Source organism: Ranitomeya imitator, chromosome 3 (assembly GCF_032444005.1).
Source record: "Ranitomeya imitator isolate aRanImi1 chromosome 3, aRanImi1.pri, whole genome shotgun sequence".
Classification (NCBI taxonomy): Eukaryota; Metazoa; Chordata; class Amphibia; order Anura; family Dendrobatidae; genus Ranitomeya; species Ranitomeya imitator.
The window spans coordinates 285,512,152-285,656,330 of NC_091284.1; the positions used below are offsets into that span (position 1 = coordinate 285,512,152).

The 144,179-nt window shown below is 46.5% G+C and overlaps 1 protein-coding gene across 1 annotated transcript; it reads left to right on the top strand.

Annotated features, from left to right (window-relative positions):
* Positions 1–30,741: 30,741 nt before the first annotated feature.
* On the top strand, positions 30,742–120,118 carry LOC138669775 (acidic mammalian chitinase-like). The gene is made up of 11 exons (XM_069756504.1): positions 30,742–30,838; positions 31,019–31,048; positions 33,772–33,973; positions 34,122–34,178; positions 34,257–34,422; positions 105,530–105,654; positions 105,851–105,974; positions 110,515–110,700; positions 112,441–112,557; positions 117,623–117,752; positions 119,733–120,118. Exons 1-11 carry the CDS (start codon positions 30,814–30,816, stop codon positions 120,038–120,040), a joined length of 1,470 nt encoding a protein of 489 aa, XP_069612605.1. The 5' UTR covers positions 30,742–30,813; the 3' UTR covers positions 120,041–120,118.
* Positions 120,119–144,179: the final 24,061 nt, after the last annotated feature.

Sequence of the window (144,179 nt, forward strand, 5' to 3'; positions counted from 1 at the left end):
ATGGAGATGACATGTGGGCAGAGTGGAGACAACAGGGGCAGAATGGAAAGACATGGGGCAGAATGGAAATACATAGGGGCAATTTGGAGACATGGGGCAGAGTGGAGAGACATAAGGGCAGAATGGAGAGACATAGAGACAGAATGGAGAGTTATGGGGCAGAATGGAAACAGGGGCAGAACGGAGAGACATAGGGACAGAATGGAGAGTTATTGGGCAGAATGGAAACATAGGGGCAGAATCGAGAGGCATGAGGGCAAAATGTAGAGACATGGGGACAGAATGGAGAGTTATGGGGCAGAATGGAAACATGGGGCAGAATGGAGAGACATGAGGGCAGAATGGAGAGACACGGGGACAAAAAAAGACAACATGGGGCAGAATGGAGACATATGGGGCAGAATGGAGACACATGGAGGCAGTATGGAGACATGGGGAAAAATGGAACTACATGAGGGCAGAATGGAGAGATGGGGCAGTAGGGAGAGACATGAGGCAGTGGAGAGACATGGGGCAGTATGGAGAGACATAGGGGCAGTATAAAGATATAGGGGCAACATGGGTCAGAATGGAGACGACATGGGGGCACAATAGAGAGACATTGGGCAGATTGGAGAGACATGGGGGAGAGTGGAGACAACATGGGGCATAGTGGAGAGACATTGGGCAGAATGGAGAGACATGGGGCAGAGTAGAGACGACATGGGGGCAGTGTGGAGATGACATGGGGCAGAATGGAGATGACATTGAGCAGAGTGGACAGACATGGGTCGAGTGGGAGAAGACATGGCCACAGAGTGGAGACGTCATGGGGCAGAATGGAAAGACATGGGGGCAGAATGGAAATACATACGGGCAATTTGGAGCCATGGGGCAGAGTGGAGAGACATAAGGGCAGAATGGAGAGACATAGGGGCAGAATGGAGAGACATGAGGGCAGAATGGAGAGACATTGGGACAAAAAAGACAACATGGGGCAGAATGGAGACATATGGGGCAGAATGGAGACACATGGAGGCAGTATGGAGACATGGGGAAGAATGGAACTACATGAGGGCAGAATGGAGAGACGGGGCAGTAGGGAGAGACATGAGGCAGTGGAGAGACATGGGGCAGTATGGAGAGACATGGAGGCAGTATAAAGATATAGGGGCAGAATGGAAACATAGGGACAGAATGGAGAGACATGGGGCAGAATGGGGAGACATGGGGACCAAATAGAGAAAACATAGGGCAGAATGGAGACATATGGGGCAGAATGGAGACACATGGAGGCAGTATAGAGACATGGGGAAGAATGGATCTACATGATGGCAGAATGGAGAGATGGGGCAGCAGGGAGAGACATGAGGCAGTGGAGAGACATAGTGGCAGTATGGAGAGAAATGGGGTAGTATGAAGATATAGGGGCAGAATGTAGACAACATGGGGCAGAATAGAAAGACATTGGGCACACAGGAGAGACATTGGGGCAAAGTGGAGATGACATGGGGCAGAATGGAGATGACATGGGGCAGTATTGAGAGATATTGGGCAGAGGGGAGATGACATGGGGCACAATGGAGATGACATGGGGCAGGATGGAAAGACATTGGGCAGAGGGGAGAGACTTGGGACAGAGTGGAGAGACTTGGGGCAGAGTGGATACGACATGGGAACAGAGAGGAGATGACATGGGTGCAAATTAGAGATGACATGGGGGCAGTATGGAGAGACATGGGGGCTGAATGGAGAGACAAGGAGCAGTGGGGAGGCATGGAGGCAGTACGGAGAGACATAGGGCAGTATGGAGAGATATGGAGGCAGTATGGAGAGATATGGAGGCAGTATGGAAAGGCAAGGGGCAGTGTGGAGATTTGAGGGCAGAGTGGAGATGTCATGGGGGCAGTATAGAGAGACATAGAGCAGAATGGAGACAACATTTGACAGAATGGAAAATACATGTGGACAGTATGGAGAGACATGGGGGCAGTATGGTGAGAAATAAGGGCTGTATAGAGAGACATGGATCAGTATGGAAATACATGGCAGTATGGAGAGACATGAGGCAGAATGGAAAGATATTAGGCAAAATGGAGAAACATGAGGCAGTGTGGAGGCATGGGGGTAGTGTGGAGAGACATGCGGGCAAAATTGAGAGAAGGGCAGTATGGAGAGACATGAGGCAGTATAGAGACATGGTAGTAGAATAGAGAGACGTGTGGGCAAAATTAAGAGAAGGGGGAATTTGCAAATACATTGGGCAGAATGGAGAAACATGGGGCACAATAGAGACAACATGGGGCCAGAATGGAGAACCATGGGGCAGTATGGAGAGTCATGGGGCAGAGTGGAGACGACTTGGGAGCAGAATGAAAAGACATGGGGCAGAGTGGGGACAACATAGAGGCAGAATGGAGAGAATGAAGAGACATAGGGGCATTGGGGATACATGAGGCAGGTGGGAGAGACATGGAGGCAGTATGGAGAGACATGGGGACAATATGTAGATATGGGGCAGAGTGGAGATGACAAGGGGCAGAATGGAGAGAAATTGAGCAGAGTGGACAGAAATGAGGCCAAGTGTAGACAACATGGGGCAGAGTATAGACGACAATGGGCAGAATGGAGATGACACGGGGCAGTATGGAGACAACATGGAACAGAATGGAGAGACATGGAGGCAGTATGTAGAGATATGGGGCAGTAAGGAAAGACATGGGGTAGTGTGCAGATATGGGGCAGAGTGGAGATGACATGGGGCAGAGTGGAGATGACATGGGGCAGAATGGAGACGGCATGTTGCGGAATGGAGACAACAAGAGGCATAATGGAGATGACATGGAGCAGTATGTAGAGACATGGAGGCAGAATGGAGAGACATGGGAGCAACGAGGAGACATGGAGGCAGTATGGGGGCAGAATAGAGAAATATGGAGGCAGTATAGAGAGATATGGGGTCATTGTGGAAAGACATAGGTGCAGTGTGGACATATGGGGCAAAATGGAGATGAAATGGGGGCAGAATGTGGAGACATGCGGCCAGTATAGAGAGACTTGGGGCAGAATGGGGAGACATGCGGCCAGTATAGAGAGACTTGGGGCAGAATGGGGAGACATGGGGACAAAATAGAGACAACATGGGGCAGAATGGAGACATATTGGGCAGAATGGAGACACAAGGAAGCAGTACAGAGACATGGGGAAGAATGGAACTACATGATGGCAGAATGGAGAGATGGGGCAGCAGGAAGAGACATGAGGCAGTGGAGAGACATGGTTGCAGTATAGAGAGACATGGGGTAGTATGAAGATATAGGGGCAGAATAGAGACAACATGGGGCAGAATAGAAAGACATTGGGCAGAGTGGAGAGACATTGGGGCAAAGTGGAGATGACATGGGGCAGAATGGAGATGACATGGGGCAGTATTAAGAGACATTGTGCAGAGTGGAGAGACAAGGGGCAGAGGGAGACCACATGGGGTACAATGGAGATGACATGGGGGCAGAATGGAGAGACATTTGGCAGAGTGGAGAGACTTGGGCAGAGTGGAGAGACTTGGGGCTGAGTGGATACGACATGGGAGCAGAGTGGAGGCAACATGGGTATAAAATGGAGATGACATGGGGGCAGTATGGAGAGACATGGGGGGCAGAATGGAGAGACATGGAGCAGTGTGGAGATTTGAGGGCAGAGTGGAGATGTCATGGGGGCAGTATAGAGAGGCATAGAGCAGAACGGAGACAACATTTGACAGAATGGAAAATACATGTTGACAGTATGGAGAGATATGGGGGCAGTATGGTGAGACATAAGGGCTGTATAGAGAGACATGGGTCAGTATGGAAATACATGGCAGTATGGAGAGACATGAGGCAGAATGGAGAGATATTGGGCAAAATGGAGAGACATGGAGGCAGTATGGAGAGACATGGGGCAGTATGTAGAGATGGGGGCAGAGTGGAGATGACATGGGGCAGAATGGAGAGAAATTGAGCAGAGTGGACAGACATTGGGCCAAGTGTAGACAACATGGGGCAGAGTATAGACAACAATGGGCAGAATGGAGATGACATGGGACAGTATGGAGACAACATGGAACAGAATGGTGAGATATGGAGGCAGTATGGAGAGATATGGGTCAGTATGGAAAGACATGGGGTAGTGTGCAGATATGGGGAAGAGTGGAGATGACATGGGGCAGAGTGGAGATGACATGGGGCAGAATGGAGACGGCATGGTGCAGAATGGAGACAACATGGGGGTAGTTTGGAGAGGTTTGGGGGCATCATGGAGAGACGTGGGGGCAGTATCGAGAGACATGCATGGGGCAGTATGGAGATATGAGGGCAAAATGGAGAGACATTGGGCAGAGTGGACAGACATGGGGCAGAGTGGAGATGACATGGAGCAGAATGGAGATGACATGGGAGCAGAATGGAGACGACATGGGGCATAATGGAGATGACATGGGGCAGTATGTAGAGACATGGAGGCAGAATGGAGAGACATGGAGGCAACGAGGAGACATGGAGGCAGAATAGGGGCAGAATAGAGAAATATGAACGCAGTATAGGGAGATATGGGGTCAGTGTGGAAAGACATTTGTGCAGTGTGGACATATGGGGCAAAGTGGAGATGGCATGGAGGCAGAATGGAGACGGCATGATGCAGAATGGAGACAACATGGGGTAGTTTGGAGAGACGTGGGGGCAGCATGGAGAGACGTGGGGGCAGTATCAAGAGACATGCATGGGGCAGTATGAAGATATGAGGGCAAAATGGAGAGACACTGGGCAGAGTGGACAGACATGGGGCAGAGTGTAGATGACATGGAGCAGAATGGAGATGACAGGTGTTGTGAATTCTGTGGCAGAGCTCCCTCCTGTGGTCACAAGTGGTACTTCGGCTGATTCTCTCTATGAGCTTCCGTTGGTGGAGGAAAGTGGTACTGCGGCTTCTGAGTTTCCTTCCTCAGGTGATGTGGTGAAGTCGTTAGGTGCTGCTCTATTTAACTCCACCTAGTGCTTTGATCCTGGCCTCCAGTCAATGTTCTAGTATTGGACTTGTTTCCTCCTGGATCGTTCCTGTGGCCTGCTGCTCTGCATAGCTAAGTTGCTCTTGTGTTATTTTTGTTTGCTGTTTTTTCTGTCCAGCTTGTTTATTTGTTTTTCTTGCTTGCTGGAAGCTCTGGGACGCAGAGGGTGTACCTCCGTGCCGTTAGTCGGTACGGAGGGTCTTTTTGCCCCCTTTGCATGGTTGTTTGTAGGGTTTTGTGTTGACCGCAAAGTTACCTTTCCTATCCTCGCTCTGTTCAGTAAGTTGGGCCTCACTTTGCTAAATCTATTTCATCTCTACGTTTGTCTTTTCATCTTAACTCACAGTCATTATATGTGGGGGGCTGCCTTTTCCTTTGGGGTATTTCTCTGAGGCAAGGTAGGCTTATTTTCTATCTTCAGGCTAGCTAGTTTCTCAGGCTGTGCCGAGTTGCATAGGGAGCGTTAGGCGCAATCCACGGCTGCCTATAGTGTGGTTGGAGAGGATTAGGGATTGCGGTCAGCAGAGTTCCCACGTCTCAGAGCTCGTTCTATGTTTTTGGGTTATTGTCAGGTCACTGTATGTGCTCTGACTTCTATGTCCATTGTGGTACTGAATTACCTAATCATAACAGTACTGGAGGCCAGGATCAAAGCACTAGGTGGAGTTAAATAGAGCAGCACCTAACGACTTCATCACATCACCTGAGGAAGGAAACTCAGAAGCCGCAGTACCACTTTCCTCCACCAACGGAAGCTCATAGAGAGAATCAGCCGAAGTACCACTTGTGACCACAGGAGGGAGCTCTGCCACAGAATTCACAACAGTTAATCAGGGCAGGTTGAGAGATTTGGTGGCTAGATCCTTTTCGTGTCCATCTCTGTCGTGGGATGTGCGTTCTTTTGTGCAGTCCTGTGGGATTTGTGCTCGGGCTAAGCCCTGCTGTTCTCGTGCCAGTGGGTTGCTTTTGCCCTTACCGGTCCCGAAGAGGCCTTGGACACATATGTCTATGGATTTTATTTCAGATCTTCCTGTCTCTCAAAAAATGTCGGTCATTTGGGTAGTTTGTGATCGCTTCTCTAAGATGGTCCATTTGGTATCCTTGTCTAAATTACCTTCCTCCTCTGATTTGGTGCCATTGTTCTTCCAGCATGTGGTTCGTTTACATGGCATTCCAGAGAATATCGTTTCTGACAGAGGTTCCCAGTTTGTTTCGAGGTTTTGTGCAAGGATGGGCATTGACTTGTCTTTTTCCTCGGCTTTCCATCCTCAGACTAATGGCCAGACCGAACGAACCAATCAGACCTTGGAAACATATCTGAGATGCTTTGTTTCTGCTGATCAGGATGACTGGGTGTCCTTTTTGCCTTTGGCTGAGTTCGCCCTTAATAATCGGGCCAGCTCGGCTACCTTGGTTTCGCCGTTTTTCTGCAACTCTGGGTTCCACCCTCGTTTCTCTTCAGGGCAGGTTGAGTCTTCGGACTGTCCTGGTGTGGATACTGTGGTGGACAGGTTGCAGCAGATTTGGACTCATGTAGTGGACAATTTGACCTTGTCCCAGGAGAAGGCTCAACGTTTTGCTAATCGCAGACGCTGTGTGGGTCCCCGACTTCGTGTTGGGGATTTGGTTTGGTTGTCTTCTCGTCATATTCCTATGAAGGTTTCCTCTCCTAAGTTTAAACCTCGTTTCATTGGTCCGTATAGGATTTCTGAGGTTCTTAATCCTGTGTCTTTTCGTTTGACCCTTCCAGATTCTTTTTCCATCCATAACGTATTCCATAGGTCATTGTTGCGGAGATACGTGGCACCTATAGTTCCATCTGTTGATCCTCCTGCCCCGGTTTTGGTGGAGGGGGAGTTGGAGTATATTGTGGAGAAGATTTTGGATTCTCGTGTTTCAAGACGGAAACTCCAGTATCTGGAGTATATGTGGAAGGGTTATGCTCAGGAAGATAATTCCTGGGTCTTTGCCTCTGATTTCCATGCTCCCGATCTTGTTCATGCCTTTCATATGGCTCATCCTGGTCGTCCTGGGGGCTCTGGTGAGGGTTCGGTGACCCCTCCTCAAGGGGGGGGTACTGTTGTGAATTCTGTGGCAGAGCTCCCTCCTGTGGTCACAAGTGGTACTTCGGCTGATTCTCTCTGTGAGCTTCCGTTGGTGGAGGAAAGTGGTACTGCGGATTCTGAGTTTCCTTCCTCATTTGATGTGGTGAAGTCGTTAGGTGCTGCTCTATTTAACTCCACCTCGTGCTTTGATCCTGGCCTCCAGTCAATGTTCTAGTATTGGACTTGTTTCCTCCTGGATCGTTCCTGTGGCCTGCTGCTCTGCATAGCTAAGTTGCTCTTGTGTTATTTTTGTTTGCTGTTTTTTCTGTCCAGCTTGTTTATTTGTTTTTCTTGCTTGCTGGAAGCTCTGGGACGCAGAGGGTGTACCTCCGTGCCGTTAGTCGGTACGGAGGGTCTTTTTGCCCCCTTTGCGTGGTTGTTTGTAGGGTTTTGTGTTGACCGCAAAGTTACCTTTTCTATCCTCGCTCTGTTCAGTAAGTCGGGCCTCACTTTGCTAAATCTATTTCATCTCTACGTTTGTCTTTTCCTCTTAACTCACAGTCATTATATGTGGGGGGCTGCCTTTTCCTTTGGGGTATTTCTCTGAGGCAAGGTAGGCTTATTTTTTATCTTCAGGCTAGCTAGTTTCTCAGGCTGTGCCGAGTTGCATAGGGAGCGTTAGGCGCAATCCACGGCTGCCTCTAGTGTGGTTGGAGAGGATTAGGGATTGCGGTCAGCAGAGTTCCCACGTCTCAGAGCTCGTTCTATGTTTTTGGGTTATTGTCAGGTGACTGTATGTGCTCTGACTTCTATGTCCATTGTGGTACTGAATTACCTAATCATAACAGACAGGGGAGCAAAATGGAGACGACATGGGGCATAATGGAGATGACATGGAGCAGTACGTAGAGGAGACATGGAGGCAGAATGGAGACATATGGGGCAGAATGGAGACACATGGAGGCAGTATGTAGACATGGGGAAGAATGGAACTACATGAGGGCAGAATGGAGAGATGGGGCAGTAGGGAGACACATGAGGCAGTGGAGAGACATGGGGCAGTATGGAGAGACATAGGGGCAGTATAAAGATATAGGGGCAGAATGGAGACAACATGGGGCAGAATGGAGATGACATTGGGTCAGAATGGTGATGACATAGGGGCACAATAGAGAGACATTGGGCAGATTGGAGAGACATGGGGGAGAGTGGAGACAACATGGGGCATAATGGAGAGACATTGGGCAGAGTGGAGAGACATGGGGCAGAGTAGAGATGACATGGGGGCAGTGTGGAGATGACATGGGGCAGAATGGAAACGACATTGAGCAGAGTGGACAGACATGGGGTCGAGTGGGAGAAGACATGGCCACAGAGTGGAGACGTCATGGGGCAGAATGGAAAGACATGGGGCAGAATGGAAATACATAGGGGCAATTTGGAGACATGGGGCAGAGTGGAGAGACATGAGGGCAGAATGGAGAGACATGGGGACAAAAAAGACAACATGGGGCAGAATGGAACTACATGAGGGCAGAATGGAGAAACGAGGCAGTAGGGAGAGACATGAGGCAGTGGAGAGACATGGGGGCAGTATGGAGAGACATGGGGCAGTATAAAGATATAGGGGCAGAATGGAGACAACATGGGGCAGAATGGAAACACATGGGGGCAATTTGGAAACATGGGGCAGAGTGGATAGACATGAGGGCAGAATGGAGAGACATAGGGACAGAATGGAGAGTTATGGGGCAGAATGGAAACATAGGGGCAGAATGGAGAGACATGAGGGCAGAATGGAGAGCCATGGGGACAAAAAAAGACAAAATGGGGCAGAATGGAGACATATGGGGCAGAATGGAGACACATGGAGGCAGTATGGAGACATGGGGAAGAATGGAAGTACATGAGGGCAGAATGGAGAGACGGGGCAGTAGGGAGAGACATGAGGCAGTGGAGAGACATGGGGGCAGTATGGAGAGACATGGAGGCAGTATAAAGATATAGGGGCAGAATGGAAACATAGGGACAGAATGGAGAGACATGGGGCAGAATGGGGAGACATGGGGACCAAATAGAGAAAACATAGAGCAGAATGGAGACATATGGGGCAGAATGGAGACACATGGAGGCAGTATAGAGACATGGGGAAGAATGGATCTACATGATGGCAGAATGGAGAGATGGGGCAGCAGGGAGAGACATGAGGCAGTGGAGAGAGATAGTGGCAGTATGGAGAGACATGGGGGCAGTGTGGAGATGACATGGGGCAGAATGGAGACGACATTGAGCAGAGTGGACAGACATGGGGTCGAGTGGGAGAAGACATGGCCACAGAGTGGAGACGTCATGGGGCAGAATGGAGATGGCATGTTGGCAGAGTGGAGACAACAGGGGCAGAATGGAAAGACATGGGGGCAGAATGGAAATACATAGGGGCAATTTGGAGACATGGGGCAGAGTGGAGAGACATGAGGGCAGAATGGAGAGACATGGGGACAAAAAAGACAACATGGGACAGAATGGAACTACATGAGGGCAGAATGGAGAAACGAGGCAGTAGGGAGAGACATGAGGCAGTGGAGAGACATGGGGGCAGTATGGAGAGACATGGAGGCAATATAAAGATATAGGGGCAGAATGGAAACATAGGGACAGAATGGAGAGAAATGGGGCAGAATGGGGAGACATGGGGACCAAATAGAGAAAACATAGGGCAGAATGGAGACATATGGGGCAGAATGGAGACATATGGGGCAGAATGGAGACACATGGAGGCAGTATAGAGACATGGGGAAGAATGGATCTACATGATGGCAGAATGGAGAGATGGGGCAGCAGGGAGAGACATGAGGCAGTGGAGAGACATAGTGGCAGTATGGAGAGAAATGGGGTAGTATGAAGATATAGGGGCAGAATGTAGAACATGGGGCAGAATAGAAAGACATTGGGCAGAGAGGAGAGACATTGGGGCAAAGTGGAGATGACAGGGGGCAGAATGGAGATGACATGGGGCAGTATTGAGAGACATTGGGCAGAGTGGAGAGACAAGGGGCAGAGGGAGATGACATGGGGCACAATGGAGATGACATGGGAGCAGAATGGAGAGACATTGGGCAGAGTGGAGAGACTTGGGACAGAGTGGAGAGACTTGGGGCAGAGTGGATACGACATGGGAACAGAGAGGAGATGACATGGGTGCAAAATAGAGATGACATGGGGGCAGTATAGAGAGACATGGGGGCAGAATGGAGAGACATGGAGCAGTGGGGAGGCATGGGGGCAGTACGGAGAGACATAGGGCAGTACGGAGAGATATGTAGGCAGTATGGAAAGGCATGGGGCAGTGTGGAGATTTGAGGGCAGAGTGGAGATGTCATGGGGGCAGTATAGAGAGACATAGAGCAGAATGGAGACAACATTTGACAGAATGGAAAATACATGTGGACAGTATGGAGAAACATGGGGGCAGTATGGTTAGACATAAGGGCTGTATAGAGATACATGGGTCAGTATGGAAATACATGGCAGTATGGAGAGACATGAGGCAGAATGGAAAGATATTAGGCAAAATGGAGAGACATGAGGCAGAATGGAGAGATATTGGGCAAAATGGAGAGACATGGAGGCAGTATGGAGAGACATGGGGGCAGTATGTAGATATGGGGGCAGAGTGGAGATGACATGGGGCAGAATGGAGAGAATTTGAGCAGAGTGGACAGACATTGGGCCGAGTGTAGACAACATGGGGCAGAGTATAGACAACAATGGGCAGAATGGAGATGACATGGGGCAGTATGGAGACAACATGGAACAGAATGGTGAGATATGGAGGCAGTATGGAGAGATATGGGTCAGTATGGAAAGACATGGGGTAGTGTGCAGATATGGGGAAGAGTAGAGATGACATGCGGCAGAGTGGAGACGGCATGGTGCAGAATGGAGACAACATGGGGGTAGTTTGGAGAGACGTGGGGGCAGCATGGAGAGACGTGGGGGCAGTATCGAGAGACATGCATGGGGCAGTATGGAGATATGAGGGCAAAATGGAGAGACATTGGGCAGAGTGGACAGACATGAGGCAGAGTGGAGATGACATGGAGCAGAATGGAGATGACATGGGAGCAGAATGGAGACGACATGGGGCATAATGGAGATGACATGGAGCAGTATGTAGAGACATGGAGGCAGAATGGAGACATATGGGGCAGAATGGAGACACATGGAGGCAGTATGGAGACATGGGGAATAATGGAACTACATGAGGGCAGAATGGAGAGATGGGGCAGTAGGGAGAGACAGGAGGCAGTGGAGAGACATGGGGCAGTATGGAGAGACATAGGGGCAGTATAAAGATATAAGGGCAGAATGGAGACAACATGGGGCAGAATGGAGATGACATTGGGTCAGAATGGAGATGACATGGGGCAAAATAGAGAGACATTGGGCAGATTGGAGAGACATGGGGGAGAGTGGAGACAACATGGCGCATAATGGAGAGACATTGGGCAGAGTGGAGAGACATGGGGCAGAGTAGAGATGACATGGGGGCAGTGTGGAGATGACATGGGGCAGAATGGAGACGACATTGAGCAGAGTGGACAGGCATGGGGTCGAGTGGGAGAAGACATGGCCACAGAGTGGAGACGTCATGGGGCAGAATGGAGATGGCATGTGGGCAGAGTGGAGACAACAGGGGCAGAATGGAAAGAAATGAGGCAGAATGGAAATACATAGGGTCAATTTGGAGCCATGGGGCAGAGTGGAGAGACATAGGGACAGAATGGAGCTTTATGGGGCAGAATGGAAACATAGGAGCAGAATGGATAGGCACGAGGGCAGAATGGAGAGCCATGGGGACAAAAAAAGACAACATGGGGCAGAATGGAGACATATGGGGCAGAATGGAGACACATGGAGGCAGTATGGAGACATGGGGAAGAATGGAACTACATGAGGGCAGAATGGAGAGACGGGGCAGTAGGGAGAGACATGAGGCAGTGGAGAGACATGGGGCAGTATGGAGAGACATGGAGGCAGTATAAAGATATAGGGGCAGAATGGAAACATAGGGACAGAATGGAGAGACATGGGGCAGAATGGGGAGACATTGGGACCAAATAGAGAAAACATAGAGCAGAATGGAGACATATGGGGCAGAATGGAGACACATGGAGGCAGTATAGAGACATGGGGAAGAATGGATCTACATGATGGCAGAATGGAGAGATGGGGCAGCAGGGAGAGACATGAGGCAGTGGAGAGACATAGTGGCAGTATGGAGAGAAATGGGGTAGTATGAAGATATAGGGGCAGAATGTAGACAACATGGGGCAGAACAGAAAGACATTGGGCAGAGAGGAGAGACATTGGGGCAAAGTGGAGATGACATGGGGCAGAATGGAGATGACATGGGGCAGTATTGAGAGACATTGGGTAGAGTGGAGAGATAAGGGGCAGAGGGAGATGACATGGGGCACAATGGAGATGACATGGTAGCAGAATGGAGAGACATTGGGCAGAGTGGAGAGACTTGGGACAGAGTGGAGAGACTTGGGGCAGAGTGGATACGACATGGGAACAGAGAGGAGATGACATGAGTGCAAAATAGAGATGACATGGGGGCAGTATAGAGAGACATGGGGGCTGAATGGAGAGACATGGAGCAGTGGGGTGGCATGGAAGCAGTACGAAGAGACATAGGGCAGTATGGAGAGATATGGAGGCAGTATGGAAAGGCATGGGGCAGTGTGGATATTTGAGGGCAGAGTGGAGATGTCATGGGGGCAGTGTAGAGAGATATAGAGCAGAATGGAGACAACATTTGACAGAATGGAAAATACATGTGGACATTATGGAGAGACATGGGGGCAGTATGTAGATATGGGGGTAGAGTGGAGATGACATGGTGCAGAATGGAGAGAAATTGAGCAGAGTGGACAGACATTGGGCCGAGTGTAGACAACATGGGGCAGAGTATAGACAACAATGGGCAGAATGGAGACAACATTGAACAGAATGGTGAGATATGGAGGCAGTATGGAGAGATATGGGTCAGTATGGAAAGACATGGGGTAGTGTGCAGATATGGGGCAGAGTGGATATGACATGGGGCAGAATGGAGACGGCATGGTGCAGTATGGAGACAACATGAGGGTAGTTTGGAGAGGTGTGGGGGCAGCATGGAGAGACGTGGGGGCAGTATCGAGATACATGCATGGGGCAGTATGGAGATATGAGGGCAAAATGGAGAGACATTGGGCAGAGTGGACAGACATGGGGCAGAGTGGAGATGACACAGAGCAGAATGGAGATGGCATGGGAGCAGAATGGAGACGACATGGAGCATAATGGAGATGACATGGGGCAGTATGTATAGATATGGAGGCAGAATGGAGAGACATGGAGGCAACGAGGAGACATGAAGGCAGTATGGGGGCAGAATAGAGAAATGGAGGCAGTATAGAGAGATATGGCGTCAGTGTGGAAAGACATAGGTGCAGTGTGGACATATGGGGCAAAATGGAGATGACATGGGGGCAGAATGTGGAGACATGCGGCCAGTATAGAGAAACTTGGGGCAGAATGGGGAGACATACGGCCAGTATAGAGAGACTTGGGGCAGAATGTGGAGACATCGGAACAAAATAGAGATAACATAGGGCAGAATGGAGACATATGGGGCAGAATGGAGACACATGGAGGCAGTATAGAGACATGGGGAAGAATGGAACTACATGATGGCAGAATGGAGATATGGGGCAGCAGGAAGAGACATGAGGCAGTGGAGAGACATGGTGGCAGTATAGAGAGACATGGAGTAGTATGAAGATATAGGGGCAGAATGGAGACAACATGGGGCAGAATAGAAAGACATTGGGCAGAGAGGAGAGACATTGCGGCAAGGTGGAGATGGCATGGGGCAGAATGGAGATGACATGGGGCAGTATTAAGAGACATTGTGCAGAGTGGAGAGACAAGGGGCAGAGGGAGACGACATGGGGCACAATGGAGATGACATGGGGGCAGAATGGAGAGACATTGGGCAGAGTGGAGAGACTTTGAGCAGAGTGGATACGACATGGAGCAGAGTGGAGACAACATGGGTAGAAAATGGAGATGACATGGGGGCAGTATGGAGAGAAATGGGGGGCAGAATAGAGAGACATGGAGCAGTGGGGAGGCATAGAGGCAATATGGATAGATATAGGGCAGAATGGAGAGATATGGAGGCAGTATGGAAATGCATGGGGCAGTGTGGAGATTTGAGGGCAGAGCGGAGATGTCATGGGGGCAGTATAGAGAGGCAGAGCAGAATGGAGACAACATTTGACAGAATGGAAAATACATGTGGACATTATGGAGAGACATGGGGGCAGTATAGTGAGACATAAGGGCTGTATAGAGAGACATGGGTCAGTATGGAAATACATGGCAGTATGGAGAGACATGAGGCAGAATGGAGAGATATTGGGCAAAATGGAGAGACATGAGGCAGAATGGAGAGATATTGGGAAAAATGGAGAGACATGAGGCAGTCTGGAGACATGGAGCAGTGTGGAGAGACATGGGGGCAGAATGGAGAGAAGGGTAGTATGGAGAGACATGAGGCAGTATAGAGACATGTGAGCAGAGTAGAGAGACATGTGGGCAAAATTAAGAGAAGGGGGAATATGCAAAGATATTGGGCAGAATGGAGAAATATGGGACACAATGGAGACAACATGGGGCCAGAATGGAGAACCATGGGGCAGTATGGAGAGACATGGGACAGAGTGGAGACGACATGTGAGCAGAATGAAAAGACATGGGGCAGAGTGGGGACAACATAGGGGCAGAATGGAGAGAATGAAGAGACATAGGGGCAGTGGGGATACATGAGGCAGGTGGGAGAGACATGGAGGCAGTATGGAGAGACATGGGGGCAGTATGTAGATATGGGGGCAGAGTGGAGATGACATGGGGCAGAATGGAGAGAAATTGAGCAGAGTGGACAGACATGGGGCCGAGTGTAGACAACATGGGGCAGAGTATAGACAACAATGGGCAGAATGGAGATGACATGGGGCAGTATGGAGACAACATGGAACAGAATGGAGAGATATAGAGGCAGTATGGAGAGATATGGGGCAGTATGGAGAGACATTGGGCAGAGTGGACAGACATGGGGCAGAGTGGACAGACATGGGGCAGAGTGGAGATGACATGGGGCATAATGGAGATGACATGGGGCAGTATGTAGAGACATGGAGGCAGAATGGAGAGACATGGAGGCAACGAGGAGACATGGAAGCAGTATGGGGCAGAATAGTGAAATATGGAGGCAGTATAGAGAGATATGGGGTCAGTGTGGAAAGACATAGGTGCAGTGTGGACATATGGGGCAAAGTGGAGATGACATGGGGGCAGAATGGGGAGACATGCGGCCAGTATAGAGAGACATGGCGCAGAATGAAAAATACATGGGGACAGTATGAAGAGACATGGGAGCAGTATGGGGAGATGTAAGGGCAGTATAGAGAGAAATGGGGCAGAATGGAGACAACATTTGGCAGAATGGAAAATACATGGGGGTGGTATGGAGAGAGATGGGGCACAAAGGAGGCATGATGTCAGTATGGAGACAATATGAGGCAGATTGGAGAGACATGGGGAGGAAAATGGAAGCAACATGGGGCAGAATGGAGAGACATGGGAGCACAATGGAGATGATATGGGGCAGAATAGAGAAAAAGACTATGACGAATGGCTTCACAGGAGCGCCAAGTTGGTGTTATGGGTGGTTAAAACGGAAGATACACTGCAGCTCCTGCCGGATGCCTCGCAAGAGGATCAAACAAGAAGGGACAAAAAACGGTCATAGGAGCGCATGCAAGACGGTGAGTTGAAATAAAATCTTCATTTATTAGTTTCCATAACGCGTTTCAACTCCGTCTTCCTCAGGTGGCAGTTATAGGTAGAGTGGGGTGGGGAAAGTACATAAAGGGAAGGCAGCCTATGAACAATCAGAAGCAATTCCACAGACCGCCCACATAGTTAAAAAGGCCAATCAAGGCTCCACTAAAGGAATGTAACAGGGATGATACAAAATAAAACACATAATTTAAAAACATCTAAAATTAAAAGACAAATGAGAACAGTGCACAAAAATTATACATATACCGTAATTAATATATAAATAGCAGCGTGCATATCTTGCGTAATTTTCTCAATAGTGAGGTTTAATGGTGGGAGGGGAACTCATGTTTGCCCTGGTTTCTTATTGAATCTCACTTTGCCACCAAAAATTCGCTTAAATTGCTCTTAGAGCTTCAGCTGCTTCGGGTCCCTCTTGTGGGCCCTTGTCTCCGTTCTATCAGGAATGCTTCTAAACTTTGGGCGCTGCTTAGCACCTCCCATCTGGTGTTTATGTATGATTATGTCTCTTTGCAGGCTTTGGAGTATGCTATCGGGCACATTTCTCTTTCCTCCTGGAGAAGTCGCGGGGTGCTCCGGGTGGCGGACCTATTCGGCTCAGATGGCCTTCTGTCGTTTGAGGACCTCTCAGGGAGATTCTCCCTTACTAATACTGACTTTTTCCAATACCTTCAGCTCCGTAGCTTTCTCAGGTCACGTCGGTCGTTCGGGGCACCCCCGCCTTTGACAGAAGACCCGGCTCATAGGTTCTTCAGACCGGCCACTATATTGCCCCATGGCATCTCCATTATCTATAAAGCCCTCATACCCTATGGTACTACTGACAAGTTTCCTTTTATGACTTCCTGGGAGTCCTCACTGGGATTTGAGGCCTCCCTGGAAGATTGGCAGTTTGCAATGGTACATCCCTCCAAGTTCTCCTCATGTCTTGGCCACTTGGAACAGGTGAAAAAGATTCAGCTGCATTGGTACCTTACCCCTGTCCACTTGGCGAAGTTCTCCCCGTCTTCCTCCCCTCTTTGCTGGAAGGGGTGTGGCGCCATGGGGTCCTCCTCTCATGTCTGGTGGTCGTGCCCGCAGGTTCAGGCTTTCTGGCGCTGGGTGGAGGCATTGATTGCTGATCTGACCCGTCTCCCCCTTGCGCTGAGTGGTCAGCTCGCTGTCCTGGGCATTTCCCTCATTGATCTTCCCTCCCCTCTCCGGCCCATAGTGTCTAATAATAATAATAATAATAATTTTTATTTATATAGCGCCAACATATTCTGCAGCGCTTTACAAATTATAGAGGGGACTTGTACAGACAATAGACATTACAGCATAACAGAAATACAGTTCAAAACAGATACCAGGAGGAGTGAGGGCCCTGCTCGCAAGCTTACAAACTATGGGTCTAATGTCCTAGTTGCTGCCAGACAATGTATTGCGAAGTACTGGAAGTCCTCGGATCTCCCTTCCAGAGCCGAACTGATCTCCAAGATTGATCTACACTTCTGCTATGAGGTTATTATGGCTCGGGGTTTATCGAGGAAAACTAGGGTCCTCTCATGGTGGGACCCCTGGGTGTCCTCGGCCTACATCTCTCAGTCTGCTCTTACCCTCATTTAAAACGCATGTTTCTTTGACTTTTTGTTGTATCTGACACTGTAATTGTGTATTTTGTACTGATATGCTGTGGTCTTCAAGTATTATGTACTGGGTTTTTCCCTTCGTCCCCCTTCCCTCCCCGATTGCCCTTCTCTCCCTTCCTCCCCCTCCTCTTTCTGAAGTTTTCTGATGTGTTGTTTGACATGCAATATCTCAATAAAAATTTATAGGTTAAAAAATAATGAGGTTTAACCCTTCAGGGGACAGTGTGCCAACCTTAAAAATCCAGAAACTTTCCCTTCTTATTATTATACCGGTCAGGCCAATCATCTGGAACCTGGTCGATAACAGTAAGTTTTAATGTATTCCAATTCTTTTGATGCACTAAAGAAAAGTGTTTAGAAAGACTATGTAGAATGAACCCATTACGGATGTTTTGACGGTGTTTGTTGAGTCTAGCATGCATTGTCTGTATCGTCCGACCAATGTACTGCAAACCACAACCACACTCAATTAAATAAATGACGTAGCAGTATTGGCAGTTAACATGGCAGTTGATTTCGAAGCTGGCACCTGTAGTACGGGACTTGAATTCCTGTGTCCCATTCAATATGAAAGCACAGCACAGGCACTTAGGGGTCCTGCTTGCAAAATAACCTGGTCTAGGGCATATCCGGGTTGTGCAAGAAGATGAGGACTTGAGAGTTGTGTTGCTGGGGGCGACAAGATTCCTAAGAGTACGATTTTTTCAAAAGATCATTCTAGGTTGTGCAGGTATGTGCATTGATAATATAGGGTCCCCTTTAAGGATAACCCAATGTTTTTTAATCAAATTACGTATAGTAGCATGGGATTGGTTAAAAGTAGTGATGAAACTCCAGTTCACTACATCGGAGGATTTATCTGGTATGCGGTCCTTAGATTTTATTTTCTCAATGCATTTCTTTTGTGTAAACGTTTTGGCCTTAGTAAACTCATCACATAACAGCCTTTTAGGATAAACTTTGCTCCTGAAACGGTTTTTAAGAGTAACAGCCTCTTTAAAAAAATCAGCATCCTCCGTACAGTTCTTTCTGAACAGCTTCATGACCCCGATTTGTTTCTTCAAGAACACGTTATTAAATTGGATTACTACATTAAGGACTCCTCACATTTGATTGTTCACCTTTTAGCACTACCCAACCTAGAGAGCTGTCTTCTGATAACCATGGAAGTTGAAGCCCTGTGCTCAAATATTCCCCACAATTGGGGTCTTGAAGCGCTTTCTCAGTTCCTTTTAACTGATGATTCACTAACTCCTTTACAAATGGATTTTTTGAAGAAAGCCATAATGTTTGTTCTTGAAAATAATGTTTTTACGTTTGAAGGGATCTTTTATCGCCAAATAAGGGGCTGCGCGATGGGGACAAGATTCGCCCCCAGTTATGCTAATCTGTTTATGGGGGCTTTCGAATCTGTCTTCATCGCACAGTCACCATTGGCATCTGGCAACATTGCTATGTACCGTCGGTTCATTGATGACTTCTTCATCATCTGGACTGGGTCTGAACAGGAAGCAATTGCCTTTACCCATTCCGATAATTCCAACAGTATGGAGAGATATGGGGAAGTATGGAAAGACATGTGGGCAGTGTGCAGATATGGGCCAGAGTTGAGATGACATGGGGCAGAATGGAGAGACATGGGAGCACAATGGAGATGACATGAGGCAGAATGGAAACATGGAGCAGAATGGAGACATATCGGGCAGAATGGAGACATGGGGGGAAGAATGGAGATGACATGGGGCAGTATGCAGACATGGGGTTAGAATGGGGAGACATGAGGGCAGAATGGAGAGATGGAGGAGTAGGGAGAGACATGGGAGAAGTATGGCGATATGAGGACAGAGTGGAGATGACAAGGGAGAAAATGGAGATGACATTGGGCAGAGTGGAGATGACATGGGGCAGAATGGAGAGACATTGAGCAACTTTTTCGTAAAAATACTGAATGATATAGATAAGAAAATTGATTAAACGTGTTGATAGAAAGTATATATATATATACAGTATATATATAATATTTAAAAAAATCAACGCGTTTAATTAATATTCTTATCTATATCATTCATTATTTTTTCAAAAAAATTGGTTTAAAATAATCTCACCTCTTCTGTGTAGATTTCCTTGAACAGAGATCTTAGCAAGTTGTTTTCTAATACTAGTAATATCATAAACTAGAAGAGTGTATATATACTTTTTTATTTTTTAAATAATATGAGTTCTTGTATTTCTATTCTAAATGGTGTGTTTTGACTGGCTGGGAGTTCTACCACCAGTCTTGATCCTGCTGATTGATGGGAATCTGTGTTCTTTCCTTATGATCTGACCTGTGTTTCTGTGGCTAGTGATAGAGGCTGTTTCTAATGATCTAAGAGTCACTTTCACTGGAATGAATATACAATGTTTTTTCACGAATGAGTTCTGTACAGCCTCCAATAAATGCAGTGCCCCCTTTCTCTTGTATTAGTAAAAGATTTTAATTTTTTTTTTTATTTTTATACATATAATAGAAGTATACTTGTTTTTCTTGTTAAAACATTTTTATTCAGAATAGATTTTAATAAAATTGAATTTCTTATAGCACTTTCTCTTTTCAATGTGGCATAGCTCAACACGCTTAGTGGTGAATCTATTGATGACACACTGATGAGGGAATCCACTCGGTGAAGTCTTCTCTTTTATCTGTGGGTTCTCGTCTCCTGTTTTTTCGGCATTATATACAGTGGGGCAAAAAAGTATTTAGTCAGTCAGCAATAGTGCAAGTTCCACCACTTAAAAAGATGAGAGGCGTCTGTAATTTACATCATAGGTAGACCTCAACTATGGGAGACAAACTGAGAAAAAAAATCCAGAAAATCACATTGTCTGTTTTTTTAATCATTTTATTTGCATATTATGGTGGAAAATAAGTATTTGGTCAGAAACAAAATTTCATCTCAATACTTTGTAATATATCCTTTGTTGGCAATGACAGAGGTCAAACGTTTTCTGTAAGTCTTCACAAGGTTGCCACACACTGTTGTTGGTATGTTGGCCCATTCCTCCATGCAGATCTCCTCTAGAGCAGTGATGTTTTTGGCTTTTCGCTTGGCAACACGGACTTTCAACTCCCTCCAAAGGTTTTCTATAGGGTTGAGATCTGGAGACTGGCTAGGCCACTCCAGGACCTTGAAATGTTTCTTACGAAGCCACTCCTTCGTTGCCCTGGCGGTGTGCTTTGGATCATTGTCATGTTGAAAGACCCAGCCACGTTTCATCTTCAATGCCCTTGCTGATGGAAGGAGGTTTGCACTCAAAATCTCACGATACATGGCCCCATTCATTCTTTCATGTACCCGGATCAGTTGGCCTGGCCCCTTTGCAGAGAAACAGCCCCAAAGCATGATGTTTCCACCACCATGCTTTACAGTAGGTATGGTGTTTGATGGATGCAACTCAGTATTCTTTTTCCTCCAAACACGACAAGTTGTGTTTCTACCAAACAGTTCCAGTTTGGTTTCATCAGACCATAGGACATTCTCCCAAAACTCCTCTGGATCATCCAAATGCTCTCTAGCAAACTTCAGACGGGCCCGGGCATGTACTGGCTTAAGCAGTGGGACACGTCTGGCACTGCAGGATCTGAGTCCATGGTGGCGTAGTGTGTTACTTATGGTAGGCCTTGTTACATTGGTCGCAGCTCTCTGCAGTTCATTCACTAGGTCCCCCCGTGTGGTTCTGGGATTTTTGCTCACTGTTCTTGTGATCATTCTGACCCCACGGGGTGGGATTTTGCGTGGAGCCCCAGATCGAGGGAGATTATCAGTGGTCTTGTATGTCTTCCATTTTCTAATTATTGCTCCCACTGTTGATTTCTTCACTCCAAGCTGGTTGGCTATTGCAGATTCAGTCTTCCCAGCCTGGTGCAGGGCTACAAATTTGTTTCTGGTGTCCTTTGACAGCTCTTTGGTCTTCACCATAGTGGAGTTTGGAGTCAGACTGTTTGAGGGTGTGCACAGATGTCTTTTTATACTGATAACAAGTTTAAACAGGTGTCATTACTACAGGTAATGAGTGGAGGAAAGAGGAGACTCTTAAAGAAGAAGTTACAGGTCTGTGAGAGCCAGAAATCTTGATTGTTTGTTTCTGACCAAATACTTATTTTCCACCATAATATGCAAATAAAATGATAAAAAAAACAGACAATATGTTATTCTGGATTTTTTTCTCTCAGTTTGTCTCCCATAGTTGAGGTCTACCTATGATGTAAATTACAGACGCCTCTCATCTTTTTAAGTGGTGGAACTTGCACTATTGCTGACTGACTAAATACTTTTTTGCCCCACTGTATATATATATATATATACTGTATATATATATATATATATAGGGGCAGAGTGGAGACGACATGGGGCAGAATGGAGACAACATGGAACAGAGTGGAGAGACATGGTGCAGAATGGAGAGATAGGGTGGCAGAATGAAGAGACATGGGGGCAGTATGGAGAGATATGGGGCAGTATGGAAAGACATGGGTGCAGTGTGCAGATATGAGGACAGAGTTGAGATGACATGGGGCAGAGTGGAAATGACATGGGGGAGAATGGAGATGACATGGGGGCAGAATGGAGATGGCATGGGGCAGAATGGAGACAACATGGGGGTAGTTTGGAAAGACATGCAGTATGGAGAGACATGCATAGGGCAGTATGAAGAAATGGGGGCAAAATGGAGAGGATATGGGGCAAAATGGAGAGACATTGAGCAGAGTGGACAGACATGGGGCAGAGTGGAAATGGCATGGGGCAGAATGGAGATGACGTGGGGGCAGAATGGAGTCGACATGGGCCATAATTGAGATGAAATGGGGAAGTATGGAGAGACATGGAGGTAGAATGGAGAGACATGGAGGCAGTGGGAAGACATGGAGGCAGTATGGAGAGACATAAGGGCATGATGTCAGTATGGAGACAACATGGGGCAGAGGGTAGAGACATGGGACAAAATAGAAACAACATGGAGCAGAATGGAGAGACATGGGGGCAGAAAGGAGTTGACATGGAGCAGTATGTAGACATCGGGTTAGAATAAGGAGAAATGAGGGCAGAATGGAGAGATGGGGCAGTAGGGAGAGACATGGGGGCAATATGGAGATATGAGGACAGACTGGAGATAAGGGTGAAAATGGAGAGATATTGGGGCAGAGATAAGATGACATGAGGGCAGAGTGGAGATGACATGGGGCAGAATGGAGATGACATGGAACAAAATTGAGAGACATGGGGCAGTATGGAGATATGGGGGCAGAGTGGAGACGACATGGAGCAGAGTAGACAGACATAGGGCCGATTGGAGATGACATGGGGCAGAGTGGAGATGACATGGGGCAGAATGGAGATGACATGGAACAGAATGGAGAGACATGGGGCAGTATGGAGATATAAGGGGGCAGAATGGAGACAACATGGGGCCAAGTGGAGATGACATGGGTGCAGAATGGAGACGACATGGAACATAATGGAGAGACATGGGGGCAGTATGGAGATATATGGGGGCAGAGTGGAGACAACATGGGGCCAAGTGGAGATGACATGGGTGCAGAATGGAGACGACATGGGACGAGAATGGAGATAACATGGAAAAGAATGAAGAGACATGGCCCAGAAAGGAGAGACATGGAGGCAGTATGGAGAGACATGGAGCAGTATAGAAAGACATGGGGCAGTGTGGAGATATAGGGGAAGAGTTGAGATGACATGGGGGCAGACTGGAGATCACATGGGGCCGAATGGAGACAACATTTGGGTAGTTTGGAGAGACATGGGTGCAGTATGCAGAGACATGCATGGGGCAGTAAGAGATATGGGGGCAGAATGGAGATGACATGGGGAAAAATGGAGAGTCATGGGGCAGAGTGGAGATGACATGGGTCAGAGTGGAGACGACATGGGCCAGAATGGAGATGACATGGGGCAGAAGGGAGATGACATGAGGAAGTATGGAGAGACATGAAGGCAGAATGGAGAGACATGTGCGCAATGGGGAGACATGGAGGAAGTATGGAGAGAAATGGGGCAGTATGGAGAGATATGGAGGCAGTTTGGAGAGATATGGGAGCAGTATGGAAAGACAAGGTAGCCGTGTGGAGATATGGGGGCAGCGTGGAGATGACATGGGGCAGAATGGAGAGACATGGGGCCAGTATGGTGCAGAATGGAGACAACATTTGGCAGAATGGAAAACACATGGGGACAGTATGGAGAGACATGAGGGCAGTATTGGGAGACATAAGAACAGTGTAGAGAGACATGGGGCAGAATGGAGACAACATTTGGTAGAATGGAAAATACATGGAGGCAGTATGGAGAGACATGGAGTAGAATGGAGAGACATGGGGACGCCTGGGAGATATAGTGTCAGTATGGAGCCAACATGAGGCAAAATGGAGAGACACAAGGCAAACTGGAAACAACATGGGGCAGAAAGGAGAGACATGGGAGCACAATTGAGATGACATGGGGTGGAATGAAGACACATGGGATCACAATGGAGACATATGAGGCAGAATGGTGACTTGGGGGGAAGAATGGAGACACATGGGGCAGTATGTAGATATGGGGGAAGAATGAGGAGACATGAGGGCAGAATGGAGAGATGGGGCAGTAGGGAGAGACATGGGGCAGTATGGAAATGCGAGGACAGAGAGGATGACAAGGGGAGCAGAGTTAAGATGTCATGAGGGCAAAATGGAGATGACATGGGAGCATAATGGAGATGATATGGGGGCAAAATGTAGAGACATGGGGCAAAATTGGGACACATGAACCCAGAATGGAGACATGTAGCAGAATGGAGACACATGGGAGCAGAATGGGAGAATATATGGGGATTGCATGGGGATGAATGACGAGACATGAGGGATGGAGATAACATAAGGGCAAAATGAAGATGACATGGGCAGAATGGAGAGACATGGAGCAAAATGGAGAGTCATGATGCAGAATGGAAATGACATGAAGCAGAATGGAGAGACATGGGGCAGAATGGAGATATATGGGGCAGAATGGAGAGACAAGGGGCATTATGGAGACATATGGGTAGAATGAAGACATGGGGCAGAATAGAGACACATGGGGCAGAATGGAGACATATGAAGCAGTATGGAGACACGTGGGGCAGAATGGAGACACATGAGGGCAGAATGGAGACACATGAGGGCAAAATGGAAACGCAATGTTAGGTGTCAAATTCCCACCGCTGCACAGGGGGAATCTCGAACCACCTCCACTGCGGTCTCTCATTCTCCTCCAGCCGCAGTGGCGCTTGCTCAGCAGAAACATCGGTCCCATCACCTGGCTCAGACAGATACTGCGTGTTAGGTTACTGCTGGCCTTCCAGGGTCATCCATTATAACGAGTACTGTTCTGCAGCGAGCAAGTGCTCCTGGGACTAAGTCCTGCTTTTCTCCTTCTGAGCATACCCAAGGGAACACCTCTCATTAGAGGTCTGGGGTAACACACTCAGGTCCTGTAGCAGATCCTATTGGTCCACTAGGAAGGTCCTGGAGAGCTACAGCTATAAAAGGTTTGCATGGCCGCATGGCCATGCGCTAGTATAAACCTGTTATCGTGTGTGTGGTTGTATGCCTGTTTTGGTGATTGCTCCTTACTTATTCCCAATCCTAGTGATGTTGAATGCTCGCGAATGTTGGAGATAAATAGTGCCTGTACTGCGTCTAACCAGCAGTGACCGCCAGTGCGGTGCAGTACGCACTCTGTTCGGCTATCTTCTATTACTCCTGATAATTGGTCAGTGTAGGATGCGAACTCCCGCTCGATCTCTGCATCTGACTCAGGGCGTCCTCAGGAGCGGGCTCAAAAGCCACCGAGGGTCGGAGCGGGATCAAGCACCAGCATAGTGGGGGTGAATTGCAGGGATCCCACTAGTATTCATTTGTTGCTCCCTGTGACAGCTAACTAGAAATGTTTGATAGGTTAGAGTAGAGTACAGCCCTACCAAAAGAGTCAACCTTGTCATGATGGCAGGCTTGGAAAATCTTTTGGTCAAAACTAAACCTGATGACTGTGTTTGTGATATGGTGTTTGATGGAAACTGTTAATGTGTTATTGGTGAGGACGTGGTGCAGAAGTGGAGTTTTTCCAAGAGTTGGCGATGGAACTATGGAGTGGAGATGACAAGGGGGAAAATGGAGATGACATTGGGCAGAGTGGAGATGACATGGGGCAGAATGGAGAGACATTGAGCAATTTTTTCGTAAAAATACTGAATGATATAGATAAGAAAATTGATTAAACGAGTTGATAGAAACTATATATATATATATATATATATATATATATATATAGTATATATATAATATTTAAAAAAATCAACACGTTTAATTAATATTCTTATCTATATCATTCATTATTTTTTCAAAAAAATTGGTTTAAAATAATCTCACCTCTTCTGTGTAGATTTCCTTGAACAGAGATCTTAGCAAGTTGTTTTCTAATACTAGTAATATCATAAACTAGAAGAGTGTATATATACTTTTTTATTTTTTAAATAATATGAGTTCTTGTATTTCTATTCTAAATGGTGTGTTTTGACTGGCTGGGAGTTCTACCACCAGTCTTGATCCTGCTGATTGATGGGAATCTGTGTTCTTTCCTTATGATCTGACCTGTGTTTCTGTGGCTAGTGATAGAGGCTGTTTCTAATGATCTAAGAGTCACTTTCACAGGAATGAATATACAATGTTTTTTCACGAATGAGTTCTGTACAGCCTCCAATAAACGCAGTGCCCCCTTTCTCTTGTATTAGTAAAAGATTTTAATTTTTTTTTTATTTTTATACATATAATAGAAGTATACTTGTTTTTCTTGTTAAAACATTTTTATTCAGAATAGATTTTAATAAAATTGAATTTCTTATAGCACTTTCTCTTTTCAATGTGGCATAGCTCCACACGCTTAGTGGTGAATCTATTGATGACACACTGATGAGGGAATCCACTCGGTGAAGTCTTCTCTTTTATCTGTGGGTTCTCGTCTCCTGTTTTTTCGGCATTATATATATATATATATATATATATATATATAGGGGCAGAGTGGAGACGACATGGGGCAGAATGGAGACAACATGGAACAGAGTGGAGAGACATGGTGCAGAATGGAGAGATAGGGTGGCAGAATGGAGAGACATGGGGGCAGTATGGAGAGATATGGGGCAGTATGGAAAGACATGGGTGCAGTGTGCAGATATGAGGACAGAGTTGAGATGACATGGGGCAGAGTGGAAATGACATGGGGGAGAATGGAGATGACATGGGGGCAGAATGGAGATGGCATGGGGCAGAATGGAGACAACATGGGGGTAGTTTGGAAAGACATGCAGTATGGAGAGACATGCATAGGGCAGTATGAAGATATGGGGGCAAAATGGAGAGGATATGGGGCAAAATGGAGAGACATTGAGCAGAGTGGACAGACATGGGGCAGAGTGGAAATGGCATGGGGCAGAATGGAGATGACGTGGGGGCAGAATGGAGTCGACATGGGCCATAATTGAGATGAAATGGGGAAGTATGGAGAGACATGGAGGCAGAATGGAGAGATATGGAGGCAGTGGGAAGACATGGAGGCAGTATGGAGAGACATAAGGGCATGATGTCAGTATGGAGACAACATGGGGCAGAGGGTAGAGATATGGGACAAAATAGAAACAACATGGAGCAGAATGGAGAGACATGGGGGCAGAAAGGAGTTGACATGGAGCAGTATGTAGACATAGGGTTAGAATGAGGAGAAATGAGGGCAGAATGGAGAGATGGGGCAGTAGGGAGAGACATGGGGGCAATATGGAGATATGAGAACAGACTGGAGATAAGGGGGAAAATGGAGAGATATTGGGGCAGAGATAAGATTACATGAGGGCAGAGTGGAGATGACATGGGGCAGAATGGAGATATGGGGGCAGAGTGGAGACGACATGGAGCAGAGTGGACAGACATAGGGCCGATTGGAGATGACATGGGGCAGAGTGGAGATGACATGGGGCAGAATGGAGATGACATGGAACAGAATGGGGAGACATGGGGGCAGTATGGATATATATGGGGGCAGAGTGGAGATAACATGGGGCCAAGTGGAGATGACATGGGTGCAGAATGGAGACGACATGGAACATAATGGAGAGACATGGGGGCAGTATGGAGATATATGGGGGCAGAGTGGAGACAACATGGGGCCAAGTGGAGATGACATGGGTGCAGAATGGAGACGACATGTGACGAGAATGGAGATGACATGGAAAAGAATGAAGAGTATAGAAAGACATGGGGCAGTGTGGAGATATAGGGGAAGAGTTGAGATGACATGGGGGCAGACTGGAGATCACATGGGGCCGAATGGAAACAACATTTGGGTAGTTTGGAGAGTCATGGGTGCAGTATGCAGAGACATGCATGGGGCAGTTAGAGATATGGGGGCAGAATGGAGATGACATGGGGAAAAATGGAGAGTCATGGGGCAGAGTGGAGATGACATGGGTCAGAGTGGAGACGACATGGGCCAGAATGGAGATGACATGGGGCAGAAGGGAGATGACATGAGGAAGTATGGAGAGACATGAAGGCAGAATGGAGAGACATGTGCGCAATGGGGAGACATGGAGGAAGTATGGAGAGAAATGGGGCAGTATGGAGAGATATGGAGGCAGTTTGGAGAGATATGGGAGCAGTATGGAAAGACAAGGTAGCCGTGTGGAGATATGGGGGCAGCGTGGAGATGACATGGGGCAGAATGGAGAGACATGGGGCCAGTATGGTGCAGAATGGAGACAACATTTGGCAGAATGGAAAACACATGGGGACAGTATGGAGAGACATGAGGGCAGTATTGGGAGACATAAGAACAGTGTAGAGAGACATGGGGCAGAATGGAGAGACATGGGGACGCCTGGGAGATATAGTGTCAGTATGGAGCCAACATGAGGCAAAATGTAGAGACACAAGGCAAACTGGAAACAACATGGGGCAGAAAGGAGAGACATGGGAGCACAATTGAGATGACATGGGGTGGAATGAAGACAGATGGGAGCACAATGGAGACATATCAGGCAGAATGGTGACTTGGGGGGAAGAATGGAGACACATGGGGCAGTATGTAGATATGGGGGAAGAATGAGGAGACATGAGGGCAGAATGGAGAGATGGGGCAGTAGGGAGAGACATGGGGCAGTATGGAAATGCGAGGATAGAGAGGATGACAAGGGGAGCAGAGTTAAGATGTCATGAGAGCAAAATGGAGATGACATGGGAGCATAGTGGAGATGATATGGGGGCAAAATGTAGAGACATTTGGCAAAATTGGGACACATGAAGGCAGAATGGAGACATGTAGCAGAATGGAGACACATGGGGGCAGGATGGGAGAATATATGGGGATTGCATGGGGATGAATGACGAGACATGAGGGATGGAGATAACATAAGGGCAAAATGAAGATGACATGGGCAGAATGGAGAGACATGGAGCAAAATGGAGAGTCATGATGCAGAATGGAAATGACATGAAGCAGAATGGAGAGACATGGGGCAGAATGGAGATATATGGGGCAGAATGGAGAGACAAGGGGCATTATGGAGACATATGGGTAGAATGGAGACATGGGGCAGAATAGAGACACATGGGGCAGAGTGGAGACATATGAAGCAGTATGGAGACACGTGGGGCAGAATGGAGACACATGAGGGCAGAATGGAGACACATGAGGGCAAAATGGAAACACAATATTAAGTGTCGAATTCCCACCGCTGCACAGGGGGAATCTCGAACCACCTCCGCTGCGGTCTCTCATTCTCCTCCAGCCGCAGTGGCGCTTGCTCAGCAGAAACATCGGTCCCATCACCTGGCTCGGACAGATACTGCGCGTTAGGTTACTGCTGGCCTTCCAGGGTCAGCCATTATAATGAGTACAGTTCAGCAGCGAGCAAGTGCTCCTGGGACTAAGTCCTGCTTTTCTCCTTCTGAGCATACCCAAGGGAACACCTCTCATTAGAGGTCTGGGGTCACACACTCAGGTCCTGTAGCAGATCCTATTGGTCCACTAGGAAGGTCCTGGAGAGCTACAGCTATAAAAGGTTTGCATGGCCGCATGGCCATGCGCTAGTATAAACCTGTTATCGTGTGTGTGGTCGTATGCCTGTTCTGGTGATTGCTCCTTACTTATTCCCAATCCTAGTGATGTTGAATGCTCGCGAATGTTGGAGATAAATAGTGCCTGTACTGCGTCTAACCAGCAGTGCCCGCCAGTGCGGTGCAGTACGCACTCTGTTCGGCTATCTTCTATTACTTCTGATAATTGGTCAGTGTAGGATGCGAACTCCCGCTCGATCTCTGCATCTGACTCAGGGCGTCCTCAGGAGCGGGCTCAAAAGCCACTGAGGGTCAGAGCGGGATCAAGCACCAGCATAGTGGGGGTGAATTGCAGGGATCCCACTAGTATTCATTTGTTGCTCCCTGTGACAGCTAACTAGAAATGTTTGATAGGTTAGAGTAGAGTACAGCCCTACCAAAAGAGTCAACCTTGTCATGATGGCAGGCTTGGAAAATCTTTTGGTCAAAACTAAACCTGATGACTGTGTTTGTGATATGGTGTTTGATGGAAACTGTTAATGTGTTATTGGTGAGGACGTGGTGCAGAAGTGGAGTTTTTCCAAGAGTTGGCGATGGAACTATGGAGGGTTCGATGGGTGGAGATGGAACTGGGGTGGAGGCAGAGCTGTGAAGGAGCCTGGGCAGAGGCTCAAGGGGCCCAAATATTTTGCCAGTAAGGGGCCCTCAAATTCCTGTTGGCAGCCCTGATCTCACCAGTACTGTTTTTTTCCAGTACCGAAATCATCAGGACATGTAAAGGGGGCCTGACATACAATGATCTTTATATAAAAGGTATCATTATATAATTTTAGATTGGAATGTCCTTGATTCTAGCCTTGAACTGTATTTTTGTAGTGATTGCCCTTGCATTTTAAATAACACCCTACCTTTATCAGCCTTTATAGTTTCAACATGTTTTGCAGAGTTCCCTATCCAACACTCAGGTGCTTTTATTTTTATGCCATGATGACTGTATCCACCTGTACAGTTCTCACACTGATAGCAGGAATTCCTACTCTATATACTGCTATCGCAACCTCTGGGCATTGCTAGACAAACGGAGACATGAGGGAGATGTTGCTTTGGGCGGGTAAGAACCATCAATAACGTTACTTGAATGTCCATTGATATTTACACATCAGGCTTGTTAGATTGATGCATACCGCACTTATTCTCCAGCATCTCTGCAATTATTAAGCTCATGATTGATTTCATGGTGTAATTTGTTGCCATTATATGAAATTAAGTTTATGTGTTTTCTGTGATACAGGTCTATTCCTGCTGCTGCATGTTCAGCTGGGTAAGATATTAACTTATTTACTATAGAGATATCAAATTGTAAAAAAAGGTCCAAAACATAAAAGTAAATAAGCAACATGGCATCTTAGATATGTTACTGCTGTTGCAGGTATTTGTAATTCACCCATTCTTGACATATGATGAACTGGTACATCTTTTGTCAGGTCTTTATCTATGATGCAGGCTCAGTATATGATCCCACTAGTGGCCTGTCTTACAGCCATCATCAGTGAGAACAGTGGACCTCTGTCCACCGCTAACTCCCTAAATGTTACTTGCAAAGTGTTAACAAGGCAGGCACACTGTTCCACTTGCCCTTTTGGCCTTCCATTACATGATGGAGTGTGTTAATGGGTTGCCATGTCAGTCGGAGGTATGTAGAACATGTGTCAGCCATAACATTACTTATGCATGTGGCTGGCATTCACTGGAGAAAGAGATTTTAAAAGATACATTGCGCTAATATTGTATTGCAGTATGTAGTATAAGTAAAAAGGGAAAATCGTCTATGACGGCTAAAAAATATAGTAAGAACATTTTTTAAAAATATAAAAATTTGAATCGCTCTCCTTTTTGCCCCATTAGAAAAGTAAAAAAAGGAACATATTTGGTATCACCACGTCCATAAAAGTCTGATCTGCCCAAATATAAAAAGAACTAAATGGTGGCCCGATTCTAACGCATCGGGTATTCTAGAATATGCATGTCCACGTAGTATATTGCCCAGCGACGTAGTATATTGCCCAGCCATGTAGTATATTGCACACCCCACGTAGTATATTGCCCAGCCGCGTAGTATATTGCCCAGTCACGTAGTATATTGCCCAGCCACGTAGTATATTGCCCAGCCACGTAGTATATTGACCAGCCACGTAGTATACAGCACAGGCACGTAGTATATTGCCCAGTCACATAGTATATTGCCCAGCCACACAGTATATTGCCCAGCCACGTAGTATATTGCACAGCCCACATAGTATATTGCCCAGCCACGCAGTATATTGCCCAGCCACATAGTATATTGCCCAGTCACGTAGTATATTGCCCAGCCACACAATATATTGCCCAGCCACGTAGTATATTGCCCAACCACGTAGTATATTGCCCAGCCACATAGTATATTGCCCAGTGACGCAGTATATTTCCCAGCCAAGTAATATATTGCCCAGTCACGTAGTATATTGCCCAGCCACATAGTCTATTGCACAGCCCACGTAGTATATTGCCCAGCCACGTAGTATATTGCCCAACCACGTAGTATATTGCCGAGCCACGTAGTATATTGCCCAGTGACGTAGTATATTGCCCAGTCACATAGTATATTGCCCAGCCATGTAGTATATTGCCCAGCCACATAGTATATTGCCCAGCCACGTAGTATATTGCCCAGCCACGTAGTATATTGCCCAGGCACATAGTAAATTGCCCAGTTACGTAGTATATTGCCCAGTTACGTAGTATATTGCCCAGTGATGTAGAATACAGCACAGAGCCACGTAGTATATTGCACAGCGACGTAGTATACAGCACAGAGCCACGTAGTATATTGGCCAGTACCGTAGTATATTGCCCAGCTACATAGTATATTGGCCAGTACCGTAGTATATTGCCCAGCTACATAGTATATTGCCCAGCCACCTATGTCATAGGTTAAAAAATAAAAATAAACATATACTGACCTTCTGAGGGCCCCTTGTAGTTCGGTCACATGACCGTGACGTCATGGCAGGTCCTTCTCCCATACACGGCAATGGAACCTACCGCTTGCATGGAGCGGTCACTGGAGCGTCGCAAAAGGTGGGTATATAATGATTTTTTATTTTTTAAAATTATTTTTAACATTAGATGTTTTTACTATTGATGCTGTATAGGCAGCATCAATAGTAAAAACTTGGTCACACAGGGTTAATAGCGGCGGTAACGGAGTGAGTTACCCGTGGCATAACGCGGTCCGTTACCGCTGGCATTAACCCTGTGTGAGCGGTGACTGCGGGGATTATGGAGCGGGCGCTGACTGCAGGGGAGGGACTAATCGGACTGTGGCCGTCACTGATTGGTCGTGGCAGCCATGACAGATGCTGGTGAGACCAATCAGCGACTTGGATTCCATGACAGACAGAGGCCGCGACCAATGAATATCCGTGACAGACAGAAGGACAGACAGACAGAAAGACGGAAGTGACCCTTAGACAATTATATAGTAGATTAGCCCAAACAGTAAATGCAGTAAATTGATTAAAAAAAATCACATTGACAGAATTTCAGGAGTTTTTATTCAGTCGCTGGAACAATGCAAAAAATAAATGCAATAAACAGTGATTAAAATTACATAAGTGCGATGAAATATTATCTATCAAAATAGTAGCTATCCACAGAAAAACCTCTCCCACAGTTCCATCAAATGAAAAATAGAAAACGTAATGAGTGTCAAAACATGGCAACACCTTAAATTTGTTTTTTGCTCATTTCAGATTTTTTTTTAGACATTTAAATAAAAAAGCTATACTAGTTTGGTGTTTCTGCAATTGTACTGACCTGGAGAACCATATTGCCAGGTCATCTTTACTGCAATGTAATGTATCCTGTAGACACAAAACCTAAAGACCACTTGTTTTTTTCCCCCCATTTTTCAGTTCATTATATGGTAAAATGAATTGTGAAATTCAAAACTACATTGCATTCAATATAAAATTTATGTTTTTCTTGTTTTTTATACTTTTTCAGGTTCCACCTACAAACTGGTTTGTTACTTTACAAACTGGTCTCAGTACCGGCCTGACCAGGGAAAGTTCATGCCAGGGGATGTTGACCCGCAGCTCTGCACTCATCTCATATATTCCTTTGCCACCATGAATGAGCATAAGATTGCACCTTATGAGTGGAATGATGATGTCCTATACACACAGTTTAACGACCTAAAGAAGATGTTAGTATTTACTCACAAGCTTTCATACTGTCCGTTGTTGAGAATAATTCACTCCTGGTTTTCTTTTAGTCTTACAATATAGGCTCTACAAGGTCCAGCTGACTCTTATATTCTGTGTAAATCAAACACATGTTTTATTTTCTTTCAGCAATACAAAACTTGTGACATTATTGGCAATTGGAGGTTGGAACTTTGGGACACAGAGGTAAGGAAATGCACATACATGTATATAGGTGCTAAAGTCATAGAACTTCTTTATAACTCTTTCATCTCTGGCATTTAGGTTTACTGATATGGTTGCTAATTCTGGGAACCGGTCAACTTTCATTAAATCAGTGATTGCATGTCTCCGCAAATATAACTTTGATGGAATTGACCTCGATATTGAGTACCCAGGATCTCGAGGCAGCCCTCCAGAGGATAAGCAGAGATTTACTATACTGATAAAGGTGGGGACTCTCTATCAGATCTGTTGATATAAATCTTTTGTCCGCTTGGTATGAAGCCTTCATTCATGGCTTTACGTGCTCCGTTAGACACCAGGCATATATATGGCATTTCATGAAGTATGCTGCATATGAAATGACAGGCAGCATGATAGATTACATTTCAAATGCATCCCAGCAAATCCAATTAAATGCCAATGAGTTAAAATAGGATCTGTGAAAGATCACAGCCAGAGGGGTCGTATCTCAACCCACCCGCTGTTATCTTTAGAGCGAACAGCTCTTTGCTGCACACTATCGATTGGACAATTATGTGATTGAGCGATGATTAATGGATGAGATCGTAGGCTATTTCCACTAATAGGCCGGTTATCGGGAAACTAACATTGAGCGTATGGTATATACATCTCCGATTCCAACGCATGGAATGGAATATGTCTATATGACCCTGGTATGAGCACTGGTAGCCGATTCCAACGCATGGAATGGAATATGTCTATATGACCCTGGTATGAGCACTGGTAGCTCCACGACAACTCAAGGCTACTTGGCTGCCACCACCACCAGTCAATTTTTTATACAGGCTGACTGGAGGCCTGGTTGTGGTAGTGTATGGCTTCGGGGTGCGGATTACAGAACAAAAGGAACAGAATAATTAAGTTTTATAGTTAATCCACACGGACAGGCACTGGTTTATAAAAATATACAAAAGATTTTACAAGGAGGATAAAACAGTGAAGCGTATATAATTACATAAAATAGAATAGGATTAGCAAAAGAACTTACTACACTGATCACAGAGATGATTCAGTTTAGTGGACGGAAACAATCCAATTTAAAACATCTGGTTAACAGGATCAAGCCTACACATGTACGTATGTATCTTCCTCAGCATTGTACACAGATCATAATTTATCTTGACATTTTATCAGCATCTGAGCTACATCTGCCAAAGGAGAATCTAGCCTGGGCAGGGTTGTGGGATGTCCTCAGGATTTTCTGAAATTTCTAACTTATGCAATAAATTCGCTCCTGATGATTGCAAAAGTTCGAAATCAATGCCATATTTTTTTTTACTGGGATTTTACCTTTCCCCAGTCACCAAACATGATATGGCTGTTGGCAGTGATCTGTCATCAATTATTGATTTGTGTCTTATAGGCAGGCTTACAATTATGGCAAAATATGCATCTTCTTCCCCGAATCACCCTGAAGCTGAAAATGTACAGTGGGGCAAAAAAGTATTTAGTCAGTCAGCAATAGTGCAAGTTCCACCACTTAAAAAGATGAGAGGCGTCTGTAATTTACATCATAGGTAGACCTCAACTATGGGAGACAAACTGAGAAAAAAAAATCCAGAAAATCACATTGTCTGTTTTTTTAACATTTTTTTTGCATATTATGGTGGAAAATAAGTATTTGGTCAGAAACAAACTATCAAGATTTCTGGCTCTCACAGACCTGTAACTTCTTCTTTAAGAGTCTCCTCTTTCCTCCACTCATTACCTGTAGTATTGGCACCTGTTTAAACTTGTTATCAGTATAAAAAGACACCTGTGCACACCCTCAAACAGTCTGACTCCAAACTCCACTATGGTGAAGACCAAAGAGCTGTCAAAGGACACCAGAAACAAAATTGTAGCCCTGCACCAGGCTGGGAAGACTGAATCTGCAATAGCCAACCAGCTTGGAGTGAAAAAATCAACAGTGGGAGCAATAATTAGAAAATGGAAGACATACAAGACCACTGATAATCTCCCTCGATCTGGGGCTCCACGCAAAATCCCACCCCGTGGGGTCAGAATGATCACAAGAACGGTGAGCAAAAATCCCAGAACCACGCGGGGGGACCTAGTGAATGAACTGCAGAGAGCTGGGACCAATGTAACAAGGCCTACCATAAGTAACACACTACGCCACCATGGACTCAGATCCTGCAGTGCCAGACGTGTCCCACTGCTTAAGCCAGTACATGTCCGGGCCCGTCTGAAGTTTGCTCGAGAGCATTTGGATGATCCAGAGGAGTTTTGGGAGAATGTCCTATGGTCTGATGAAACCAAACTGGAACTGTTTGGTAGAAACACAACTTGTCATGTTTGGAGGAAAAAGAATACTGAGTTGCATCCATCAAACACCATACCTACTGTAAAGCATGGTGGTGGAAACATCATGCTTTGGGGCTGTTTCTCTGCAAAGGGGCCAGGACGACTGATCCGGGTACATGAAAGAATGAACGGGGCCATGTATCGTGATATTTTGAGTGCAAACCTCCTTCCATCAGCAAGGGCATTGAAGATGAAACGTGGCTGGGTCTTTCAACATGACAATGATCCAAAGCACACCGCCAGGGCAACGAAGGAGTGGCTTTGTAAGAAGCATTTCAAGGTCCTGGAGTGGCCTAGCCAGTCTCCAGATCTCAACCCTATAGAAAACCTTTGGAGGGAGTTGAAAGTCCGTGTTGCCAAGCGAAAAGCCAAAAACATCACTGCTCTAGAGGAGATCTGCATGGAGGAATGGGCCAACATACCAACAACAGTGTGTGGCAACCTTGTGAAGACTTACAGAAAACGTTTGACCTCTGTCATTGCCAACAAAGGATATATTACAAAGTATTGAGATTAAATTTTGTTTCTGACCAAATACTTATTTTCCACCATAATATGCAAATAAAATGATAAAAAAAACAGGCAATGTGATTTTCTGGATTTTTTTTCTCAGTTTGTCTCCCATAGTTGAGGTCTACCTATGATGTAAATTACAGACGCCTCTCATCTTTTTAAGTGGTGGAACTTGCCATATTGCTGACTGACTAAATACTTTTTTGCCCCACTGTATGTCCCATCACTATCGGATCTATTGAAGCCCCAATATTAATAATTTTTTTTCAGAGACCCCAAGTTTGAAGTGGCTATTGTAGATATATAATTTCCTCTGAGGGAATAAAGCTTCACAGGATGTACTTTCTGGACCGACAATAGGTATCCTGGCTTAACTACCTTTCCAATCTGTATACCTTTGTCTATGCATAATAGATATCCTCATTGGCACTGTCGGCATTTTAATTAAGATTGTCACTATCCCACTAAACCTAATTACCTACTTCTTTATGTCTATTGTACCAGCCTATTTCTAAGAGACTTAGGGTACCGTCACACTATACGATTTACCAACGATCACGACCAGCGATACGACCTGGTCGTGATCGTTGGTAAGTCGTAGTGTGGTCGCTGGAGAGCTGTCACACAGACAGCTCTCCAGCGACCAACGATGCCGAAGTCCCCGGGTAACCAGGGTAAACATCGGGTTACTAAGCGCAGGGCCGCGCTTAGTAACCCGATGTTTACCCTGGTTACCAGCATAAAAAAAAACAAACAGTACATACTTACCTTCCGGTGTCTGTCCCTTGCCGTCTGCTTCCCGCACTCACTGACTGCCGGCCGTAAAGTGAAAGCACAGCACAGCGGTGACGTCACCGCTGTGCTCTGCTTTCACTTTACGGCCGGCAGTCAGTGAGTGCGGGAAGCAGACGGCAAGGGACCTGACGGACACCGGAATGTAAGTATGTACTGTTTTTTTTTTTTTTTTTTTTTTACATTTACGCTGGTAACCAGGGTAAACATCGGGTTACTAAGCGCGGCCCTGCGCTTAGTAACCCGATGTTTACCCTGGTTACAAGCGAACGCATCGCTAGATCGGTGTCACACACACCGATCTAGCGATGACAGCGGGAGATCCAGCGATGAAAGAATGTTCCAAACGATCTGCTACGACGTACGATTCTCAGCAGGATCCCTGATCGCTGCTGTGTGTCAGACACAGCAATATCGTATGGATATTGCTGGAACGTTACGAATCGTACCGTCGTAGCGACAAAAGTGCCACTGTGTGACGGTACCCTTAGACTGTCAGCTATTGTTGCTACTGCAATTCCGTGTGATAGGAGGAGCGAGGGGGGTGAATCTGGAATGCCTGCCAGGGCCATGGGGTACTCGGTACTGGGTCCAGTACTTAAAGGGATGTGTTACGGCAGCGGCAACCCGGTCCGTGGCCCTGGGTGCCCATGTTAAGGGGACGGTCTTTAAAGGGATTTGTGAGATAATAAGAGTTTGTGATGCCAAATGTGGTATTTGGACAGGAATGATGATGCTTATTTAAGGGGTCCACTGGGGTGATGTTATGGCAGCTGGGATGGTGTAGATTCCCAAAGGTGAAGCTGGGTCCCCATGGCTCCTGGTGTAGTAGATGAAGATGGTGAGTGGTGCGATAAAGAATGGAGGACACAGGTTTGCAGTCTCTTTACCTCATTTACTGATGGTAGCTGGCAGCCCCAGTCTAGGGCACCAGATCACAGGTACAGGCAGGATCCGGCCGGCTTGAAAGCGAGTTCAGAGTCCCCTTTGACAAGGTGGATTTAAAATCCTTCCTTTTAGCGTGGTAGTATTGTAGTCCCTTACTGCCTAAGGCTTCAGGCAAGGTCCTCTCAGTTCTCACTGTCCCCCTTTAGGTAGGACTCAAACCCATATGACAGGTGACTCGAGCCTATTTACAAGGTCTCTATCACATCCCAGGCTCTATGTGTCACTGTGTCTCCTGGGTGTTAGGGCGGACAAGATACATGTAGTCTAGCTGTCCTACCGGTTTCTGCTGTGCCTCCCAGGGTATCACACAACCTCGGTCTTCCAGTTACCGGTATCTGCGCTCTGTTAGGGAGGTAGCCCAGTCGGAGCTATTATCCAATGTTGTCACTCTCCTGTGCTTTGCTCTCCGGCATGTTAGCTAAAGGCTGTTCTTCCTTCTGTATTTTGCTATCTAGGAGCTACAGCACCTCAGGCTATAAAGGCCCCTCATGTTGTGAATTCAGCTTTTTGGCTCCCTCCGGTGGTTGTAGAGGGTAATGCAGTTGTGCCTGGACTGCAGGAGTGGACAGGTGTATTTACTAATTGCAAAACTGACTGGGGTATATAGCTTTGCAGGATCCTTTAGTCAGTGCCAGTTGTCCATTGTTTTTGAAGGATTCACTTCCCTGCTGGTCTCTCCAGTTTGCTGTGCTTTTCTACAAAGATAAGTCCTGGCTTTGTTTTTGCTGTCCACCTGCTTTGGACCTTATAGTCTGTGCATTTTCATGTTTTTGTTTTGTCCAGCTTAGTCTGTGAAGGATTTTTTGCAGCCTAGCTATTTCTCTGGAGATGCAGATATACCCCCCATGTCTTTAGTCAGATGTGGTGATTCGTATTTTCTGTGGTGGATATTTTCTAGTGTTTTTATACTGACCGCATAGTACTCTGTTCTATCCTTTCTTTTTAGCTAGTATGGCCTCCTATGCTAAAATCTGATTTCATATCTGCGTATGTTATTTCCCTTTCCTCTCACAGTCAATATTTGTGGGGGGCTATCTATCCATTGGGGATTTTCTCTGAGGCAAGATAGGTTTCCTGTTTCTGTCTTTAGGGGTAGTTAGATCTTAGGCTGTGCCGAGGGGTCTACGGAGTGTTAAGTACCCCCCACGGCTACTTCTAGTTGCGCTGCTAGGTTCAGGGTTTGCGGTCAGTACAGGGACCACCTTCTCCAGAGTCCATCTCATGCTGCTCCTAGGCCACCAGATCATAACAGTATAACTGGCCAACAATGAGTTAATTGCATCTCAGAAGAAGGGAGGGAAGCTTTTGAGCCATTTTTTTTTCCTTAGCCTGTTTGGTATTTTCCTCCCTCTTTACCTCTGGGTGGCTACGGAATCCAGTATTAACATGAATGTTCAGGAGTTAGTTTCTCGGGTGGATCAGCTTGCTGCTAGGGTACAGGGTATTTCAGATTTCATTGTTCAGACTTCTGCCTTAGAACCTAAGATTCCCACTCCTGATTTATTCTTTGGTGACAGATCCAAATTTTTGAGTTTCAAAAATAACTGTAAACTGTTTTTTGCATTAAGACCCCGGTCTTCTGGTGATCCTATTCAGCAGGTTAAAATCATCATATCTCTGCTGCGTGGTGACCCACAGGATTGGCATTTTCCCTGGAATCTAGCAATCCTGCTTTGCTTAATTTTGATTCATTCTTTCAGGCATTGGGGTTGTTGTATGATGAGCCTAATTCTGTGGATCAGGCTGAGAAAATCTTGTTAGCCCTGTGTCAAGGTCAAGAAGCGGCAGAATCGTATTGCCAGAAATTTAGAAAATGGTCTGTACTGACTAAATGGAATGAGGATGCCTTGGCGGCAATTTTCAGAAAGGGTCTTTCTGAATCCGTTAAAGATGTAATGGTGGGGTTCCCCACGCCTGCTGGTCTGAGTGATTCTATGTCTCTGGCCATTCAGATTGATCGGCGCTTGCGCAAGCGCAGAGTTGTGCACACTGTGGCATTGTCCTCTGAGCGGAGCCCTGAGCCTATGCAGTGTGATAGGATTTTGTCTAGAGCTGAACGTCAAACATTCAGGCGTCAGAATAGGTTGTGTTTTTACTGCGGCGATTCTGCTCATGTTATTTCTGATTGCCTAAGCGTACAAGGAGAATCGCTAGTTCTGTTGCCATCAGTACTATACAACCTAAATTTCTGTTATCTGTGACCTTGATCTGCTCATTATCATCATTTTCTGTCATGGCATTTGTGGATTCAGGCGCCGCTCTGAACTTAATGGACTTAGAATTTTCCAGACGTTGTGGTTTTCCCTTGCAGCCTTTGCAGAACCCTATTCCTTTGAGGGGCATTGATGCTACACCGTTGGATAAAAATAAACCTCAGTTTTGGACACAGCTGACCATGCGCATGGCGCCAGCCCATCAGGAAGATTGTCATTTTCTGGTGTTGCATAATTTGCATGATGATATTGTGCTGGGTTTTGCATGGTTGCAGCTACATAATCCGGTGTTAGATTGGAAATCCATGTCTGTGACTAGTTGGGGTTGTCAGGGGGTTCATGATTAGGTTCCTTTGATGTCAATTTCCTCTTCCCCCTCTTCTGAAGTTCCTGAGTTTTTGTCTGACTTCCAGGATGTATTCGATGAGCCCAAATCCAGTTCCCTTCCACCGCATAGGGACTGTGATGGTGCTATTGACTTGATTCCAGGTTGTAAGTTCCCTAAGGGCCGACTTTTCAACCTGTCTGTGCCTGAACATACCGCCATGCGGAGCTATATTAAGGAGTCTTTGGAGAAAGGGCATATTCGGCCATCTTCTTCACCGTTGGGAGCGGGGTTCTTTTTTGTTGCCAAGAAGGATGGCTCCTTGAGACCCTGTATTGATTATCGCCTCTTGAATAAGATCGCGGTTACATTTCAATGCCCCTTGCCTTTGCTTACTGATTTGTTTGCTAGGATTAAGGGGGCTAGCTGGTTTACTAAGATTGACCTTCGAGGGGCATACAATCTTATTCGTATCAAGCAGGGTGACGAATGGAAAACTGCATTTAATACACCTGAAGGCCATTTTGAATACCTTGTGATGCCATTCGGACTCTCTAATGCCCCATCTGTGTTCCAATCCTTCATGCATGATATCTTTCGGAGTTATCTTGATAAATTCATGGTTGTATATTTGGATGATATTTAGATTTTTTCCAATGATTGGGAGTCTCATGTGAAACAGGTCAGGATGGTATTTCAGATCCTCCGTAATAATGCTTTATTTGTGAAGGGGTCAAAGTGCCTCTTTGGAGTGCAGAAGGTTTCTTTTTTGGGTTTCATTTTTTCTCCCTCATCTATAGAAATGGATCCGGTTAAGGTTCAGGCCATTCATGATTGGATTCAGCCCACATCTGTGAAGAGCCTGCAGAAATTCTTGGGCTTTGCTAATTTTTATCGTCGTTTCATTGCCAACTTCTCCAGTGTGGTTAAACCTCTAACCGATTTGACCAAGAAAGGCGCTGATGTGACGAATTGGTCCTCCGCGGCTGTTTCTGCCTTTCAGGAGCTTAAACGCCGATTTACTTCTGCCCCTGTGTTGCGTCAGCCAGATGTTTCTCTTCCATTTCAGGTTGAGGTTGACGCGTCTGAGATTGGGGCAGGGGCCGCTTTGTCTCAGAGGAATTCTGATGGTTCCTGATTAAACCGTGTGCCTTCTTTTCTCGGAAGTTTTCGCCTGCGGAACGCAATTATGATGTCAGCAATCGGGAGTTGTTGGCTATGAAGTGGGCATTTGAGGAGTGGCGACATTGGCTTGAGGGGGCCAAGCACCGTATTGTGGTCCTGACCAATCATAAGAATCTGATTTACCTCGAGTCGGCCAAACGACTGAATCCTAGACAGGCTCGATGGTCCCTGTTTTTCTCCCGTTTTGATTTTGTGGTCTCGTACATTCCTGGTACTAAGAATGTTAAGGCGGATGCCCTCTCTAGGAGTTTTTTTCCTGATTCCCCTGGGGTTTTTGAGCCGGTCGGCATTTTGAAGGAAGGGGTGATTCTTTCTGCCATCTCCCCTGATTTGCGACGGGTTCTTCAGGAATTTCAGGCTGATAAGCCTGACCGCTGTCCTGTGGGGAAACTGTTTGTTCCTGATAGATGGACTAGTAAAGTGATTTCTGAGGTTCATTGTTCTGTGTTGGCTGGCCATCCTGGGATTTTTGGTACCAGAGATTTGGTTAGTAGGTCCTTTTGGTGGCCTTCTTTGTCACGGGATGTGCGTTCTTTTGTGCAGTCCTGTGGGAATTGTGCGCGGGCTAAGCCTTGCTGTTCCCGCGCTAGTGGGTTGCTTTTGCCATTGCCAGTCCCTGAGAGACCTTGGACGCATATTTCTATGGATTATATTTCCGATCTTCCTGTTTCCCAAAGAATGTCGGTTATCTGGGTTGTCTGTGACCGATTTTCTAAGATGGTTCATTTGGTGCCTTTGCCTAAATTGCCTTCTTCTTCTGATTTGGTTCCGTTGTTTTTTCAGCATGTGGTACGTTTGCATGGTATTCCGGAGAATATTGTGTCCGACAAAGGTTCCCAGTTTGTTTCTAGGTTTTGGCGGGCCTTTTGTGCCAAGCTGGGCATTGATTTGTCTTTTTCTTCTGCATTTCATCCTCAGACCAATGACCAGACTGAGCGAACTAATCAGACCTTGGCCGAGTTTGCCCTTAATAATCGGGCTAGTTCGGCTACTTTGGTTTCGCCTTTTTTTTGCAATTTTGGTTTTCATCCTCGTTTTTCTTCTGGGCAGGTTGAGCCTTCTGACCATCCTCCTTCGATGGGGAGTTGGAAAATTTTGTTGAGAAGATTTTGGATTCTCGTTTTTCGAGGCGGAAGCTTCAGTACCTTGTCAAGTGGAAGGGTTATGGCCAGGAGGATAATTCTTGGGTTTCTGCCTCTGATGTCCATGCCGTTGATTTGGTTCGTGCCTTTCATCGGGCTCATCCTGATCGGCCTGGGGGCTCTGGTGAGGGTTCGGTGACCCCTCCTCAAGGGGGGGGTACTGTTGTGAATTCAGCTTTTTGGCTCCCTCCGGTGGTTGTAGAGGGTAATGCAGTTGTGCCTGGACTGCAGGAGTGGACAGGTGTATTTACTAATTGCAAAACTGACTGGGGTATATAGCTTTGCAGGATCCTTTAGTCAGTGCCAGTTGTCCATTGTTTTTGAAGGATTCACTTCCCTGCTGGTCTCTCCAGTTTGCTATGCTTTTCTACAAAGATAAGTCCTGGCTTTGTTTTTGCTGTCCACCTGCTGTGGACCTTATAGTCTGTGCATTTTCATGTTTTTGTTTTGTCCAGCTTAGTCTGTGAAGGATTTTTTGCAGCCTAGCTATTTCTCTGGAGATGCAGATATACCCCCCATGTCTTTAGTCAGATGTGGTGATTCGTATTTTCTGTGGTGGATATTTTCTAGTGTTTTTATACTGACCGCATAGTACTCTGTTCTATCCTTTCTTTTTAGCTAGTATGGCCTCCTATGCTAAAATCTGATTTCATATCTGCGTATGTTATTTCCCTCTCCTCTCACAGTCAATATTTGTGGGGGGCTATCTATCCTTTGGGGATTTTCTCTGAGGCAAGATAGGTTTCCTGTTTCTGTCTTTAGGGGTAGTTAGATCTTAGGCTGTACCGAGGGGTCTAGGGAGTGTTAGGTACCCCCCACGGCTACTTCTAGTTGCGCTGCTAGGTTCAGAGTTTGCGGTCAGTACAGGGACCACCTTCTCCAGAGTCCGTCTCATGCTGCTCCTAGGCCACCAGATCATAACACCCTCACCCGTTCTTCTGCCTCAGACTGCTCCAATCTGCTGTCTGCCACCAACTGTCTAACTCTTCCCAACTGCCTAGCAACTGCCTAGCAACTAACTCCTCCTCCTGACCAGAGAGAGCAGCTCCCCTTAAGTCGGGTGTAGAGCTCCCCTTTCTGGCCTGCAGTCAGAATGGTGTTGTATGTGCTAATTACCTGTTAAAAGGATTCTTCCATCGATTCTAAGCGTGACGTCACTCTCCCCGTAAGGAAAGCAATGCCACTGTGACAACCAGAACCCTGGGGCATCACAAATGCCCCTCAGAAGGGGCTTCAGAGATTTTAATATGTTCTATGACAGGATCCATCAGTCTCCACCTTGGTTCCATGAGGCTGCGTGCACACAACATCTTTTTCAGGCGTATTGTTTTGGAATCCTCATGAAAAAGTGCCTCAGAAGCACTTCAAAAAATTATTATTGCGCACAACAATGTCAAAATAAAGTAATATGTTCATTCTTCGAGTGGCTTTGTTTAGAATCTACACTCTCTATATACTTGAATATATAGAGCAAAGACTTGGAAGGATAAGTGGAACATGTCTCATGGTGGTAGCAGTGGGCAAGGTAATCATCTCTTACGCCCCAGGACGTTTGTCTCCACTGTTTCACCCCAACCCAGCTCAACCTTACAGTTCTGCTTAGCAAAAGACCTTTACTCGACTTGCGGCTCTGAGTAGTGTTGAGCGATACTGTCCGATACTTGAAAGCATCGGTATCGGATAGTATCGGCCGATATCCGAAAAGTATCGGATATCGCCGATACCGATATCCGATACCAATACAAGTCAATGGGACACCAAGTATCGGAAGGTATCCTGATGGTTCCCAGGGTCTGAAGGAGAGGAAACTCTCCTTCAGGCCCTGGGATCCATATTAATGTGTAAAATAAAGAATTAAAATAAAAAATATTGATATAATTACCTCTCCGGAGGCCCCTGGACATCACCGCTGGTAACCGGCAGCCTTCTTTGCTTAAAATGAGCGCGTTTAGGACCTGAGAATGACGTTGCGGCTTCTGATTGGTCGCGTGCCGCTCATGTGACCGCCACGCGACCAATCAGATGCCGCGACGTCATTCTCAGGTCCTAAATTTCTAGAATGAGGAGTTTAGGGCCTGAGAATGACGTCGCGGCTTCTGATTGGTCGCGTGGCGGTCACATGAGCGGCATGCGACCAATCAGAAGCCGTGACATCATGGATGTCCCTAAACGCGCGCATTTTAAGCACAGAAGGCTGCCGGTTACCAGCGGTGATGTCCAGGGGCCTCCGGAGAGGTAAGTATATCAATATTTTTTATTTTAATTCTTTATTTTACACATTAATATGGATCCGATACTGATTCCCGATATCACAAAAATATCGGAACTCGGTATCGGAATTCCGATACCGCAAGTATCGGCCGATACCCGATACTTGCGGTATCGGAATGCTCAACACTAGTTCTGAGTCTTCTCACCCCTTTGGGTGCCAGTGTGGCCAGTTTGTATCTTCTAGTGGTGACACTCTGTAACTCCCACCCAGGATAATCTAGTCAACTCACATAGTCAGTACTGTCTAGGTCCATTATCTTGTGAGTTATAAAATGTAGGCTTTACTACTCTCAGGACTCATCTCCATAGAATCACTCTGTGTCTCGCTACCTTTTTCCTTTGTTCTCCTTTCAGTTTAGTGACACCCCAGAATGCGGCACTGCTCACATTCGACCTTATTTTTCTTTCTTTGCACTCCAAGCCATATATGACTCATTGACAGGAAACTCTTTCCCTTCAGCTTAGCCTATCTCACCCTGGGTTAGTCCCAACTAATAACTTTAACTGTCCCACTCAACTCCCATGCTAAATACTGAACATAGTGGACACCAGTGGCACTGTACGACACTATAGTGGTACCAATGGGGATCCACCGGCACTATTTTTGCCATCAGAAGCTACAAAATCAGAAACTGACACATCCTAATTTCTATTTATGATCTATTATTTTTCCTAAGCAACTTTTCTGTCAGTTTTAGCTTAAGCTTCTTTCTATTTCACTAAACTATTTATTTTGTTACATGGCTATGTCAAGAAATGAAAAGTTGTCTCTCATACTGTTGTATACATGAACATATTTATATTTGAATACCGTGTATGATGCCAACTAGTTATCATAACAATTTGTAGTTTGTATGTGTCACCAAGTGAAAGGAAGCCATGTTTTTATGTTATTATGTTTTTTTTTAACCCCTTCATGACCCAGCCTATTTTGACCTTAATGACCTGGCCGTTTTTTGCAATTCTGACCAGTGTCCCTTTATGAGGTAATAACTCAGGAACGCTTCAACGGATCCTAGCGGTTCTGAGATTGTTTTTTCGTGACATATTGGGCTTCATGTTAGTGGTAAATTTAGGTCAATAAATTCTGCGTTTATTTGTGATAAAAACGGAAATTTGGCGAAAATTTTGAAAATTTCGCAATTTTCACATTTTGAATTTTTATTCTGTTAAACCAGAGAGTTATGTGACACAAAATAGTTAATAAATAACATTTCCCACATGTCTACTTTACACCAGCACAATTTTGGAAACAAAATTTTTTTTTGCTAGGAAGTTATAAGAGTTAAAATTTGACCAGCGATTTCTCATTTTTACAACGAAATTTACAAAACCATTTTTTTTAGGGACCACCTCACATTTGAAGTCAGTTTGAGGGGTCTATATGGCTGAAAATACCCAAAAGTGACACCATTCTAAAAAATGCACCCCTCAAGGTGCACAAAACCACATTCAAGAAGTTTTTTAACCCTTCAGGTGCTTCACAGCAGCAGAAGCAACATGGAAGGAAAAAATGAACATTTAACTTTTTAGTCACAAAAATTATCTTTTAGCAACATTTTTTTTATTTTCCCAATGGTACAAGGAGAAACTGAACCACGAAAGTTCTTGTCCAATTTGTCCTGAGTACGCTGATACCTCATATGTGGTGGTAAACCACTGTTTGGGCGCACGGCAGGGCTTGGAAGGGAAGGAGCGCCATTTGACTTTTTGAATGAAAAATTGGCTCCACTCTTTAGCGGACACCATGTCACGTTTGGAGAGCCCCCGTGTGCCTAAAAATTGGAGCTCCCCCACACGTGACCCCATTTTGGAAACTAGACGCCCCAAGGAACTTATCTAGATGCATAGTGAGAACTTTGAACCCCCGGGGGCTTCACAAATTGATCCGTAAAAATGAAAAAGTACTTTTTTTTCACAAAAAAATTCTTTTAGCCTCAATTTTTTTCATTTGCACATGGGTAACAGGATAAAATGGATCCTAAAATTTGTTGGGCAATTTCTCATGAGTACGCCGATACCTCACATGTGGGGGTAAACCACTGTTTGGGCACATGGTAAGGTTCGGAAGGGAAGGAGCGCCATTTGACTTTTTGAATGAAAAATTATCTCCATCGTTAGCGGACACCATGTCGTGTTTGGAGAGCCCCCGTGTGCCTAAACATTGGAGCTCCCCCACAAATGACCCCATTTTGGAAACTAGACCCCCCAAGGAACTTATCTAGATGCATATTGAGCACTTTAAACCCTCAGGTGCTTCACAAATTGATCTGTAAAAATGAAAAAGTACTTTTTTTTCACAAAAAAATTCTTTTCGCCTCAGTTTTTCATTTTCACATGGGCAATAGGATAAAATGAATCCTAAAATTTGTTGGGCAATTTCTCCCGAGTACGCCGATACCTCATATGTGGGGGTAAACCACTGTTTGGGCACACGGCAGGGCTCGGAAGGGAAGGCGCGCCATTTGACTTTTTGAATGGAAAATTAGCTCCAATTGTTAGCGGACACCATGTCGCGTTTAGAGAGCCCCTGTGTGCCTATGCATTGGAGCTCCCCCACAAGTGACCCCATTTTGGAAACTAGACCCCCCAAGGAACTTATCTAGATGCATATTGAGCACTTTAAACCCCCAGGTGCTTCACAGAAGTTTATAATGCAGAGCCATGAAAATAAAAAATAATTTTTCTTTCCTCAAAAATGATTTTTAGCCTGGAATTTCCTATTTTGCCAAGGGTAATAGGAGAAATTGGACCGCAAATGTTGTTGTCCAGTTTGTCCTGAGTACGCTGATACCCCATATGTGGGGGTAAACCACTGTTTGGGCGCACGGCAGGGCTCGGAAGGGAAGGCACGCCAATTGGCTTTTTAAATGGAAAATTAGCTCCAATCATTAGCGGACACCATGTCACGTTTGGAGAGCCCCTGTGTGCCTAAACATTGGAGATCCCCCACATATGACCCCATTTTGGAAACTAGACCCCTAAAGGAACTAATCTAGATGTGTGGTGAGGACTTTGAACTTCCAAGTGCTTCACAGAAGTTTATAACGCAGAGCCATGAAAATAAAATAAAAATTTTATTTTCTCTAAAATGATTTTTTAGCCTGCAATTTATTATTTTCCCAAGGGTAAAAGGAGAAATTTGACCCCAAAAGTTGTTGTACAGTTTCTCCTGAGTACGCTGATACCCCATATGTGGGGGTAAACCACAGTTTGGGCACATGTCGGGGCTCGGAAGTCAAGTAGTGACATTTTGAAATGCAGACTTTGATGGAATGCTCTGCGGGCGTTACGTTGCGTTTGCAGAGCCCCTGATGTGGCTAAACAGTAGAAACCCCCCACAAGTGACCCCATTTTAGAAACTAGACCCCGAAAGGAACTTATCTAGATGTGAGGTGAGCACTTTGAACCCCCAAGTGCTTCACAGAAGTTTATAACACAGAGCAGTGAAAATAATAAATACGTTTTCTTTCCTCAAAAATAATTTTTTAGCCCAGAATTTTTTATTTTCCCAAGGGTTACAGGAGAAATTGGACCCCAAAAGTTGTTGTCCAGTTTCTCCTGAGTACGCTGATACCCCATATGTGGGGGTAAACCACTGTTTGGGCACACGTCGGGGCTCAGAAGGGAAGTAGTGACTTTTGAAATGCAGACTTTGATGGAATGGTCTGCGGGCGTCACGTTGCGTTTGCAGAGCCCCTGGTGTGCCTAAACAGTAGAAACCCCCCACAAGTGACCCCATTTTGGAAACTAGACCCCCCAAGGAACTTATCTAGATATGTGGTGAGCACTTTGAACCCCCAAGTGCTTCACAGACGTTTACAACGCAGAGCCGTGAAAATAAAAAATCATTTTTCTTTCCTCAAAAATGATGTTTTAGCAAGCAATTTTTTATTTTCTCAAGGGTAACAGGAGAAATTGGACCCCAGTAATTGTTGCCCAGTTTGTCCTGAGTACGCTGATACCCCATATGTGGGGGTAAACCACTGTTTGGGCACATGTCGGGGCTCGGAAGTCAAGTAGTGACGTTTTGAAATGCAGACTTTGATGGAATGGTCTGCGGGCGTCACGTTGCGTTTGCAGAGCCCCTGGTGTGCCTAAACAGTAGAAACCCCCCACAAGTGACCCCATTTTGGAAACTAGACCCCCCAAGGAACTTATCTAGATATGTGGTGAGCACTTTGAACCCCCAAGTGCTTCACAGACGTTTACAACGCAGAGCCGTGAAAATAAAAAATCATTTTTCTTTCCTAAAAAATGATGTTTTAGCAAGCAATTTTTTATTTTCTCAAGGGTAACAGGAGAAATTGGACCCCAGTAATTGTTGCCCAGTTTGTCCTGAGTACGCTGATACCCCATATGTGGGGGTAAACCACTGTTTGGGCACATGTCGGGGCTCGGAAGTCAAGTAGTGACGTTTTGAAATGCAGACTTTGATGGAATGGTCTGCGGGCGTCACGTTGCGTTTGCAGAGCCCCTGGTGTGCCTAAACAGTAGAAACCCCCCACAAGTGACCCCATTTTGGAAACTAGACCCCCCAAGGAACTTATCTAGATATGTGGTGAGCACTTTGAACCCCCAAGTGCTTCACAGACGTTTACAACGCAGAGCCGTGAAAATAAAAAATCATTTTACTTTCCTCAAAAATGATGTTTTAGCAAGCAATTTTTTATTTTCTCAAGGGTAACAGGAGAAATTGGACCCCAGTAATTGTTGCCCAGTTTGTCCTGAGTACACTGATACCCCATATGTGGGGGTAAACCACTGTTTGGGCACACGTCGGGGCTCGGAAGGGAAGGAGCACCATTTGACTTTTTGAATGAAAGATTGGCTGGAATCAATGGTGGCGCCATGTTGCGTTTGGAGACCCCTGATGTGCCTAAACAGTGGAAACCCCTCAATTCTAACGCCAACACACCCCTAACCCTTATCCCAACTGTAGCCGTAACCCTAACCACAACCCTAACCGCAACACACCCCTAACCACAACCCTAACCCCAACACACCCCTAACCCTAACCACAACCCTAATTCCAACCCAACCCTAACCCTAAGGCTATGTACCCACGTTGCGGATTCGTGTGAGATTTTTCCGCACCATTTTTGAAAAATCCGCGGGTAAAAGGCACTGCGTTTTACCTGCGGATTTACTGCGGATTTCACCTGCGGATTCCTATTGAGGAATAGGTGTAAAACGCTGCGGAATCCGCACAAAGAATTGACATGCTGCGGAAAATACAACGCAGCGTTTCCGTGCGGTATTTTCCGCACCATGGGCACAGCGGATTTGGTTTTCCATAGGTTTACATGGTACTGTAAACCTGATGGAACACTGCTGCGGATCCGCAGCGGCCAATCCGCTGCGGATCCGCAGCCAAATCCGCACCGTGTGCACATAGCCTAATTCTAAAGGTATGTGCACACGCTGCGGATCCGCAGCAGTTTCCCATGAGTTTACATTTCAATGTAAACCTATGGGAAACAAAAATCGCTGTACACATGCTGCGGAAAAACTGCACGGAAACGCAGCGGTTTACATTCCGCAGCATGTCGCTTCTTTCTGCGGATTCCACAGCGGTTTTACAACTGCTCCAATAGAAAATCGCAGTTGTAAAACCGCAGTGAAATGCGCAGAAAAACCGCGGTAAATCTGCCATAAATCCGCAGCGGTTTAGCACTGCGGATTTATCAAATCCGCTGCGGAAAAATCCGCAGAGGACCAGAATACGTGTGCACATACCGAAACCCTAACCCTACCCCTAACCCTACCCCTACCCCTACCCCTAACCCTACCCCTAACCCTACCCCTAACCCTACCCCTACCCCTAACCCTACCCCTAACCCTACCCCTAACCCTAACCCTAGTTCTAACTCCAACCTTAGTGAAAAAAAAAAAAAATTCTTTATTTTATTATTGTCCCTATCTATGGGGGACAAATGGGGGGGGTCATTTACTGTTTTTTTATTTTGACCACTGTGATAGATTATATCACAGTGATCAAAATTCACATTGGAACGAATCTGCCGGCCGGCAGATTCGGCGGGCGCACTGCGCATGCGCCCGCCATTTTGGAACATGGCGGCGCTCGGGGAAGAAGACGGACGGGACCCCGCCAGGATCGGTAAGTATAAGGGGGGGAGATCAGGGCACAGGGGGGGGAGATCAGGGCACGGGGGGGCGTCGGAGCACGGGGGGGGAGGGATCGGAGCATGGGGGAGAGTGATCGGTGTGCGGGCGGGTGGATCGGTGTGCAGGGGGGGTGGATCGGTGTGCAGGGGGGGTGGTTCGGAGCACGGGGGGGGATCGGAGTGCGGGGGGGTTTGATTGGAGCACGGGGGGGTGTGATTGGAGCACGGGGGGAGCGGGCAGGAGGACGGCGGAGCGGAGCACAGGACGGAGGGGAGCGGGCCACAGATCGGGGGGCTGGGAGGGCGATCGGAGGGGTGGGGTGGGGGCACATTAGTATTTCCAGCCATGGCCGATGATATTGCAGCATCGGCCATGGCTGGATTGTAATATTTCACCATTTTTTTAGGTGAAATATTACAAATCGCTCTGATTGGCAGTTTCACTTTCAACAGCCAATCAGAGCGATCGTAGCCACGAGGGGGTGAAGCCACCCCCCCTGGGCTAAACTACCACTCCCCCTGTCCCTGCAGATCGGGTGAAATGGGAGTTAACCCTTTCACCCGGCCTGCAGGGACGCGATCTTTCTGTGACACAGCATATGCGTCACAGGTCGGATTGGCACCGACTTTCATGACGCATACGCTGTGTCACAGGTCGGGAAGGGGTTAAATCCACCATACAGCTAGAGAAGATATGGGCTTAGTTAGTTAGTATTAAATCAAATGTCCTTTACAGAGAACATTTCACAAGGTAATTATGAGGAGCAACTTAAGAAATGCTCTAAAAAATTTTATGAGCAAATTCCACTTGATAAAGACCATAAAAATGAACACTAAATAGAAAGACCCATATCTCTGGAACCGTAGGGTGGATTTTGTGTAAATCAAGTTTATTAAAGGAAGTTGCATATAACAATATTTTGCAAGTTAGAATAGTACAAACAAAACATATCAGGTACCTATTAACAGTGTCAAGCATTATAATTCAGAAAAGGCATAGTAAAGTTTTCAAAATCAACCCATGAAATAATTTTTTTATCTCCTTAAATATAAAGAGTGCTATTCTAAGAACTTTTCAAAGGTGAATCTGTGACCATAAACACTTTCTAGAAATCGGGACTAGGAACGTCTTCCCGTTGACTATATAGTAATCTATTACTTTTGGCAATGGGGTTCCTGTACAATAGAGGTCCAATTCTCCAAGACCCATTCTGTTGATTAAAGTTGGGTAATGCTAGAATATGGGTTCCAGGATGTTACATTATATAAACTTTGGTGTAAATTAAACCAACTTTATGATTAGTAGAGGAATTTGAAAATGAGTGAAGAGAAGAGAAAAGAGAGAGAGGATGGGGTGGGGAGAGAGGGTAAGGTTTCCGGTGTCCCGTCCAAATCAACTTTTAGTTAGTATTAAAGCAAAAATGTTCCACCACCTGAAAAGTAGATACATTAGGGAACCGATAGTATAATTAGTAAATTAACCAAGCCAGGTAGTTAGCTCCTCAGTCTCTCTAAACACTATCCAAGGGGCCCATATATTTAATACTTTATCCAAAGTTCCCGTATCCTGACCCACCAGTTGTTCCATACGAAGGAGATGGTTTAGCTCTGCCACAAGTTCAGATTTTGAAGGAGACATTGATTGTTTCCAGTAACGAGGTATTTGATTTCGTGCAGCTGTCAAAAAATGTCTAAGAAGGCTTTTCTTAAATTAGGCTATGGAGAGATCAGAAATAGACAACAGAGCCACCTCCATTGCGGGTCGGACCTTATGGAGGGATAATTTGTTGTGGAGATCAAAAACAGCCTCCCAAAAACCTCTAATGGGTGGACAAGACATCCAAATATGAGCATACGAACCCCTCTCCTAACAAAACACCTCCAACATGTATCTGGGGTAGTAGGGAACATAATGTGAATACCGTCTGGACATCTGTACCAACGAGTCAGCAATTTATAACTCCTCTCTTGGAAATGTGAACATAGTGAAGATCTGAATGTGTGGAGGAGACTCTTATTCCTGTCCTCTAATGTCAATGGTTTGTGCAAATCGTTTTCCCACTTCGAGAAGAAAGCTGGAGGATCAGATGCAGACACCTGGTGCTCCTGGAACATTTTATAGAGGAGTGATACCGTGTGTGTTGGAGGGTCCCCATCCAGGCAAGCCGACTCGAATGGAGTAAGAGGTCTAAATAAATCAACCTGTCTGGACAATTTAGTTATATAGCTTCTAATTTGTTCGTAAAAAAAGCCACGAACCGGGGGGAGGTCCTGTCCCCCCAAAGAAGGACTGCATAGGTTTAATAGAAGATTGGGTTATGTAATCATAGACTATCGGATGGCTATCCTTGTGTTTATGTAGGAATATAACTTTATCCAGGCCAGCGGGAAAGTCTGGGTTGTTAAAAATCGGGGTCAGGGGGCCTGGTATGGATGAGATATTAAGCGTTTGTTTGTTGCGTCTAACAAAAAGGGTCAAATTTCTTGTGAGATAGGGCAGGTCCCCCTCCTGATCCTCCATATTTCCCTCTCGCCAGATGTTTACTTTGGGATTTTTCGTTAAGATCTTTGATTCTAAATCTACCCATTTTTTTTATGCTTATGGTGATAGAGATCTAACAGACAAGTTCCGAGGGAGGCATCATTGTAAGTAAAAAATTGGGGAGACCCAATCCTCCCTTTTGTTTAGATCTGCTTAATAACTGATACGATAAGCGAGGGCGTCTGCCCGACCACACATATCTTGTAATTGTTGTCTTGAGCCTGGAGAAAAAGGAGGCGGGTAGGACCAATGGAATAGTCTGAAAAAAATAAAGGAGACGTGGTAGTAAGTCCATTTTTATTGCATTGATCCTCCCAAGCCAGGATATATGCAATTTATTCTATTTCTACAGATCAAGTTCTGCTCTACGAAGAGCTATTTTATGATTGGCTTCATATAATTGAGACGTCTTTGAGGTTAGATTTATACCCAGATATCTAAGGGAATCAACATGCCATTTAAACGGGAAAGAGCATAGCTGAGAAACAAGGGAGGATGGCAAAGAGATATTTAATATTTCGGATTTATGGGAATTAATTTTGAAATTGCTCAATTGTCCAAAGTGATGCAGTTCCGATAGGATTTTGGGCATAGTAGTTATAGGGGAGGTAATGAACATGAGCACATCGTCAGCAAAAAGTGCCAACTTGTGTTCTTCTGATGGGAACTTTACCCCTTTTATAGATGGATTATTACGGATCGCGTTGGCCAGATGTTCCATAGTCATTACATATAGCAAGGGAGAAAGAGGACACCCCTGCCTCGTGCCGTTTCGTATATGCAAGGAATCTGATAAAGAGCCATTAACTTTAATCTGTGCAGAAGGAGCCTCATAAAGGGCCATAATACTCCTCAGTATTTTCTTCCTTAGTCCAATACCCTCTAGTGTATGGTACATAAACTCCCAATCCACCCTACCGAAGGCCTTTTCGGCATCGATTGAGAATATACACATGGGATCTCCCGTCCTGTTAGCTCTGTCTATCAGAGAAATTGCTCTTATGGTGTTGTCCCTTGCCTCCCTCCCTGGAACAAAACCTACTTGATCCTGATTAATCAGGTGGAGCAAGAGACCACTTAATCTTTTAGAGATCATTTTTGCATAGATTTTAACATCAATATTGATGAGTGAAATAGGGCGATAACTGCTACACAGCGAGGGATCCTTCTCTGGCTTTGGAATAACCGTTATGTGGGCTGCTAAAGCTTGTGGAGGAAATGAACCCCCGATGCTACAAAATTACATGCGGCCAAGAATGGGGTGCCCAGCAAATCCAAAAACCGTTTATAGAATCCCACCGTGTAACCATCGGGACCAGGACTCTTGCCCGGCTTCAGGTCCCCAACTACAGAGGTGACCTCCTCCAAAGAAAAGTCCTCCTCCAGACCTGCCAAGCACTCCTCCGAAACAGTGGGTAATTTTTTATATACATTTTTGTATATACAGTATGTTTTGATTTTATCATGGAATGAATGGGCTGGAAGATCCTTGAAATGACTCTTTATGTTATACAGGGAATTATAATAATCGTAAAAACTGGATAATATATACCGTGTACTATGAGCTAACTTGCCCTTGGCATTTCTTATGGAGTGTATAAATGTTTGTTGGCCCCGTGGATGTAGAGCTCTTGCAAGAAATTTGCCACTCTTGTTACTTAAGTGATAAAAACGGCTCTTGGTTTTCTCCCTAAGACAATGGGATTTCTGATCTAGTATTGTGAGTAACTTTTGTCTAGCTGTGGATAAATTTGACAGGGTAAGCGGGGAGAGATCTTGTTTATGCTGTGTCTCGAGTTTAGAAATCTGGGAGGAGAGGTCAGCTATTTCTGCTATGCGAATCTTCTTAAGGCGGGCACCCTGTGAGGTAAGGACACCTCTCAGGACACTCATCAGGGCTTCCCATTTTATTGCCATATGGTCCACCACAAAACCCTCGATAGATCGTTTAATCTCAGAGATACATATCGGGTCCTGTAGTAAGTTCTCATTTAATCGCCAAGAAAACTTAGATTTCGCCAAAGGGTCTAGTTGCATTGAAAAGTAAGTGGGAGTGTGGTCGGACCACAACACCGCCCCCACCCCCACCCCCACCCCCATGTCCAGTAAGGAGTAGGACACAAAAAAATAGTCAATCCTACTATAAGTGGAATGTACCCGTGAATAAAAGCTATAGTCTCTCACATCCGGATGGAGAGCCCTCCACACATCAACCAGGCAGAGATCTCTCATCTGCTTTCCTACTTTTTTAATAGAGGACGGAAAATAAGAGGACTTACCCGTTGATACATCAATTTGAGGGTTCATTGGGAGGGATTCAAGCTTCAAACCAGGGATTCAAGCTTCAGGAGGCTAATTTGCATATTCCAGGTGCCTTCTGGGAGAAGCGAAGTCTCCCTAAGCTAGAAGATCGTTGGGTACAGCCGGGACCAGCTGCTTCGAAAGCATCACCAAACCAGGGATTCAAGCTTCAGGAGGCTAATTTGCATATTCCAGGTGCCTTCTGGGAGAAGCGAAGTCTCCCTAAGCTAGAAGATCGTTGGGTACAGCCGGGACCAGCTGCTTCGAAAGCATCACCAAACCAGGGATTCAAGCTTCAGGAGGCTAATTTGCATATTCCAGGTGCCTTCTGGGAGAAGCGAAGTCTCCCTAAGCTAGAAGATCGTTGGGTACAGCCGGGACCAGCTGCTTCGAAAGCATCACCAAACCAGGGATTCAAGCTTCAGGAGGCTAATTTGCATATTCCAGGTGCCTTCTGGGAGAAGCGAAGTCTCCCTAAGCTAGAAGATCGTTGGGTAAAGCCGGGACCAGCTGCTTCGAAAGCATCACCAAACCAGGGATTCAAGCTTCAGGAGGCTAATTTGCATATTCCAGGTGCCTTCTGGGAGAAGCGAAGTCTCCCTAAGCTAGAAGATCGTTGGGTACAGCCGGGACCAGCTGCTTCGAAAGCATCACCAAACCAGGGATTCAAGCTTCAGGAGGCTAATTTGCATATTCCAGGTGCCTTCTGGGAGAAGCGAAGTCTCCCTAAGCTAGAAGATCGTTGGGTACAGCCGGGACCAGCTGCTTCGAAAGCATCACCAAACCAGGGATTCAAGCTTCAGGAGGCTAATTTGCATATTCCAGGTGCCTTCTGGGAGAAGCGAAGTCTCCCTAAGCTAGAAGATCGTTGGGTACAGGCGGGACCAGCTGCTTCGAAAGCATCACCAAACCAGGGATTCAAGCTTCAGGAGGCTAATTTGCATATTCCAGGTGCCTTCTGGGAGAAGCGAAGTCTCCCTAAGCTAGAAGATCGTTGGGTACAGCCGGGACCAGCTGCTTCGAAAGCATCACCAAACCAGGGATTCAAGCTTCAGGAGGCTAATTTGCATATTCCAGGTGCCTTCTGGGAGAAGCGAAGTCTCCCTAAGCTAGAAGATCGTTGGGTACAGCCGGGACCAGCTGCTTCGAAAGCATCACCAAACCAGGGATTCAAGCTTCAGGAGGCTAATTTGCATATTCCAGGTGCCTTCTGGGAGAAGCGAAGTCTCCCTAAGCTAGAAGATCGTTGGGTACAGCCGGGACCAGCTGCTTCGAAAGCATCACCAAACCAGGGATTCAAGCTTCAGGAGGCTAATTTGCATATTCCAGGTGCCTTCTGGGAGAAGCGAAGTCTCCCTAAGCTAGAAGATCGTTGGGTACAGCCGGGACCAGCTGCTTCGAAAGCATCACCAAACTTTTTGCCTGTAGGACATTATTGCAAGAGAGCTTGGCTGAGTAGATTACACAAGAAGGAAAACACACAGCAAGTCAGCAGGATCTAGGAGCAACATGGCAGATGTGACAACCTACATGGTGAGCTGCAGCATGTGCTACATGTTCACAGATCGACCAGAAGAAGAATCCAATTTCACCTGTCAGAAGTGTAGACTAGTGGCCCTTTTAGAAGAAAAGGTGCGGGGTCTGGAAGAAAGAATAGCAACTTTGAAACTCATCAAAGAGAATGAAGACTTTCTAGACAGAACAGAAGCATCTCTACTGGTCACAGAAGGTGCAAAAAGTGTCAGAGAACCTCCAAAAGCAGATGAGTGGAAGCATGTGACCAAAAGAAGCAAGAAGACCATGGAGAAATCACCAACCACACAACTGAAGAACCGATATCAAATCTTTGTAGAGGATGAAGATGGCACACCTAAGAATGAAGCAATACCAGCAAGCAAAAAAGAAAAGGGCACACAGCAACAAGTGACAGCAAAAAGTACAGCCAAGAAGCAACGAAGAGTGGTGGTGGTGGGAGACTCACTACTGAGAGGCACCGAAGCAGCCATTTGCAGACCGGACATAACTGCAAGAGAAGTATGCTGCCTTCCAGGTGCGATGATCAAGGATGTGACCGATAGGATACCAAAGCTCTTCAGCTCCAAGGACGTCCACCCATTTCTTCTGATACATGTTGGCACCAATGACACGGCAAGGAAGGACCTACCGACAATCTGCAAGGACTTTGAAGAGTTGGGGAAGAAAGTAAAGGAACTGGATGCACAGGTAGTTTTTTCTTCTATCCTTCCAGTAGACGGGCATGGCACCAGGAGATGGAACAGGATCCTTGATGCAAACAACTGGCTAAGACGATGGTGCAGACAACAAGGATTTGGATTCCTGGACCACGGTGTGAATTACTGGTATGATGGACTCCTCGCCAGAGACGGACTACACCTCAACAAACCTGGGAAACACACATTCGCCAGAAGACTCTCTACACTCATCAGGAGGGCGTTAAACTAGAAGAAGAGGGGACGGGAAGAAAAACATTAGACTCGAACAAAGACGACCCAGGAAAACATACTCAGAAGGGAGGTAAGAACATTTATAAAACAATCCACAGTGAGGAGATTGGAACAAAACAAAATCCTCTAAACTGCATGCTCGCAAACGCCAGAAGCCTGACAAACAAGATGGAAGAACTAGAAGCAGAAATATCTACAGGTAACTTTGACATAGTGGGAATAACCGAGACATGGTTAGATGAAAGCTATGACTGGGCAGTTAACTTACAGGGTTACAGTCTGTTTAGAAAGGATCGTAAAAATCGGAGAGGAGGAGGGGTTTGTCTCTATGTAAAGTCTTGTCTAAAGTCCACTTTAAGGGAGGATATTAGCGAAGGGAATGAGGATGTCGAGTCCATATAGGTTGAAATTCATGGAGGGAAAAATGGTAACAAAATTCTCATTGGGGTCTGTTACAAACCCCCAAATATAACAGAAAGCATGGAAAGTCTACTTCTAAAGCAGATAGATGAAGCTGCAACCCATAATGAGGTCCTGGTTATGGGGGACTTTAACTACCCGGATATTAACTGGGAAACAGAAACCTGTGAAACCCATAAAGGCAACAGGTTTCTGCTAATAACCAAGAAAAATTATCTTTCACAATTGGTGCAGATTCCAACCAGAGGAGCAGCACTTTTAGACCTAATACTATCTAATAGACCTGACAGAATAACAAATCTGCAGGTGGTTGGGCATTTAGGAAATAGCGACCACAATATTGTGCAGTTTCACCTGTCTTTCACTAGGGGGACTTGTCAGGGAGTCACAAAAACATTGAACTTTAGGAAGGCAAAGTTTGAACAGCTTAGAGATGCCCTTAATCTGGTAGACTGGGACAATATCCTCAGAAATGAGAATACAGATAATAAATGGGAAATGTTTAAGAACATCCTAAATAGGCAGTGTAAGCGGTTTATACCTTGTGGGAATAAAAGGACTAGAAATAGGAAAAACCCAATGTGGCTAAACAAAGAAGTAAGACAGGCAATTAACAGTAAAAAGAAAGCATTTGCACTACTAAAGCAGGATGGCACCATTGAAGCTCTAAAAAACTATAGGGAGAAAAATACTTTATCTAAAAAACTAATTAAAGCTGCCAAAAAGGAAACAGAGAAGCACATTGCTAAGGAGAGTAAAACTAATCCCAAACTGTTCTTCAACTATATCAATAGTAAAAGAATAAAAACTGAAAATGTAGGCCCCTTAAAAAATAGTGAGGAAAGAATGGTTGTAGATGACGAGGAAAAAGCTAACATATTAAACACCTTCTTCTCCACGGTATTCACGGTGGAAAATGAAATGCTAGGTGAAATCCCAAGAAACAATGAAAACCCTATATTAAGGGTCACCAATCTAACCCAAGAAGAGGTGCGAAACCGGCTAAATAAGATTAAAATAGATAAATCTCCGGGTCCGGATGGCATACACCCACGAGTACTAAGAGAACTAAGTAATGTAATAGATAAACCATTATTTCTTATTTTTAGTGACTCTATAGCGACAGGGTCTGTTCCGCAGGACTGGCGCATAGCAAATGTGGTGCCAATATTCAAAAAGGGCTCTAAAAGTGAACCTGGAAATTATAGGCCAGTAAGTCTAACCTCTATTGTTGGTAAAATATTTGAAGGGTTTCTGAGGGATGTTATTCTGGATTATCTCAATGAGAATAACTGTTTAACTCCATATCAGCATGGGTTTATGAGAAATCGCTCCTGTCAAACCAATCTAATCAGTTTTTATGAAGAGGTAAGCTATAGACTGGACCACGGTGAGTCATTGGACGTGGTATATCTCGATTTTTCCAAAGCGTTTGATACCGTGCCGCACAAGAGGTTGGTACACAAAATGAGAATGCTTGGTCTGGGGGAAAATGTGTGTAAATGGGTTAGTAACTGGCTTAGTGATAGAAAGCAGAGGGTGGTTATAAATGGTATAGTCTCTAACTGGGTCGCTGTGACCAGTGGGGTACCGCAGGGGTCAGTATTGGGACCTGTTCTCTTCAACATATTCATTAATGATCTGGTAGAAGGTTTACACAGTAAAATATCGATATTTGCAGATGATACAAAACTATGTAAAGCAGTTAATACAAGAGAAGATAGTATTCTGCTACAGATGGATCTGGATAAGTTGGAAACTTGGGCTGAAAGGTGGCAGATGAGGTTTAACAATGATAAATGTAAGGTTATACACATGGGAAGAGGGAATCAATATCACCATTACACACTGAACGGGAAACCACTGGGTAAATCTGACAGGGAGAAGGACTTGGGGATCCTAGTTAATGATAAACTTACCTGGAGCAGCCAGTGCCAGGCAGCAGCTGCCAAGGCAAACAGGATCATGGGGTGCATTAAAAGAGGTCTGGATACACATGATGAGAGCATTATACTGCCTCTGTACAAATCCCTAGTTAGACCGCACATGGAGTACTGTGTCCAGTTTTGGGCACCGGTGCTCAGGAAGGATATAATGGAACTAGAGAGAGTACAAAGGAGGGCAACAAAATTAATAAAGGGGATGGGAGAACTACAATACCCAGATAGATTAGCGAAATTAGGATTATTTAGTCTAGAAAAAAGACGACTGAGGGGCGATCTAATAACCATGTATAAGTATATAAGGGGACAATACAAATATCTCGCTGAGGATCTGTTTATACCAAGGAAGGTGACGGGCACAAGGGGGCATTCTTTGCGTCTGGAGGAGAGAAGGTTTTTCCACCAACATAGAAGAGGATTCTTTACTGTTAGGGCAGTGAGAATCTGGAATTGCTTGCCTGAGGAGGTGGTGATGGCGAACTCAGTCGAGGGGTTCAAGAGAGGCCTGGATGTCTTCCTGGAGCAGAACAATATTGTATCATACAATTATTAGGTTCTGTAGAAGGACGTAGATCTGGGTATTTATTATGATGGAATATAGGCTGAACTGGATGGACAAATGTCTTTTTTCGGCCTTACTAACTATGTTACTATGTTACTATGTTAAAGTCACCTCCAAGAATAATTGGCGACTCACCTGCAAATTTCTCCAGAAGCTTCTTGCACGAAGAGCCAAATTTCTGCTGATCCTGGTTAGGGAAATAAACATTCGCCAAGATAAGTTCACGAGATCTCCAAGCCAACTTCAAGAAAATAAATCTCCCCTCCGTATCAACCACCGAGTCAAGGACCTCTGGGAGAAAGGACTTATGGAAACCCACTGATACTCCCTTGGACTTGGGGTGAGGGTTTGTGCTATGGTACCACTTCGGGTAATAAAAAGATGTACAAACAAGGGTCACTGCAGTCTTAAAGTGGGTCTCCTGGAGTAGCAAAATTGAGACACGTTGCTTATGATTGGAGTACAAAATCTGTCTTCTTTTTTTTGGTATGTTTAAACCCCTAGCATTAAAGGAAGAAAATTTAACTCCAGCCATAATCAAGATATTGTTTGAAGAATTGAATATATGAGAACAGACACCAGATCCCTTGGACTTTCATATGTAGTTCCAGGTTTGGGGATAGGTTAAGGAATTGGGGTTGGAACAGTAAAGAGATGGGAAAAGAACAGGAAACAAACAGATTGAGAAGAAAAAAGAAGAATTCAGTACGTAGTGCATGTACATCTATAAGAGGAAATCGTGACGTGGTGGTGTGTCAAGAGTAGTCTTGAGCATTCCGATACCGCAAGTATCGGGTATCGGACGATGTTTGCGGTATCTGAATTCCGATACCGAGTTCCGATATTTTTGCGATATCGGGAATTGGGATTGGGATGAATATTCATGTGTAAAATAAAGAATAAAAATAAAAAATATTGATATACTCACCCTCGGATGCGCCCTGGTTGTAACCGCTGCAACCGGCAGCCTCCGTTCCTAAGAATGAGCGAGTGAAGGACCTGCGATGACGTCGCGGCTTGTGATTGGCCGCGTGAGCGGTCACATGAGCGGTCACGTGACCAATCACAAGCCGCGACGTCATCGAAGGTCCTTCACCCTGCATTCTTTGGAACGGAGGCTGCCAGTTACACCGCTAAGGTCCAGGGTCCGCCGGAGGGGTGGGTGATGTGAATTCTGCTCTTGGGTTCCCTTCAGTGGTTGTTGGTGGGAATGCAGTTGTCTCTGTCTCGCAGTCCTGGCCAGGTGTATCGGATGATTACAATTCTGACTGGGATATTTAGGTGTGCAGGATCCTTTAGCCCTTGCCAGTAGTCAATGTTACTTGTGAAGTGTTGGATCACTTTCTGGCTTCTACTGTTGCTGCCAAATTCAGCAAAGATAAGTGTTTTGGTTTTTGTATCTGTGGCACACTGCTGTGTGCTTGTTTCAGTTTTATTCCTGCTCTGATTGTAGGATTCACTGGAGTTGCAGATTTATGCTCCTACATCTTTTAGTAGATGTAGGAAGTTTTTGTATATTCTGCTGTGTATGTTTTGAAGGGTTTTAATACTGACCGCACAGAACTCTGTCCTATCCGGTCCTATCTAGCTAGAGTGGCCTCCTGTGCTAAATCCTGTTTTTCTGCCTGTGTATGTTTTTTCCTCTCCGACTCACCACCAATATTTGTGGGGGGGCTGTCTATCCTTTGGGGATTTTCTCTGAGGCAAGATAGTATTCCAATTTCCATCTTTAGGGGTATTTATTACCCCCATTTATTACCCCCAACCTACTGTCTCCTTCCCCATAATCCTGTAGAATGTAAGCCCGCAAGGGCAGGGTCCTCGCCCCTCTGTATCAGTCTGTAATTGTTAGTTTGTTTACTGTAAGTGATATCAGTAATTTGTATGTAACCCCTTCTCATGTACAGCACCATGGAATCAATGGTGCTATATAAATATATAAATAAATAAATAATAATAATATTTAGTCCTCCGGCTGTGACGAGGTGTCTAGGTGTGTTAGGTACACTCCACGGCTACTTCTAGTTGTGGTGTTAATTTCAGGATTGCGGTCAGTATAGTGGACACCTTCTCCAGTGAAAGTTCTCATGCAGCTCCTAGGTCACCGGATCATAACAGGTGAGTATATCCATATTTTTTATTTTTATTCTTTATTTTTTACATGAATATGGATCCCAGGGCCTGAAGGAGAGTTTCCTCTCCTTCAGACCCTGGGAACCATTCCAGGATACATTCCGATATTTGTGTCCCACTGACTTGTATTGGTATCGGGTATCGGCGATATCCGATATTTTTCGGATATCGGCCGATACAATCCGATACCGATACTTTCAAATATCGGAAGGTATCGCTCAACACTAGTCAAGAGTTCACCAGACACATCAGTTAGGGTGAGAGACAGCTGAAGGCGGGGTCCAGCCTCCACCCGCCACCCCCACAGCCTAAGCTAAATAATGACTAGCAAAAAATAATAGATAAGGTCTATCAAAATTAACTAACATCTGACCCCACTTGAATTAACTTTGAGCTCTCAACTAAATAAAGCACACTGTAGAGGGGATAACTAGACCTTCTATTCATTAACACATCAGTAGTCATGGAGTCCACTTAGTTGAAAAGTGTCCATATTATTGAACACTTGCAAACCTGACGCATACCGGATCCAGGGTCATGGCATCCCATCAGGAGGTATAAATGCAGGGTATTATACTCTAAGAACAGGAGGGAGAAGAAGAGAATCCCCTCAGGTCTGGCTAGGAGCAGAGCCATTTTTCTTATTTTGTTTGGCATGTTGAGCTTTCAACCATCTCGGTGGGATGTCTGGGAGCTGGGGGGATCTCGGCCAATCAGGAAGGTCAGTTAGTGGTAATTCAAAGGTTCCCGGGAAAGTGGCCAAGTCACCCAGGTTACGAAATATTGCTGTTTTCCCTCCTATAAAGGCTATTAGCTGGAAAGGAAATCCCCATTTATAAAGAATGGCTTTTTCTTTAAGGAGAGATAAAAGTGGTCTCAAGGCTCTTCTTAGTTGTAAAGTCCATCTAGACAGGTCTGAGAGTATTAGAATCTGAGTTCCACAAAAGATGATGGTGCCTTTTTGTCTGGCTGCTATCATAATAGATTCCTTAACTTTGTAATAATGTATTCTGCAGATGGCGTCTCTGGGTCTTAATTCTGATGATGGTTTAGGTCCGAGGGATCTGTGGATCTGGTCAAATTCTATGGGGCCCACCATCTTATCATTTAAAATCTCAAGGAACAGTTTTTGTACTGTAGTATCCAGCACAGATTCAGGGAGGCCACGTATTCTGATGTTGTTACATCTGTTACGATTCTCCAAATCCTCTAAGCCCTTTGCCATGTCTTCCAGTCTCATAGCTTGGTTTGTTATTACCTCTCTATGGGTTTGTAGTTCCTGCAAGATGAGTTCCTGGGATCTCTCCACATCTTCCACTCTAGAGGTGAATTCTGATTTTAGAACCTGCAGTTCCTTCTTATAAGAGTTTTCAATTCTGCGAGCGAATGTCTCCAGGTCATTTTTAGTGGGAAGAGTTCTGATAAATTTACCAAGATCGTGGATAGTCAAGTCATCTGGGAACTCAGGATTATCGTCCCCCTCATCCGTTGCTCTATCAGGCGAGCTATGCGAGGCTAAGGAATCCTGGGAAGAGGAACATTCCCCAGGGATCTTGGAGGCGGACATGGATCTGGTATTGCGTTGTTGGTGTTTTGTAGTAAGAAAGCGATCCATGTCTTCTGAGGGAGCTTTATTATCCAGAAACTGTCCAGTACGCTTTTTGGGTTTGCCCATAAATATAAGTGGATTTTATGGAATTATATGTGGCTTGGGCACGTGAGGCAGGAGCAGCTACATCAAGCTACTTTATCCCCCATCAGCAAACCTCCCTCCCCCAGTGCGACTTCCACTCAGTGTAGGGATGTGGCCTGATGTCTCTCAGGAGCCGAGTGGATCTTGTGCTGCTAAATCTTAGCAGAAGGTGGGTTATTCGAGATCAATTATTCTTATTAGTTGTATAGTATGCTTTTGCAGAATAAATAGGTGGTCCGGAAACTAATCTCAAAGGGGCCACAGAGTTATGTCTCTATTCAATTTCAACAGTATTTTCTTATGTGCATTTAGCACAATACATAAACAGGACACAGGGTGGCAGCAGAGGGCCGCAATCTGCGAGCTCACTAGATCTGTATGCCCCTGCCAGAAGTATCAGCTCACAGCTGGGCATAAGCAAACAATCGCAGGGTAAGGAGAGGATGTTTACCCTCTGCAGTTCACAAAAGCTGACCCCCCCTCCTACACTGTACAGTTCCAGATCCATGTGCTTTTTTAATTAGTGCTAATTTTTATGGACTTTACAAGGGACCAGTGTTCTCAGGATAATAATACAGAGGAGCCTAAAGCTATGCCCTAAAATAATAATGTGATCTATGAAAATCATAAAAGTTAGCACTAAATAAAAAGGCCCATGGATCTGGGACCATAAACCATATTTTTTGTTAAAAAAAGCAACAGTCCATGTGCTGCGTTTAGTTCCCGGTCCAATTTATATGGCAGTCTGACTGTGCCCTATGTATAAATAACATACTAATAACATTAGTATGCTTAGTATTGGTAATTACATACAAGTTTTCTACTCATTACTGATTAGGGATGAGCGAATAGCTTTGGATAACTCCTTATCCGAATAGCTGCATTGGGAATCTGAATACCCGGAGTCCTCCCGATAATCAGCTGTCCGGCATCGCAGCTGCATGTGTTGCCGCTGTGTACCAGTCACAACACATGCATGGAGAGCCCGTGTGTAACTGTCACACAGCCGCGACACATGCAGCTGCTGCGGAGAACAGCTAATTATCGGGAGCGCTCCAGGTATCCGGGTTCCCGATGCAGCTATTCGGTAAGTGCTATAGCTATCCGGATAAGGAGTTATCCGAAGCTATTCGCTCATCCCTATTACTGATCAGATAACTAATAAAAGGCTGCTGTTTATCTATTTCCTTTTACTTAACCCCTTAATGACCACCGATACAGATTAAAATGGTGGTCATTAAGGAGCCTTATTCCCTCATCGTTAATTTAAAACGGTGAATGGGAAAAAGGGTATTGTGCCACCTGGCAGACACAATTCCAGCAGGTGTCAGCTGTACAAGACAGTTGACACCTTTCAGTATTGTCCCAGGCTAGTTTTGAAGCTGATTAACCTTTAAATACCACTGCCAATAAGTGACAGCAGTACTTAATTGGTTACAAAAGGGTTACAAAACCCTCTTCACTAATCATCGGACCCCCTGCAATGAGAATCACTGGTGCTGATGTTACCATGGTACCCTGAGATGATGTGATGACACCAGGGTACGGTGGCCTGTGAGATCCAGCTAGAGGCCGGAGTCACACTACTGTACAATACAGGTGACTGCTATGTGAAAAAACATCACATAGCACTCAGCCCAGTGTCAGTCTATTGGGCAGCTCACATCAGCGTTTATTTTCTCAGCCATATTCGGCGTGCGTGAAAATCACAGCATGCTGTGATTGTCACCGAGACACAGCTGAGACTTGCCAATGTAAACCTATGGGTGTGAGAAAAAAAAATCGCACAGCACTGGGACCATGCGAGTGCTGTCCTATTTTTACACACTGGTGTCCTCTGAAAAGTTGGCAATTCATCAGCCGCATACAGTAAAATCAGAGTGGCAGGTTAGAATAGAATAGATAGAATAGATATATACACATAGAATAGGTTCCCCTGACGAAGGCACGCCGCCGAAACGCGCGTAGGGGTAGTGGCACCATCTCCTGAGCCCTGGTAAGACCCTGCTATATTACTTCTGTGACGGTAACTACTAGTGCGGCAGGACTTTTTTGGCTGCTTATTCATGTCTCATGCAGAGTAACGTTGACATGCCAATTTGGCTTTATCTAGTTGCTCTCAGCAATTTTAGTATTTAGTGTCATCACGTTCTCTTATGCAGTGGTAATGTGTGTATAGTAGTGTGCCATGTTATATGTGGGTTACTGGGTTTTGCCTGACCATCTGCTCAGCTATGGTGCCACTTTTGTTTTTTTGGCTCATCTACTTTAACACCTCTTGTGGATACTTTTTTAGACTTTGGTATATCGTGTTTCAATAAAGATTGTTATATGTTTGTTCTAAATACGCTTCAGTCTCTATATGTTCCTATATATTTAGCGTAGAACAGGTGCCTACTATCAATTGGTTTGGATATATATTTATATTCTATAAAAAGTGATTGTAGTTGACTTATATTTATAAAGTATCCTTCCAGTCCTTAGGGGTATTATTTGATTTTCATAGAATAGGTATATGTATAGATGTCAGTGACACACACATATATATGTATTGTAAGACTCATGCTGGTGTGGTAGATGGAGGCAGGTATATCTCGCCCAGGTGTTTGTCCTATGTGAATTAGGCCACTCAGTATCTTCAGGGTGCTAATGGGTTAATGATTGCAGGAATAAAAGATGACCAGCTGGGTGTTTCCAGTGTCTGCCTGGGGCACACAGATTGCCTGCCTGTGTGAGACAAACGTGAGTGAAGAGCTCTGCTCAAGATCTGTATGATGTTAGCTGGGTGGGAGAAGCCCCCCCAGTTGTTGAGATAGCAACGTATTTGTTTAGTTAGTGCCGGACAGGCTAGGGTTTATTTTTATGTTTTGTTTTTGTGTTGCTTTCACGTTAATAAATCTGACCTGAGGTCAGCCTGCTCAGAAACCTGCTGTACGCCTCAGATTCAATGCACAAACCACGTGTCCTTTGACCCCAGCAAAGGCGATCCCAGAGTGTTTTGTCACATTGTGGTGGAGAACGCGGGCATACCGTGGCACAGGCGACAGCATGGAAGACGTGGTGAAAGCCTTAGTACAGTCCACTGCCGTACAGCAGCAGGCCACTGCCGCACAGCACGAAGCTAATCGCTTGATGGCCGCACAGCTGAAGGAGTTACTGGACATGACGGTTGCAGACCGCCAACTTCTCCAACAGGTGGCGCAGCGCCTGGTGAGCATGCCTGACACTGACCCGGAAGCAGAGTCCAGAAGGATCCATGTGAGTCGATACTGGCAAAAGCTGACTGCAGAAGATGACGTCGAGGCATATCTGACAACTTTTGAGCGGACGGCATTGAGAGAGAAGTGGCCGAAGGCACGATGGGCCGATTTGATTGCCCCGTTTCTCTCCGGCGAGGCCCAAAAAGCTTACCATGATTTGGACCCGGAGGTCGCTCAGGACTTTGAGAAGCTGAAAGCTGAGATCCTGGCCCGGCTGGGTGTGACGACGGCTGTCCGTGCACAGAGGGTACATCAGTGGACATACCAGCAAGATAAACCAGCGCGGTCTCAGATGTTCGACCTGATCTACTTGACAAAGAAATGGCTGCAACCCGAGGTACTGACAATACCCGAAATAATCCAGCGGGTTGTCCTGGACAAGTACCTGAGAGTACTACCCCCAGCGCTGAAAAGGTGGGTAAGCCAAGGAAATCCCACGACAGCGGATCAACTTGTGGAGTTGGTCGAGCGTTATTCCGTGGCAGAAGGACTTCCCGACGACACCGCCAAACCCCGGACTGTGCCTCCTCCTCGTGGAACCGGTAAGACTGTTCCAGGGACCACGGGTGAAGGAAAATCGCTTAAAACTGTGGGGGAGGAGTCCGGGACTGCTCGCACTCCGAGACCAAGAGTATTGGACGGTGGTCTCAGTAGGGGACCTGTTAGGTGTTTCCGCTGCCATGAGAAGGGTCATGTTTCTGCGAACTGTCCTGTTACCGCTGAACCCATGCAGTGCGACGTTATAGACTCTAGAAAACGCATGTCTTTGGTTACACAGCTAGTGAGTGTGAATGCGGGTCAAAATGATACAGTGAAACACCTGTGTGAATTATCTGTTGATGGGAAAAATGTTGTGGCATTACTAGACTCTGGAAGTGTGGTGACTCTGGTGAAAGCTAGTCTGGTGGCACTTCCGTCTGGTCCGTCTGACAAGTTTTCTGTGACGTGTGTGCATGGTGACACCCGCTCGTACTTAACAGCGGTCATATGGATTTCTACTCCCTATGGGTCAGTGCAGCACAAAGTGGGACTCGTTCCCGCATTGTTACATGATGTAATCCTGGGCAGGGATTTTCCCTATTTCTGGCAGTTGTGGGAGAATCAGTTACTCCTTCACGGTAGCTGTACCCGTGAATCTTCTCCCATGCCATCTGGAGGTCCCGAGTCCCTAGAGGAGACCCCACAGGAAGATGTTGCTGGGGAGGTTAGTGAATCTAACCTTCAGTACCCCTTCTCTGTCATGGCGGGGGAAACAGAGGAAACTGAGGAACCTCAGCGAGAGGCGGAGGCAGACAGCCATCCGGCACCCTGCCTGCCAGATTTGGGAGTCCAGGTGGATGACTTCCACAGCGAGCAAATGAAAGATCCTACCCTGACTCCGGCTAGGAAAAATGTAAAAATGATAGATGGGGTACCCGTAGAACCTGACACTAGGCTAGCGTACCCGTATATGGTTCTTGAAAATGATTTGCTCTACCAGGTAGAAAAAAAAGGGGAAGACACAGTGCAACGGTTAGTGGTACCCAAACCTTATCGGCGGAAGGTACTGGATTTGGCCCACGGACATATAATGGGGGGACATCTGGGGGTACAGAAAACCACAGAAAGGATATTGCATTGTTTTGTGTGGCCTGGAATACATTGTGATGTGCGTAACTATTGTGAGTCCTGTCCAGAGTGCCAAATCGCGGCCCCTAAATCTCAGTTCCGTAGCCCTTTGGTACCCCTTCCTATCATCGGGGTCCCTTTTGAGAGAATTGGGATGGATTTGGTTGGGCCCCTTCCCCGATCCGGACGTGGGCACCAACATATCCTCGTCATCGTGGACTATGCCACTCGTTACCCGGAAGCCGTCCCTTTGCGTAACACAGCTACCAAGACGATCGCCAAGGAATTGGTACAAGTGTTTAGTCGGGTGGGAATTCCAAAACAGATACTCACCGACCAGGGGACTCCCTTTATGTCGAGGGTAATGAAGGAGCTCTGCAGGCTCTTACAAATAGACCCGTTGCGTACGTCTGTCTATCACCCTCAAACAGATGGCCTGGTTGAGCGCTTCAACAAAACCTTAAAACAGATGCTCCGGAAGGCGATAGACAAAGATGGGAAGAACTGGGATTACTTGTTACCCTATTTGCTGTTTGCCATTAGGGAAGTTCCCCAGTCTTCCACAGGATTTTCGCCTTTCGAACTGTTGTACGCCCGTCGTCCCCGGGGACTGCTGGACGTCGCAAAAGAAACCTGGAAGGTCAAGTCACTCCCTTTAAAACGGTGATCGACCATGTAACACAAATGCAGGATCGTATTGCCGCTGTCATGCCCATTGTTAGGGACCATATGTTACAGGCCCAGGGAGCCCAGAGGCAAAGTTATGATAGAGGCGCTAAGGTCCGTACATTTGCACCCGGCGATAGGGTGTTGGTCCTAATCCCTACGGTGGATAGTAAATTCCTGGCGAAATGGCAGGGCCCATTTGAGGTCCGAGAAAGAGTTGGTGAAGTGAACTATAAAGTGTACCAGCCGGGTAAGAGAAAACCGGATCAGATTTATCATGTGAATCTGATAAAATCCTGGAAAGACCGCTCTGCCCTAACGGCGGATCTGCCCCGTCCGGTTTGTTCACCTACTGTACCAGAGGTGCAGGTTGCTGAGACTCTCTCAGAACGACAAAAATCTGAGGTTAAGCAATTTTTGTTACAGAACCGACAGTTTTTCTCCGAAAAACCTGGCCGGACGAAGTTGGTGAAACATGAGATTGTCACAGAGCCTGGCGTCACTGTTCATGTGAAGCCCTACCGGATTCCGGAAGCCCGCCGTGAAGCCGTCTCCCGGGAAGTGATGGCAATGTTGGACTTAGGAGTCATTGAGGAGTCACACAGCGCCTGGTCCAGTCCAATTGTGTTGATACCTAAACCGGATGGCTCCATCCGGTTTTGTAATGACTTTAGGAAACTGAATGCAGTTTCTAAATTTGATGCGTACCCTATGCCCCGGGTCGATGAGTTGATCGACCGGCTTGGTAAAGCCCGATACATTACGACCCTGGATTTAACAAAGGGGTACTGGCAGATTCCTCTGGCCGAGGCGGCCAGAGAGAAGACGGCATTTGCTACACCGGAAGGTCTGTTCCAGTATGTCTATATGCCGTTTGGACTTCACGGAGCTCCCGCAACGTTCCAGAGATTGATGGATCGAGTCTTGAGGCCTCACAGACAGTACGCTTCTGCCTACCTGGATGACATCGTAATTTACAGCATGGACTGGGAAACTCATCTCCAGAAGGTACAAGCCGTGATTGATGACCTGCGAGATGCAGGTTTAACGGCAAACCCCAAGAAATGCCACATCGGGCTTGAAGAAGCCCGATACTTGGGCTACGTGATTGGCCGAGGAGTGGTTAAACCCCAGATCGACAAAATACAGGCAATTCAGGGCTGGCCACAACCAGTGAACAAGAAACAAGTGCAGGCTTTCCTGGGGATTGCCGGCTATTATCGCCGGTTCATACCCAATTTTGCAGCCATGGCTACTCCCTTGACGGATCTTACCAAGGGGAAGGGTTCCGTCATGGTAAAATGGACCTCAGCTGCTGAAGAGGCCTTCCACAGCCTGAAACGGGCTTTGTGCTCTCAGCCCGTACTAGTGACTCCTGATTTCAGCAGCGAGTTTGTGGTACAAACTGATGCCTCTGATACTGGTGTCGGAGCTGTACTTTCCCAGGTGAGGGACGGAGTCGAACACCCGGTCCTCTATCTCAGTCGGAAACTGAATGTACATGAGCAGAGGTATGCCGTGGTTGAAAAAGAGTGCCTAGCCATTAAATGGGCTCTCGACTCCCTCAAGTATTACCTGGCTGGTAGGAAGTTTAGGCTGGTCACAGACCATGCCCCTCTCAAGTGGATGCAACTCCACAAGGACCGTAATAGTCGGGTAACCAGGTGGTTCCTTGCCCTGCAGGCTTACTCTTTTACGGTGGAGCACCGACCTGGGGTGCAGATGGGGAATGCCGATGCCCTATCCCGAGTGCACTGTTTCAAAAGTGTTCTTGCTCGACCGGAGTGGTCTGAGCAAGGGGGGGGGATATGTAAGACTCATGCTGGTGTGGTAGATGGAGGCAAGTATATCTCGCCCAGGTGTTTGTCCTATGTGAATTAGGCCACTCAGTATCTTCAGGGTGCTAATGGGTTAATGATTGCAGGAATAAAAGATGACCAGCTGGGTGTTTCCAGTGTCTGCCTGGGGCACACAGATTGCCTGCCTGTGTGAGACAAACGTGAGTGAAGAGCTCTGCTCAAGATCTGTATGATGTTAGCTGGGTGGGAGAAGCCCCCCCAGTTGTTGAGATAGCAACGTATTTGTTTAGTTAGTGCCGGACAGGCTAGGGTTTATTTTTATGTTTTGTTTTTGTGTTGCTTTCACGTTAATAAATCTGACCTGAGGTCAGCCTGCTCAGAAACCTGCTGTACGCCTCAGATTCAATGCACAAACCACGTGTCCTTTGACCCCAGCAAAGGCGATCCCAGAGTGTTTTGTCACAGTATATATATATTGCATAGATAGAAGAAAAGCTGGCAATTCAGCAGCCATGTACTGTAAAATCACAGCAGGAGCTGACAGCATTGAATAGATGGATTACACACAGTAAATACACATAGAATAGGTAGATATATAGTTGTCAGTGACATATGCAGTTAATACCGTGTGTGTGCAGATTACTGTACATGTATTTAATGAAAGATTATTTTTCTGAAAAAAATGGTGTGGACTCAGGCATAATTTTCTTAACCAGCAGAAGGAAAGCCGACGGCTGGGGGCCGATGTTTATTTCCCACCGCGCTAGATCTGACGTCAGAAAAGTGAAGTGAGTTTATTGTGAACTCGCAGGACCTGTCTGATGGGACTGCGAGCAGAAGAACTTTCTTAAGGTACCGTCACACTAGACGATATCGCTAGCGATCCGTGACGTTGCAGCGTCCTCGCTAGCGATATCGTCCAGTGTGACAGGCAGCAGCGATCAGGCCCCTGCTGTGCTGTCGCTGGTCGGGGAAGAAAGTCCAGAACTTTATTTCGTCGCTGGACTCCCCGTAGACATCGCTGAATCGGCGTGTGTGACACCGATTCAGCGATGTCTTCACTGGTAACCAGGGTAAACATCGGGTAACTAAGCGCAGGGCCGCGCTTAGTAACCCGATGTTTACCCTGGATACCATCCTAAAAGTAAAAAAAACAAACACTACATACTTACCTACAGCCGTCTGTCCTCTGCACTCCTCCTGTACTGTCTGTGAGCGTCGGTCAGCCGGAAAGCAGAGCGGTGACGTCACCGCTCTGCTTTCCGGCCGCTGTGCTCACACAGACAGTACAGGATGAGTGCAGAGCACAGCGCTGAAGGACAGACGGCTGTAGGTAAGTATGTAGTGTTTGTTTTTTTTACTTTTAGGATGGTAACCAGGGTAAACATCGGGTTACTAAGCGCGGCCCTGCGCTTAGTTACCCGATGTTTACCCTGGTTACCGGCATCGTTGGTCGCTGGAGAGCGGTCTGTGTGACAGCTGTCCAGCGACCAAACAGCAACGCTGCAGCGATCCGGATCGTTGTCGGTATCGCTGCAGCGTCGCCAAGTGTGACGGTACCTTTACTCTAGCAGTGTTGTCAAATAGGAAATAGGAGGTCACAGGGAGGCACTGAGCACACGCTACCCAGTGTCTCTGCTGGATAGCAGTCTGTATGGTCGCATTATGCAACCATGCAGCCTGACATTTAGATGTAGCAGAGCTAGACTCGTTGTGGTACAAAAGGATTATCTATTTATTTATGTAATACATATACATATATATGTGTGTGTGTCACTGACATCTACATTTCTACCCATCCTATGTGTATATATCTATTCTATTTATTCTAACCAGTCACTCTGTGATTTTACTGTATGCGGTACATGAATTGCTGACTTTTATTCTATCTATACAATGTGTACTGCAGTGTATGAGACCAGTGACCAAAATAAAAATCATACATGTCCGACATTGGGACCAAGCAAAAAAGTGAAATAAAATGATACATGGTACCAACAAAATTTGCAACTCCTGTAAAAAATAAGCCCTCTGCTCACCATAAAATAAAAAAGTTACAAATCTCAGAATATGACAACAGAAAAAGCTAAGTTTTATAAACAAGTATTTTACTGTGTGATAGCAGGACAACCTATATAAATCTGGTATCGCTGTAATCACACTGACCTGAAGAATAAATCTGCCTTATCACTTATATCCCAGGGGGAACCACATAAAAATAAAAATAAGAACTATTCCTATACTGCTGTCTATTTGTTCATTCTATATCCCAAAAATCTGAACAATGCTCGGCTTACATTTATCCTGCACTCTCTGCTGAGCGCTTAAGTCAGGGTTGTTGTATAAATTCCCCAAAACCACGGTTCAGACAAAACCTCGGATGAAATCACTCACTTATGAGGCAGATGGAGTCACTTTGGACTTGTCTGAGTTCCGGTGGTGTCCCATCATTTTAGCCATCTTTTTAGCGCACAAGTGTGGAAGACCACAGATCTGTGCACGTCTACAAAAATGTATACCACTAGAGCAGACTCCAAACAGAGTACGAAGTGTCTCCATTAGCCTCAAAATATGTGGATCCATTGGGGGTTTCATCTGAATCACATTTTTGTGTGACTTACATGGAAACTCAGACATAAGTGCTCATTGTAGGAAGTGATCAAAAAATATTATGTACCCCAAAATGTTACCAACAAAAACCCCAATGTACCCCGCACAAAACCAGACCCCACTCTTGTTTGTAATCTGTCATGAGAACTAAAGGGGGTTCCCATATTACTGGCAGAACAAACACTCTGGAATAGTGACATGGCTTCTGCCCCCATCAAATAAAATTAAATTAATGTTGCATAGTTTGGTCAAAGAAGAAACTTGTGAGAGTAGATTATATGGGGTAATCCAACTTTTACCTACAAAGAAGGTACATACATCAGCTTCTTAATACAGAATAACAAGAAGTCTGAAGGATATATTTTACCAGAAAAAAAGTGAAACCAAAGTACAAGTATATGCATTTTATTCAACTAAGCATATAACAGTAAGGCTACGTTCACATTGGCGTTCCGCCAATGTGCGTCGCTGTTGCGCCGGCGACGCAGCGGCGACGCGCCCCTATGTTTAACATAGGGGACGCGTGCGTTGTTTTGGTGGCGTTTTTGCCACGTGCGTCGTTTCCGACGCTAGCGTCGGACGCAAGAAAACGCTACATTGTAGCATTTTCTGTGCGTCCGATTTTCGTCAAAAACGACGCACGCGTCGCAAAACGCGCGCGTTTTTGCACGCGTTTGCGCGCGTTTTTACGTGCGTCGCGCGTTGCGTCGCCGACGCAGGGCGGCGCAACGCTAGTGTGAACCTAGCCTTACAACATCACCATCCACTGTCAGAAAGTGTAAACTCCTCTTGCACACAAATAAGTCTGTATCTTTTGCATATCTGCCAACACCATTTCTCAACAGTAAGGACTTATTCAGTTAAACCTAATTTCTTCACCAGTCTCTGATGCATTTCAGCATTCAATGCCTTTGTGAAAATATCTGCTGTCATATCTTCAGTTGGGCAGTACTCTAAATTTAGGATTTCTTGTTCCTGGTGATCTCTCAAGAAGTGAAACTTCACATCAGTGTGTTTAGTTCTTGGATTAACTCTTTCCATCTGAGCAAGAACTAGACATCCTTGATTGTCCTCACACATCTTTCTTGGTCCCAATTGTTATTGTCCTAAGTCTGTTAGCAGTTGTCTTAACCATTGAACTTCTTTACTGGCATGTGCGGCGGCGACATATTCTGCTTCTGTCAACGGCAGTGTTACTATAGGTTGTTTCTTACTAGTCCAACTAATTGGTCCCCCTGAGAGCAAGAAAAGATAGCCACTGGTAGATTTCCTGTCAATTGGAGCTCCAGCCCAGTCTGAATCAAAGTATCCAGTTAAAATGCATTTCTCACGTGCAGGTAAATTCATTTTAACCCTGCTAGTCCCTTTCAAATAATGGATTACTCTCTTCACTGCATTCCAATCCATTTTCTTTGGCTTTGACACTTTCCTGCTCAAAATTCCCACTGCTGCTGCAATGTCTGGTCAGTCACAAGATATAATAATTTTCCCATTACCTTTCTGTATTGTTCATTATTCGGCAACAGATTCTGTTCACTATTTATTTCCTTCAGATAGTTGGTTTCCATTGGAGTCTTTACTGGTTTTGCATCTTTCAATTCAAATGTTTCGATTGCGTCTTGAATCATGTGATTTTGATTAAGAAGGAAACTCCTGTCTACTTCTCTTTCTATCTGTATTCCTAGATACTGTTTCACATTTCCCAGATCTTTGATCTCGAAGTGCTGATCCAAAGTTTTCATTATCTCCTCTTCATTCCTTTCTTTTTCAAAACAAACTAAAATATCGTCCACATGTACAGTTGTGGCCAATAGTATTGACACCCCTGCAATTCTGTCAGATAATACTCAGTTTCTTCCTGAAAATGATTGCAAACACAAATTCTTGGGCATTATTATCTTCATTTAATTTGTCTTAAATGAAAAAACACAAAAAGAATTGTCCTAAATCCAAATTGGATATAATTCCACACCAAACATAAAAAAGGGGTGGACAAAAGTATTGGCACTGTTCGAAAAATCATGTGATGCTTCTCTAATTTGTGTAATTAACAGCACCTGTAACTTACCTGTGGCACCTAACAGGTGTTGGCAATAACTAAATCACACTTGCAGCCAGTTGACATGGATTAAAATGGACTCAACCTCTGTCCTGTGTCCTTGTGTGTACCACATTGAGCATGGAGAAAAGAAAGAAGACCAAAGAACTGTCTGAGGACTTGGGAAACCAAATTGTGAGGAAGCATGAGCAATCTCAAGGCTACAAGTCCATCTCCAAAGACCTGAATGTTCCTGTGTCTACCGTGTGCAGTGTCATCAAGAAGTTTAAAGCCCATGGCACTGTGGCTAACCTCCCTAGATGTGGACGGAAAAGAAAAATTTACAAGAGATTTCAACGCAAGATTGTGCGGATGTTGGATAAAGAACCTTGACTAACATCCAAACAAGTTCAAGCTGCCCTGCAGTCCGAGAGTACAACAGTGTCAACCCGTACTATCCGTCGGCGTCTGAATGAAATGGGACTGTATGGTAGGAGACCCAGGAAGACCCCACTTCTTACCCCGAGACATAAAAAAGCCAGGCTGGAGTTTGCCAAAACTTACCTGAAAAAGCCTAAATGTTTTGGAAGAATGTTCTCTGGTCAGATGAGACAAAAGTAGAGCTTTTTGAGCAAAGGCATCAACATACATTTTACAGGAGAAAAAAAGAGGCAAAGAAAAGAACACGGTCCCTACAGCCAAACATGGTGGAGGTTCCCTGATGTTTTGGGGTAGCTTTGCTGCCTCTGGCACTGGACTGCTTGACCGTGTGCATGGCATTATGAAGTCTGAAGACTCCCAACAAATTTTGCAGCATAATGAAGGGCCCAGTGTGAGAAAGCTGGGTCTCCCTCAGAGGTCATGGGTCTTCCAGCAGGACAATGACCCAAAACACACTTCAAAAAGCACTAGAAAATGGTTTGAGAGAAAGCACTGGAGAATTCTAAGGTGGCCAGCAATGAGTCCAGACCTGAATCCCATAGAACACCTGTTGAAAGATCTAAAAATTGCAGTTTGGAGAAGGCACCCTTCAAATATCAGGGACCTGGAGCAGTTTGCCAAAGAAAAATGGTCTAAAATTCCAGCAGAGCATTGTAAGAAACTCATTAATGGTTACCGGAAGCGGTTGGTCGCAGTTATTTTGGCTAAAGGTTGTGCAACCAAGTATTAGGCTGAGGGTGCCAATACTTTTGTCTGGCCCATTATTGGGTTTTGTTTGAAATGATCAATGTTTTGCTTTTTGCTTCAATCTCTTGTGTTTTTTCATTTAAGACAAATTAAATGAAGATAATAATAACAAAGAATTTGTGTTTGCAATCTTTTTCAGGAAGAAACTGAGTATTATCTGACAGAATTGCAGGGGTGTCAATACTTTTGGCCACAACTGTATCAGCACATAGATCCATCTGTCTGTCATTCTCTTTGTGTATTTAGACAAGGATCCGCTTTGCTTCTTTGAAAATGTTCATTTATGAGTACTCCTGTGATTTTATCATTCCATGCTTTAGCAACTTGTTTTAAACCATATATACTTTTCCGTAGCTTACAAACCATGTTTGGTTTCCTTTTATACTTGAATTCTGGTGTTTGTTTCTTGTAAATGTCTTCTGTTAAAGGGAGTCTGTCACCCCAAAAATTGTATATGAGATAAGGCCACCGGCACCAGGGGCTTATCTACAGCATTCTGTAATGCTGTAGATAAGTCCCTGATGTACCCTAAGGCCATGTTCACACGTTGCGTCGAGTCCCTGCGGGTTTTCCCGCAGTGGATTTGATAAATCTGCAGGGCAACCCCGCTGCGGTTATCCCTGTAGATTTATCACGTTTTGTCCTGCGGGTTCCGCTGCGGGATTTTACCCCTACTATTGATGCTGCATATGCAGCAATATGCAGCATCAATAGTAATGTTAAAAATAATAAAATAATTATATACTCACCCTCTGATGTCCCGATCTCCTCGGCGCTGCAGGCGGCGGTCCAGTTCCAAAGATGCTGTGCTAGAAGGACCTTCGTGACGTCACGGTCATGTGACCGCGACGTCACCATAGGTCCTGGTCGCATAGCAAACCTGACACCGGACGGCCGCGTGCAGCGCTGAGAGGTGAGTATAGCATTATTTTTTATTTTAATTCTTTTTTTACCCACAAATATGGTTCCCGGGACCTGGAGGAGAGTCTCCTCTCCTCCACCCCAGGTATAACCCGCACATTATCCGCTTACTTCCCGCATGGTGGGCACAGCCCCATGCGGGAAGTAAGCGGATCAATGCATTTCTATGGGTGCAGAATCGCTGCAATTCTGCACAAAGAAGTGACATGCTGCGGGTTATAAACCGCTGCGTTTCTGCGCGTTTTTTCCCGCAGCATGTGCACAGCGGTTTGCGGTTTCCATAGGGTTTACAGGTTACTGTAAACGCAATGGAAACTGCTGCGGACCCGCAGCATCAAAATTGCCGCGGTTCCGCGGTAAAAACCGCAACGTGTGCACATAGCCTAAAAGGTAAGAAAAACAGGTTATATTATACTCACCCAGGGGTGGTCCCACTGTGGTCCAGGTCCGATGGGCGTCGCAGTCCGGGTCCAGCGCCTCCCATCTTCATACGATCACGTCCTCTTCTTGTCTTCCTGCCACAGCTCCGGCGCAGGTGTACTTTGCCTGCCCTGTTGAGGGCAGAGCAAACTACTGCAATGCACAGGCACCTGGCCTCTCTGACCTTTCCCGGCGCCTGCGCACTGCAGTACTTTGCTCTGCCCTCAACAGGGCACACAAAGTACGCCTGCACCAGAGCCACGGCAGGAAGACAAGAAGAGGACGTGATCGTATGAAGATAGGAGTCGCTGGACCCGGACCGCGACACCCATCGCACCCGAACCGCAGTGGGACCGCTCCTGGGTGAGTATAATATAACCTATTTTTTTTACCTTTCAGGATACATCGGGGGCTTATCTACAGCATTATAGAATTCTGTAGATAAGACCCTGATGCCAGTGGCCTTATATCATATACGATTTTTGGCTTGACAGATTCCCTTTAAGTCTCTATTCAGAAATGCTGCCTTTACATCCAGATGTTTCAACTGCATTTGTTTTGTTGCTGTAACTGCAAACAAAGTTCTGATTATGGTGTGTTTGACAACTGGAGCAAATGTCTCATCATAGTCTTCTCCATATTTCTGAGAATAGCCTTTAGCTACGAGTAGTGTTGAGCGATACCGTCCGATACTTGAAAGTATCGGTATCGGATAGTATCGGTCGATACCCGAAAAGTATCGGATATCGCCGATACCGATACCCGATACCAATACAAGTCAATGGGACACCAAGTATCGGAAGGTATCCTGATGGTTCCCAGGGTCTGAAGGAGAGGAAACTCTCCTTCAGGCCCTGGGATCCATATTAATGTGTAAAATAAAGAATTAAAATAAAAAATATTGATATAATTACCTCTCCGGAGGCCCCTGGACATCACCGCTGGTAACCGGCAGCCTTCTTTGCTTAAAATGAGCGCGTTTAGGACCTGAGAATGACGTCGCGGCTTCTGATTGGTCGCGTGCCGCTCATGTGACCGCCACGCGACCAATCAGAAGCGGCGACATCATTCTCAGGTCCTAAATTCCTAGAATGAGGAGTTTAGGACCTGAGAATGACGTCGCGGCTTCTGATTGGTCGCGTGGCGGTCACATGAGCGGCACGCGACCAATCAGAAGCCGTGACATCATGGAAGTCCCTAAACGCGCTCATTTTAAACAAAGAAGGCTGCCGGTTACCAGCAGTGATGTCCAGGGGCCTCCGGAGAGGTGAGTATATCAATATTTTTTATTTTAATTCTTTATTTTACACATTAATATGGATCCGATACCGATTCCCGATACCACAAAAGTATCGGAACTCGGTATCGGAATTCCGATACCGCAAGTATCGGCCGATATCCGATACTTGCGGTATCGGAATGCTCAACACTAGCTACGAGTCTTACTCGGTATCGATTAGCTGTGCCGTCTGCTTGGTATTTTATTTTAAAAACACATTTACATCCTATAGCCTTTTTTCTTTTGGTAGTTCTGTCAGTGTCCATGTCTTTGAATCATGCATGGATTTTATTTCTGTTTCTGCAGCCTTTATTCATTTGTTGGCCTCTTCTTCTGAAAGTTGAGAAATGTCCTCCCAAGATGTAGGTTCATAAATTTTATTTGTACTTGCATTGTATAAAAGAGGATGTTAGGAGTCGAGTTTCCTCTGCTGCACAGGGGGAATCTCGATCTGTGTCTGCTGCGGTCTCCCATTCTGCATCGGCCGCAGTGCAGCCTGCTCAGCGGAGACGTTGCTCCCAGCGTGTCACTGGGACTGATGCTGTGCATAGGGTTACTGCTGCCTCTCCTGGCTCTGCTGTTGTACCCTGCACTGATCTGCGGCGAGCAGGCTTTTCTGGTTCTAAGTCCTGCTTTGCACACACTGAGCATGCCCAGGGCAAGATTTCTCAGTGGAGATCTAGGTTCACATGCTCAGGTACTGCAGCGACTTCCATTGGTCCTTCTCACGGAAGGTCCTGCAGGTGCTAGGACTAAGTCCTGCTTTGCTCTGAGCATGTCCAGGGCAAGATCTCTCAGTGGAGATCTAGGGTCACATGCTCAGGTACTGCAGCAATTCCATTGGTCCTTCTGTGAAGGGTCATGTACGTGCTGCAGCTATTTAAGGCTTGCGTGGCCGCACGGACATGCGCTAATATCATATGTGTTTTGGCTTATGCCAGTGGATACTATACCACTCAGTTCTATGTGGTGTGAAGCTGTTAGCATTGGGACTGTACACTCAGGCAGGCAGCTAGCGTCAGTGGGGGCAATTAGCCTAGTTAGGGTATTAGTTTTGTGTACAGCGCGACTCTGTGAGGCAACAGAGTTCGCTACCAGTTCACACGGGGTAAAGCCTAACCCACGTGTGAACTCAGAGTCCATCCGCCTTTACTTAGCAGCAGATATCTCTGCACGGTGGATCCCGGGCTGCGAACGCACCTTGTAGCTATCTACCTATTACTCGGTGCATTCCGCTAGCCCTAACAGAGGTTAAGGTGGTCTTCCCTTGTTTTCTCTTATTGAGCGTCTTGGTTCTGTGTCTGTATGGAGCTGTATCTCTTGACTTTCAGTTTTTTTTTACTTTCAGCGATTTCCACTTCTTTCTCATCAAATGTTCCTGTAGTTATAGCACTGTCATTTCTCTCATTTTTCATTTCCAGTGATGTAATTATGTCATCATTTAGATCTTCAATGAATGTTACGCTGTTACTCACTGTGATTCTGTCTGTCTTGGGATCTAGGATTCTGTATCCTTTGCAATTGTCAATATACAGTGGGGCAAAAAAGTATTTAGTCAGTCAGCAATAGTGCAAGTTCCACCACTTAAAAAGATGAGAGGCGTCTGTAATTTACATCATAGGTAGACCTCCACTATGGGAGACAAACTGAGAAAAAAAAATCCAGAAAATCACATTGTCTGTTTTTTCAACATTTTATTTGCATATTATGGTGGAAAATAAGTATTTGGTCAGAAACAAAATTTCATCTCAATACTTTGTAATATATCCTTTGTTGGCAATGACAGAGGTCAAACGTTTTCTGTAAGTCTTCACAAGGTTGCCACACACTGTTGTTGGTATGTTGGCCCATTCCTCCATGCAGATCTCCTCTAGAGCAGTGATGTTTTTGGCTTTTCGCTTGGCAACACGGACTTTCAACTCCCTTCAAAGGTTTTCTATAGGGTTGAGATCTGGAGACTGGCTAGGCCACTCCAGGACCTTGAAATGCTTCTTACGAAGCCACTCCTTCGTTACCCTGGCGGTGTGCTTTGGATCATTGTCATGTTGAAAGACCCAGCCACGTTTCATCTTCAATGCCCTTGCTGATGGAAGGAGGTTTGCACTCAAAATCTCACGATACATGGCCCCATTCATTCTTTCATGTACCCGGATCAGTCGTCCTGGCCCCTTTGCAGAGAAACAGCCCCAAAGCATGATGTTTCCACCACCATGCTTTACAGTAGGTATGGTGTTTGATGGATGCAACTCAGTATTCTTTTTCCTCCAAACACGACAAGTTGTGTTTCTACCAAACAGTTCCAGTTTGGTTTCATCAGACCATAGGACATTCTCCCAAAACTCCTCTGGATCATCCAAATGCTCTCTAGCAAACTTCAGACGGGCCCGGACATGTACTGGCTTAAGCAGTGGGACACGTCTGGCACTGCAGGATCTGAGTCCATGGTGGCGTAGTGTGTTACTTATGGTAGGCCTTGTTACATTGGTCCCAGCTCTCTGCAGTTCATTCACTAGGTCCCCCCACGTGGTTCTGGGATTTTTGCTCACCGTTCTTGTGATCATTCTGACCCCACGGGGTGGGATTTTGCGTGGAGCCCCAGATCGAGGGAGATTATCAGTGGTCTTGTATGTCTTCCATTTTCTAATTATTGCTCCCACTGTTGATTTCTTCACTCCAAGCTGGTTGGCTATTGCAGATTCAGTCTTCCCAGCCTGGTGCAGGGCTACAATTTTGTTTCTGGTGTCCTTTGACAGCTCTTTGGTCTTCACCATAGTGGAGTTTGGAGTCAGACTGTTTGAGGGTGTGCACAGGTGTCTTTTTATACTGATAACAAGTTTAAACAGGTGCCATTACTACAGGTAATGAGTGGAGGAAAGAGGAGACTCTTAAAGAAGAAGTTACAGGTCTGTGAGAGCCAGAAATCTTGATTGTTTGTTTCTGACCAAATACTTATATTCCACCATAATATGCAAAAAAAATGATAAAAAAAACAGACAATGTGATTTTCTGGATTTTTTCTTCTCAGTTTGTCCTCCATAGTTGAGGTCTACCTATGATGTAAATTACAGACGCCTCTCATCTTTTTAAGTGGTGGAACTTGCACTATTGCTGACTGACTAAATACTTTTTTGCCCCACTGTATCCGACAAATATTCCTTTAATGGCTCTGTTTTGAAGTTTGGAGCATTTTTCTTCAGGAATAAACACAAAAACTTTGCAACTAAAAACTCTTAAGTGATTCACACTTGGTTTCTTACCTTGCCACAGTTCATAAGAGTTTTCTTTTTGGTTTACTTGAATAAAGTCTGTTTTGCAAATAAATAGCTGCCATTGCTCCTTCACCCCAGTATTTCTCTGGTAGTTTGGAGTCTGATAGCATAATAATAATAATAATCTTTATATAGTGCTTATTCCACGGCGCTTTATAGTTATGCACACATTTCATCGCTGTCCCTGATAGGGCTCACAATCTAAATTCCCTATCTGTATGTCTTTGGAGTGTGGAACAAAACCAGAATACCCAGAGGAAACCCACACAAACACAGAGTGAACATACAAACTCCTTGCAGATGTTGTCCTTGGTGTGATTTGAACCCAGGACTCCAGCGCTGCAAGGCTACAGTGCTATCCACTGAGCCACCATGCTGCCCACCATACATCTTATCATTTCAGTCAGAGTCCTGTTTTTTCCTTTCTGCTACCACGTTCTGCTCAGGTATGTATGGAACAGTCTTTTGATGCTCTATTCAATTTTGTCTTAAGTAGTTTTCTATTTGGTGTCCTGTAAATTCACCTCCATTATCACTTCTGATGATGATTGGCTTCCTCTGAAACTTGTTATTTGACTTTTTCACATAGTATTCTAATTTTTCAAAAACTTCACTTGTTCTTTATCAAATATGTGACTGTGTATGTTGAGTAGTCATCTATGAAGGTCACCATATATCTATTACCTCCTGATGTGGTCACTTTCATGGGTCCACATTAGTGATGAGCGAACATGCTTGCCACTGCTTGTTACTCACCCGAGTATCACTATGCTCAGTGTACTCGGCGAGCACCAAGCATTTCTGGGATTATTCGGCGGTAACTGGTGTCTCCACCCAGTATTTTTGGCGGACTTTAGAGACCCAATCACCCTGCAGGGATTGTCTGCCAGGCCATGAAACGTGCGCAGCCATCTTTGTTGTGGTCATGCAGTGATTGGCTTGGCCGCACAGCATCATCCCGAGTATAAGAGACCTGGCGCCGCCCTGCTCGCCGCATTGTGCTCCGTATTCAGCGAGACTAGGGAGAGCTGCTGCCGAGATAGGGTCAGAATCATGGTTTTTATAGTTAAGGCCCCTTCACATTAAGCGACGCTGCAGCGATACCGACAACGATCCGGATCGCTGCAGCGTCGCTGTTTGGTCGCTGGAGAGCTGTCACACAGACAGCTCTCCAGCGACCAACGATGCCGGTAACCAGGGTAAACATCGGGTAACTAAGCGCAGGGCCGCGCTTAGTAACCCGATGTTTACCCTGGTTACCAACCTAAAAGTAAAAAAAACAAACAGTACATACTTACCTACCGCTGTCTGTCCCCAGCGCTCTGCTTCTCTGCACTCCTCCTGTACTGTCTGTGTGAGCACAGCGCCCGGAAAGCAGAGCGGTGACGTCACCGCTCTGCTTTCCGGCTGACCGACGCTCACAGCCAGTGCAGGAGGAGTGCAGAGCACAGCGCCGGGGACAGACAGCGGTAGGTAAGTATGTAGTGTTTGTTTTTTTACTTTTAGGATGGTAACCAGGGTAAACATCGGGTTACTAAGTGCGGCCCTGCGCTTAGTTACCCGATATTTACCCTGGTTACCAGTGAAGACATCGCTGGATCGGTGTCACACACGCCGATCCAACGATGTCCGCGGGAGATCCAGCGACGAAATAAAGTTCTGGACTTTCTTCAGCGACCAACGATCTCCCAGCAGGGGCCTGATCGTTGGTCGCTGTCACACATAACGATTTCATTAACGATATCGTTGCTACGTCACAAAATGCAACGATATCGTTAACAATATCGTTATGTGTGAAGGTACCTTTAGTGTAGGTCTGCAACTGTTAAATCCAGAACTCCTGAGAAACCAACAGTCCTTTTTAATGGCTAATTCGTGGGTTCCGATATTGCAGTGCTAGGTAGGCAGGGCACAGCATATCCACATCAGTGCAAGGCCTGCAGGCACTGTATGTGTGTCCATTGCTCCCACTGCATGCCCCCCAAAGCTCCATAACTGTCTGCTGCTGCAGCTTCTTTACTATATACCTAGTTCAGTTTTTTTTTCAAAAAATTCACACACACCCCAAAAATATACAGTGTGTCAGGCATACGTAGCATTGTTGTGTGTGCTAGCCTTGTGCCACTTTTTTAATTCACTTAAAAAGGCCTCATATATATGTGTGCTCCAAGTTTTGGCATTTTAGGCCATTTTGCCACTGTTTTTGCTGTCTGTTACTTTAATTATGTACAGCACTATTTGGTATTAAAAAAAAAAAAACAGGCCACGTATTTGCCAGTGTGGTGTTTCCGTGACAGCCCTCATATATCTGCGCGCTCCAAGTTTGGGCATTGCAGGCCAGAGGACGACTTTTTTTGCCGTCTGTTATTCAAATTATATATAAAGCATTATTTAGCATAAAAAATATAAAAAGGCCACATATTTGCCAGTGTGGTATTTCCGTGACAGCCCTCAAATATCTGTGTGCTCCAAGTTTGGGCATTGTAGGCCGTTTTGCCACTTTTTTTGCTGTCTGTTACTGTAATTATATACAGCACTATTTAGCATAAAAAATATGAAAAAGGCCACATATTTTCCAGTGTGGTATTTCCGTGACAGCCCTCATATATCTGCGTGCTCCAAGTTTGGGCATTGTAGGCCGGAGGACCACTTTTTTACTGTCTGTTACTGTAATTATATAAAGCACTATTTAGCATAAAAAAATATAAAAAGGCCACATATTTGCCAGTGTGCTATTTCCGTGACAGCCTGTTAGGGCTAGCGGAACGCACCAAATAATTAAATAGATATAATAAGGTGCGTTCGCAGCCTGGGGTCCACCGTGCAGAGATGGAACCTGCTGCTAAGTAATGACGGACTATATGGCGGTACAATGAGGATACACACATGGGTTAACTTCACCCTGTATGAAGAAAGCGATCCCTGTTAAGTCACAGGGTCGCGGTACCGCACAGAGAGCACAAGAAAGGAACCACAGAACTCTATCCCAAGACACAGGATTAGAGTTACTGTAGATCTCTTGCGATTGACACCACAATTGGGGTATCAGAGGAAACTAATATGCACAGAAGTGCATGCTGTGCCACACTAGCGGACGCCACTAACCACCCAGACTTGGGTAAAGTAAGCGCTCTAATAGCGCACGACGCTGCACTGGCGGTCACAGCAGATAGACGCTGTTTCGTGTGTTAAAGCTGTGAGTTCAGCCGGGCGCTAGATTGCAGCCATACACCTTACGCGAACAGTCTTACACAAGGGATGGGTTTTTTAAGGAACGACTTGCACTCATCAACACACACACGATAACAATTGTATACTAGCGCATGGCTGTGCGGACATGCAAACCTTTTATAGCTGCATCAAGTACAAGACCTTCCGAGAAGGACCAATGGGAGTCTGCCACAGAAGAACACCTTTAGGACCTTCCAAGAGGACCAATGGGATTAGCTGCGGTATCTAAGCATGTGACCCCCGACCTCCAATGGGAGGTCATACCTTGGGCATGCTCAGAAAGGGAGAATCTGGACTTAGTCCCAGAAAGACCTGCTCGCTGCTGAACATTGCTAGCTACAAGAACAGAGCCTGGAAGGGCAGTAGTAACCAGTCGTCCAGTATTAGCCTGAGCTAGACGCAGGGACCGACGTCTCCACTGAGCAGACTCCACTGTGGCTGGAGAAGAATGGGAGACGGCAGCAGAGATGGTTCGAGATTCCCCCTGTGCAGAGGCGGGAACTCGACACCTAACACAGCCCTCATATATCTGCGTCCTCCAAGTTTGGGCATTGCGGGCCGGAGGACCAATTTTTTTTACTGTCTGTTACTCTAATTACAGGTCCTTCTCAAAAAATTAGCATATAGTGTTAAATTTCATTATTTACCATAATGTAATGATTACAATTAAACTTTCATATATTATAGATTCATTATCCACCAACTGAAATTTGTCAGGTCTTTTATTGTTTTAATACTGATGATTTTGGCATACAACTCCTGATAACCCAAAAAACCTGTCTCAATAAATTAGCATATTTCACCCATCCAATCAAATAAAAGTGTTTTTTAATAACAAACAAAAAAACCATCAAATAATAATGTTCAGTTATGCACTCAATACTTGGTCGGGAATCCTTTGGCAGAAATGACTGCTTCAATGCGGCGTGGCATGGAGGCAATCAGCCTGTGACACTGCTGAGATGTTATGGAGGCCCAGGATGCTTCAATAGCGGCCTTAAGCTCATCCAGAGTGTTGGGTCTTGCGTCTCTCAACTTTCTCTTCACAATATCCCACAGATTCTCTATGGGGTTCAGGTCAGGAGAGTTGGCAGGCCAATTGAGCACAGTAATACCATGGTCAGTAAACCATTTACCAGTGGTTTTGGCACTGTGAGCAGGTGCCAGGTCGTGCTGAAAAATGAAATCTTCATCTCCATAAAGCATTTCAGCCGATGGAAGCATGAAGTGCTCCAAAATCTCCTGATAGCTAGCTGCATTGACCCTGCCCTTGATGAAACACAGTGGACCAACACCAGCAGCTGACATGGCACCCCACACCATCACTGACTGTGGGTACTTGACACTGGACTTCAGGCATTTTGGCATTTCCTTCTCCCCAGTCTTCCTCCAGACTCTGGCACCTTGATTTCCGAATGACATGCAAAATTTGCTTTCATCAGAAAAAAGTACTTGGGACCACTTAGCAACAGTCCAGTGCTGCTTCTCTGTAGCCCAGGTCAGGCGCCTCTGCCGCTGTTTATGGTTCAAAAGTGGCTTTACCTGGGGAATGCGGCACCTGTAGCCCATTTCCTGCACACGCCTGTGCACGGTGGCTCTGGATGTTTCCACACCAGACTCAGTCCACTGCTTCCTCAGGTTCCCCAAGGTCTGGAATCGGTCCTTCTCCACAATCTTCCTCAGGGTCCGGTCTCCTCTTCTCGTTGTACAGCGTTTTCTGCCACATTGTTTCCTTCCAACAGACTTACCATTGAGGTGCCTTGATACAGCACTCTGGGAACAGCCTATTTGTTGAGAAATTTCTTTCTGGGTCTTATCCTCTTGCTTGAGGGTGTCAATGATGGCCTTCTTGACATCTGTCAGGTCGCTAGTCTTACCCATGATGGGGGTTTTGAGTAATGAACCAGGCAGGGAGTTTATAAAAGCCTCAGGTATCTTTTGCATGTGTTTAGAGTTAATTAGTTGATTCAGAAGATTAGGGTAATAGGACGTTTAGAGAACCTTTTCTTGATATGCTAATTTATTGAGACAGGTTTTTTGGGTTATCAGGAGTTGTATGCCAAAATCATCAGTATTAAAACAATAAAAGACCTGACAAATTTCAGTTGGTGGATAATGAATCTATAATATATGAAAGTTTAATTGTAATCATTACATTATGGTAAATAATGAAATTTAACACTATATGCTAATTTTTTGAGAAGGACCTGTATATACAGCACTATTTAGCTTCCAAAAATATAAAAAGGCCACATATTTTCCAGTGTGGTATTTCCATGACAGCCCTCATATATCTGCGTGCTCCAAGTTTGGGCATTGTAGGCCGGTGGACCACTTTTTTGCTGTCTGTTACTCTACTTATATGCACTATTTTGCATAAATTAGCTTCACAAAAAAGCCCCCCAAAATTGAATACAGTCTGTTATGTCAGGCTGAGACCTGCCTGGTGTTTGGGTTTGAAAAATCGCAGATTTACAGACATGCTGATCCGATATTATCTCGCTACTAATAGATATATTTGTGTTAAGCATTTGAAATAGTGCAGTAGTCCATTTAAAATGGGCAAGGCAAGGGGCAAGGGACAGGGAAGTGGGCGTGATGATGATGGTGCATGCAGAGGACGAGGCCGTGCCCAAGGTGAAAGTGGGCAACAACAAAGACCCACATCTTCTTGCTCCACCTTCCTGTCCCAGTTTCAAGTGGACCGCAGCACACCATTATTGAAGCCAGAGCAGTGTGAAATGGTTGATGGTTGGATAGCAGATAATGCTTCCAGTCACTTAGCCACCACCACCATATCTTCCACACAGTCAAGTCTGAGTAGCTATGAGTGTGACCCGGATATTCTTCACCCTGATCCTCCTTCCTCCCACCATGCCGAGTGCCCTGAGACAACTGATCCCACACTTGGACACTCTGAAGAGCTGTTCAGTTTTCCATTTCGAGATTCAGAACTCTCGGCCAGTCAACTTGAAGTGGGGACAGATGAGATTGCATGTAGAGAAGTCCAAAGCTTTGACCAGCCCCGGTCACGTGAAGGCGATGGTGGGAAAGTGTCAGAAGATGTTGACGATGTTGAGACAAAATTGCCAGAAAGTCAGGAGGAGGAGCAGAATGTGGATGTGGAAGACGAGGTGGTGGATGACTATGTGACTGACCCATCCTGGCAGGAGGACATGCAGAGCGAGGGCAGCAGCACACATGGGGAAGGAGGCATATCACCCTAACAGGCAGAAAGAAGCAGTGTGGTGGCCAAAGACAGAAGGCGTGCATCCATTCCCCGTAACAGCAACATGAGGGAAGTTGCCATTACAACTGTTAGATCTTCCTGAGTCTGGATATTTTTTGAAGACTCTGCCGATAACCCCAAACAGGCCATTTGCAGCACTTGCCATGCTCGCATCAGCAGGTGTAGCAAAACAACCAGCCTGACCACCACCAGCTTGATCAGGCACATGGCAGCAAAGCACCCGACTTTGTGGGCCGAACCCCAGGCTCCAGGACCACTGCCTGCTGGTCACACCACTGCTTCTTCCCCTGTTTTGCATAGAAGCCAATCCCCAGTACATCGTGCATGTAAAGATGCCTCTAGCCCTGCACTTGTTGTGGCACACAGTCAAGCAGCACCATCATCAAGCCCGTCCATGTCCTTGTCCCAGCACAGCCTTTAGTTGTTTGTAATCCACTTTGGAACACAAGCGGAAATATCCAGCCAACGCCCCACAGGCCACAGTCCTAAATTCTAATATTTCTCTTCTGCTTGTGCTAGAAATGTTGCCTTTTAGGCTCGCTGAGACAGAAGCTTTCCGCAACCTGATGGTGGCAGCCGTCCCAATATGCTCAGTCCCCTGCCGCCACTATTTCTCCCGGTGTGCCATACCGGCATTTCACCAGCATGTGTCCAACAACATTACCCATGACCTCAGCAATGCTGGTACAGGGAAAATCCACCTAACCACGGACACGTGGACAAGTGCTTGTGGGCAGGGACTGTGCATCTCTCTGATGGCACACTGGGTTAACATAGTGGAAGCCGGGACCCAGTCAGACCTTGGGATGGAACACATCCTCCCCACGCCAAGGATTGCTGTCCCTACATCAATCAGGACTGCCCCACAGTCTACAGCCTCTGCACTTCTTCCTCCTCCTCTTCATCCTCCATCTCTGAAATCAACACATCAGTCAGAAGCTGGAAGCACTGCAGCACTGCCTCAGCCAAGTGGCAACAGGCTGTGCTGAAGCAAATCTGCATAGGTGACAAACCGCACAATGCAGAAGAGTTGTGGACAGTGCTGAAAGAGCAGTCAGATGTTTGGATGACACCGCTGAACCTACAGCCAGGCATGGTTGTGTGTGACAATGGCCATAACCTGGTGGCGTCTCTGAGGCAAGGTGAGCTCACACAAGTACCTTGCTTGGTGCATGTGCTTAACGTCATGGTTCAACTTTTTCTGAAAAGCTACCCGGAGCTGCTGGATCTGCTAGTAAGAGTACGCCATCTGTCTGCCCATTTTAGAAAGTCAGCTACAGCTTCAGCCGCCCTTGCCATGCTTCAGCAGCGTTTGCAGCTTCCAGCTCACCGGCTCGTGTGTGATGTCCCCACGTGCTAGAACACTGCACTGCATATATTGGAAAGCATTTGTGATCAGAAGAGGGCAGTTGTTGACTACCAACATCAACAAGACCGTTGATATTCAGTTCAGACTCCACACATAAGACCTCAGGAGTGGACATGGATGTCAGACATATGTACCATCTTACAAAACTTTGAAGACTGCACCAAGATGGTGAGCGGCAATGACACCATAAATAGCGTCACCATCCCGCTTCTCAGCATTCTGAAAACCTCTCTGCTCACAATTAAAGAGGACATGGAACAAGGAACCATATGAGGGGATTACACTCAGCCCAGCCTCATGTCTTCTCAATATGGATTGGTAGTCAATGAGGAGGAAGAGAAGGAGCTACTTTCATGCGCTATAAACGGTACTACAAACACAGCTGTCATACCGTCTGTTCAGCGGGGATGGCCTGAGGACAAGGGGGAGGATGAGGAGGAGGAGAACAGCATGGTCAGTCGTCCTGTTGGGGAGGACATGGAAGTCTTGCCTGTTAGCAGTCTGGCATGCATGGCTGACTTTATGTTGCGCTGCATTTCACGTGACCCTTGCATTATAAAAAATTTGGGTGACACTCATTACTGGTTGGTGACAATTCTAGACCCATGCTACAAGAAGAACTTTCAATCTCTTCTACCAGAGGCAGAGAATTGTACTAAAATGTTGCAGTACCAGAGGGCACTTGTAACAGAATTACTTAGAAGATTCCCATGTGAGAACGCCGACAGCAGACATCAGAGTTTGTTGTACAACCAAGGAGTCCAAGCGAGAGAGACAGAAATACAATCCAGCTTAGGCAGGGGAACAAAGGCAAAGTTCTGGGATAGTTTTCTCAGACCCTCCCATCGTGATGGCACAGAGGCAAGGGGTAGTGTCACAATAAGTGCAATGTTTGGGAAGATGGTGAGGGAGTACCTTGCAGATCGTACAAACTTCCACCGTGATTCCTCTTTGCCTTTTAATTAATTATTGGGTATCCAAGCTGGACACGTGGCATGAACTTTCTATGCCTTGGAGGTCCTGGCCTACCCTGCTGCTAGCATTCTGTCAGAGTGGGTTTTTAGTGCCGCTGTTGGAATTATAACAGATAAGCGCATCTGCCTGTCAACTGAAAATGCTGACAGGCTGACTCTTATAAAAATGTGCAAGGGCTTGATTGGGAAAGACTTCTGTACACCACCAAGTGAAAAAAGCGAGACATAATCTCAAATACATTCTGTCTTTTGGGGAGGTGCATTCTCATGCACCTCTTCACAACCACACATGGGTATACGCATCCAGATTTGGTCTGTTTGTTGTGATCCTCCTCCCTATCCTCATCATCCAGAACCACTAGATGACCAGGGTGAACGTGCTCTGTACTGTTATAGGCCAGTGCATTTTGGGGAAGGGGGCTGTCATGGCACTATTTTATTTAGTAAAAAAGGACCCCACATTGGGGAATTGGGCATTACATTACTTTGAGCCTACTTCTTAACTATGTCTCCTGCAATGTGTCCTTTGCCTGCCACTAGATCACCAGGGTGAACTTGCTCTGTACGGTGAATTTTGGTCAAGGGGGCTGTGATGGCACTATTTTATTTAGTATAAAAGGATCCCACATTGGGGAAGTGGGCATTACATTTCATTGGGCCTACTTCTTAAATCTGTCTCCTGCAATGTGTCCTTTAACTGCCACTAGATCACCGGGGTGAACTTTCTCTGTATGGTGAATTTTGGGCAAGGGGGCTGCTATGGAACTATTTTATTTAGTGAAAAAAGGACCCCACATTGAGGAATTGTTTGTCAGGTCAAGCCTTCCATTACAAGTCTCAGAGACACACACCCCTACATGGGGCCTACTTCTTAACTGTTTCCTGCAATGTCTCTTCCTTATCTCCGACGACATGACCTGGGTGAACGTGTTCTGTACTTTTATAGGCCACAGAATTGTGAACAAGGGGGGTTGTGATAGCAATAGTATGTTTTAAAAAAAGGTACCCCTCATTGGTGAAACCACATCCTTGTTGGCAAAGAATTCATAACATTTGTGAACCTTAGTCTACGTTCAGACTAGCGTTGTGCTAGTCTGCGTCGGCGCCGCGTCGGGCGACACAGCGGCGACGCACGCGTCATGCGCCCCTATGTATAACATGGGGGACGCATGCGTTTTTGCTTGTTGCGTTTTGCGACGCGTGCGTCTTTTTTGCCGCAAGCGTCGGACCAAGAAAACGCTACAAGTTGCATTTTTCTTGCGTCCGATTTTCGGCAAAAATCGACGCACGCGTCGCAAAACGCAGCGTTTTTACGTGCGTTTTGCCGCGTTTTTCGGTGCGTTGTGCGTTGCGTCGCCGACGCAGCGGCGCACAACGCTAGTCTGAACGTAGCCTAAAAGAGCTCACTTGAAAAGCTCCTTTTTGTGTTGCCTGGTTGCTCACATTGGACACATATAAATTTGATAAAGCAATGCTGTTAGTTTGGCTCAGTAAGTTTATTACAAATATTTCTTTGTCGAATATATTAGTTTCTCTCCTTGAGAGCGATAACTTTGGCTGCCTAAAATATACAAATGGCGAATATACAAATGGCAATTTGGAATCCAGATTAAAATACTGTACACTGAATGCATTCAGACAATCACATAGGTGCATTTCTTGTAAAACATTTACAGATATGACAGACAATGCTCATAGTGACACAATCTTGAGAAATATTTATTCACTTCACAAACAGTTCTAAGTCTCTATATGTTTGCTGTTTGTCATTGTAAAATGTTAAGGTTTACTGAAACTCTGCCTGTGGTGGTTTGATCTAAATCCTTGTGGCTTTTATTTTCTAGGGGTTTATAGCCCCTCGTCGGATGACTCCATGATATCTCTGTTTCAAACAACCTTGAAAGCTGGCCACTTGAAGGTCTGGGTGAAACTAAAGTTACTACATAGTGTAAATGACTATATAAGACCAGAGAAACAGAAACATGACTAAGGCAGATGCCAAAACTTGGGCTACCTGTTCATGTACAGTGTGCTGATACCTGCATAATTGGGGACGCCCATGCAGTGTAGGTAATCTCCCAGGGGTACTCGGTCTTGCTTCTCTGATATTCCAGATGGATGATGTATGTATACTGTATATAGTTAATCTTCATATATACAGGGCCGTATTATATACAGGGCCGTATTTAGAGTTCCTGCTGCCCTAGGCACTTTTAGTGCTGCCTCCCCCTTTGGTGAGTATGACACTATCGGCAGTGACTTTGGCAAAAATAGCTGATGTGAAAGTCACCTTTTGCAGCAGATCCGACAGTTTTTCCGCATCTGCCGCGTAATGGATCACTTACGGCAACACTGCGTTCGGCCTCATTCATTCCCTATGGGACATGTGCGGCACTTGCGGTTTTGCCGCCATCCGGCAAATGCGGTACTTGCAGCAATGAGAAAAAACACTGCTAGCAGTGTTTTATGTATCATCGTAAGTGCAAAACCGCAATTGCCGCACATGTTCGCAAGTAGCCATCACTACCTGTCCCTGCAGCTTGCTAGCTCATCCCTATCCAACCCTCCCTGACCTATAACTACACTATAAAGCTTCAGAAAAACTATTTATTAACTGACATACTCCTATGATAATGAGGGCTCTAGGCTACGACGTAGACTGGGACGGGCAGTCTCCGGGTCTCCATCCTCTCTGTGCACACCCTTAGTCCCTGCCTCACTGCCTGTGCACAGACCTCCCTCCACCGGACCCAGTAATCGCCGCTCGCAGTAGCATACCAGCAGAGGTGTATCTAGGGTTTCTGGCACCCGGGGAAAGAATTCATTTTGGTGCCCCCCCTCCGCCAAGGACATATGTGATTTGCACACTCAGTCATGTGCCCACGAGCTCCTCTCCCTAATGCTCTCAATGTTCAGTGAAAAACTAAGAGAAGCAGAAGAGAAGCTCGTTGTCGCAGGACCATAAGAGTATGTGTCCACGTTCAGGATTGCATCAGGATTTGGTCAGGATTTTTCATCAGTATTTGTAAGCCAAAACCAGGAGTGGAACAGTTAGAGGAAAAGTATAATAGAAACATATGCTCCACTTCTGCATTTATCACCCACTCCTGGTTTTGGCTACAAATACTGATGAAAAATCTTGACCAAATCCCGATGCAATCCTGAACGTGGACAAATACTCTAAGTCTGAAAATCGCATATGAGTGACGTGTCCATGTGACGACTACTGGAACTTGCAGAGCTGAATCCTGACATCACAGCTTCTGAATTCTCACAACGCATGCACTGCACTTTTAGGATTCTCCCTTGCCGGTGGACGGTCATGTCAGCACAAGTATGTGATTTGTATATTTCTGACCACATTCCGACTAGATGTGCCCGGCCTCGCTCAGTTCATTTTCATTGACGGAGGTCACGCATGTCTAGTCAGCACGTGATCGCATTAATGTCCCCAGCATGAGAGAATCCTGACAGCGTGCAGTGTGCACTGTGAGAATTCAGAAGTCTGCAGTCACAAAGAATGACTGCAGACTCATCACAAGCCTGGACATCCCCTTTAAAGGGACTCTGTCACCTGAATTTGGAGGGAACAATTTTCAGCCATAGGGGCGGGGTTTTCGGGTGTTTGATTCACCCTTTCCTTACCCGCTGGCTGCATGCTGGCTGCAATATTGGATTGAAGCTCATTCTCTGTCCTCCATACTACACGCCTGCACAAGGCAAGATTGCCTTGTGCAGGTATGTATTACGGAGGACAGAGAATGAGCTTCAATCCAATATTGCAGCCAGCATGCAGCCAGCGGGTAAGGAAAGGGTGAATCAAACACCCAAAAAGCCCGCCTCCATGGCTGAAGATTGTTCCCTCCAAATTCAGGTGACCGTGTCCCTTTAAATCTCCTAACATATATAAAAACATGAGAGTTAGCATCACAAATAACATTTACATCCAGGTACCTGATAGATGACGTCGCCTCTGGAGCCGTTCTCCTTTTCTTCATCTTGTCCAGATCCCATGATGAGTTTTCTCATCCACAGCCGTCTCTGCAGACTTCCATCTTCGCCGCTCTTTTGCAGAAAGTCTCCACATGACGCCCTTAAAGATACAAGTGTCATTATAATGCTCCCAAATAAAAAATTGCCCCTCACTATATTGTCTGCACAAAATATGACCCCCACACTGTCCCTCTTATGGTACATATTCTTCACACTGACCTCTCCTTTCTATACCGGTCCCCTCTTCACACTGTCCTCTCACACTGTGTCCCCCTTATAGGGCCCAGTATTTATACTCCATATTTATACTCCATCCTCCCACACTGCGTTCATGCCTCCCCCATCCTCCCACCCTGCGTTCATGGCTCCCCCATCCTTCTCCCCTGCGTGCATGGCTCCCCCATCCTCCCACTCTGCGTTCATGGCTCTCCCATCCTTCTCCCCTGCGTTCATGGCTCCCCCATCCTTCTCCCCTGCGTGCATGGCTCCTCCATCCTTCTCCCCTGCGTGCATGGCTCCCCCATCCTCCCACTCTGCGTTCATGGCTCCCCCATCCTTCTCCCCTGCGTTCATGGCTCCCCCATCCTTCTCCCCTGCGTGCATGGCTCCCCCATCCTTCTCCCCTGCGTGCATGGCTCCCCCATCCTCCCACCCTGCGTTCATGGCTCCCCCATTCTCCTCCCCTGCGTGCATGGCTCCCCCATCCTTCTCCCCTGCGTGCATGGCTCCCCATCCTTCTCCCCTGCGTGCATGGCTCCCCCATCCTTCTCCCCTGCGTGCATGGCTCCCCATCCTTCTCCCCTGTGTGCATGGCTCCCCATCATTCTCCTCTGTGTGCATGGCACCCCATCCTTCTCCCCTGTGTGCATGGCTCCCCATCTTTCTCCCTTGTGTGCATGGCTCCCCATCATTCTCCCCTGTGTGCATGGCTCCCCATCCTTCTCCCTTGTGTGCATGGCACCCCATCCTTCTCCCTTGTGTGCACGGCACCCCATCCTTCTCCCTTGTGTGCACGGCTCCCCATCCTTCTCCCCTGTGTGCACGGCTCCCCATCCTTCTCCCTTGTGTGCACGGCTCCCCATCCTTCTCCCTTGTGTGCACGGCTCCCCATCCTTCTCCCCTGTGTGCACGGCTCCCCATCCTTCTCCCCTGTGTGCACGGCTCCCCATCCTTCTCCCCTGTGTGCACGGCTCCCCATCCTTCTCCCTTGTGTGCACGGCTCCCCATCCTTCTCCCTTGTGTGCACGGCTCCCCATCCTTCTCCCCTGTGTGCACGGCTCCCCATCCTTCTCCCCTGTGTGCACGGCTCCCCATCCTTCTCCCTTGTGTGCACGGCTCCCCATCCTCCCTTGTGTGCACGGCTCCCCATCCTTCTCCCCTGTGTGCACGGCTCCCCACTTTTTTTCCCTGTCATACTTACCTCTCACCGCGCAGCACAGAACTTCCTGGCATCTCTGCAGCGTCTTCCTTCCTGTCTTCAGCGGTCACATGGTAGCGCTAATTAAGGTGAGATGAATATGCGCATATTCATCACCCTTAATGATCGGTACCATGTGACCGCTGAAGACAGGACGGTGCTGAGACGCAGTTGCAGCCACCGCTGGAGGAAGGTGAGTATTACGTCTTCAGGGAGGGAGGGAGGGGGGCGGGAAGGAGGGAGGGAGGGAGGGAGGGGGGCGGGTGACGGAGGGAGGGAGGAGGGTGGGCGGAAACTTGACCCCGGAGTTTTATTAAAAAATATATATATATATATATATATATATATATATATATATATATATATAAGAAAAAACCTAGCTCAAGGGCGCCCCCCCGCATCCCGCCGCCCTAGGCACGTGCCCTCAAGTGCCTAGTGGCAAATACGGCCCTGCATATATACGTAATCACTATATGTAGTTAATCCTTATATGTACTTATTAACCTTTGTATGTTAGCAATCACACTATTCAATCATTCTAATCCTTGAATTTTGTAGTTTTAGTAGTATTTAAAGCCATATCTGAACCTTAGTGTTAAAAACATGGCAAATAAAATTGCCAAATTCTCCTTGTAAATAATTCTGCAAAGAGGGAATCATCATACCATTAAAAAATACGAGTGGATTTTCATGGAACCATCCAGTATTTGGGTTCCAAGGCATAATGGGGTGCATATGACTATGCAGCAGGGCTGGCCTTGCTGCCAATGTGTAAAACAAAGGAATACGGGAGTACAAAATGCATATTGTGAAGTGGATTTTCATGGGCCCATCCACTATGTGGGTTCCAAGGCGTAATGGGGTGCATATGACTGACTATGCAGCAGGGCTGGCCTTCCTGCCAATGTGTAAAACAAAGGAGCACAGGAGTACAAAATGCATATTGTGAAGTGGATTTTCAGGGGCCCATACAGTATGTGGGTTCAAAGGCTTATTGGGGTGTATATGAATTGGTAGCAGGGCAGGCCTTGAATTCAATGCAACACTTTTTCAGGAGTTCCCCCTGGACATCTTATGAAAGGGGTATTGTGGTGCGTCGTAATTCTTTGCAGCCCATCCACTCACAGCATAGGCTACAACAGCTTAGGAGACCCACTGTTTAATAATGGCCCTTTAATAAGATTAAGGCCGCCTGATGCATAAGTAAAAATAGGCTCTGTGACTTTAAGAGTCCCTCCTTCATAAATGAAACAAGATGGGTCTGCTTATGTGTCACACACCACATGGCCAGCTAGGGTTGTTAAATGTTACAATGACATTTCCCAGAGAATGCATTTGTAGTGGTTGAAAGCAATGTTAAAGTTGAAAAACGCTTCAAAAACGCAGTGTCTGAACTAAGCCTAAGGCCGGCTTCACACTTGCGAGTTTTACGGACGTAAGAGTGCAGAAACTACGTCCGCAAAACTCGCAAAACATACGGCACAATTATTCTCTTATTGCCCCTGCTCCTATCTGCCGTATTAAACTGATCCAATAGCAAGGTGGCATTAACCCTTCATTACCCCTTCATTACCCCATATCCCACCGCTACACGGGAATGGGAAGAGAGTGGCCAAGTGCCAGAATAGGCGCATCTTCCAGATGTGCCTTTTCTGGGGTGGCTGGGGGCAGGTGTTTTTAGCCAGGGGGGGCCAATAACCGTGGACCCTCTCCAGGCTATTAATATCTGCCCTCAGTCACTGGCTTTACTACTCTGGCGGAGAAAATTGTGCGGGAGCCCACGTAAATTTTTTCCGCCATTAACCCCTTAATTTACTAGCTAGAACGGCCAAATTTTGCATAGACACACTACTGACATTAGTAGTGTGGAATATGCAAAAAAAATGGGGATATGAGATGGTTTACTGTATGTAAACCATGTCTCATATCATGTCGGGTTTAGGAAGGAGAAAGCAAAAGCCGGTAATTGAATTACCGGCTTTCTGCTATATCGCGCTGGATGAAATATTAATATATATACATAGATGTCTCTACTGACATATATATATATATATATATATATATATATATACAGTATATATATATATATTTTTTTAACACATGGATTCCTTGTATATCCGTATGTCGATTTTGCAAGCCTGCGATAAAAACACGCAGTACGGATGACATACGGATTACATACGGAGGATGCCATGCGCAAAAAACGCTGAAACACCCTGCCTACGGAGGAGCTACGGACCACCATTTTCGGGACTTTTCAGCGTATTACGGCCATAATATACGGACCGTATTTTCATACGCTGAGTGTGAAGCTGGCCTAAGTGGGGGAGGAAATTTTTGGTCTGGGGTTAAATATTTGGCCTTACAGGCAACTCTTTAACCTGCAAAGGATGTACCTTGAAACATTTCCCAGCAAAATCCGTTTTGGTTTCGTTGTTCTGGTCGAGTACCCGAGTATTCCAATCTGCTCGACCCAAGCAACGAGCACCCGAGCATTTTAGTGCTCGCTCATCACTAGTCCACATACCAAGTCAAGTGGTCTTGTGCTTTTTGTCTCACTCTCTTTAGGTATAGATCCTCTTGTAACTTTAGATTTTATACAGCATTCACATTTTACGGTAATTGAGCAATCAGATAGCTATAGTTTCTTTTGTCAAATTCTTCTTTTGTAACGCCATTATACTCTCAGGATGTCTGTGTCCTAGATGTCTATTCCACATGTGAATACAATTCTTGTGATTATTCGTACATATCTTCATCTGTTCCTTTAATGTGTTTAGATGATATAATTGTTCACCTGCTTTGACATTAATTATTACCTTATCTCCCGCTAGGATTGTTCAATTATCATCTTTGAATTTTATAGCAAGTCATTTGGCTGTCAGATGCTTTACGGATAACAATCCTCCTTCTAGTCTTGGAGCATATAACACATCCTTTACTAGTAATTTTGAATTATGTCCAAATCTATGAGGACAGATTAGCATTCCTTGTCCAATAAATTCTGCGGTTATTTTACTCCTATCTACAAGATAAATTGTTTCCTTATTATTTTCATCAAGTTCAGTAAAGAAGCTTTTATTACTAGTCATGCGACTTGTTGCTCCTGAGTCAATAAACCAGCCTGACGATGACTCTTCATCAGTTACTTTAAATGTACCATTCCAGTGATCTGCATGTGGGTTAGAAATTGTTACTTTCTGTTTATTCTCCTTTTGGTGTAATTTATGTTGTTCTGCTTTCCATATAATACAGGGTGGGCCATTTATATGGATACATCTAAATAAAATGGGAATGGTTGGTGATATCAAATTCCTGTTTGTGGCACATTAGTATATGGGAGGGGGAAAACTTTTCAAGATGGGTGGTGACCATGGCAGACATTTTGAAGTCAACCATTTTGGATCCAACTTTATTTTTTCCAATGGGAAGAGGGTCGTGTGACAAATTAAACGTATTGAGAATTTCACAAGAAAAACAATGGTGTGCTTGGTTTTAACGTAACTTTATTCTTTCATGAGTTATTTACAAGTTTATGACCTCTTATAAAATGTGTTCAAAGTTCTGACCATTGTGTTGGATGGTCAATGCAACCCTCTTCTCCCACTTTTAACCCACTGATGGCAAAGTCGCAGAAGAAATGCTAGCACAGGCTTCCAGTATTCATTGTTTCAGATACTTTGGGGTTATCTGAAGGCAATTGTCTATGCTGTGAAGATACGAGATGTGCAGCATCTGAAACAATGGATACTGGAAGCCAGTGCTAGCATTTCTTTTGCGGTGTTGCTATCATAGTAACATAGTAACATAGTAACATAGTTAGTAAGGCCGAAAAAAGACATTTGTCCATCCAGTTCAGCCTATATTCCATCATAATAAATCCCCAGATCTACGTCCTTCTACAGAACCTAATTGTATGATACAATATTGTTCTGCTCCAGGAAGACATCCAGGCCTCTCTTGAACCCCTCGACTGAGTTCGCCATCACCACCTCCTCAGGCAAGCAATTCCAGATTCTCACTGCCCTAACAGTAAAGAATCCTCTTCTATGTTGGTGGAAAAACCTTCTCTCCTCCAGACGCAAAGAATGCCCCCTTGTGTCATTTAAATGGCCCACCCTGTACAGTCTTTTTTTAAATGTCCCTTTTTCTTACATCTGAAACATTCTCTTGACTCTGTATAATGGGGCTTCTTGTCTGTTGCTTTTTCACTATCCCTTTCAGTGGAATTGTTTGTTGCTCTTTCCTTCTATGATAGTCTATAAGTCTGGTCTTACAAACTCTAGCTTAAAGTCTGCTTCAGGTCTTGTCTCTAGTGCATTTATCAGACCAGTGTATGAATCTGGTAAACTGCACAATAATATTGCTGCTATACGACTTTCCTTAATGTCTTCACCGACTGATCTCAGCTGTGTTACCACCTGCATCATGGAGTTTATATGCTCCTACATGTCTTTCCTTGCACTTAATCTTATCTTGTAAAGTTTTCTAAACAGTAATAGTTTGTGATTTAAGCTGGATCTTTTATGTAGCCTTCTCAATGCTTCCCACATTTCCTTTGTTGTATTCTCATTCCTTATGTGGATTAACCGATCATCGTCCACTAATAAGCTGATAGTGGCTCTTGCTTGTCTGTTTTTCTTATCCCATGTCTGATTATTATCATTGGGTCTGTCTGTAGCATCTCCACTTTGAACTTCCATAACTGATAGTTCCCATTGTTCAGCTTAGCTACTGTGAGTTTCAGCTCTGAACTGCTGCTCATCTTTAACTTATTTGTCTTGTTTGGAGAGAATTGCTCTGATGTATTTTTTTGCATTCACCAAGTCCTTTTTGCCTTCTATGCTGGGCCCATTACCTGTTGTAGAGTTTGGTCACAGAAGAAAATTTTGATAGTAGATTATATGGGGTAATTCAACTTTAATCTACACAGAACATGAGGTACATATATCAGCTTCTTAATACAGCTTAACAGGAAGTCTGAAGGATCTTTTACCAGAGAGAAAGTGAAACCAAAGTACCACAAGTATATGCATTACATTCAACTAAGCATATACAAATAACAACATCAACAATACTGTCAGAAAAGTGTAAACTCCTCCTGCACACAAATAAGTCTGTATCTGTTGCATATCTGCCAAGAATTAATTCTGCGTTCCCAAATGCAAATGCCTCCTCCTTCCAAGCAACACTATGCTTAAACCGCAGTAATTGGCCACATATCTGTCATCATTGTAGAGTGGAGAGCCCACTTAACAATTTTACGGGAAGCATCATGTCACCAGAAGCACCAGCTGTGCACCTATTAACCCTTGGGTACCTGACAAATTTGCAGCAAACACAAAAATTACATTTTTACCACTAAAATGTCATATTTTTGCATCTCAAGGTTATACATTTTTGAGAGCCTCCTATGGGTTCAAAATACTCACTACACTACTAGATTAATTCCTTAGGCAGTGAAGTGTCCAATATGAGGTTACTTGGTGGGAGTTTCTGCTGTTCTGGCCCTTTATGGGCTCAGCTGAAGGAGCCCAACCTCTATTTAAACTAAATCTGCCTTCTAAAAACCAAGTAGGGCTCCTTCCCATCTGCTCCCTGTTGGGTGCTCTAACAGTAGTGTACAACCACATATGTGGTACTGCCACATTAGGGAGCAACTGCATAACAAATTGTGATGTCTAATTTCTCCCATTACTCCTAGTGTAAGTTATGATTTGCTGCTGTAACAGTATTTTAGTTAAAAAAAAAATAATAATTGTTTGCTCCCACATCTAAATGTTATAAAGTTTTAAAGTATTAAAGACAAACAGCGCTCTTTCCTTCCTAGCAATGACATGTGCCCAAACAGAAGTCTGTGACCATATATATGACTCCCCACCTATGATTCATAAATACCGTTTTCATTCAGAGCGGGAGGAATAAAATGGTATTTATGGATCATACGTGGGGAGTCAAGGGGTATCAAAACTACTTGTATAATGCATAGGTGACACTGAATTGAATGATATTTTTACCTTATATCCCAAAAAAGTCGTGACAGATCTCCTTAAACAATTTGGCCTGGTCATTAAGGTTAAAATTGTCTTGGTCAATAAGAGGTTAAATTGTGTTGTTTTTTCCCTTCCCTCTATTAGGAAATGCTTGATGCATTTAATGAAGAAGCGAGATCCTCAGGTCTTCCACGGCTCCTAATCACAGCAGCAGTGTCTGCAGGAAAAGGCACCATAGATGCTGGATATGAGATAGCAGAGATCGGACAGTGAGTATGGAGAAATACCCTAAGGCGCTACAGTGAAGTTCTTGAGGTATTGTAATTTTTCGCAGTGTGACCAATCTGTCATATTTAGTGGTTTTCATTGCTTAAAAGAAGATCACAAGATGACTGTGACAGATATTGTACATGTTGTACAACATTGAGAAAGAAATTGGAAATGACTTTGCTTGTTTCTTCATAGATTACTGGATTTCATCAGTGTGATGACTTATGATTTCCATGGTGGGTGGGACCCTCAGTCTGGACACAACAGCCCCCTGTGTAAGGGTTCCACAGACTCTGGAGATTTAGTATACTTTAACACTGTAAGAAAATTGATTTATTTAATTTATTATTAATATTTCTCTAAATGTTTCATGTACATATGTGCGTGTATAATAGACCAGCCGAGCCCTCTCCCCTTGCGATGATCCTCTTCATCCTCTGGTCAATCACTAACTACAGTTAGGGCCAGAAATATTTGGACAGTGACACAATTTTCGCGAGTTGGGCTCTGCATGCCACCACATTGGATTTGAAATGAAACCTCTACAACAGAATTCAAGTGCAGATTGTAACGTTTAATTTGAAGGGTTGAACAAAAATATCTGATAGAAAATGTAGGAATTGTACACATTTCTTTACAAACACTCCACATTTTAGGAGGTCAAAAGTAATTGGACAAATAAACATAACCCAAACAAAATATTTTTATTTTCAATATTTTGTTGCAAATCCTTTGGAGGCAATCACTGCCTTAAGTCTGGAACCCATGGACATTACCAAACGCTGGGTTTCCTCCTTCTTAATGCTTTGCCAGGCCTTTACAGCCGCAGCCTTCAGGTCTTGCTTGTTTGTGGGTCTTTCCGTCTTAAGTCTGGATTTGAGCAAGTGAAATGCATGCTCAATTGGGTTTAGATCTGGAGATTGACTTGGCCATTGCAGAATGTTCCACTTTTTGGCACTCAAACTCCTGGGTAGCTTTGGCTGTATGCTTGGGGTCATTGTCCATCTGTACTATGAAGCGCCGTCCAATCAACTTTGCAGCATTTGGCTGAATCTGGGCTGAAAGTATATCCCGGTACACTTCAGAATTCATCCGGCTACTCTTGTCTGCTCTTATGTCATCAATAAACACAAGTGACCCAGTGCCATTGAAAGCCATGCATGCCCATGCCATCACGTTGCCTCCACCATGTTTTACAGAGGATGTGGTGTGCCTTGGATCATGTGCCGTTCCCTTTCTTCGCCAAACTTTTTTCTTCCCATCATTCTGGTACAGGTTGATCTTTGTCTCATCTGTCCATAGAATACTTTTCCAGAACTGAGCTGGCTTCTTGAGGTGTTTTTCTGCAAATTTAACTCTGGCCTGTCTATTTTTGTTATTGATGAATGGTTTGCATCTAGATGTGAACCCTTTGTATTTACTGTCATGGAGTCTTCTCTTTACTGTTGACTTAGAGACAGATACACCTACTTCACTGAAAGTGTTCTGGACTTCAGTTGATGTTGTGAACGGGTTCTTCTTCACCAAATTAAGTATGCGGCGATCATCCACCACTGTTGTCATCCGTGGACGCCCAGGCCTTTTTGAGTTCCCAAGCTCACCAGTCAATTCCTTTTTTCTCAGAATGTACCCAACTGTTGATTTTGCTACTCCAAGCATGTCTGCTATCTCTCTGATGGATTTTTTCTTTTTTTTCAGCCTCAGGATGTTCTGCTTCACCTCAATTGAGAGTTCCTTTGACCGCATGTTGTCTGCTCACAGCAACAGCTTCCAAATGCAAAACCACACACCTGGAATCCACCCCTGACCTTTTAACTACTTCATTGATTACAGGTTAACGAGGGAGACGCCTTCAGAGTTAATTGCAGCCCTTAGAGTCCATTGTCCAATTACTTTTGGTCCCTTGAAAAAGAGGACGCTATGCATTACAGAGCTATGATTCCTAAACCCTTTCTCCGATTTGGATGTGGAAACTATCTTATTGCAGCTGGGAATGTGCACTTTCAGCCCATATTATATATATAATTGTATTTCTGAACATGTTTTTGTAAACAGCTAAAATAACAAAACTTGTGTCACTGTCCAAATATTTCTGGCCCTAACTGTATAGCCAAGGATAATATACTGCAATCCTCGGCCTGCTGGGAACTAAATGTGTCCAATACTTGCACAGAACAGACTGTCCTGTGTCCATGTTTTATAATATACTGTATATTTATAAATATTAGATACTTTATTTTTACATTTATTGCTTCATGACTTGAGGTCAACAGACAGCCCTGGCACAATAACATCACTTAAAAGCTCCGGCAAGTATCCAGGGTTTCAGAGCGGCTTTGGAAGAAAACAAATCCGCAAGATGATTTCACTGTATTCAGACAGGCAACGCTCGCTTTCAAATCTGCCATCACCTCTGCTAAACAGGTCTACTTCACAACCCTTGTATTTTCCCTATCCTACATCTCCAAACAGTTATTCAAAACTTTTAACTCCCTCCTCCGCCCACTACTGCGCCTCCAACCTCCCACATCTCTGCTGAGGACTTTGCCACACCCTTCAAAAATAAGATCGACTACACAAGGCAAGTTTTTATTGTTCAACCACCACAACCCCTTTGTATACCAGACCAATGCCAAAACCCCATAACCTTCCTCACCAACATCACTGAAGGGGAGCTTAATTGTCTCCTCTCTAAATCAAACCTCACCACTTGTGCACTAGACCCCATCCCACCTCCTCCCCAACCTCACCAGCACACTGATCCCATACCTAACCCATCTCTTAAACCTATCACTAACTTCTGGTACCTTCCGTTCTACTTTCAAACACGCCACAATCACGCCTATCCTTAAAAAGCCAACCATCAACACAACCAATATGTCCAGCTATAGCCCAATATCGCTGCTCCCATTCGCTTCCAAACTCATAGAGCAGCATGTCCATGCTGAACTTTCCTCTCACCTCTCTTCTAACTAGCTCTTTGACAATCTACAATCTGGATTCTGTCCCCACCATTCCACTGAGACTGCCCTGACCTACTTACAGCCAAAGCTAAGGAACAATACTCTATACTCCTCCTTCTAGACCTGTCCTCTGCTTTCGACACAGTTGACCACTGCCTCGTACTACAGATCCTCTTCTCCTTTAGCATCAAAGACCTCACCCTATCCTGGATCTCCTCATACCTTTCCAACGACACATTCAGCGTCTCCCACTCCCACACTACCTCTTCTCCCCACCCTCTCTCTGTTGGAGTCCCCAAGGCTCTGTTGTAGGACCTTTACTTTTCAATCTAGACACTTGGCCTGGGAAACTCATAAAGTTCCATCATTTCCAGTACCACCTCTATGCTGATTACACTCATATCTACCTCTCTGGCCCAGATGTCACCTCTATGCTGGCCAGAATCCTGGAGTGTCTATCAGTCATATCCTCCTTCTTATCCTCTCGCTTCCTCAAACTCAGTGTGGACAAATCTGAACTCATCATCTTTCCTCCATCTCACAGATCTTCATTACCTGATCTATCTATCACAATTAATGACATCACGCTTCCCCCGTACCGGAAGCCGCTGCCTCGGAGTAACGCTTGACACTGCCCTGTCCTTCAAACCACACATCCAAGCTCTTTCCACCTCCTGTCACCTCCAGCTCAAAAATATCTCCAGAATCTGTCCTTTACTCAACCGTCAATCTACTAAAATGCTTGTGCATGCCCTCATCATGACCCACCTTGACTACTGCAACATCCTTTTCTGAGGCCTCCCTGGTAACACTCTCGCACCTCTCCATTCCATCTTTAACTCTGCTGCCTGACTAATTCATCTGTCTCCTCGCTACTCCTCTGCTTCTCCCCTCTACAAATCTCTTCACTGGCTCCCATTCCTTCAGCATATCCAATTCAAATTACTAATACTGATTTACAAAGCAATCCATAACCTGTCTCCTCCATATATCTCTGAACTAATGTCAGAATTCTGATGCATTGTACTATTGTAAATCTCCCTTTTAATCTTGTATTTAAGGCTTTATATAATTCTGTATCATAGATGTCAAACTCAGGCCCACGGGCCAATTCTGACCCACAGTGTAATTATATTTGGCCGACAAGAAACTATCAAATGTCTACTAGATGTAGCTGGGTGGTAGACGGCGCAAGCACTGCTAATACTAAATATCTCGCCTTTCCGATCCGGCACATCTGGTTGATACAAGACTATTTACAACACGCCCCGTAATAACGTGCACCAAGTTATGACGCATTTCCTGACGTGCATTACCCTGAGCTGGAAGTTCCCTTTTTCCTACATCAGCTTTCAGTCCCTCTGTGCTCACTCATAAATCTCATTGCGCAAAGCGCCTACTACCCTCTATCTCCTCCACAATCGAGGCATAGGTATGCTATTAAGCTGATGCAATCATGCCATGAGTTATTTTGATATTCTATTTGGTCATGTATTCTCCGTTTTGCTTTTTATACATTGCAATATTTTCCCATTGTATCTTAATATTTTGTTCACTTCCTACCATCTTGACTCTGCAAACTTTTTGTTTCAGTGCTCTTAACTCACTTATGTTCTCTATTTCCCCACATTTCCTTGTATTTGAGAGTCACCACATATTTTATATTCTTCTGTATACTGCTGTTTACAACCCAAACTTCTCCTGCAGTATCGGTGTTCTTCCTTCCAACCCATTTTTTACCCCTCACCATAACCCCCCCTTTTTGTCGTGATTAATGTTAGAAATAGCAACTTTGGCTCAAGACTTTGTCCAAATTAATTTTGGCCCTCTGTGTATATGAGTTTGACATCCCTGTCGTCTGTAATCCCAAACATCATATGGTTACTTTGTTCCTAGCATTATGCCATGAATTATTGGAAAAACAATGGAGCTCCTGCACAGAAACTAATTCTTGGATTCCCAACATATGGCCGAACATTCAGAAACCCAAATCCTAGCTTGTGCGATGTAGGCACCTCTATGTCTGGAGCAGGATCAGCTGGAACATACACAAGGGAGGCTGGTTTCTGGGCTTACTATGAGGTAGGATTCAATAGTATTACTATACTTTGAGAAGTACAGCACAATAGCGCAGCGGGTCACTATTATGGGATTCTGTGTGTGAATTTATAAATTAATGTGCACTATATCTTGGTATGTGCCGCATTTGCTTGTGTTTTATTAGTATTTTGCCGAACTAACAGATTTAAGCAACGTGAAAGGGAAAACTATTTTTCTATGTGCTCTCTTGGTATTTATTAATGTTTTTAGCAAAATATATGGAGGGATTGAGAGGTTTGAACTCCTTATCTATGTGTATGGCTACACCTTGTCCTGATCTGGTGATATGTGCTGGCCTGTAGAGGACTCATAGACTGAGCTTCAGGCCCTTCCCATGTCTGTGAAGCGGATATTAGACATACTTAATTAGGTGGTTTTGTACTGAAGCGGCCTGTATACAGTACAACTGTGTATATTGGGCCTAATTGCAGCCAAATTAATATTTAGGGTTCAGGCTTTTCATATCTTTCAATATCTTCGGCTTTGCAGCTCTCGCAAAAATTAAGAGATCGCTGCAAAATGTTCAGTTTGTCTGATTTTTCTCTTTATAGGTATATTTCTGAGTAAAATGTAAATTGTTCTTTTAGTCTATAAACTTCTGACACATGTTTCCGAATTTCCAATCAATACATTTTGGGGTTTTTTTCTGACAAAGAAAAAAGGTCAAAATAAAACAAAAAAATCCAGTGCTTTCAGACCTCAAATAATGCAAAGAAAACAAGTTCATAATCATTTAGAAACAACAATACTAATGTTTTAACTCAGGAAGCATTCAACCATCAATATTTTGTAGAATAACCATGATTTTTAATCACAGCTTTCATGCGTCTTGGCATGCTTTGCCCCAGTCTTTCACACTGCTTCTAGCACAAACATTTAAGGCTACTTTCACACTTCCGTCGGCACGGGGCCGTCACCATGCGTCGGCCCGACGTACCGACGGATGTTGTGAAATAAAAATGGCCGCTGCAATCTCCATCTGCGCACGCGTGGCATCCCGTGGCCATTTTCCTGAAGCCCTGGGAAGCCGAGAAGAACCATCTGCGCACCCGCGGCCTCACAAAGATGGACGTGCCCACCGATAGACAGCTGAATAGCGCAGATCGCGCTATTTTCCTTGAAGCTGCGCAGTGGATTCGCCACTTGGACATGCGCACACCACTACGCCACCAACGGAGATCTGGGGGTAAAACAGCGCTGTCACCACGCCCATATGACCTGACCAGCGTGAGTGACAGCCCAAAACGGTGACTTTACAAAGGTATTTCGGCAGCATAGGTGGGGAATAAAGGCTCCAAAATACACTAATGTAAAGCCCAGCTCTGCCCCTATTTAATGCTATTTTTAGCTCTTCTTGAAAAAACAGGGTGACAGGTTCCCTTTAAGTTAAAAAAAGGAGTCCAAATATTTCTAACTGTGTTTCATTAATGTATAACTTATTCATGTTTAGACAATATTTGATATTATGAATAAATTTAACCAGTTTTTAGAAAATGAATATGTTCATCATTTATTTTATATGATTTTTAATACTTTTATAATCTTTCTTTGCTTAACGTTAATGAAACGTGTTTATAGTGTTCATACTATCAGTGTGGCATTACACAAAAACTTTAACAAACCTGTTTGTTGGCCATGGCTGACTGTCAGGGTCGGGTGTACAGTACAGTGACACACAAATGCATTAATCGCTGTGTAACATTCTGTTCTATATGTTCTTAGATCTGCACTTGGCTTAAAGGGACCACAGTGAGGTGGATTGCTGACCAGAGGGTGCCATACGCTTGTAAGGATAATGAGTGGGTTGGATTTGACAACCAACAAAGTTATGAATGCAAAGTAAGATGGAGCTTAAATAACTTGTTTCAAAGTATAGCTGCTGTAAAATCTGAAATTGTCTGTGCGTAGAGCACATGATGAGGTGTTAAAGAATGTCATATTGAACACATACTGATTTATTTATTATATAATATATATTTAGCAGAAATCTATATATTTACCTGATCCAGTGTTAGCTGGACATGTCTAACATTAGGTGATAAGTTTTTGTGCCGCTCCATCCTTTTTATGTATCTGGTGCTTTAGTATCGGTTACAATGGAAACCACCTTTTGGCTGTGCCAAAGTCTCTTTTTCTGTTCCATCATATGAACAGAACAATGGAATTCATAGCTGTCTATAATAGTGTCCTTAAAGGGACACTGTCACCTGAAATTGGAGGGAACAATCTTCAGCCATGGAGGCGGGGTGTTTGATTCACCCTTTCCTTACCCACTGGCTGCATGCTGGCTGCAATATTGGATTGAATAATAATAATAATAATAATTTTATTTATATAGCGCCAACATATTCCGCAGCGCTTTACAAATTATAGAGGGGACTTGTACAGACAATAAACATTACAGCATAACAGAAATACAGTTCAAAACAGATACCAGGAGGAGTGAGGGCCCTGCTCGCAAGCTTACAAACTATGGGGAAAAGGGGAGACACGAGAGGTGGATGGTAACAATTGCTTTAGTTATTCGGACCAGCTATAGTGTAAGGCTCAGGTGTTCATGTAAAGCTGCATGAACCAGTTACCTGCCTAAGTATGTAGCAGTACAGACACAGAGGGCTAATACTGCATAAAGTGTATGAGAACATGATGCGAGGAACCTTTTTTTTTTTTTTTTTTTTTTTTTTTTAATTATAAATAGGCCACACAGGGATCGTTAGGTTAATGCATTGAGGCGGTAGGCCAGTCTGAACAAATGAGTTTTTAGGGCACGCTTAAAACTGTGGGGATTGGGGATTAATCGTATTAACCTAGGTAGTGCATTCCAAAGAATCGGCGCAGCACGTGTAAAGTCTTGGAGACGGGAGTGGGAGGTTCTGATTATTGAGGATGCTAACCTGAGGTCATTAGCGGAGCGGAGGGCACGGGTAGGGTGGTAGACTGATACCAGGGAGGAGATGTAGGGTGGTGCTGAGCCATGGAGTGCTTTGTGGATGAGGGTAGTAGTTTTGTACTGGATTCTGGAGTGGATGGGTAGCCAGTGTAATGACTGGCACAGGGTAGAGGCATCGGTGTAACGGTTGGTGAGGAATATGATCCTGGCTGCAGCATTCAGGACAGATTGGAGCGGGGAGAGTTTTGCAAGAGGGAGACCGATTAGTAGAGAGTTACAATAGTCCAGACGAGAATGAATAAGTGAAACAGTCAGAGTTTTTGCAGAGTCGAAATTAAGAAAAGGGCGAATTCTAGAAATGTTTTTGAGATGCAGGTAAGAAGAGCGAGCCAGTGATCGGATGTAGGGGGTGAATGAAAGGTCAGAATCAAGGATGACCCCAAGGCAGCGGGCATGTTGCTTTGGAGTAATGGTGGAACCGCACACGGAGATGGCAATGTCAGGCAAAGGTAGGTTAGTAGAGGGAGAGAACACGAGGAGTTCAGTTTTTGACAGGTTTAGTTTCAGATAGAGGGAGGACATGATGTTAGAGACAGCGGTAAGACAATCACTGGTGTTTTCTAAAAAGGTCGGTGTGATATCGGGAGCAGAAGTGTATAATTGGGTGTCGTCAGCATAGAGATGGTACTGGAAACCAAATCTACTGATTGTTTGTCCAATAGGGGCAGTATACAACGAGAAGAGTAGGGGGCCTAGGACTGATCCTTGAGGAACCCCAACAGTAAGGGGAAGGTGAGAGGAGGAAGAACCAGCAAAACATACAGTGAAGGATCGGTCAGAGAGATAGGAGGAGAACCAGGAGAGAACGGTGTCCTTGAGGCCGATGGAGCGGAGCATAGTGAGGAGGAGCTGATGATCCACAGTGTCAAATGCTGCAGAGAGATCCAAGAGAATTAGCATGGAGTAGTGACCATTAGATTTAGCTGTTAGTAGGTCATTAGAGACTTTAATGAGGGCAGTTTCAGTAGAGTGTAAAGAGCGGAAGCCAGATTGAAGAGGGTCGAGAAGAGAGTTATCTGAGAGATAGCGGGTAAGACGGGAGTGGACCAGGCGTTCGAGGAGTTTAGAGATGAAGGGAAGATTAGAGACAGGTCTATAATTAGCGGCACAGTTTTGATCGAGGGATGGTTTTTTAAGTAATGGATGTATGATGGCATGCTTAAATGAGGAGGGAAAAATACCGGAAGTGAGGGAAAGGTTGAATATTTTTGTTAGGTGAGAGGTGATAGCCGGGGAAAGGGACTGGAGGAGATGTGACGGAATGGGGTCACTGGTGCAAGTGGTCGGGCGCGAAGATGCAAGGAGCCTGCTTACTTCTTCTTCTGTAACTGCTTCAAAGTCAGAGAGTGAACTAGATGCAGTGGGGGAGGGAGGACAGTGCATGGTATGAAGAGATTGGGAGATGATTTCCTGTCGAATGTGGTCAATTTTTTCTTTGAAGTAATTGGCCAGATCGTCAGCACGGAGATCCGTGGTTGGGGCCTGCTCTCTTGGGTTGAGTAGGGACTGGAACATGTCAAAGAGACGTTTAGGGTTATTGGACAGAGAGGTGATGAGGGTGTTGAAGTAGGTTTGTTTGGAGAGGTGAAGGGCAGAATTGTATGTCTTTAGCATGAACTTATAATGGATGAAATCTTCGGGTAGATTAGATTTTCTCCACAGACGTTCTGCGCACCTGGAGCACCGCTGCAGGAAACGTGTTTGCAGCGTGTGCCACGGTTGTTGCCGTCTGTGCCGAGTTGTTTTATGTATAGGAGGAGCAGCTTCATCCAGAGCACTTTGCAGGGTTTCATTGTAATGCTTCAATGCAGAATCAGGACATAAGATGGAGGAAATAGGGGCCAGTGAGGACTGCAAGTTCATCATAAGTTTCTGGGTGTTAATGGCCTGTATGTTTCTATAGGTGTGGAAAGTGGGGGTGACCTGAGCGGGATGGCAGTTCTTGATAGAGAATGAAAGAAGGTTGTGGTCAGAGAGCGGGAGAGGGGAGTTTGTGAAGTCATCCACTGAGCAAAGTCGGGAGAAGACCAAGTCAAGGGAGTTTCCATCTTCATGTGTTGGAGAGTTAGTATGCTGCGAGAGGTCAAAAGAGGAGGATAGAGATAAAAGGTGAGAAGCAGATGGGGAGAGGGGAGAGGCAATGGGGATGTTGAAATCACCCATGATAAGGGTAGGGGTGTCACAGGAGAGAAAGTGTGGAAGCCAGGTGGCAAAGTGATCCAGGAACTGATGAGAGGGGCCGGGAGGACGATACACCACCGCCACTCGCATGGAGAAGGGGACGTAGAGTCTGACCACATGGACCTCAAAGGAAGGGAAGACAAGTGAGGGTACTTGGGGGATAACTTGGAAAGTACATTTGGGTGAAAGGAGCAGACCAACGCCTCCACCTGCTCTGTTGTCTGATCTTGGGGTATGAGAAAAGTGCAGTCCACCATATGAAAGAGCAGCAGCAGCGGTGGTGTCTGACTGCTGGATCCAGGTTTCAGTAAGAGCCAGGAGATTAAGAGAATTAGAAAGGAAGAAGTCATGAATGAAGGAGAGTTTATTAGAAGTTCATTCTCTGTCCTCCGTAGTATATGCCTGCACAAGGTGCAATCTTGCCTTGCGCAGGCGTGTACTATGGAGGACAGAGAATGAATTTCAATCCAATATTGCAGCCAGCATGCAGCCAGCGGGTAAGGAAAGGGTGAATCAAAAACCCCAAAACCCCGCCTCCATGACTGAAGATTGTTCCCTCCAAATTCAGGTGACAGAGTCCCTTTAATAAATCACCACTCCAGCCACTGGCGGACACAGACAGAACAGTGCCCCTGTGCAAAAGCAATATATGGGCCATTTGCAGCCCAATGGCTCCTAAAAATGCAATATTGCATCTGCTTTGAAGGTAGAAATGGGCCCTCTAACCTCTTGGGCCCCTATGCAGCCGTACAGGTTGCACCAATGATATGCGTTGTTGTTTTTTTTAATTGCAGCTCGGGAGTGGTGCTACTAATCTACGGTCTCTGTACTTAGTCTTGTACTTACCATCAGCTCCATTGTTTTTGAGGTAAAAAAGTTTGGCCACATTCAGTGCTATTTTTTCTGTTAGGCCGGAATCACACTAGCGTATAGCATTGGATATGCTAATGACCCTCGGCTCCTGCTCTGTTGTGAGTGTCACGCTTCTGTGCTCTGATCCCCTCGCATGACAGGCACAGAGCACAGCTGCAGACGAGGCGGAGAAATTAATTTCTACATCTCCTCTGCTGCCAATGTTGACATATACAGTACATCACTGCACTCTGATGACATCCGAGTACAGTGCGATGTTTCACTCACACCCATAGACTTGTATGGATGCGAGTGCGCCTGAGTCTCGCTATCAATCACAGCATGCTGCAATTGTTCTCTCATGCAAAATCAGTATGAGAAAAAAAATCACTGATGTGATCTGCCCCATAGTATAACACTGAGCCAAGTGCGATTTGATGTTTTATCACATAGCACTCGGCCATGTTATACGGTAGCGTGACTCCAGCCTTAGAATGAAGAAAACCTCTGTGGACCTTAAAGGCTCCTTGGCAAATCAACGGATTTGGTCAGTCATCAATCTGCGATAGATCTGTCACAGCATTACAGCTCCCTCTATAATAATATAATAAAGCATCATTTGAGCTTTTTTTTAAGTCACTTTTGTTTATCTTATGGAATTCATTGCACCAAATTTTTCAAAATGGAGCACATGGTCCATGAATTTTGTGCAAAGTCAAAAAACATTGTTATATTTGTCTTTAGTATTTTTTGACTATTTAGAGCAAATTGTGATAAAAACTGTGCAAAAATGTTTTGGCATACCTAAGATCATAATTGGGGGGGGGTTTGGAGTGCACTTGCCACAAATTTTATGACTTTTTGAAAAAAGGCAAAAATGTAACAAGGAATCTAGCCCTATGATCTTTTTCTTATTTCAAGGTGAGGTTCTTAAAAGAAAGTGGGTTTGGTGGTGCCATGGTTTGGGCCCTTGATTTGGATGATTTCCGAGGAAGCTTTTGCAATGAAGGGAAATATCCACTGATCAATCACCTAAAGTCCCTGCTGGAAGGTAAGTGACCATTTTACAGAGAGGAGGCAGGTATTAGCATTAGGCAGTATCAAACCTACACAGCAAAAGATGGACGTGTACGTTGTGTTCTGAATGACATCTGCTGACATCTTAAATGGGAATTAACACTTTACATTTTTAACCCTGGAATTTGCCCATTCTCTAGTTTCTGCATATTACCTGCACTTAACAATTAGTTATTTCCATTTTGAATTTTTTTTTAACAGAAATTCTTGAATAGAGAAAACCTACGCTAATTAGCCGAACTTGGTGTATGACACCTGTACAAGTCACAAGCCAAATACCTATTCTCAAAACTGCAGTAATTCGCACTAGAGCTGTATAGCTGTATTCAACTTAGATGCACATACATGAGCACTTTTTCACACAAAGGAGTCATAGTCACATGCGAGAAACTCGGTCGAGTCTCGCACGTTAATACCCGGCACTGCCGCCGGCACTCGCATCGGAGCGTTCAGCTGCATAGAAATACATGCAGCCACACACTCCGGTCCCAAGTGCCGGTGGCAGTGCCGGGTATTAACGTGCGAGACTCGTCCGAGTTTCTCGCATGTGACTATGAGCCCTATTTTAGACAGTAATAATTTTTTGTATGAAAAAAATTGCTGATCAGAGGAGGGGTGCATTTTTTGAAGCTAAAACAACATTTTAGTGAAAAAAATCTATAATTCTTTCATTCCACTTTGTGTTAATTCATGTGAAGTGCATTGTAAAGTAAAAAAAAAAAATCTAAAGCAGCAGTGAATACTTTTGAGAGGTGCAGTTCCTAAAATGGGTTAATTTATGGGGAGGTGTTTTATTACACCTCTAAAATTTCCTTGTAATCAATGAATATTGCTGCTAAACTTCTAAGTCTTCCAACATCCAAACACATAAAGGTATGTTAAAGGGAACCTGTCACCATTTTTGAGTCTCTAAACAAATGTTATCACCTACACTTCTACTGCATTCCACAAACCTGTTTTTCATCTCTTAGTTCCCCTGTATAACCCCAAAAATACCATTTTAATTACGCCTGCGCTGCCTGTATGAAAAGGAGGATGGTCTGGTCCGATGGGCGTCCTCTCTGCAGCATTTGTGCTTTGCCCGAAGGAGAGTGAAGCCAACGTTGATTAAAACATTTGATAGTATCTCATACTATCAATATTGAAAAACTGACTGTATGGAATTGACAAGGCTATGGTTAGGTGGATGTATTCATACCTGATTCAGTGATTGTACTCAAAGAGTGGTAGTAAATGTTTGCATATCCAATTGGAAGAGTGTTTCAAGTGGGGTACCACAAGGCTCTGTCATGGCCCCAGTTTTGTTTCACATTTCGAGAAATGATCTAGATACGGGAACTGAAGGTAAACTGATCAAATTTGCAGACAATGAAAAGAACGGTTAAAGGTTCTGGTAATGTTTAGCTTTCAAAAAGAAGGCATAGAGGATACTTAATAGCTGTCTACAAATATCTGTAAGGATGTCACAGTGTAGAGGGATTAGCCTTATTTTCATTTGCACATAGAAACGCGAGAAGCAATAGAATTAAACTGAAAGGGAGAAGATACTGATTAGATATTAGAAAAAAACTTTTTAGCAGCGAGTTCTCCATCAATGGAAGTCTTCAAACAGAGGCTGGACAGACATCTGTCTGAGATGGTTTAGTGAACCCTGCATTGAGCAGGGGGTTGGACATGATGATCCTGGAGGTCCCTTCCAACTCTAACATTGTATGAATCTATGATTGGCTGCAAGACGTGCGTGACATAACAATAATCCCCTGGGGAGCCATGGCTAGAAAGGCACAAGCATTGGAGGTGAGTATAGGTCTTATTGTTTTACAATTGGGAAACATAGGGATTGAGAAGATGTGGTTAGTGTAGAGAACAACCTTTTTAAGGAATTGTTTGAGTTCAGCAAGATCCTGTAGATAAGGACATTTTTCATGTAATGTTTTCTCTGTAACCTGTTTAGGTTCAACAGTGAACTGCCCTGGGGAGATATGTAGTGACACCGTTATTCCACCAACTCCAGATACAACAACAACAACAACATCCAGTCCTGGCGGAGACAGCACACCAGCACCTCCAGTCACTCCTCCACCTGATCCTCCTGTTGATAATGTTGATACAAACTTCTGTGTTGGTAGAGCTGATGGCCATTATGTAAACCCACTAAACTCCAACAAATTTTACATATGTGCAGGTGAAATAACACATCCAATGACATGTTCTGATGGCTTAGTATTTGATATGAGTTGCAAGTGCTGCAACTGGCCGTGAAGATCCATCTGTCTCCTCTAATCTGAGACTATCAATGTATACTTCCTAATAAATGTTCTTTTCAGTCTGTTGTTGAGGTATATGTGTTTGTTTTTACATTTTTCAATTTACGCATATCTAGATAAAGCATTGCTACTAGTGATGAGCGAATAGTGAAATATTCGGATTCGAGAAAATCGGCTACCAGATACATGCTTAACCCCTTAGTGACAGATCCAATTTGGTACTTAATGACTGAGCCAATTTTTACAATTCTGACCACTGTCACTTTATGAGGTTATAACTCTGGAACGCTTTAACAGATCCGCTGATTCTGAGATTGTTTTTTCGTGACATATTGTACTTCATGATAGTGGTAACATTTCTTTGATATTGCTTGCGATTATTTATGAAAAAAACGGAAATATGGCAAAAAAATTTAAAATTTTGAAATTTTCAAACTTTGTATTTTTATGCCCTTAAATCAGAGAGATATGTCACGAAAAATAGTTAATAAATAACATTTCCCACATGTACATCAGCACAATTTTGGAAACAAATTTTTTTGTTGTTGTTAGGGATTTATAAGGGTTAAAAGTTGACCAGCAATTTCTAATTTTTACAACACCATTTTTTTTTAGGGACCACATCTCATTTGAAGTCATTTTGAGGGGTCTATATGATAGAAAATAACCAAGTGTGACACCATTCTAAAAACTGCACCCCTCAAGGTGCTCAAAACCCCATTCAAGAAGTTTATTAACCCTTTACGTGCTTCACAGGAACTGAAACAATGTGGCAGGAAAAAATGAACATTTAACTTTTTTTTGCAAACATTTTAATTCAGAACCATTTTTTTTTATTTTCACATGTGTAAAAACAGAAATGTAACCATAAATTTTGTTATGCAATTTGTCGTGAACACGCCGATACCCCATATGTGGGGGTAAACCACTGTTTGGGCGCACAGCAGAGCTTGGAAGTGAAGGAGCACCGTTTGACTTTTTTTTTAAAGTTTATAACGTAGAGCCGTGAAAATAAAAAAATCGCATTTGTTTACACAAAAATGATCTTTTCGCCCACAAATTCTTATTTCCACAAGGGTAACAGGAGAAATTAGACCACAAAAGTTGTTGTGAAATTTCTCCTGAGTACGTCGATACCCCATATGTGGGGGTAAACCACTGTTTGGGCGCGCCACAGAGCTTGGAAGAGAAGGAGTGCCGTTTACTTTTTCAGTGTAGAATTGGCTGGAATTGAGATCGGACGCCATGTCGCATTTGGAGAGCCTCTGATGTGCCTAAACAGTGGAAATCCCCCACAAGTGACACCACTTTGGAAACTAGACCCCTTAAGGAACTTATCTAGATGTGTGGTGAGCACTTTGAACCCCCAAGTGCTTCACAGAAGTTTATAACGTAGAGCCGTGAAAATAAAAAATCGTATTTTATCTACAAAAATGATCTTTTAGCCCCCCAATTTTTATTTTCACAAGGGTAACAGGAGAAATTAGACCACAAAAGTTGTTGTGCAATTTCTCCTGAGTACGTTGATACCCCATAAGTGGGGGTAAACCACTGTTTGGGCGCACCGCAGAGCTTGTAAGAGAAGGAGTGCCGTTTTACTTTTTAATGTAGAATTGGCTGGAATTGAGATCGGACGCCATGTCGCGTTTGCAGAGCCCCTGACGTAACTAAACAGTAGAAACCCCACACAAGTGACCCCATTTTTTAAACTAGACCCCCCGAGGAAGTTATCTAGATATGTGGCGAGAACTTTGAATGCCCAAGTGCTTCACAGAAGTTTATAATGCAGATTCGTGAAAATAAAAAATATTTTTTTTCCACAAAAAAGATTTTTTAGCCCCCAAGTTTTTATTTTCACAAGGGTAACAAGAGAAATTGGACCCCAAAAGTTGTTGTCCAATTTGTCCTGAGTATGCTGGTACACAATATGTGGGGGTAAACCACTGTTTGGGTGCACAGCAGAGCTCGGAAGGGAAGGAGCCTTGTTTTGGAATGTAGACTTTGATAGAATGGTCTGCGGGAGTTATGTTGCGTTTGCAGAGCCCCTGATGTACCTAAACAGTAGAAACCCCCCACAAGTGACCCCATTTTGGAAACTAGACCCCTCAAGGAACTTATCTAGATATGTGGTGATAACTTTGAATGCACAAGTGCTTCACAGAAGTTTATAATGCTGATTCGTGAAAATAAAAAATTTTTTCCACAAGTTTTTATTTTCACAATGGTAACAGGAGAAATTGGACCCAAAAAGTTGTTGTCCAATTTATCCCGAGTACGCTGATGCCCCATATGTGGGGGTAAACCACTGTTTGGGTGCACTGCAGAGCTCAGAAGGGAGGGAGCACCATTTGACTTTTTGAGCGCAAAATTGGCTGTCGTGTTTGGAGACCCTCTGATGTACCTAAACGGTGGAAACCCCCCCAATTCTAACTCCAACCCTAACCCCAACACACCCCTAACCCTAATCCCAACCCGATCCATAATCCTATTCACAACCCTAACTATAATCACGACTAGTGTTGAGCATTCCGATACCGCAAGTATCGGGTATCGGCCGATATTTGCGGTATCGGAATTCCGATACTGAATTCCGATACTTCCCGCGTATCGGATACCGGAATCGGAAGTTCCCAGAATTCAAATTGAACGCAGCAGCCAATGAGGAATGAATGAAAGTGTGGGCACATCCTGTTTAGCATGGTGGGCATGTAAGTACTGGCAAGGCTTGGATTGGCTGCTGAAATGATGTCACTCTGCACTATAAAAAAGCGCTGCCGCCATTTTGCGCTCACTCTGCTGTGATTTCAGTTAGGGACAGGACGCTGTGTTCTAACTGAGGGCCAGTTGAGCTAGCTAATTGCTTTATTTTCCTTTCCAAAGGCTAATTTAGCAAAACGCTGTGTGTTCTTCACTGTTCACCTTGCTCTTGCCTTGCAGCGCTGTTTTAACAGCGTTCTGCAAGGTCTCTGTGTGTGTGTGTGTGCAGCTCACTCTGTAGTCTGTGTGCAGCCATATACCCGGTTGTATTCAGCTCAGGGGGGGTTCACACTGCCTCACACAGTTGTTCTTTTTTGCTCTTAGTGCAGCCTGCTGCACATTTTTTCTCAAATTTCCTATTAGTGTTTTTCCACCAGTCTCCAGCTCTATTGTGGAAAAACACTACATAGGATAACCTAGAGGGGGGTTTTTGGGCCTTGCAGCGCCGTTTACGGCTGTCTGCACGGTCTCCGTGTGAGCCCAGCTCGCCCTGTAGTCTGTGTGCAGCCATAGCCGGTTGGATTCAGCTCAGGGTTCGTTACTGGCTCATACCTTGAGAAAAATTTTCCTTTTTTTCAAATAGTGCAGCCTGTTTAAAATTTGAAAAAAAAAATTCCTATTAGTGTCTTTCCACTCGTATCCAGCTAAATAGTGGAAAAACACTATATAGGATAACCTAGAGGAGGGTTTTTTGGCCTTGCAGCGCCGTTTACGGCTGTCTGCACGGTCTCCGTGTGAGCCCAGCTCGCCCTGTAGTCTGTGTGCAGCCATAGCCGGTTGGATTCAGCTCAGGGTTCGTTACTGGCTCATACCTTGAGAAAAATTTTCCTTTTTTTCAAATAGTGCAGCCTGTTTAAAATTTGAAAAAAAAAATTCCTATTAGTGTCTTTCCACTCGTATCCAGCTAAATAGTGGAAAAACACTATATAGGATAACCTAGAGGAGGGTTTTTTGGCCTTGCAGCGCCGTTTACGGCTGTCTGCACGGTCTCCGTGTGAGCCCAGCTCGCCCTGTAGTCTGTGTGCAGCCATAGCCGGTTGGATTCAGCTCAGGGTTCGTTACTGGCTCATACCTTGAGAAAAATTTTCCTTTTTTTCAAATAGTGCAGCCTGTTTAAAATTTGAAAAAAAAAATTCCTATTAGTGTCTTTCCACTCGTATCCAGCTAAATAGTGGAAAAACACTATATAGGATAACCTAGAGGAGGGTTTTTTGGCCTTGCAGCGCCGTTTACGGCTGTCTGCACGGTCTCCGTGTGAGCCCAGCTCGCCCTGTAGTCTGTGTGCAGCCATAGCCGGTTGGATTCAGCTCAGGGTGCGTTACTGCCTCATACCTTGAAAAACAATTTCCTTTTTTTCAAATAGTGCAGCCAGTTTAAAATTTGAAAAAAAAAATTCCTATTAGTGTCTTTCCACTTGTATCCAGCTAAATAGTGGAAAAACACTATATAGGATAACCTAGAGGAGGGTTTCTTGGCCTTGCAGCGCCGTTTACGGCTGTCTGCACGGTCTCCGTGTGATTTAAACTAGCTCTGTAGCCCGATCTGCACCAAAAAAAAGGTTAAGTTCACCAAACACAACTTACACTTGTGTAGGCCACATTTGAAAAATAATAAAGTTTAGTCCACAATTTACAACATTAGTGTTTCTTACACCTGTTAGGAGGAGCATTACAGGAATAAGCACACTAAGGCCTTAGTACTTTTCTGCTTATCTTTATCTGTCAACCAAGATGAAGAGGGCAGGGAGTAAGGCACGTGGGCGTGGGCGCGGAGCAGGGAGAGGAGCAGGGAGAGGACGTGGTGATTCTGTGCCTGCTGCGGGCGCCGGTGACTCGTCGTCACTCAGTTTCAGCAGGGAACAGTCCTTCATGCGCAGCTTTGTCGGAGAGCGCCGTGCACCGCTGCTGCGTGAAGACCAAATTGAAGCCGTTGTCGGGTGGATGGCAGCTAACGCCTCGGCATCGACTTCAGTTAGTGCCACATCCTCTCAGGCACAGAGCACTGGAGAGCAGCCATCTGTCTCTTCACCACCTGCCAAATTGGCCAGGCAGTCAGAGAGCCCAGGACAGGAGCCGTCTCTACTTCTGTTCTCTGAATCTCTTGGCTTGGAAACAGGGGGCCAGCCAAGCAGCATTGGAGAAATGGAAGAAGAGGCAGTGTGCAGTGATGCCCAACACCTTTTTCTCTCTGACTCTGAAGAGGCAGGTGGGCCAGTGCCTCCGGTGACCACAGCGCAGTACGCATCTGATGATGAAACTCAGGTGCCGCTTTCTCGTGCGTACTGTGCTGCTGAGACTACCCAGGAGGAGCAGTTGGTGGCAGAGGGTAGTGGAGATGATGAGGTCCTTGACCCATCGTGGCGTGAGGAACAGGAAGGTGGTGGGAGCAGCTCAGAGGAAGAGCTTCCTCTTACGGGCCAAAGAGGGAGAGGGAGGGGGAAGACTGCGGAGCCTGTAGCCTCCACTTTGGCACCCGTTAGGAGCCTGTCTCTTTCCAAAGCCAAAAAGGGCGCTCCCAAGACTTGCAGTGCCTGGTCCTTTTTTGACACAGTTGCAGATGACATTTGTTTTGTCAAATGCAAGCTGTGTCATCATAAAGTAAAAAGAGGGAAAAATGTCAGCAACCTCAATACCACAAATATGTGGAAACATGTGCGGACCAGGCACGCGGTGGAGTTACAGAAACACACTGAAGATGTAGGCCAACCAACAGCGGCAGCTACCACCTCTTCAGCTCGTGTTGCCTCTTCCTCCAGCTCACGCACAGCTGGTTTGGCTTCCTCCCAGAGACCTTGTGTAATTCCACCCACAGCACCACCTTCCCAGTCATCCTCACACTCCCAGTCTACTCTACAGCCATCGGTAGTACAGGCATGGGAGAAAAGGCGGGCATTCTCGGCCAACCACCCCCGAGCACAGGCTCTGAATGCAGGCATTGCCAAACTGTTGTCCCTGGAAATGCTCTCGTTCAGGCTGGTGGAGACTGACAGCTTCCGTGACTTGATGGCATTGGCAGTCCCACAGTACAAGGTGCCCAGCCGCTTTTACTTCAGCAGGCAGGCTGTCCCTGCCCTGCACAGGCATGTTGAGGCAAACATAAAACATGCGCTACTGAACGCCGTCAGTAGCAAGGTCCACCTCACCACCGATGCGTGGACCAGTCAGCATGGACAGGGGCGATATGTTTCCCTCACTGCCCATTGGGTTAATGTTGTTGAGCCAGGTACAGATCGTGCGAGTGGCGCAGGACGTGTCCTGCCCACTCCAAGGATTGCAGGAATCCAGTCTGTACGCATCGACTCCTCCTCTTACACCAGTTCCTCTGATTCCTCTCTGCAGGATCCGTCACAGTCCACCCCCACATGGACCCGTGAACGTTTACCTATGACCGACATGAGTACAGCCGTGGCCAAACGTCAGCAGGCCGTCTTGAAACTAGTTTCATTGGGGCATCGAAGCCACACAGCGCAGGAGCTCTGGAATGCCATAAAGCAGGAGAGCGATGTGTGGTTACTGCCAGCGAATCTCCAGCCAGGCATGGTAGTGTGTGACAATGGCCGAAATCTGGTGGCAGCTTTGGCCCTTGGCAACCTCACTCACATCCCATGTCTGGCACATGTGCTCAATTTGGTTGTGCAGAGTTTTCTGAGGGACTATCCGGATCTTGATGCCCTGCTGCACAAGGTCCGCCTAGAGTGTGCTCACTTGCGGCGTTCCAGCTTGGCCAGATCCCGCATTGCTGCTCTGCAGCGCCGATTCCGCCTTCCGGAACACCGCATCATATGTGACCTACCTACCCGGTGGAATTCCACGTTACATATGTTGGAGCGGTTGTGTGAGCAGCAGCAAGCAGTTATGGAGTACCAGCTGCATCAGGCGCAAAGAAGTCGCAGTCAGCGCCGATCAGACTTCACAACCACAGAGTGGGCCACTATGAAGGACGTCTGCCAGGTTTTGCGTCCTTTTGATTATTCCACGCGGATGGCAAGTGCAGATGATGCACTAGTCAGCATGACTGTCCCCCTTATCTGCCTGCTTCAGCAAACTTTGCAAGGGTTAAGGGATGATGTGGTGGAAGAGGTGGAGGATGAGGAGTCACCTTTTCCATCAGCTTCTGGAGAGTCAGCGCCACGTGGTTCCTCACAAAGGGGTACGCAGGGGCCAATTTGTGAGGAGGATGAGGAGGAGTCAATGGAGGAGGAAGAGCTCCGTCCAGAGGAGGGAGCGACACAATTGTCCAGTGGTCAGTGTGTACAGCGAGGGTGGGGTGATGACGAGCGGGCAGAGATCATGTCTCAAGCAGGGGACAGCGTTTCTGGGCCGGTTGGCACTCTGCAGCACATGGTGGATTTCATGCTGCAGTGCCTGAGAAACGACCGCCGCATCGACCACATTCTCAACATGCCTGATTATTGGGTGTTCACCCTCCTCGATCCTCGCTACCGGGACAACGTCCAAAACCTCATCCCTGCGTTGACCCGGGAGCGTAAATTGCGGGAGTACCACGACACACTGGTGAATTCCATCATCTTCTCCTGTCCAACTGAGAGGAGTGCTGCTAGTGCTTTACAAAGCAGCTCAGTGCGTCGAGGCAGTGGGGGAGGCTCTGCCCAAAGAGGGAGCAGAAGCAGTGCCTCTGCCCAAGGCAAGCCCAGTATGGCACAACTCTGGCACACTTTTGTGTGCCCGCCCCAAATGTCTACACCATCACCGGCGGCTCCAGTCAGCAGGAGGCAACGGTTCCGTCAGATGGTGACAGACTACATGGCTTGCCCTCTTACTGTACTCCCAGACGGCTCTTCCCCGTTCAAGTTTTGGGTCTCTAAGCTGGATACATGGCCAGAGCTAAGCCAGTATGCATTGGAGGTGCTGGCTTGCCCTGCGGCTAGTGTCTTATCGGAACGTGTCTTTAGTGCCGCAGGTGGTGTACTAACAGACCGTCGCATGCGACTATCCTCCGATAACGTTGACCGGCTTACTTTCCTGAAAATGAACCAGGCCTGGATCTCGCAGGAATTTGCCACTCCTCTGCCTGATTAAGTAATTGGGTGTCATCCAGGTCTCCTGCTGTGTTCATCTTTCTACCACCTGAACTGCTATTCCTGGGCTCCAACACCGCCAGTTGCGGCTCAGAAGTGCAGGCTGCACAGTAAAAACATACGACCCAGTGTTATTGGGTTTCAGTAACGTCAGCTGATCCCCAGCTGTGTAGCCGGCAATGTGTCCTGCGACCGCCACGCTGGCACAACAACCTAAATGTAAGGGAACCTGTCCCCCCCCCCCCCCCGTCGTTTGTTACTGAAAGAGCCATCTTGTGCAGCAGTAATGCTGCACAAGGAAAAGGTAGCTCTTTTTTTTTAGCTCTTTGCACACGCAGAACTTAACACTTATAAAATGTGTTCACTGATACCGTTATACCGTCCCGGAGCTGGGACTTTCCTTCGTAATGTGACGCAGCACAGCCGTCATTCCTACCCCCTTGGTGCCATGCGCTGCCTCCTCAGCGTTGTTTTAAGCTGTCACGGAGCCTGCGCTGTTCTGTTATCCCTTGGGCATGCCCTATTTGCGCTGCCTGTCTTCTGACATAATTTGGTGTCAGGCTGGCTGCGCCTGTGCGGCCGCGGTGCCCGAGATCCCGCCTCGCAGTGTCTTCTGATTGAGTCACACTGCGGGCCTGGGATCCATGGGCATGCGCAGTGCATATCTTCCCCTCGGGCTCTCGCTCATTTCCCTCCGCCTTCTTTAGACTGTGCGCCGTCAGCTGATCCCTAGCATGCCACGGCCGTGACACCGCACAGTCTGAAGAAGAGGGAAGGAGGGGAGTGAGAGTCGAGGTTATGCACTGTGCATGCCCATGGTTCCAAGGCCCGCAGTGGGATTACGTTAGATGAGACTGCGAGGTGGGATCTGGAGCAGCGTGGACGCACAGGCACTGACAGCCTGACACCAAATTATGTCAGAAGACAGGCAGCGCTAATTGGGCATGGCCAAGGGCTAACAGAACAGCGCAGGCTCCGTGGCAGCTTAAAACAACGCTGAGGAGGCAGCGCACGGCATCAAGGGGATAGGAATGACAGCTGTGCTGTGTCCCATTACGAAGGAAATTCGCACCTCCGGAACGGTTTAACGGTATAAAGGGACACATTTTTAGTGTTTACTTCGGTGTTTGCAAGGAGCATAATTAAAAGAGCAACCTTTTCCTTTTGCATCCTTAGTGCTGCACAACATGGCTCTTTCAGCTACAAACGTCTTGGGGGGGGGGGGTTAAAGGTTTCCTTTCAACTTGCTCCAATCAGGCTTCGGCCTACACTCTGTTCCTCTGCTCCTCCTGCTGTCCCTGGGCTCTAACACCGCCAGTTGGTGCCTGGAAGTGCTGTGTGCACAGTCAACAGTCGCTCCTCTGTTATTGGGGTTCAGTAACGTCAGCTGATCCCCAGCTGTGTGTGCGGCAATACCTCCAATCTGCTCCTCCTGCTGTCCCTGGGCTCTAACACCGCCAGTTGGTGCCTGGAAGTGCTGTGTGCACAGTCAACAGTCGCTCCTCTGTTATTGGGGTTCAGTAACGTCAGCTGATCCCCAGCTGTGTATCCGGCAACGTGTCATGCGACCGCCACGCTGGCACAACTAAAATGTAAGGGGACCTGTCCCCCCCCCCCCCCTAGGCGTTTGTTACTGAAAGAGCCACCATGTGCAGCACTAATACTGCACAAGGGAAAGGTCGCTCTTGAAATTATGCTCCTTGCAAACGCTGAACTACACACTCATGTAATGTGTCCCCTCACACCGTCCAACCGTCCCGGAGGTGGGACTTTCCTTTGTAATGTGACACAGCACAGCCGTCATTGCTACCCCCTTGGCACCGTGCGCTGCCTCCTTAGCGTTGTTTGATTCCGTCATGGACCCTGCGCTGTTATGTTATCCCTTGGCCATGCACAGTTTGCGCTGCCCGTCCTCTGACATCATTTGTTGTCGTCCTGGCTGCGCCTGTGCGTCCACGCTGCCCGAAATCACACCTCGCAGTGTCGTCTAATGTGATCCCACAGTGGGCCTGGTATCCATGGCCATGCGCAGTGCATATACTAGCCTCTCACTCCCCTTCTTCACGCTTCTTCAGACTAGGCGGCGTCAGCTGATCCCTAATAGCATGCCACGGCCGTGACGCCGCACAGTCTGAAGAAGCAGGAAGGAGGTGAGTGAGAGGCGATGATATGCACTGCGCATGCCCATGGATCCCTGGCCCGCAGTGGGACTACATTAGATGACACTGCAAGGTTGGATCTCGGGCAGCTTGGACGCACAGGCACTGCCAGCCTGACACCTACATGATGTCAGAAGACGGGCACCGCTAACTGTGCATGGCCAAGGGATAACATTACAGTGCGGGCTCCGTGACAGAACCAAACAACGTTGAGGAGGTGGTGCCCGGCACCAAGGGGGTTGGAATGACGGCTGTGCTGTGTCACATTACAAAGGAAAGTCCCACTTCCGGGATGGTTTGACGGTGTGAGGGGACACATTATATGAGTGTGTACTTCAGCGTTTGCAAGGAGCATAATTTTCGGAGCCACCATTTTCCATGTGCAGTATTACTGCTGTACAAGATGGCTCTTTCAGCAACAAATGCCTGGGGGGGGGGGTTAAAGGTTCCCTTTCAACTTGCTCCACTGCAGGCTTCGGCCTACACTCTGCTCCTCTTTGATTCCCTGGGTTTCAACACTGTCAGTTGCCACCTGGAAGTGTTGTCTACACAGAAAAAAACACTAGGTGATGTGTCAGTGGGGTTCAGCACCGCCAGCTGTTCCCCTGCTGTGTAGTCGGCAACGTGTCCAGCACAAGCCACGCTGGCACAACAGAACAAAAGCTGCCACCAGTGCAGGCTTCGGCCTACACTCTGCTCCTCTCCTCCTCCTGCTGACCCTGGGCTCAAACACCGCTAGTTTTTGCCCGGAAGTGCTAGCTGCACAGAGAAAAACACCAGCCAATGTGTTAGTGGGGTTCAGCAACGCCAGCTGTTCCCCTGCTGTGTAGCCGGCAACGTGACCTGCAAACGCCATGCAGGCACAGGAACTGAAATTAAAAGGGAACCTGGCCCCACCCCCCCAGGTGTTTCTATGTATAACAGCCACCTAGTACAGCAGTACTGCTGCATTTGTACAAGGTGGCTGACTTTTTCTCCTTGCCCACGTGGAACTCAACACGTACAAAATGTGTCTCATTGAGACCATTCCACTGTCCCTGAGGTGTGACTTTCCTTTGTAATGATACGCAGCACCCCCCTTGGTAGCGTTTCCCGTCTTTTGTCATCATGGTTAGCTGGCTGCGCCTGTGCATCCGCCCTGCTAGAAACAACGCCCCTCGTTGTCATATTTATTTTGTCAGCGAGGGTGTGGTTTATGGGCACGAGCAGTGCATATGTTCGCCTGTCTTAACTCATCTCCTTCCGCCTTCTTCAGACTGTGCGGCCTCCTGGCCGTGGTAGGCGATAAGGGATCAGCTGAGGCCGCCCAGTCTGGAGCAGGTGTAAGGACATGTGTAAGCGGCAAACCTATTTACTGCACAAGGCCACGAATCCCAGCCACGCAGTGTGATTTTTTGAAAACACACTGTGGGTCTGGGATTCATATCCATCGCTAACCGCAACGGCCGACATGAAATGAGGTCAGAAGACAGGAAGCGCTCACAGCGCATGGCCAAGGGATCACAATAGCGCAGACTCCTGTACAGCAAATAACAACGCTCAGGAATCTGCGCCCAGTACCTAGGTGCAAATTTTGACACCTGTGCTGCGTCTCGTTAAAAAGACAAGTCACGCCTCCACAACTGTTTGACAGTATAATGGGCTAAATAGTGTACGTGTTTTAGTCAGCATGTGCAAGGAGCAAAACAAATAGAGCAACCTTTCACTTGTGCAGCATTAATGCTGCACAAGGTGTGGCTCTTGTACCTTGCAACACCTGAGGGGGGGGTTAAAGGTAACCTTTGAAATTGGTTCAACTAGGCTTCGGCCTACACTCTGCTCCTCTACTCCTCCTGCTGACCCTGGGCTCAAACACCGCTAGTTTTTGCCAGGAAATGCTAGCTGCACAGAGAAAAACACCAGCCAATGTGTTAGTGGGGTTCAGCACCGCCAGCTGTTCCCCTGCTGTGTAGTCGGCAACGTGTCCAGCACAAGCCACGCTGGCACAACAGAACAAAAGCTGCCACCAGTGCAGGCTTCGGCCTACACTTTGCTCCTCTCCTCCTCCTGCTGACCCTGGGCTCTAACAACGCCAGTTTCTGCCCGGACATGCTAGCTGCACAGAGAAAAACACCAGCCAATGTGTTAGTGGGGTTCAGCACCGCCTGCTGTTCCCCCGCTGTGTAGCCGGCATCGTGTCCAGCACAAGCCACGCTGGCACAACCGACCAAAAGCTGCCACCAGTGCAGGCTTCGGCCTACACTTTGCTCCTCTCCTCCTCCTCCTGCTGACCCTGGGCTCTAACACCGCTAGTTTTTGCCCGGACATGCAATCTGCACAGAGAAAAACACCAGTCAATGTGTCAGTGGGGTTCAGCAACGCCAGCTGTTCCCCTGCTGTGTAGCTTGCAACGTGACCTGCAAACGCCACGCAGGCACATGAACTGAAATTGAAGGGAGCCTGCCCCCCACCCACAGGTGTTTCTATGTATATCAGCCACCTTGTACAGCAGTACTGCTGCATTTGTACAAGGTGGCTGACTTTTTCTCCTTGCCCACGTGGAACTCAACACGTACAAAATGTGTCTCATTACAGACCATTACAATGTCCCTGAGGTGTGACTTTCCTTTTTAATGACACGCAGCACCCCCATTGTTAGCGCTGCCCGTCTCCTGACATCATTGGTTGGCTGGCTGTGCCTGTGCGTCCCCCCTGCCCGACACAACGCCCCCCGTTGTCTCATATATTTTGACTGCGAGGGTGTGATTGATGGGCACGAGCAGTGCATATGTTCCCCTGTTTTCACTCCCCTCCTTCCGCCTTCTTCTGACTGTGCGGCCTCATGGCCGCGGCATGCGATAAGGGATCAGCTGAGGCCGCCCAGTCTGAAGCAGGTGTAAGGACATGTGTGAGCGGCGAACATATTTACTGCACAAGGCCACGAATCCCAGCACCGCAGTGTGACTTTAGGAAAAGCCACTGTGGGTCTGGGATTTATGGCCATCGTTAACCGCACCGGCCAACATGAAATGAGGTCATGAGACGGCCTGCACTAACAGGGTATTGCCAAGGGATAACACAAGAGCGCAGTTTCCTGTACTGCAAATAACAACGGTAAGGAATCTGCGCACAGCACCTAGGTGTAAATTTGTACACCTGTGCTGCGTCTCCTTAAAAAGACTAGTAGTCACGCCTCCACTACTGTTTGACAGTATAATGGGCTAAATAGTGTACGTGTTTAATTCAGCGTGTGCAAGGAGCAAAATTAAATAGAGCAACCTTTGACTTGTGCATCATTAATGCTGTTCAAGGTGTGGCTCTTGTACCTTGCAACACCTGAGGGGGGGGGTTAAAGGTAACCTTTGAAATTGGTTCAACTAGGCTTCGGCCTACACTCTGCTCCTCTACTCCTCCTGCTGACCCTGGGCTCAAACACCGCTAGTTTTTGCCCGGAACGGCTAGCTGCACAGAGAAAAACACCAGCCAATGTGTTAGTGGGGTTCAGCAACGCCAGCTGTTCCCCTGCTGTGTAGTCGGCAACGTGTCCAGCACAAGCCACGCTGGCACAACTGACCAAAAGCTGCCACCAGTGCAGGCTTCGGCCTACACTTTGCTCCTCTCCTCCTCCTGCTGACCCTGGGCTCAAACAACGCCAGTTTCTGCCCGGACATGCTAGCTGCACAGAGATAAACACCAGCCAATGTGTTAGTGGGGTTCAGCACCGCCAGCTGTTCCCCTGCTGTGTAGCTGGCAACGTGTCCTGCAAACGCCACGCAGGCACATGAACTGAAATTGAAGGGAGCCTGCCCCCCACCCCCCCAGGTGTTTCTATGTATAACAGCCACCTTGTACAGCAGTACTGCTGCATTTGTACAAGGTGGCTGACTTTTTCTCCTTGCACACGTGGAACTCAACAAGTACAAAATGTGTCTCATTACAGACCATTACAATGTCCCTGAGGTGTGACTTTCCTTTTTAATGACACGCAGCACCCCCATTGTTAGCGCTGCCCGTCTCCTGACATCATTGGTTGGCTGGCTGTGCCTGTGCGTCCCCCTGCCCGACACAACGCCCCCCGTTGTCTCATATATTTTGACTGCGAGGGTGTGATTGATGGGCACGAGCAGTGCATATGTTCCCCTGTCTTCACTCCCCTCCTTCCGCCTTCTTCTGACTGTGCGGCCTCATGGCCGCGGCATGCGATAAGGGATCAGCTGAGGCCGCCCAGTCTGAAGCAGGTGTAAGGACATGTGTGAGCGGCGAACATATTTACTGCACAAGGCCACGAATCCCAGCACCGCAGTGTGACTTTATGAAAAGCCACTGTGGGTCTGGGATTTATGGCCATCGTTAACCGCAGCGGCCAACATGAAATGAGGTCATGAGACGGCCTGCACTAACAGGGTATTGCCAAGGGATAACACAAGAGCGCAGTTTCCTGTACTGCAAATAACAACGGTAAGGAATCTGCGCACAGCACCTAGGTGTAAATTTGTACACCTGTGCTGCGTCACCTTAAAAAGACTAGTAGTCACGCCTCCACTACTGTTTGACAGTATAATGGGCTAAATAGTGTACGTGTTTAATTCAGCGTGTGCAAGGAGCAAAATTAAATAGAGCAACCTTTGACTTGTGCATCATTAATGCTGTTCAAGGTGTGGCTCTTGTACCTTGCAACACCTGAGGGGGGGGGTTAAAGGTAACCTTTGAAATTGGTTCAACTAGGCTTCGGCCTACACTCTGCTCCTCTACTCCTCCTGCTGACCCTGGGCTCAAACACCGCTAGTTTTTGCCCGGAAATGCTAGCTGCACAGAGAAAAACACCAGCCAATGTGTTAGTGGGGTTCAGCACCGCCAGCTGTTCCCCCGCTGTGTAGCCGGCATCGTGTCCAGCACAAGCCACGCTGGCACAACCGACCAAAAGCTGCCACCAGTGCAGGCTTCGGCCTACACTTTGCTCCTCTCCTCCTCCTCCTGCTGACCCTGGGCTCTAACACCGCTAGTTTTTGCCCGGACATGCAATCTGCACAGAGAAAAACACCAGTCAATGTGTCAGTGGGGTTCAGCAACGCCAGCTGTTCCCCTGCTGTGTAGCTTGCAACGTGACCTGCAAACGCCACGCAGGCACATGAACTGAAATTGAAGGGAGCCTGCCCCCCACCCACAGGTGTTTCTATGTATAACAGCCACCTTGTACAGCAGTACTGCTGCATTTGTACAAGGTGGCTGACTTTTTCTCCTTGCCCACGTGGAACTCAACACGTAGAAAATGTTTCTCATTAGAGACCATTACAATGTCCCTGAGGTGTGACTTTCCTTTGTAATGACACGCAGCACCACCCTTGTTAGCGCTGCCCGTCTTTTGACATCATTGGTTAGCTGGCTGCGCCTGTGCATCTCCCCTGCTCGAAACAACGCCCCTCGGTGTCTTATTTTTTTGGACAGCGAGGGTGTGATTGATGGGCATGTGCAGTGCATATGTTTGCCTGTGTTCACTCATCTCCTTCCGCCTTCTTCAGACTGGGTGTCCTCATGGCCTCGGCAGGCGATAAGGGATCAGATGAGGCCGTCCAGTCTGAAGCAGGTGTAAGGACATGTGTGAGCGGCAAACATATTTACTGCACCAGGGCACGAATCCCAGCACCGCAGTGTGATTTTTTAAAAACACACTGTGGGTCTGGGATTCATGTCCATCGCTAACCGCAACGGCCAACATGAAATGAGGTCATAAGACAGGAAGCGCTCACAGCGCATGGCCAAAGGATCACAAGAGCGCAGACTCCTGTACAGCAACTAACAACGCTCAGGAAGCTGCGCCCATGCAAAAAGGTGTTGTTTTCGACACCTGTGCTGCTTTTCTTTAAAAAGACAAGTCACGCCTCCACTACTGTTAAACAGTATAATGGGCTAAATAGTCTACGTGTTGCATTCAGCTTGTGCAAGTAGACAAATTAATAGAGCAACCTTTTACTTGTGCAGCATTAATGCTGCAGAAGGAGTGGCTCTTGTTCTTTGTAACACCTGAGGGGGGGTTAAAGGTAACCTTTGAAATTGGTTCAACTAGGCTTCGGCCTACACTCTGCTCCTCTCCTCCTCCTGCTGACCCTGGGCTCTAACAACGCTAGTTTTTGCCCGGAAATGCTAGCTGCACAGAGAAAAACACCAGCCAATGTGTTAGTGGGGTTCAGCAACGCCAGCTGTTCCCCCGCTGTGTAGCCGGCATCGTGTCCAGCACAAGCCACGCTGGCACAACCGACCAAAAGCTGCCACCAGTGCAGGCTTCGGCCTACACTTTGCTCCTCTCCTCCTCCTCCTGCTGACCCTGGGCTCAAACACCGCTAGTTTTTGCCCGGAAATGCTAGCTGCACAGAGAAAAACACCAGCCAATGTGTTAGTGGGGTTCAGCAACGCCAGCTGTTCCCCCGCTGTGTAGCCGGCATCGTGTCCAGCACAAGCCACGCTGGCACAACCGACCAAAAGCTGCCACCAGTGCAGGCTTCGGCCTACACTTTGCTCCTCTCCTCCTCCTCCTGCTGACCCTGGGCTCAAACACCGCTAGTTTTTGCCCGGAAATGCTAGCTGCACAGAGAAAAACACCAGCCAATGTGTTAGTGGGGTTCAGCACCGCCAGCTGTTCCCCTGCTGTGCAGCTTGCAACGTGACCTGCAAACGCCACGCAGGCACATGAACTGAAATTGAAGGGAGCCTGGCCCCCACCCCCAGGTGTTTCTATGTATAACAGCCACCTTGTACAGCAGTACTGCTGCATTTGTACAAGGTGGCTGATGTTTTCTCCTTGCCCACGTGGAACTCAACACGTACAAAATGTGTCTCTTTGAGACCATTCCACTGTCCCTGAGGTGTGACTTTCCTTTCTAATGATACGCAGCACCCCCCTTGGTAGCGCTTCCCGTCTTCTGACATCATTGGTTGGCTACTTGCGCCTGTTCGTCCGCCCTGCCTGAATAAAATGCTCCTCGTTGTCTTAATTATTTTGACTGCGAGGGTGTGATTGATGGGCACGAGCAGTGCATATCTTCGCCTGTCTTAACTCATCTCCTTCAGCCTTCTTCAGACTGTGCAGCCTCATGGCCGCGGCATGCGAGAAGGGATCAGCAGAGGCCGCCCAGTCTGAAGCAGGTGTAAGGACGTGTGTGAGCGGCCAAAATATTTACTGCTCAAGGCCACGAATCCCAGCACCGCAGTGTGGCTTTATGAAAAGACACTGTGGGTCTGGGATTTATGGCCATCGTTAACCGCACCGGCCAACATGAAATGATGTCATAAGATGGGCAGCGCTAACAGGGCATTGCCAAGGGATAACACAAGAGCGCAGACTCCTGTACAGCAAATAACAACGCTCAGGAAGCTGCTCCAAGCACCAAGGCGTTATTTTGGACACCTGTGCTGCGTCTCATCAAAAAACCAAGTCACGCATCCACTACAGTTTGACTGTAGAATGGGGTAAATTGTGTATGTCTTTCATTCAGCGTGTGCAAGTAGACAAATTAATAGAGCAACCTTTCACTTGTGCAGCATTAATACTGCACAAGGTGTGTCTCTTGTACTTTGTAACACCTGAGGGGGGGGTTAAAGGTTTCCTTTGAAATTGGTTCAACTAAGCTTCGGCCTACACTCTGCTCCTCTCCTCCTCCTCCTGCTTCAACACGGGCTCTAACATCGCTAGTTTTTGCCCGCAAGTGCTAGCTGCACAGAGAAAAACACACGCCATTGTGTTAGTGGGGTTCAGCAACGCCAGCTGTTCCCCCAGTGTGTAGCCGGCAAAGTGTCCTGCAAACGCAACGCAGACACAAAGCTGCCTCCAGTGCAGGCTTCGGCCTACACTCATCTCCCCCTGCTTACCCTTTGCTCCAACACCGCTAGTTGGGGCTCTAGGAAGACAATCTTTAATAGGCAAGGCAACGCATCCGGGTTCCAGCACCGCCAGCTGGTTCTCGGCAGTGTTCTTGTCACAGGTACTCCCTCGTGCCAAGCCTGGTTTCAGCACCGTCAGCTGTTTCCGGGTTGTGTCAACTTCACTGAGACGCCTATGCTTGCCCCGTCGTGGTGCGGTCGAGTTAGCCAACTCCAGGGTGCCTCCAGTTTAGGAGCTTCCTATGTGGGCTGCGTGAACTGGTAGTCAAGGCTGGTTCTGTAGTGCCAGTAGGCCCAGCTCCCCCTGTAGGACTGTTGGGGTTCGGTAACTGCGGCTGCCTCGCGGCCTAGCTGTTCTCTCCTCTCCTGTGGGCCTTGGGGTCCACCACCTGGTTCCAGCACCGTCAGCTGGTTCCGGGCCGAGCCTTTGGCTTAGGTGCCTCCTCCTGGGTATCCGAGTTCCGCCAACGCCAGGCGGTCCTTGGTAGTGCTTTTAAGCGCGGGCACCTACAGCTTAGTAACCGGGTTCCAGCACCGTCAGCTGGTCCTCGGTCGTGCCATTGGCTCTTGCACACTGGGGCAACGCATCCGGGTTCCAGCACCGCCAGCTGGTTCTCGGCAGTGTTTTTGTCACAGGTACTCCCTCGTGCCAAGCCTGGTTTCAGCACCGTCAGCTGTTTCCGGGTTGTGTCAAGCTCACTGAGACACCTATGCTTGCCTCGTCGTGGTGCGGTCGGGTTAGCCAACTCCAGGGTGCCTCCAGTTTAGGAGCTTCCTATGTGGGCTGCGTGAACTGGTAGTCAAGGCTGGTTCTGTAGTGCCAGTAGGCCCAGCTCCCCCTGTAGGACTGTTGGGGTTCGGTAACTGCGGCTGCCTCGCGGCCTAGCTGTTCTCTCCTCTCCTGTGGGCCTTCGGGTCCACCACCTGGTTCCAGCACCGTCAGCTGTTTCCGGGCCGAGCCTTTGGCTTAGGTGCCTCCTCCTGGGTATCCGAGTTCCGCCAACGCCAGGCGGTCCTTGGTAGTGCTTTTAAGCGCGGGCACCTACAGCTTAGTAACCGGGTTCCAGCACCGTCAGCTGGTCCTCGGTCGTGCCATTGGCTCTTGCACACTGGGGCAACGCATCCGGGTTCCAGCACCGCCAGCTGGTTCTCGGCAGTGTTTTTGTCACAGGTACTCCCTCGTGCCAAGCCTGGTTTCAGCACCGTCAGCTGTTTCCGGGTTGTGTCAAGCTCACTGAGACACCTATGCTTGCCTCGTCGTGGTGCGGTCGGGTTAGCCAACTCCAGGGTGCCTCCAGTTTAGGAGCTTCCTATGTGGGCTGCGTGAACTGGTAGTCAAGGCTGGTTCTGTAGTGCCAGTAGGCCCAGCTCCCCCTGTAGGACTGTTGGGGTTCGGTAACTGCGGCTGCCTCGCGGCCTAGCTGTTCTCTCCTCTCCTGTGGGCCTTGGGGTCCACCACCTGGTTCCAGCACCGTCAGCTGGTTCCGGGCCGAGCCTTTGGCTTAGGTGCCTCCTCCTGGGTATCCGAGTTCCGCCAACGCCAGGCGGTCCTTGGTAGTGCTTTTAAGCGCGGGCACCTACAGCTTAGTAACCGGGTTCCAGCACCGTCAGCTGGTCCTCGGTCGTGCCATTGGCTCTTGCACACTGGGGCAACGCATCCGGGTTCCAGCACCGCCAGCTGGTTCTCGGCAGTGTTTTTGTCACAGGTACTCCCTCGTGCCAAGCCTGGTTTCAGCACCGTCAGCTGTTTCCGGGTTGTGTCAAGCTCACTGAGACACCTATGCTTGCCTCGTCGTGGTGCGGTCGGGTTAGCCAACTCCAGGGTGCCTCCAGTTTAGGAGCTTCCTATGTGGGCTGCGTGAACTGGTAGTCAAGGCTGGTTCTGTAGTGCCAGTAGGCCCAGCTCCCCCTGTAGGACTGTTGGGGTTCGGTAACTGCGGCTGCCTCGCGGCCTAGCTGTTCTCTCCTCTCCTGTGGACCTTCGGGTCCACCACCTGGTTCCAGCACCGTCAGCTGGTTCCGGGCCGAGCCTTTGGCTTAGGTGCCTCCTCCTGGGTATCCGAGTTCCGCCAACGCCAGGCGGTCCTTGGTAGTGCTTTTAAGCGCGGGCACCTACAGCTTAGTAACCGGGTTCCAGCACCGTCAGCTGGTCCTCGGTCGTGCCATTGGCTCTTGCACACTGGGGCAACGCATCCGGGTTCCAGCACCGCCAGCTGGTTCTCGGCAGTGTTTTTGTCACAGGTACTCCCTCGTGCCAAGCCTGGTTTCAGCACCGTCAGCTGTTTCCGGGTTGTGTCAAGCTCACTGAGACACCTATGCTTGCCTCGTCGTGGTGCGGTCGGGTTAGCCAACTCCAGGGTGCCTCCAGTTTAGGAGCTTCCTATGTGGGCTGCGTGAACTGGTAGTCAAGGCTGGTTCTGTAGTGCCAGTAGGCCCAGCTCCCCCTGTAGGACTGTTGGGGTTCGGTAACTGCGGCTGCCTCGCGGCCTAGCTGTTCTCTCCTCTCCTGTGGGCCTTGGGGTCCACCACCTGGTTCCAGCACCGTCAGCTGGTTCCGGGCCGAGCCTTTGGCTTAGGTGCCTCCTCCTGGGTATCCGAGTTCCGCCAACGCCAGGCGGTCCTTGGTAGTGCTTTTAAGCGCGGGCACCTACAGCTTAGTAACCGGGTTCCAGCACCGTCAGCTGGTCCTCGGTCGTGCCATTGGCTCTTGCACACTGGGGCAACGCATCCGGGTTCCAGCACCGCCAGCTGGTTCTCGGCAGTGTTTTTGTCACAGGTACTCCCTCGTGCCAAGCCTGGTTTCAGCACCGTCAGCTGTTTCCGGGTTGTGTCAAGCTCACTGAGACACCTATGCTTGCCTCGTCGTGGTGCGGTCGGGTTAGCCAACTCCAGGGTGCCTCCAGTTTAGGAGCTTCCTATGTGGGCTGCGTGAACTGGTAGTCAAGGCTGGTTCTGTAGTGCCAGTAGGCCCAGCTCCCCCTGTAGGACTGTTGGGGTTCGGTAACTGCGGCTGCCTCGCGGCCTAGCTGTTCTCTCCTCTCCTGTGGACCTTCGGGTCCACCACCTGGTTCCAGCACCGTCAGCTGGTTCCGGGCCGAGCCTTTGGCTTAGGTGCCTCCTCCTGGGTATCCGAGTTCCGCCAACGCCAGGCGGTCCTTGGTAGTGCTTTTAAGCGCGGGCACCTACAGCTTAGTAACCGGGTTCCAGCACCGTCAGCTGGTCCTCGGTCGTGCCATTGGCTCTTGCACACTGGGGCAACGCATCCGGGTTCCAGCACCGCCAGCTGGTTCTCGGCAGTGTTTTTGTCACAGGTACTCCCTCGTGCCAAGCCTGGTTTCAGCACCGTCAGCTGTTTCCGGGTTGTGTCAAGCTCACTGAGACACCTATGCTTGCCTCGTCGTGGTGCGGTCGGGTTAGCCAACTCCAGGGTGCCTCCAGTTTAGGAGCTTCCTATGTGGGCTGCGTGAACTGGTAGTCAAGGCTGGTTCTGTAGTGCCAGTAGGCCCAGCTCCCCCTGTAGGACTGTTGGGGTTCGGTAACTGCGGCTGCCTCGCGGCCTAGCTGTTCTCTCCTCTCCTGTGGGCCTTGGGGTCCACCACCTGGTTCCAGCACCGTCAGCTGGTTCCGGGCCGAGCCTTTGGCTTAGGTGCCTCCTCCTGGGTATCCGAGTTCCGCCAACGCCAGGCGGTCCTTGGTAGTGCTTTTAAGCGCGGGCACCTACAGCTTAGTAACCGGGTTCCAGCACCGTCAGCTGGTCCTCGGTCGTGCCATTGGCTCTTGCACACTGGGGCAACGCATCCGGGTTCCAGCACCGCCAGCTGGTTCTCGGCAGTGTTTTTGTCACAGGTACTCCCTCGTGCCAAGCCTGGTTTCAGCACCGTCAGCTGTTTCCGGGTTGTGTCAAGCTCACTGAGACACCTATGCTTGCCTCGTCGTGGTGCGGTCGGGTTAGCCAACTCCAGGGTGCCTCCAGTTTAGGAGCTTCCTATGTGGGCTGCGTGAACTGGTAGTCAAGGCTGGTTCTGTAGTGCCAGTAGGCCCAGCTCCCCCTGTAGGACTGTTGGGGTTCGGTAACTGCGGCTGCCTCGCGGCCTAGCTGTTCTCTCCTCTCCTGTGGACCTTCGGGTCCACCACCTGGTTCCAGCACCGTCAGCTGGTTCCGGGCCGAGCCTTTGGCTTAGGTGCCTCCTCCTGGGTATCCGAGTTCCGCCAACGCCAGGCGGTCCTTGGTAGTGCTTTTAAGCGCGGGCACCTACAGCTTAGTAACCGGGTTCCAGCACCGTCAGCTGGTCCTCGGTCGTGCCATTGGCTCTTGCACACTGGGGCAACGCATCCGGGTTCCAGCACCGCCAGCTGGTTCTCGGCAGTGTTTTTGTCACAGGTACTCCCTCGTGCCAAGCCTGGTTTCAGCACCGTCAGCTGTTTCCGGGTTGTGTCAAGCTCACTGAGACACCTATGCTTGCCTCGTCGTGGTGCGGTCGGGTTAGCCAACTCCAGGGTGCCTCCAGTTTAGGAGCTTCCTATGTGGGCTGCGTGAACTGGTAGTCAAGGCTGGTTCTGTAGTGCCAGTAGGCCCAGCTCCCCCTGTAGGACTGTTGGGGTTCGGTAACTGCGGCTGCCTCGCGGCCTAGCTGTTCTCTCCTCTCCTGTGGGCCTTGGGGTCCACCACCTGGTTCCAGCACCGTCAGCTGGTTCCGGGCCGAGCCTTTGGCTTAGGTGCCTCCTCCTGGGTATCCGAGTTCCGCCAACGCCAGGCGGTCCTTGGTAGTGCTTTTAAGCGCGGGCACCTACAGCTTAGTAACCGGGTTCCAGCACCGTCAGCTGGTCCTCGGTCGTGCCATTGGCTCTTGCACACTGGGGCAACGCATCCGGGTTCCAGCACCGCCAGCTGGTTCTCGGCAGTGTTCTTGTCACAGGTACTCCCTCGTGCCAAGCCTGGTTTCAGCACCGTCAGCTGTTTCCGGGTTGTGTCAACTTCACTGAGACGCCTATGCTTGCCCCGTCGTGGTGCGGTCGAGTTAGCCAACTCCAGGGTGCCTCCAGTTTAGGAGCTTCCTATGTGGGCTGCGTGAACTGGTAGTCAAGGCTGGTTATGTAGTGCCAGTAGGCCCAGCTCCCCCTGTAGGACTGTTGGGGTTCGGTAACTGCGGCTGCCTCGCGGCCTAGCTGTTCTCTCCTCTCCTGTGGGCCTTCGGGTCCACCACCTGGTTCCAGCACCGTCAGCTGGTTCTCGGCAGTGTCTTTTGCTCTTGTACCTTCTGCTCCCCATCCTGGTTCCAGTACCGTCAGCTGGTTCCGGGCAGAGCCTTTGGCTTAGGTGCCTCCTTCTGGGTATCCAAGTTCCACCAACGTCAGGTGGTCCTTGGTAGTGCTTTCAGGCACGGGTACCTCCTGCTTAGTAACCGGGTTCCAGTAACGTCAGCTGGTCCTCGGTAGTTCCATTGGCTCTTGGACCTTCGGCTACCCATCCGGGTTCCAGTACCGTCAGCTGGTTCTCGGCAGTGTCTTTTGCTCTTGTACCTTCTGCTCCCCATCCTGGTTCCAGTAACGTCAGCTGGTTCCGGGCAGAGCCTTTGGCTTAGGTGCCTCCTTCTGGGTATCCGAGTTCCGTCAACGTCAGGCGGTCCTTGGTAGTGCTTTTTAGCACGGGTACCTCCTGCTTAGTAACCGGGTTCCAGTAACGTCAGCTGGTCCTCGGTAGTTCCATAGGCTCTTGAACCTTCGGGTAGCCATCCGAGTTCCAGTTCCATCAGCTGGTTCTTGGCATTTTCTCAGCCTTCTTGTACCTTCTGCTACATTTCCAAGTTGAAGACCCTAACGTCGACGACCCGGAAGACCACCACGATGACGACGACACGGAAGACCACCCCGATGACGACGACGACGACGGCGGAGACGACGACGGCGGAGATGACGACACTGGAGACGACGACCCTGGAGACGACAACATGGAAGACCGAGAAGCAGAAGAACAAGAGGCTGCAGAACAAAGAGCAGAAGAACATTAAGCATAAGACTTAATATCAGAGCAAAAGATATTATCTAAATTATATGCAGAAGAAGACTAAGCAGTGTATGGGGGTGAGTCCGTTCCTCCTCGTGGTGCCCCTGGATAAAGCCTGATGCTGCAGGCCAAACTGAACGCGGACAAATGTAACTTTTGTGACTGGCAGAACGGAAGGTGTAATCTTCAAACTTTTATAGATAACAACTACGGGAATGCCTGTCACAAATGAGAATATGATGAAGAAGTAGAATAGGAAGAATAATAACAGTGGAATAAAAAGAATATGTAGAATAAGAAGAATAATAATAGTTGAATAAAA

Excerpts from the sequence above, each read along its gene's own strand:
- LOC138669775 (XM_069756504.1), top strand. The coding sequence starts at position 30,814 with ATGAGGGAGATGTTGCTTTGGGCGG. Across the intron at positions 30,839-31,018 it reads GGAGATGTTGCTTTGGGCGG|GTCTATTCCTGCTGCTGCAT; the intron begins GTAAGAACCATC and ends TCTGTGATACAG. Across the intron at positions 31,049-33,771 it reads GCTGCTGCATGTTCAGCTGG|GTTCCACCTACAAACTGGTT; the intron begins GTAAGATATTAA and ends ATACTTTTTCAG.